The 144,179-nt window shown below is 42.5% G+C and overlaps 3 protein-coding genes across 5 annotated transcripts; 1 reads left to right on the forward strand and 2 right to left on the reverse strand.

Annotated features, from left to right (window-relative positions):
• Positions 1-339: 339 nt before the first annotated feature.
• DOCK5 (dedicator of cytokinesis 5) lies at positions 340-62,341 on the reverse strand. 3 transcript variants are annotated; one of them, XM_015882882.2, is made up of 52 exons: positions 62,163-62,340; positions 47,230-47,313; positions 45,043-45,083; positions 44,741-44,796; positions 43,845-43,941; positions 40,878-41,026; positions 39,864-39,999; positions 39,559-39,716; positions 38,822-38,903; positions 38,391-38,520; positions 37,587-37,659; positions 35,990-36,132; positions 35,526-35,651; positions 34,853-34,977; positions 34,423-34,521; positions 34,207-34,279; positions 33,964-34,067; positions 33,118-33,310; positions 32,474-32,571; positions 31,907-31,996; positions 31,371-31,471; positions 29,287-29,421; positions 28,816-28,927; positions 27,750-27,820; positions 26,936-27,042; positions 26,468-26,604; positions 26,072-26,167; positions 25,500-25,598; positions 22,847-22,941; positions 22,266-22,344; positions 21,623-21,723; positions 21,451-21,509; positions 21,084-21,238; positions 19,965-20,050; positions 19,520-19,676; positions 18,835-18,875; positions 18,632-18,722; positions 18,215-18,334; positions 17,638-17,727; positions 16,754-16,858; positions 15,201-15,342; positions 13,287-13,368; positions 13,017-13,101; positions 12,209-12,295; positions 11,907-12,083; positions 10,131-10,214; positions 9,632-9,769; positions 9,371-9,537; positions 9,007-9,184; positions 6,752-6,893; positions 5,863-5,978; positions 340-4,142 (listed from the first exon to the last, which is right to left on the reverse strand). In XM_015882882.2, exons 1-52 carry the CDS (start codon positions 62,203-62,205, stop codon positions 4,041-4,043), a joined length of 5,637 nt encoding a protein of 1,878 aa, XP_015738368.1. In that variant the 5' UTR covers positions 62,206-62,340; the 3' UTR covers positions 340-4,040. The 3 variants fall into 3 exon arrangements, with proteins under 3 accessions (XP_015738368.1, XP_015738369.1, XP_032304733.1); XM_015882883.1 differs by having other exon boundaries at positions 6,752-6,890; positions 62,163-62,339; XM_032448842.1 differs by lacking the exons at positions 340-4,142; positions 5,863-5,978; positions 6,752-6,893; ... (7 more) ...; positions 13,287-13,368; positions 15,201-15,342 and adding an exon at positions 16,227-16,365 and having other exon boundaries at positions 62,163-62,341.
• Positions 62,342-93,499: 31,158 nt separating this feature from the next.
• Positions 93,500-98,232, forward strand: NEFL (neurofilament light). The gene is made up of 3 exons (XM_032448894.1): positions 93,500-94,598; positions 95,332-96,697; positions 97,661-98,232. Exons 1-2 carry the CDS (start codon positions 93,549-93,551, stop codon positions 95,497-95,499), a joined length of 1,218 nt encoding a protein of 405 aa, XP_032304785.1. The 5' UTR covers positions 93,500-93,548; the 3' UTR covers positions 95,500-96,697; positions 97,661-98,232.
• A 3,852-nt stretch (positions 98,233-102,084) lies between these two features.
• On the reverse strand, positions 102,085-106,659 carry NEFM (neurofilament medium). Its single transcript, XM_015883049.2, has 3 exons — positions 105,542-106,659; positions 105,223-105,347; positions 102,085-104,113 (listed from the first exon to the last, which is right to left on the reverse strand). The coding sequence occupies exons 1-3, from the start codon at positions 106,604-106,606 to the stop codon at positions 102,706-102,708; spliced, it is 2,598 nt and encodes an 865-aa protein (XP_015738535.1). The 5' UTR covers positions 106,607-106,659; the 3' UTR covers positions 102,085-102,705.
• Positions 106,660-144,179: the final 37,520 nt, after the last annotated feature.

A 144,179-nucleotide genomic window follows, 5' to 3' on the forward strand; every position in this document is an offset into this window, starting at 1 on the left:
TCCAAAGCAATGTTGAAAACAGTTCCTCCTGCCTCTGCTTTGATTGCAATATGTGAATAAATACTGTAAAATTAGTTGGGAGTAGTAGATAATGTCATCAAGATGTCTTGATTGTAGGTATAAGAGAACACATTCTAGTCCAATGGTGGGGAATCAGCTCTATGGGGTTGGCTTTGCGTTCTATAATGAAAACTTGGCAGTGACAGCTTTTGTTTCACACCTTTGCACAATGCACGAGCATCATCTGATCACGACAGTAATACAACTCTATTGCAAATTACAAATTATTTTACTGCTAGCATAGAATTCTGCTCACACATCAGTAGACCACACACAAAAGATCTTCCATATGCTTCATTATTTTTTTTACTGGTTCACGCATAAAAACTACATTTATATTAAAAAAGGTATTTACAAATTTACAATAGTTAATACATTAAAAAAACCAAAAAAGTATACACCTTGCTTTACAGACTTAGTGAATCCTATGCTACTCACCCAGAGAGATGCAGCCTCCTCCCCCCATGCCCAGCTCCTACCCCTCCTTCAGAGCCAGTTTAAAAGGTGTCTTTTCTGCTGCTTCAACTGCAGGGGATGAAAAGAGGAAAAGAGGTTTTGCAGTCTGTAGATGTGGCTATTTCCTAACTAAACCATCACACCCAGGATCTCAAAATGTTAACAAGGACGTGTTACACAACACCCATGTTCTGAACTCAAGACAAGCACGTCCTGTGGTTCATCACGCCATTTAAAGCTTTATAACACTAACAGGGAACAACTACATCCATTCACACCATGGATGCTGGGGTCGTACCATGCCAGGAACCTCGCTCTGTTCCAACTAGGATATCCATCTTCATGTTAAAACCAGTTAAATACACTCTGCAATGCCAGAGCCATTAGCACTACAAGTCCAACCTGCTGCTCGTGGGCTGCACAGCGTGGTGGGGATTGGATACAGGTTCTCAACAACTGCTACATGCAAACGATGGCATTTCTGCTGCTGCGGATCACAGAGCTGCTCTCAGTGGAATCAGTGTCCTTTCCTAATCCAATAATCCACTGAAATGGAAAGCTGTCTGTTTCTCTCTTCCCTGATGCGGATTAAGAGCCTGTTAACATTTTTTTCAAGGAATTCATCACAGCGTGATGAGTTTTAATTAAAAGCTCCAGAAAACAAACGTTGAGCTTATTTCTCCAAAGGGAAAAAAAGAGATCCTCTCTTATGACTTGAAACTTACCACTAGATGTGAACAGCATGGATTTGAGATGGGATCCAGATCTGGTCTCCTCTGCAGACTGCATATCAAACTTTGTTTTATTCAAAGCTACTGAGATCTGTATCAATGCCAGTTTGCTTTCACTTCTGCTACGTGGAGATCACCATTATGGAGCAGTCTGGGACTCCCATTTCCAGTCCTATGCTTCCAATGGCACTGAATGATGTGGAAAGCTGATTCTCACCTTGAAAATGAAGTGCTGTCAACCCATGAGAAGCAGGAAGCTTCCTGCTGCCTTATCAAAAGCAAACATGCTCTGGAAAGAAAAAAGCACCTCAGAATGAGGGAATAGGCAGATGCAAAGACAAGGCACTGAATTACAAAAGGTGGTGTTAAGGTGTAGGTTTCTATACATCTCACCCTACAGCTCTGCCTTAACGAATCTCTGGCTGAAGACAAAAAGTTCTTGTTCAAGCAAAGAGTTTCAGTGGATCCTTTAGTTTGTGTGCAACAGCAGCAGAAAGAAGAGGGTGCTTATAAGGTGAGGGAGAATGGACACAAATAAAGGATGAGAAAAGCCTGTGGTGTTCCAGTCGGGCAGCATCTGTAGTCAGGAAAGTAATGCAGAGCTGACAAGAACTACAATGCACTGCAGGAGCATTGAAACATGCTCAGGTTGTCCAGAAAGGTTTCAAAGATTTCCCCTGAGAAAGAAACAGCCCAGAAGACAATTTCATGTGAGCTATAGTGAACACAACTGTGACTGCAGTGCAACTTCCCCAGTGCTTCCATCCTGCTCTGTGATGGGAATCTGATCTGACCCTTTAATGAGTGCAATCTGCTTGCAGAGCCATTAACACAGCAAAATAAATGCAGGTTTCCTTAACTGGAGTCACACAGAAGGCAAAGGAACACATAAGAACAAGAGAAAGGGCAACTTTGGTCCTTGCAGCCAGAATAGGGTTTCTTTTTTATGTGAAAAAGAGTTTAAACCTCATTAAAGCCTATCTCAAACAACTTTAGTTTTTCAGTAAGGCAATGAAATACATTTAAATCAGGTGAGCAGAAGATTGTAGCAGTGGTCTGTCTTGAGAGCAACTTTCCCAGTAGGGTTTTAAATGCATCTCCATATATCGTACCCAATAATCTGGAGCTTAATGACAGTGACAGGTAGCAAGCAATATTGTTTGCTGGAAGAAATAAATGTGGCACTGGGAGGCAGTGACAGCTCTGGGGGGATATATAAGAAAGTTGTAATTATGCTGCTTGAAAACCTAACAGCAAAGTTCCTAACAAGGAATGAGTTCTGAAACAGGGAGTTTAGGAAGGTCCTGCTCTGAGCAGCAAGAAAGAGCTGCTGAAGCTACTGCTGGAGTGATCTAGATCATTCTGTGGTAGAACAGACCCGAAATACACACTACAATTGAATTTCCTTCTATCTTCAACACTGCACAAGGTCCATCTGGTCCATATGGAGTAATGATATTTGTGCTCTATCTTTGGTCGCTAGAGAGCTGTGAGGAAAGGCAGGGATTTTATAAGGTTAAAACCCAAGATCAGGACATTTTTCTTCTTCAGAATAAATAAAAGACTGATGTTAACATCCTGAGAGAGCAGGAAATAAATAACTAAAAGAGAATAATTAAGCAGATTAATAACATACTTATAAATAATATAATTATCTCATTCTCCAAGGGAAGAAAAGCTGCAGAGCTGGAATAATCCAAACAAAAGGAAGTGTGGTGGTTGATTGTCACATCTTCCACACATCCCAGATCCAAGTGGTTCCTTAAAGTCTGTGAACAACTTAGACCAAGGGAGGCTACAAAACAAAGTGCAAGTACTGCCCTAAATGGGGAGGGGAGGGAAGGAGGATGATGTTTATTTCTATTTGTGATGATCTGGCCAGCCAATGTAAGTGTTACAGTACACAATCCATCCTCCCCAAGTTGCTGGTATCAATACAGTGCTGGTATCAACACAACCTCTAGCCATTCTGAGACATTCACAGCAGAAAAGTCACTTTAACAGCCTATTCGAAAAGCACAAAGTAGCAACACAACAAAGGAAGGGATATCAACTGCTCCGTAGTGTTAAAACCAGAATCAACAGTGAAACTATGATTAAGTACTGGCAAACCTAAACTCTCCATTGGGAGTGAGCAACTGCCACTACTTGAGCAGAGACGATGCAAGGCAGAATGTCTGCGCTTCATCTTAAATATATATGATGAGTAGCAGAAAAGAGGCCTCTTATCCTGCTAACAATGCTCAGGTCTCTGCCTGCAATCACGAATCTTAGGAGACCAAACATCACACACCGACACCTGACATTGCATGGCTGTGATCCGTCTCACTTCATGCAAATCAGGGCTTGACTACAGTGACAGAAGGAGGGATTTGTGCTTTAGCATAAAGCTGTAATGGACCCATGTGAAAAATACTGCAGAACCCATCTCATACCTCGGTTAAGCAGTGGTTTCAGATCACTACTGTGATAGTTTGACACTAGGAACGAGCTGCTGAAATTGCATCAGTGAAAAAAATTCAGGATAGATAAGAGTAAGGTAAGAATTCCAGTAGGCTGACTTCTTTCCTTCTGTGATTAGTGTCTCATTATTGGAAAGATAAACCAGAGGTTGGGAATATAGTTACATAAGAGTTCCTTTTGCTGTTTCCCAGGGACAACTTCAATGGAAGTGAATGGAATGGCAACTGAGATCACTATAGTCTTTAGGGTAGAAAACCCCAAGCAAGTCAGTGAAGAGAAAGCAGCCATCTCTCTCTAGGTACTTGCTGTTAGATAAGCAAGTAATAATCCTCACTGCAATCCTTGCTCTGAAGAGAGGACACTGGATTTTCTGGTTTTTGGTGGTGGAGGGGGAGGTTTGGATTCACGTCTGCTTGGTAGTGGTGGAGCAACCTGAGAAGATAAAACGAAAACACACAAGAAAAAATAAAACCATTACCAGGCAAGTTAAGACATTTTGCTCGACCAAACAGAAGCAAAGCAAAGATTCCTGTGCTTCTTATTTGTTCTTTCAGGATCATATCTCTGAATTCATCCTCTCAGTGCTTCATGCGATCAATGAAAGTGACAAAGAAGGACACATCCCCCATACGTAATAGAACAGATATGTTTTAGTTATCAGAGAAATCATTAGTGATAAATATGCTTTACTTGCTTCTGATCCACAGCCTGAGTCAGTTATATGCCCAGTCCCAAAGTTTTACCAGTAAAATGGAAATAAATCCACTTCTCAGGGTTTCAAGATTCAACTGTTTTTATCTTGCTGGCTTGAACTGCACCACACACCGAAGGGATGTAAGATGCTTCCAAATCAGAATGGTGCAACTAACTCCATAAAATGGCAGCTAACAGAAAGTTCTGCTAAAACAAGCCACAGCCTTCCCGCCCAACAGTTGGGACTGTGGAATGCTTGTTGTTCTTGCCCCAAACCACACTAAATAGGTCCTTTCAAGTTGGCCCTTTGCTTCTTTCAAGGCACATACTGGAAACACATGAAAAGTGAAGGCCAGGTGAAGAAGAAACTCGCGTGGTTCACCCCTTGTTTAGCTGAAACCACCAAGATTTCACGATTATTTTAACCAAATGAGGACACACTCAACTTTACATCAACTGCAAAAAGAGCAAAACACCTCAGAAAACACTTCTACAAATCTCTCTTTACAGGCCTTCAAATCCATCCCATCTGGCTATAAGCCAAGGTCAACGTTTTGAGCCCAGAGCATGTTAGTAATTAGTTTTCTTACAAGACTCAAGGGAAGGGGGCTCTTTCATTAATCCTCTTGAACCAGCAACTCCCACAGCATCCCCAGGGCTGGCACATTTCCGCCATCCACCACCACCTACCTCAGTTACAATGCTCCTCCTGAGAAAAAGAGTCTATCTGCAAATGGTCTGAGCATAAAACCTCCCATTTACCCTACGTTTTCAAGACTTTATGCCATTGTCACTGAGAAATAAATGACCAACTGCTGCATTGTCTTTCTGTGATGTGGAAGTGAAATACTTGGGAAGTGTCACCGCTCTTCAAATTCGCTATTTTTGGTGAAAATCCATATCTTGTTACTTAGGTACTGCACAAATCTCCTTCGTAAGTAACACTGGGAAAGAAACATTTCAGGGCTGGTGAAGTGATTTTGCCACAACTGATGTCTCCAAAGCTGATTATCTGCCATTTTTGCCTGGCTGAGGCACTTCACTCAAGGTTGAAGCTCTGCTTTGAGTTCCAGATCCATTGCTTTTCTATGATGAACAACCTTCCCAACAAGGGATGTTTCAATTCAAAGACCCATAAATAAGAAACTAAAAGGACAGACATCCCTTTTCAGGACCAGATTACTGTACTATTTTACATGTTGATCATGTTTTGGAAACTCTTTCCTGCCTCACCCCCACACAGTTTGTGTAATCAAGGACAGCACATTCACCACTTGAAAACGGGGCTGCATTTGACAGCTCTCTCTCTCAAAACTTCTTTTGTAGTTTTGGGGGGGTGAACCAGTAAAACGATTAGACAGGTTCCAGGCAGCACCATCCCAGAAGCAGCTTGGAAAATTCCACTGGTGTCTTTCTCAAATGCTGCCTTCCAGAGAAACGTCAGCTCTTATTTCCTTACCTCCGCAGAGTTCCTCGGGTTGCTATTCTCATAGGGTTTGCTCTTGGGTGGAGGTGGGGGTGGTGTGCTCTGCAGGCTAGCAGCTGGCAATCCATCCGACTGCAATGAGGGAAAACCTAGAAGAACAGTAAGACAAGCCATTAAAAGTAGGAGGAAAAGGAGTGGGAAAATGAATTGACCATATATTTGTTCTAGCAGCTACATCTGAAAAGAGATGTCAAAGTAGAATCAAAGTTTTATCTCCCTCAAGTTCAAAATGCCCCAAAGAATTCTGTCTCCATCAAATGAATCTAAGCTTAAGTGAAAAATGCATGCCTGAGAGAACAGAAAATTGAATCCATTATCACATCTGCAATGTTCACTGGGGTTTCCTTTCAGCCAGGGCCTCAACCTGAGAATTCACTTTGATTTTAACTCCAGCTGATGGGATAGATAAGTACTCAAACTTCAGAAGAATTTTTGGGAAGCTGTGCTGGTACTAACAGCAACTAAAACTGCTTGCTGTGAGGTTTTGTATCCCTTTCACACATCTCTCTTTGCATATTATTCCCACATTTGTTTGTATTCCCGGTTCTCTCCTCCCTACTCCCTTACCCCAATAAGTATTTTTTGTTTTAAACCTCCTATACAAGTTTTATGCTCCTTCACTTCATTGTTCAGAAACTCTGGATTCTGAATTTATACCCATGTAAGAGGATATTCAGCCTGAGACCTGCTCAGAAACCAAACAAAACTACCAGGCAGCATCAATGCAGTTCCCTTTGGTGGATTCACTACAGGTATTCCAATAGTACATGTTGTTATCAACCCACGTGTTTTACTCCTTCCCTATTGAGGTGACCTTAGCAAATTAAACCATACCACTCAATTGCTGTATTACAGAACTTACTGTGGGTCCTTGGTGTTTTGGGAGTTATGGGTGGTGGGCTCAGAGGTGTTGACTGCTGGAGAGAAGAACTCTGAAGCAAAGTCAGCCTGTTGTCTCCTAACTGAAGACTCTTTGGCCTTTGAGCTTTTCCTGACGTGCTCTGCTTAAAACAAAGAGTAAACAAAGCCTTTAGAAGTCAGCAAAATTGCTGCACACGTATCAGATCATCAGACCTGTCACAAAGGCACCAACGTGCTCCAGGAGAGCCGCGTGTAAGAGAGAAAGGTGCATTCAGGTGAAACCACAGCCCTGGCTAATCCATGTCAAAAGGCATCCACTGTGCTCCTGTGACACATTCAGTCTTCTCTGGGACATCAGGAAACGGGTAGTAATATTAAACTGTTTTTAATGACATCAATATATACAGTAAAAAGCTGTGCAGAGGTCCCTAGTTGGACAACCAAACACCACATTCAGCTTGGTGGCAATGAAGTGATAGGTGGTTCTTTGGCCAGCTTGACTCAGAGTGCCTCCAATTAGCAAACCCACCTGTTCACAGTGCTATTAATTAAGTGTGTCAGTAAGACAAGAGACATCAAAAGCTTCATTCAGCCTCACCTCAATCCCAGTTGTCCAGGTTTCCTAATAGCACTGTGTGCCTGAATATAGAGGCAGCCAAAAGGACATCTCAGCCAAGTAGACAAAGGTGAAATTCATTCCCTCTTATCATAGACTGGAGAGTCCTAAACATACCCAAGTCCCTTTAAATATTATTCATTGCTTTACAGAGAAAGCTGTCACGCTTACATACGTAATTAAACTCCCTGAACTCTTGGAGATCAATTCTCACTGCACAGAAGGGAGCACACACTGGTGTGCAGTGAATATAAAACAAACATAACCCAAAGCTGCTGGACATACAGTAAGCCTTTGGTTCCCTCTGGCTTTCTAGCTCCCACACAGCTTATTCAAGAGCTGATTAAATCACTCTGCCTGATTCCTGTGCTGCACTACACAGACATGGAACAAACCAGCTATTAAAAAAAGCTTTATGTGCACTTTGCAATGCTCTTCAGCATGAGTATAACCCTTAACTGCTCGTATACTTCAGTAAGCTGATCACACATGCAACGTGCCCTCAGAGGGATGGTGTGAAGGGTAGGTAGGTGTTCTGGTTTGCATCTCTCATCTCTCTGCAAAGCCAAGTCTTGCACACATATGCCTTACTGTCCCAGGGAACCGGTCAATAAAACAGGCTTGCTGCCAGAAACTTTCCATCTAGCTTTACTTAATGAAGCGATCAGCAGCTGACATCACAATTTGTGAGTTAAACCCATTTAATTCAACAGCACCATTTCCAAAGGGAAAGGGCCAGGCCTCCTGAATCACTAATATTTACAATCCCGGATTTTCCTATCAACACCAAATGGCAGATTCTAGAACCACATTTCCCCCTCTTCAGAAATATCCTGCAGACCCCAAGTGCTGGCAGCATTGCTCAGACTTGATGAGAATTCCTCAGTCTATAGCAGCATAACCCATTCCTGCTGGAACCAGCTGAGATCTGGTCAAGGAAAGGGAATTAGAAGAGCTGACGAGTTATTATTAGTTATACAACTTGTGTTACATTAAATCCCTATCACTGAGCTACCAGCTTAAATACTAACATGCCTCATTATTGCATACTCTCTGACAGTGCAACACTGTCTTAGCTATAGGGGTATTAATTCTCTTTTATTCCTCTTTAGCAAAAACCTTTCTTAAGGAATAAATGCTCCTGCTCTCATACAGGAGGTCTGGAGCACAGTGCACACTTGGAAAACCTGCTTTGTTTAGATAGGTCATGCCAAACTCATGACCTAACTACCAGACCATCTTTTTTCAGCTCCCCAAACTACCAAACTGATGCAGTACATTTGATTTGTGCAGTGATGCTGACTGACAGCAGCTGAACATCTGTTTTGCCAGCTGCATTTTTGTGTGGGCTAGCAATATCTGCTTGCTCCAATACAAACAGAACAATTATACACAGCTCTTAGTGTACTGGAGTCCTCATCAGCGCTTCATACCTCCAGTTTTTGTGCTTTAAGTCAAACTGCAGTTTGGTCGGTGACACAAATATTCCAAATAAGAAAGCAGGAATTACTCAGATGACCAAGGCTTTTGGTATTTGAACCCCTCCCATTATTTAATGACAATCATGGCTGAGAGGAATGGAAACACAAATCTCCTGCTGGGATTTTATTATTGCTATGCTTCTTTTGTTGTTGCCTTACCATATTGGAAGTCAGCTCCATTTCTGGCTCCTTCTCCACAATAACCTGAGACTTGCTGATACTCCACTCCTTCCGCTTCAGTTTGCAAATCCTGTTATCACCATCTTCTTTCATGGGCAATTCCTCAGCTCTGGAAGCTGTTGATATTCTTCTCTCCAAGAGAGGCTCCAGAATAGACCTTCAGCCCACCCCAAAGGAGTGAAAAAACACAAAATATTACTCCATCATCAGATATTTTGTGTGTTGCCAAAAAGCCATTATCTCTTCTTTTGCAGAACAGGTTACCACGAAAAACTGAACCAGGACCATGGAAACAAACCCATTCTATCAAAGGCATATCCCCATGCAAAGGCTGACTACTCACCCATCTGAACCTGGCCTAGAGGAAGTGCTATCAGATGATGTGGAAGACGTAGAGACCACAGAAGAGGCCACAGATGTGACTGAGAGCCGTCTCAGCGTGGAAGACATGATGTAGGGCAACACGACAGAGCCTGACCTGCTTGGTTTCCTTTCAGTCAGAGAGGGAGGCTGCAGAGAAACATGACAAATCACACAGTGTGAATCCAGAAGCTGTATGGGCAGAGTTGTGTTTCTTTGAGGCAAAGCATCAAACTATGCTTACCAAAGTTATTACACCGTATTGCTTCTCCACCTTCTTCTTCAGCTCTCGGAAGCAGGCTGTCAGTCTGTCATGCAGAGGCTTCAGCTGCTCCGTCAGCTTCTCACCATGGATTCTTATTCCCTCTGCTAACAATGGCATCTGAGAGGAGGAACAACATAAAGATGTGAAAAGGCAAATCTGATCTCCTGCTCCAGCAAGGAATCTTCTATGCATATCATACACCTCATATACAAGCAAAGAACATGAATCTGTATGTTTTAAGTTTGCAGAGGGGAAAAAAAGCAATCAGAGTATCCAGTTACTGACTCATAACTGTGATACTACAATAACATGACCACCTATTTGAGTTGGGTGTGTGTGTTACCAAGAGATATGAACCCTATCTATAAATATAGAGATTGCTCTCATAGTATCTAGTTGTATTTTCTCTCCCAAAAAATGATGCTGGAAAAACACCTGCAATCAATACAGTGCATCTCTATCTTTGCCAACGTGATACCTGTAGAGCAATCAGTTGCTTGAGCAGTTCAATTTTATCTTGATCTTCAGGATGCTCTTGAAGATATTTCTCTGTGAAAAAGGCCTGAAACAAAGGGAGAAGATGATTTAGACACGATGCTGTTTGCAGAGCATGCTCTTCAATGAAGATTTCATTATACTGTCAGTGAAAATTGATAGGTTACAAAACTCTCCTCTACTGGTATTGGCTTGAATAATCAAAGCTATATTACTTGTCACCTACATGCAAGCAGCAGAATCAGTCTCAGTGTTCTCACTTTGTTTTTAGCACTCAATGACCTACAGCAAACAAAGATATGCAAATAAATGGAGTCTCAGAAAGGTGAACAGACCATCTGTTCCCTATGGATTCCTTGAGAATCCTCCAGCATTTAAGTCCTGAAGTACAATGCTTTTACATGGGATTTGCTACAAAGAGTCAACAGAAATAAGACTGCTGAGATTCTAACTTGTAGTTTAGGACCCTCAGTCCACACTTCCCACGTATTTACTTTCAGACCAACAGAATATGGATTGTGGATTGGTTTAAAAGCTGAACAAACACATATGGACTTCCCTGGACCGAAATCCCACAACTGTGCCAATTCACACTATGTGCCACAGAGCATCGCATTGAAATGTATCACAATTCCCAGTCAGAAGAATTTCATTTTTCTTTTCCTAGAAAAAAATCCCCAATCATCTTTCACTTGGTTTCAAAACACCTTCTCTCATCTATTTCAGCCTTTGCATCTGTTTAAGTTCTGCACTCCATTAACTGGACTGCATGCACAAGTGTTTATAGGCCAAGAGGTAGGATTCAGCAAAGGGCTGATGTCAAGAGGAGGTGAGCCCATGGAAGGAGTGCTGGGTAGGTCCCAATGGATTTTTCTTGAAAGTGTTCAATTATTGCAAGAAGGCACATGTTAAAAATGCAGACTTTGGGTTTTGGCTACAATGAAAACAATTAAAACTTCAGTTTTTTAGCCGCCCACAAAAGCCAAATGTTCTGCAGTGGTCTCCAGTTGAAATAGGAAAATGTGAACCAGAAATGAGTATTTCCAGATGTGGTTACAGATACTTTGTGTTTCCTAGTTTTAACTGCTTTCCCACTTTCGTAATTCTAAACTTTATGTCAACCTTAATTCATGAAATGGGAGGATTCGGGGCCAAATTCACTGCTGGTGAAGTATGCAGCTCTAGTTATACCCCAGATATTCCAGACCTTCTCCTATTTAACTTTTTCACTTCATTTTGTGTGACTGCAACACGTTTGAGAAGAATTAAACATCTTTTAACGCCACCCATTCAGTTTAGTGAAATAAGCAATGCATTTCGTGCTTGGGAGACCATAGCTAAATATTGGGAATAAACAGCTAAAGTTAACATCACAGAAGGAAGGAGCACACACCATGTCAACCCAATAACTGAATAAACATGGATAAGAAACATTACTTTCCTTTCTTTTCTTTTTTGCCCTGAAATAAATGCTCTTTTCTGCAACACTGCAATGAGATATTATCTGCTGCCTTTCCACTCTGCATTAATGGAGAAATTTTAGCTATTTGGCTTCTGTTCCTGGGTCTTGCACTGCTTGTTGGGTAAAGCACCTCACCACGATCCCACATTATTACCACCAATGTAAATATGGCCCCAAAGTGGAGGGCTACTCCTTAACTCTGTGGCATTACACACCACTACAACACACCACGCTTCACAATCCAGGCATCCATCACTGAGGAAGTCAAACTGAGCTACAGATAAATGTGAGAAACACCTTTTCATAGTTGGTGTATCCCCCCATGACCGCCGGGTCCACAATCCCATTGAGGAGCATGGAGAGGGGATGCACAGGAAGGCTCCGGTCCCAGACATGCTGTTGGACAATGTTGCTTATTTTCTCATTGGTGAGCTCCATCGTTTCTATGGCGTTCTCCAATGGGCTGATCTCTTCCTGGGAGAAAGCAGGAGAAGACAAATTAATGGTGTGCCCTACCATCGGTGGAGTCCTATGTGTTGCAAGACTTCATTCTATGAAAGATTACAGTGGGTTAAAAACAACCTATAAGCAGAACTCACCGTTGAAATCTGTCTGACTTCAAACCACTTGAGGATGCCTGGAAATGAATACGCTGTCGTGTAGGTTGTCCTTTCTATCCACATAGTCTAGAAGGAAAAAATTACAAGATGTAAAGAAAACATTGGTCTTGCAATTCAATCCTCTTATGCACTAGAGCATAGAACATGGGCTTTCAGCACTCAGCTGGCAGGATTTACACCATGAGGTTCATTTTCATTGACTGGGATGGAACCTGGTGGTTTTACTAACAAACAGTATCAGCATAGGCAGCAGAATGCAGTTGCCTTCCACATAAACCTCTACTAGGGGTACAATTATGGTACATTTAGCCAGAGTTGCATGCAATATGCCCAACCACTACATGTGAGCCAGAGAATGCCTCAGTGAGGAAACATGGTATTAAACAGCACCCAAAGCTCAGTCTCCACTGCACATCTTAAAAGCTGGACTAAAGTTGAGCTGATCATTCATAGTCAAATGCTGGCCTCCTTAAGGACAGCTACATCACCTGCAGGCAATAGCAGGCACCAGACCACACTGTAGAACTGGATCCTACATCAAGATTTTGAGCACAGGCACAGAATACCTCAGTATATCACATTATCTCTGCATTAAAACTGCAACCAATGTGAAGTGTAGCCCTTTGTCCCTCCAACATCTTAATATCCAACCCCCATTGCTACAGGTGAAAGAAAAATGGTTAGAGTGCTGTTCAAAACACCACTGGCAGAATAAGCAAAGGCACAAAACAGTTCACATATAGCACAGGCAACTGGGGGCAGCTGGCACTAAAACTGAAAGACTCACAGCAAATTCATTTTCTGGATCCTTTTCCCCTTTTCTGAATGGTCGTGAGTGTGTGAACTGTTGTACCTCATTTGCTCTGTAGTAGCTACAAAGAAGCAGAGACAAGAGTGAGTTTTCTCACCATCCATCTTCCTTACGTCCCTGTTTTTCTGTTGCCCCCCAGAAATAATTTAGTGGACCAGTATACAAATACATGAGACAAAAAAGACACTCTGACTACACTGAGAAAAACACAGAGGAAATGTTGAGAGAAAAAGGAAAACAAATTACTTTAAGATCTGCTCAGGAACAGGTTTGTCTTTGTAATTAGGTGGCAGGTTCATCACAGGCTTCACTATAAAGCACTGAACATCTGAGATGCTACAGTTAAGGATGAAAAACTAGGAATTCTTTTGGGAAAAGAGAAGAAGGGGGGAAAAAAAGTGCCCTGTTTTTATCAAACATCAGATTTCTCAACCATTCCCTATGCTCATGTCATGTCTGAAGAGAAATACTTAGTGCTGATCAACAACAGAAATTATATTGCTTGTTGTGGTCTGTATGCTACCCATGAACTAAAAAGCCCTGAAAGATAAGGGCTAAATGAATGCTTCCAACTACTTACATTCCCCTGGTGAAATACATCCCCAGGATGCTAAAGATTTCAACCTCAGGGACAGGAAAACAGGATTATGTATGAGGTTCTGTAATGAACGCATCCATCTATTCTCTCTACCTGCCCAATTATTTGTCATATTCTTCCAGGACAATGAAAATGCTGCCCATGCAATTCCTAGATCAATAAAGCTAGTTGTTTTTAACACTTATACCATCTTCACCTTTTACATCTGTGAACCTCAACAGAGATTCAAGACAAATTAGTAACAGGATCCCCAAGCACAATGTTATTGCTGCAATATTCTGTTTTAAGGACTGCACTGAAGGCTTTATGTAAGCAAAAACCTGTATGGAAAAGTGAAATACAGACAGGTTGGCTCACATTAATAGACCATTTCTGTGAGTCACCTGCCAATCCTACTCTGAAGTGGCAATGTTTTACTGGTGGGTAGGGCAGCCCCTCACATCCTTTACCATATAGAAACATCCATGGTGGAATATACTGAAAGCAAAGACAAGGTCATTCTGCCCACTTTGAAGAGCCAGATGGATACCTGCCAAGCCTGACCCAAAACCACACAGCTACAGTTGATCAAGTACTGAGCCCAAGCTAATATACTCCTTCTCTCAGGAGAGCTTATTAGCTTGGGCTTTGTGCCATTGCTCAGCATTCTATACAGCTTCTATCTCCAAACTAGTGGAAGAGCAGCCAGTTTGTGTGTGTAGGCACTCCCTGAGATGGTGTACAGTTTAATTAGCTCCAGTACACTGTTATGAAACAACCAAAGGAAGCACAGGGCATTATATCATACAAGAGCAGGGCAACAGATTACAAGAAAAAGTGAAAAAGAGCCCAAGACCAAGAAGCCTTCCAGTATAAAAGCAAACAAACATGAAATTAAAACAAACTACAGAACAGTCAAGCTCTGCCTAATAGAACAGCAATTTGGGCACTTAAACCTCTCATCTTTTCAGATGGTGTTTGTAAGAGTCCGAGAAGAAACTGTACCACATCCAAGCTATGCAGCTGCTCCCCTTTATAACAGGGCTATGCCAAAGACCCGGAACCAAACACCCCCAACTTTTGGAAGAGTTCAGATCTGGATCCAAATTTTGCAGTTCAGGTTCATCTCGAGCCAAAACCATTAGAAACAAACACAAACAGATGCAAAGGAAGTAGCTGAAACAAAGCAGCAACAGAGAAGGCATTTTTTGATACCAAGTTTGGTCTTGAATGAATTTTAATTTCCTATGTGGATTGTGTGCTTGGCAGGCTTAGTGCGAGGGAAGCATCTGGTATCACTGCTTGAGCTGTGCCTTTGTACACAGACTTTTAAGGCCAAAGAAGACCATCAGATTCTCTTCTCTGGCCTGTACAACACAGGCCAGAAGCCCAGCAGAGCTTGGTGTTCACTAACATGTGTCTTCCAGGAGCATATCTGGCATAGAGCAGAAGTTATAAACAGAAGAGTTTGAAGCACCTTCACTCAATTGCACTTGGGCATTGATCTGCTCCTTACTAATCCTACAACCCCTGGAAGGAGACAGATCTTGAGTGCGTCAAAGCATTTTAGAACCAAAAGATACACTGTTTAGGAGAAGATTTGATCTCCTCTCCTGGAGGGGCAGTGCTGGTCATCTTCTCAGCACTAGGAAACTGGGTGAGGAGCTTCAGGTTGAAGTCTTCCCTTCGTTCATACTCCTTGCCACGGTAGATAAAAATCTTGTTCTGTAGGCAGCAGGAAAAAAACACCAAAGAATTAATATCAAAAGCACTGAGAAGGAGCTTTCCAAACACATACTGAGTAGTGCCACAGGTTTACATGAAAGATTTCCTCCTAGTTTAACAGTCAGGACACGTGAGAGAATAAACACAGGTTAGACTGGAAACACAGCAGCTCACATGAGCAAAGCACTGCCATGGCATCCTCATATTTGCCTAGAAAGTCAATATTCCACAAACCAGTGTTATGGAATATACTCATGCTTTCTAGCAATTCTGCTTTATCCCATTTGCTTTGAACTGTTGCATACTTTTCCAGAATGTATACTGGGCACAGTTGCCATTGGTAACCCACAACACTCATAGATCACAATAAACAGTGCTATTGTTCCGGGCTTATTCCATTTACCCATCAGGAGGTTTCAACAGTATGCCTGACTGATGGACAAACTGCCTTACTGACAGCCATTGGGTGTTCATTCATTCAGGCATGCTTGGGCACACAACATAATGTGTTTTATGGAGTGCTCATTTACCCCCATGCCTTAAGTTACACTTGCAGGCTTGTTATCGGATAGCAAAACATCTTTGGGGTGCCCTACACAGACAGCAAAGACACAGGAACTGATTTCAAAGGGTAGGATTCAGCAGTGGGATCTATCCATCCTTAGCAAAAGCCATTGTGTGATTGCCATCTTCTGGTACAAGACAACTGAAGGACCTGTCTGTGAGTTCTACACCTGGTTCTCTCCAGCTACCCCAAATGAAACGACCAGCCGTTTCCAAGCTGGAAAAGTAAACGTTCCCTGATTTTAAATAATAGTTAGGAAAAAGTTCTAGTACGCTGCACCCTGCCCATCTGACTCACTTGGCTGGGTTCTCCTGTTACGGTTAGCACACATCCAACAGTGCTCAGCAGGAACCTCAAACAGGAAGCATCTCTGCATTCTAATTCTTCTGCGTGGGTCCACACTCTCACTAATGAGCTTGAGCAATGCAATGAGCCCTGCCCTTAAAATGAAGTTCAGACTAAAAAGAGATGGGTAAGCTCTTTACAAGCTGCACATTTTCTAACAACAACAATAATTCTGCAGTAGTTTATAGGGTACTAATACCAAAGGTAGATTCTGTTTAAGTTCATATGAAAACACAACAACCTAACAAACCCAACTGCACTACAGTAACTTAAATAACAGCTAATACAAAACTTTAATAACTGTTAATACAAAAAATAATCAGACTCTAACTTGTCTTTTTTTCTATGCTGAAGAGTTTTGATGTACTGCAGGGATTCCTATCTCTCAGTAGCATTCAAAGGACAAAAAGAGTTTGGCAACTGAATCTTCCTGAGGGCTCTAGAAGTTCTGGATTTTAGGGTACCTACTACTGCAGATGTTGGGTTCCAAACAACTCTTACCCGGAGGAAAGAAGGGAAACCCTGACCGTAGTATCCAACTGCAAAGTACTCTGGTTGAGGTCTCATTGCTTTCATAATGTTTTCATAAAAAGTCGCTCGTTTTTTCTGAAAAACAAAAGTCAGCATTTTCACTTCAGAGCGCTCAATGATGTTACCAGACTGCAGCTCACATTCCCAGTGACAAGTGCTGATCTATCAGCTCTCCCCTACAGAATATTTTCGACCATTTCTTTTTCGCTTTATAGACGATATTTATCCGTTTACTTGGTTAAATATTTGGTCTGCCTGAGCCAGAATCAACTCCATCTCCTGGTCTGCAGAACAGTGCCGTGTTTTTTTGGGATTCCAGAAGAATACTTGAAATCTTTCACTACAAATTAAAAGTAAACACATCCCAAAGCTGAGCAGACACAAATGGTGACAAATGTCAGAGAACTGGCACAAATTATACTGGGCAGATGATTCTCATATGAAAGGACATAAAGACCATCTGGTTACATTCTTAGTGATTAAAAAAAAAAGTCATTTAGAACCAAGGCCATTCTATAGGTCTGCGTTGATGCACAGCAATTTTACAGCAGGAATGACAAGGTGATGAATTTATGGAGCCTGATAACACGCTATGCAAATGTTAGCTTATTTGATTAACATTAAGGATGCTAAACACCTTCACACAATACTGTCATGCTAATTGCAAGGTCAAAAGCACACACACTTAAAGACAAAAAAAAGTTAGGAAAATATTCTTCTAATAGCCCCTATGGTTTTGTAGAGGTCAATATGTTGGTTTGTTTTCAACATAATTCTATCTGGGGCTTATCCTGCTCAATGATATTATTTTAAGCAGTTAGCAGCCTGCAAAACATGTAGAGAAAAATCCTTACCAAGACGTTACTGAGTCCCTCGTAATCGAAAACCTTGTTTTCATACATGTCAGCCAACTCTTTGCTTAGCTGAATGGCTTTTTCCCACATCTCCAAGTAAGATGAAGGGAGGGAAGTTAGGGAAGAAGAGCACAAAGAAAAGATACAGTTAAAAGCATTCATCACCACAGACAGGTCACACAAAAAATTCAGCTGATTTTATTTCATGCAGCAGCTTAATGCACAACCATTGTTCTCTTAGATTCCATGTTGTACATCTTTTGCAATGATTGTCATAAGTCACACAGCCCCTCCTACCACCAAACCAAAAGCCACTAGCCAGGAAAAGAAAGAAAACCACTGGTATTTTTCTTATCTAGACAGTATTGAGAATAGGGCTAATTTTACAGATCTTCAACTAAAAAGGGAGTGGGACTGAAACACGTCAAACAGGTGCCCTGCTCATGCTAATGCTTGGTATGTTTAATAGCCAGGCCTTAATAATCAAGGCTATTTATTCCCCTTAGGAACAACTTCTGGCAGCTATTTTCATCAGTCTAAGTACCAGTGAACCCCTAAGAACACCAAAGAAACCTACTTTGCCCCTGTCGAAGAAGGAGATAATTTCTTGGTAGAGCTTCTCCTTGAGCTCCTGTTGTGAGTAGACATAGTAGCTGTCCCTCTGCAGCAGATGAGGGACGCATGGCTTCTCAGACCACTAGAATAGAGGAAAACAGGCAAAGCTGAGAGAACTGGAATATGTGTAGATGAATAAATCCTTACATTGGACACACTAATCTACTGCATGGATGCACTCAAGACAAATCAGGCATCAATGCTAAGAGAGGACAAGAAAGTATGTAGTATCCACGTAGTATCCACGACCAGTGGAAACCAGCTTATGCAAAACTACTTTAAAAACAAATAGAAGAAGGAAAAAAAGAGAGGATTCTTTATTATTCCTTTAAAACCCATCCTCTTGCAGAGGGAACTAAAGCTGTCTATAGTGCATTACCTGGAGCAGCTCTGCATGGAGAAGGAGAGTATATGCAGCCTCGGTGAAGTTCTCACAGTCTGTGTGCAGGTCCCGGAGTTTATACAGGTATCTATATAAATGAAAAGCAATTGTTACCTTATGCAATGGGCTGCTGTATCAGTGTGATGAAAAACAAGGGAAGCAAAGGCTTCTGTTCAGGTCTATGGAAGGAATCATCCTACCTGATATAAATGTCCTCTCGTTTCTTCTCTTTGTAAAAATTCTGCCAAAAGGTAGAAAAAGAAACAGTCCAACTAATGTAAAACACCATGGATTTGCATAATCATTGCTGGACAAGTAACTTAAGGATCAATCTCAGATATTACAAAGATGTTTGCTATCACTTTGCCCGCTAAGAGGTGTATTATGCCTCAAATCATCCCATCATAAGATGGGGGCTACAATTACCTCTAGTAAAAGGCTAACTTGCCCAAAGGTACACAACTAATCTTCACAGTGGAGCAGGGAATTAAGTCCACATCTGCCAAACTACCAGCTAGCCATCTTTCTTGCCCATATATCAGGGCCTTGGGTTACCACATAAGCAAGGCTCAGACACATGATTTGCTTTTGGATTATATACCTATGTTTTATAGCTGCCAATAAACAGTAGCCTGATGTGAGCCCATCACTACCCAAAATGAACAGAGAATATTATTTAAAATCCTAAAAAAAATCATTTCACGGCCTCTTATGATGTCTTTCTTCCTGGAGATCAACAAAGAAATTACTTTTCCAGTGAATTATTTTGCATGGCAAATTGAGGTCACCAAATTCATACCATGGCACCCAACCCACCCCAGGACAACATAAAAGCCAGGTTACTAAAGCAGCACCCACATCCAAACCCAGCAGCCTCTACCATACCAGCACATTGACAGTGCAGCTCATGCGGTTCTCCTTGCTTTCATCGTGCATGATTGTTCTGTAGTCCAGCAGGTTCTCCAGCAAGCTGCTAACCAGCCAAGCAAACTTCTCCCCAGAAGCAGACAGATATTTATGCTTCCGACAGTGCTCCAACAGGCTGTAGACAAAATCCAATGAGATTAAAGGCAATACACCCAAGTCAGATACTCAAATCAGACAGGTCAAAGCTTTTCTTGTCAATCAAAATCAACCCTCATCCCTTCATTCAGGTTATTGATGAGGATGTTGAACAAGACCCAGCCCAACACCAACCCCTGGGGGACACCACTAGTTACAAGCTTCCAACTGGACTCTGAGCCACTGATTACATTAGGGTTTCTTTGCTTTAGAAAAATAGCTGGCTACACTGTAAACAAAGAGCCTCCATCTTCCCTATAAAACTCACAGTTTCTCCAGCAAAATCTTGTACTGTTCATCCCCTCGGCCGCCCTCAACTTCCTGGTCCAGTCTGGTTATTAACTCGTTTTCAAACTGAAAAGGCAAAAAAAACCTATTAAGTAGACAGCAGTTCCATAAGGCATGATCAGTAATGCTTCTCCCCCATTGATCAGCAGTTCAGTTTTGTTAGGAAGGAAAAGTAACTTTAGTGACCAGCTACAGAAGATAATGATGATTCACTCACCCTAAAGAAACTGCTCTACTACCACCAGTTAAGGGCCAGTCACCACTCTCTGATCATCGTAAAAGCTGTGATTGCTAATTAAATCAACTTCTCATGAAACTAAGCCCTTGTTCAGCCATGAAGATACACTCTGTTACATACCAGTAAGTCAAGTACTTAGTTTTAGCTATAACTTGATTACTGAGGTATAAAACATTCCTGTTCCAGAACATGAAGGATATCATAAATATTATATATACTGCTGGAACAGAAAATCCATGCCACATAAGCAGTTTCCTTCTACTGATTCCAAAAACCCTTGAGACCCTGGGGCCAACCATGCCAAACACTGAAGATCTCAAGGGAAGAAAGATCCCAATACACACAGTGAAGCTGGGGTCTGAACTGGACAGAGTTTGGTGCTTAGGGAAATGCACATCACATCTGACAATGACCTGAAATGCCAAGGTGGCTGCCTCTTGGATGGATGTCTCCTACCCATCTCCAGGGACAAGTCTGTGTACAGCATAACTAGAGGGTCCCCTGTCTGCTAGTTGAGATGTTAAAGGTCTGATATTCCCAGAGGAAAAATGGAAGAAAACGACCTTTGAAACTGCAGAGAAAAGTTAACTTTAGGACTGAAGAGAAGACCCTCTTTTTCTTCCTTCCTGTCTGGTGTTTTCTCAATAGAAATAAAAGGGAACTAGGAATTAGCACGGGGTTGGATTTGGGTCCCATTCCCTGCTCTGTCAAATTACTTAATAATTACTTCCAAAAACATTCAGCACTATGTGTTTGGTGGTGGCCTAGTTTAAACCATAAGAAAACTATTTGGTTTTGCTCAAATATTCTTGCCTAATGCACACTTAGAACATTTGCCCTTAACGTATGGGGCTCCCTTACCATATGAAAGTTTCTGTTCCCACTGAAGTTGTACTCGCACTGCATCATATCAAAGAAGATGGGAATAGTAGCTTTCCGTAGCTCAGGCTCTGGGACCAAAGTTACCTCCAGGATTGGCCCTACCATTGCTGGAATAAACTTTATTTTGTGGGGACCTGCAAGAAAGTCGATGTCAGATACATCCTAATGGAACGTGGTTGCTTGAAGTCATGTGATATATTGATATTCAAAGAAACTTTGTCCTCTTGAACAGCTGGATCTACATGTATTTCCCCACATTAAACACAAATAGCTTACATAAAGAAATAAACTATTAGAAATCCAGCTTAACGGCTTGAATGAAGATAATTCCTTAGATGGAACTCACCCAGATTATACCACATATCCCTTATTTTGAAGCCAATTTCCTTCCTCATGTCCCCATACCTAGAAAGAAGCAGAAGAAAAAAATACGAAGGGCTATTTATTGAAGTTACCTCTGCAAAGCTGATGCTTCTTAAAAATAAAAAGGTCTGGCAACTTTTGAAGTGTAAACTCACTTCTTGATAATTTTGCTGCGCTTGGCTTGTGAGAAGGTCTCCAGCTGGAGGGATTCGTGAGTGAGAAAGGCCACTGCCAAATGGAAATAGTTATTCCAGAGCTGTGGAAGAGAAACAAGTCCAAAATAGGAGAAGGCAAAGGAAAAGCACCAAACAAAACAATGGAGATACACAGGTCCAAATGCTGTGGGTCTCACAGTTCAGTTAACGAGGAAGGTTACCAACAAATAGCGCAGATGAGACTGTCTTGGCCAAAGCAGGCAAGCCAAGAACATAGCACAGAATCACAGAATGGCCTGGGTTGGAAGACCCCCAGCGACCCCCTACAGCAACTCAAAATCTACCACTACTTTTACCTTGGACTTTCCAACTTAATAAGTAACATCCCATAGGATTTTAACTAGTCAAGTACAGTTCAGCTTTAGCCAGCAGACCACTCAGCTTGACCTCAGAAGGTCAGTTACCTACAGCAGTTGCACTGTTTTATGCTCACTGCTAACCACTGTTCTGTAATTCAGAATGCAATGCACTCAGTTGACTCTACAGACGTTTTCCAATGGCAGCAGTGGGATTTGCTTGCTCCTCATGCCCTTTAGGAAACACTGATGTCCAAAAGAAAACCGAGAAATAACGGGACTATTACCTGGAGTTCAAAACTTGTTTGATCCAGGAAGAAGCGGTTGAGCACGGAGGTAAATTGATTCACTGCCCGGAGGAAAACCCTGAAAGAGGTAAAAATATCAAAGAAAAGGTGGCTTTTGAAAGAAAATAATAATGTTGTATTCTGGGTTTACACATCTCCTAAAGGTAAGCTCAGTAGAAAAGAGCACATGTCCCTAAATGAGATTTGGGAAGTACTATTATACTTCTTTTGCAGTATAGAGATGTCAAGGAGAAGCTGTTCCTCTGTTTCCAGCCTCGAATGGAGGCAGATGAAAAAACAGAACGTGTTTTGGCTCAGTGTGTATGAGCATGCAGTGTTGTTCTGGACAACAGCTCCTCCAGAGCTCAGCCTATCCTCACCACTGATGCATTCAAATAACTTGTCACCTCCATGTCCTCCTCCACACTGCACCCTTATGACAAACTCCATATCACAGGACAGAAATGAATCTGGGTTTACAGACCAACACGATGAACCTGTGACCATGGGAACCACCCTCCTTTCAGAAGCAACAAGACTCCAAATCAGTAACGTGACTTAAAACAGCAGCAACTACGTACCTGCTCTGCATCATATTCATGACCATCCAGTCAGAAGGGTAGACATTCTTTCCAATGAGATCCTTGAACATGATGAATGTTTCCATCAGGAAGTCCTGTTGGAAAAATAAAAAGCACAGGTTGAAATGAGTAGCCTTTTTATTTGCATGAACATATAGGGAAATGTAAGTATTTGCAACTGCAGTGATTAACTACTCCATTGATAACCTATCAGTATATTTTACCTCCTAAGAAGGATCCCTTACAGCAGGAATATTATTCCAATAACTAAATTATTTCTGACATCACATCCATTCAATTGCAGAAGGAGATCAGGTTCTATGGAATTATTCCTGTTTAATTAAATCTACCTTTACTGTTCCAAATTAAGCCATGCTGTAATGAGTTCTGGTGCACAAGATGGATTGAACAGCAAAACCGACATTGGAGTACTTGTATCCAACAACAGCATAGCAGCCCTATGCAGTACCTTCTATCAAGATGGAAACCCAGAATGGAAACTCATTTCTCCAATTATTTAAGCCTAATTTCAGAAGTACTGTTAAGAAAAGGTAATAAACAAGAGCTTCAAACAGATGGTTTAGAATATTATCATAGAAAAGATGCATTTTGCACATTCTGCCCCCAACAAAGCCTGCACACCTGAAGTCTTTGGCAATGCAAGGATAAGAATAAAGGAGAAAGACAAGATGGGTGAAAGGAGATATATATATCAATAATATCGATCTCTCTGTATCGTGGTCTCTGCAGACAAAAAATGCTAACTGTGGGAATTTAAATAGATTCCAGTCTCTGCAAAGACAGCAGGTCAGCATTCAAAAATAGAGGGACACAAAGGTCACACGAGAAATCACCACCTTGCAAAGAAAACCACCCCAAAAAGATAATAATAGTTCTGTGAAGTTGAACAGCTTGCTCTACGGCAAGCAAGTTGAATATGATGAGAGAAATGGGCATTTGGTGCTGCCTCGCTGAAAACCCTCCAGGCATCGTTAAATCAAAGCTTGACTGAAAGGTCTGGATTTGTCCAGGGGCACCTTGAAGACATGAATTAACTCATAGCAGTATTAAACCAATCAAGTCATGATGCTACACCAGGGCTGAGAAGAACCAAAGCATAAAAGCCAACAACGAGCAACAAAAAGAAAGAAAAACAATTATTGCAATAGCAAAAATAATGCAACTTTGTGTTGGCATTATCACACGTTACCACAAATGCAGGCTTGCTTCTGTAGATTGAGATTTACAGGAATTATAAACTGGTATTTTGGATTGATATCTCTTTAAATGATGTTCATGCAGCTTTACTTATTACCCATATTCACCCTCCTGATACATTTCTGTATACAGAAACAGACAAGAAACATCCCGTTTGAGGCAGAAGATGCAGAGAGAAGGGTGAAACAAGATGCACCTTGATTTCTGATTTCTAACGAACCCTTCATAAAATACATTTACATAATATATTAAAAGCAGCTCTAAACCTATATGCTGAATGCTCCCTTTTGACTATCAGCCCTGTGGGTGCAGAAGTGACAGAAATGTGTGTGTCCTGTAGGTGGCTATGTTGCTCAATAGATTGCAAGCTATTCCAACTGCTCAGGGAACCAAAGGATCACCTTCCTCATCCAAAATGAATTACAGACCTTTTTGAGGGGGTTTTTGATGTATCTTTTACAGGAAGAACACAACTCCTGGCTCTTCCCCAGGCAGTATTTCAATAAGCAAGCACTTTAAGTTGCAAAATTAGGAGCACGAAGGCAAAACCTCAGAACAACTGCTGTGTTATGCTATGGAGAATTGAATAAATCCTGCTTTTGGTTCTGACTTTTCCTAGAGCAGTTTAGTCAGAATAGTTGGTTCTAAAGTGCTCAACCCCCCCCCCCCCCCCAGGTCCCGGCGTATTGAGGGCACAGCGACCCCCCCCGACCCCCACAACGGGACCCACCAAGGAAACCCCCCCCCCCCCACCACCACCAAAATCAAAGCCTGATGTGTCCCCTGGTTTTATACCTAAAGTCTCTGAGAAGATGAATTGTACACAGCTTTTAACAGGGAAAGAACTATTTCCACCGCCACCCACTAAAGCAAGACAAAGCATTCCGGTTTAAATTAGAATTCAGTATTAGGGTTTTAGCTGTTATCCCATAGGACTTCATTAATAGAAGTCCTCCTTGTTTTCAGAAATTAATGCAGATACATTTTCAAAACTGCTGTCTTTCCTTTAGATGCACTTGAAAGCTTTCGGTCTCTTAATTAAACTGGGAAGTGGGATGAACTAGAAAGAAGTAGATAAAGAAACAATCAAAAAGACATACAGTGAGAGTGTCTTCATTCACTCTTTTGGTTCCTGACCTTCTACTTGCAGGGACATAAAAAGTTATTAAACATGTTTTTATCAATGCTACCAATGCTCCAGTTCAGGCTCCAGAGTCTCAGCAACATCCATCCCCATCCCCACACCCAACTGTCCACACCCAGCAAGGGTGATGTGAAAATATCCCCAGTGGTTGTGGCTCTAGGAACACAGAAGACATTGCTAATAAATGCACTCTCATCAGCCTAAACTGAATACAGTAACTTGAAATGACCTTTCAGAAGGAGAAAGTAATTCCTTATGGACTGAGCTAATCCCTTAGTCAAGCTGACTTACAATAATGTCCTGCCTGGTTTTGAAAGTATTTATGTAATGGTTGTAATGGTAGTCATTCATCTGCCTCAGGATGGCTGTCATGCAGGCCACAAAAATACCCTAGAATATGAAAAACAAAACATTTGATTACTTTTCTGTATTAAGCACCAAAGCTCAAAATGCAGCACGTGCCCTCAGGGTTCCACCCAGTCAAATATCACTAGGCACATATAGGTCCTGGCATTGTGGGTCTGTCTGCTTTCTCCTCTCCCCCATACCAGTTCAATACCTAATTCTTTTTCACCTGGGGGTTGCAGTCTGCAAGAAAAACATGTCCTCTAAACATCAGAATGAGTACTTTTATATATGTGTGTGTACATATATACACATATAAGTATACATATATATATATATATTTTTGTATCCCAATACCCATCGCAGACAGCAACCCGAAGCCATGTTGGAGTGGCACAGAAGTGCTGCAGGAAGTGATGATTTCATAAACCACTCTACACACCGAAACCTCCCAGAAGAATTAATTCCAATATTACAGAGGGGAAGGTAGTAAATGAAGGAAAGGAAAGGGCTCTCACAATGTGTGGAGACTGTCTGCTCATTCCTATCACCGTGCGGTTTATTCTCCTCAGCAGGCGTTCCATGATCTGCTGGATGTGGTTGGCCGTGGGCCCCTGGGGATGTTCAAAAAGGAAAATCAGACTATTTTCTATATATACTGATTAACAGAAAGCTCCCTGACATGGGAGGACTGCCCTGACAGTGCTTAACTGTTATCTAAGGAATCGAAGATGACAACTTACTACACAACAACAGCTGATTTGAATACTGTTGACATAGAAAAGTAATAGCATAATTCATCTCTTCCAGCTTCACTGGCTCACCCCAGCACAAGTTGAGAACAGTTTTTTTTTGAGGAGTTAGGGAAAAGAAAGAATTAACCCTAATTTGCACCCTTGAGAGTTCATGCTTACCACATCTTTCCTATCCAGCACTTCCAGTATGCTGCTCAGTAGCTGTGAGCTGGCCTCATGGTCAGGTTTGTTTGAGTTGTCATCCAATTGGCCGCTCAGCTGGTCAATCAGCAGAGGGAGAATAGCATCTCTGCATTCTGAAAAGGAAACACAGCACCGTACCCTGTTGGTTCTTCAGCATTCCATATGAACAGGTAACACACTGCAGTTTTCTGCTCTTAACTTTAGCTCTGACACCAAAACATACACTTCAATCTACTCTGACACACTGAGGGAGACAAATCATAAATGCTGAACAACAAAAAGTTTCAAGTCCTGGAGCCACAAAGGCAAAGAATATTTCTGCAGATGGATTTGATTGTGGACTACTGCTACTGATTGATTTAAATGTGTAAATGTGAAAGATATTTTTGCTTGCAGAGGTGCACAGCTCTATAAAGAAACCAGAGACCTCCATTCACTACTCACCAGGCTGCTTAAACAGATCGCTCTCAACAATCTTGGTCATGCAATTCAGCTTCTGTCGAACCAATTGGTTGTCAGGAATACTTTGGATGAAGTTGCCGAAGAGGTTACTAACATGCAAACCACAAAGCAAACACAGCATCAGCATTTTCACCCAGTGAGCTTCCATCCACATTTACACTGCCTTGGCAAGTAGAGCAGTTTTGCCTCTGTGTTGAACTGCTGTTTTCTTATTAACTTATTTGCTACAAACTTAGCAAAGCAATCAGTAAAACTGAACAGCATCCAGAAACTGCAGGCAACAGGCTCTCAAAGTAAAGCCTGCAAGAGAGATATGACATAAAAGCTAATAAATAGGAAATGCTGCACATCCTTATTGCTAGTGTAAAATAATGATAGTCTCACACAAAATGAAAGCAGAATTTTGCACTGCTGAAGCCTGAAACACTGCTAGGCACAATGGCACATCCTTCCAGATGCCCCTTTCATCACGAGTGATGACTCATGTTAATCTGAGACTCCATTAAATTAAATTCCATCTACATTTGCTGTCTGCCTGCTGTTGAGAGCAAATTATCTGTGTGAGAACAAGGAAGCACTAAAGGGAGGTTCCTGATAAAGCTATGTATACCAAAGAATAGAAATTCAAAGTGTCATTAATACTGAGCTCCTCCAGAGCCCTGGGAGGAGCTTCCTATAAAATGATGCACAACATGCATGAGCACATCATAATCAGAGCAGCTGTTTTTAGGAAAGTTTCCCTTTATTTCCCCCCAGCAGATGAGTTGAGTCTGCAGGACAAACTTAATATGGTTACCTGAGTTGAACAGGGTCAAAGACTAGTTTGACATCGTTTATGATGCTCGGCAAATACTTTAAAGCTGCACCCTGCAAGAATGAAAAAGGAGACATAAAGCACACATGGAAACTGAGTGAGGTTGGGTAGTTCATCCTGAAAGGGTGTAATGCCACAATAGCAATGCCCATGGCTGACATGGCAAATCCAGCTCTATCAAGAACAAATACGCAGACACCTGCACAGTTCTGGCATGAAATCAGATCTATGCATCCAAAAAGCCTCCAGCAACTTCAAGCTCCTTCAGCATGTCCACATACAGAGGAATATGTTAAATAGTTCCCACAATGGCTTTTACAGATGTAGCATCCGAGCACCTGGATGCAACCGTAACTAAAGTGAGCCTCTGGGCGATGCTCCATGGCTGCTGCCAGCAGGAACTTTGCTTATACTAAAATCAAAGCTGGACTTTAAATGACCCAAATACTCATTTGTAGTCCAAAATCAATCCTTGTTTTAAGCAGAGAAAGGCATGTGGTTAGAAGTAGTGAAATAAACCATCTAGAGTACTCATTGCCTTTAGTAATCTAGCCAGGCTTACTGCACCAGCTGCTCTGCTCCTCCTCAGAGCCCAGATACAGGTACATAATCCAGTCCAGACCATAAAAACAAGCAAGTATACAATCTAAGATACACTTAGGAACCATCTGCTTTTTCAGTACTTTCATTTCCAGCATTGTGTTCATTTTTGCAGTGTTGTAACACTTGTATCACCATCAACCATAGGCTTGGCAATGGTGGTTGAAGAGTCTTTCATGCTACATCTTAGTTAGCTGTTAGCTTTCACCCTAACAGTTGCTGTCAGGTTTTCAGCCAGAAGCTCTCATCTTCATTTGATAAACTTTATGGTTTAAATGGTTTTTTTTTTCCTATCACATTCAGCACTACAACAGACACTCTGAAGATTCTGTTCTGACTCATCTGAATGGGGTTATGCACCTCAAAGCTTGATCCTTTTTCTGCCTTTCCCCAAATGTATCAGTTGAGGTAATAAAAAGTATTAGCTCTTCCTGCAAATTATGCATACCTTAATCTTGACGGCCTCTTCTAAAGGACGGTCCATGAGGACATTGAAGGAGAAGAACAGCTTGCGTATTGCATCATTAAATTCATCACCATCTTCACTTTTCCCATAAAACCTATAAAAGACAGAAAGGGGAGTAGTCACAAATGTAAATCTGGAATAACAGTCACAGCAGCTGAGATATAATTTTATACTTTGGAAGAACATCTTACAGTTATCTCCTTCTACAAAGAAATGAATGGCATTTGGGATTCTGTAGTTACTATGGGAGTAATTTGCTGATGAAACTTGTAACAGAAAAGATGCATTTCTCTAACTGCCAATGCCTCAAAATCCACTTAGGTTCCAAGAATCAAGTGGCTCATTTCTGTCTTAAAATGAGCTTCAATAAAACTGAGGAGCATTTTCCCCAATGATGCTGACTGGAAGGACTGACTTCCATGAAGAGACACGATGAAGATGACGAAGCCTCACCTCAGGTACAATATTCTTGACTGAACGATGAATCTGAAGAGGTATTTCAAAGCTTTCAGAGCAGCAAACAGCAATTCTGTCTTGCTGGAGTCATCAGCATTTCCCACGTAACAGTTCAGCACTTTAGTGAGTTTCCTTTGGAAAATCAAAAAGGGGAATAAATAAAGACAGAGTAAAATTTCTGTGCATATTCAGCTTCCTTATTCCAAAGAGGAATCTAATGATCAGGTAACAGGAGTGCGTCTCAAGCAACACTAAAGTTGCATAACACATAGTATTCACCATCCAGTCTCTCCTGAATCAAAGGATGGGAATCTCATTGCCCTTCATGCAAAATCCCCTTCATTAAACAAATCCCAGCACTCCAAGTGGCGTGTGAGCATTAGATAAGTACACGACAGCTTTTGCACTTGCTCTGCTTCCCACACTACCAGCATCCAATTCCCTGCTTTGTCAACCCCTGGCACATGGAGCACACAAAGGACACCATCTAATATCATAGTTCACTTGGCATTATGCAAATATTACATTGTCAGGCTAAGCTGGAAAGCAAGACAAGGCAACAACAAAGCTAAGATGTAGCACGTCCATTAAGCAGACAAAGAAGTTTATTAATAGTAAAGAGAAAGAAGTTTTCTTCTGGGAAATTTTCTTCAGGCTACAGGGAAGCAAATCATTTGCACACAGTGAGTGAAGCCAGGACAAGGAAGAAGAAAGCAATCCAGGATGGGAGGACTTTGCTGTATCTGTATTTCCAGCCAGAGGCTTCATACTCAGGGCTGAGAATTAACACCTACCATTAAAAATAAGAAGGGATTTCCAGAGGGGAAACAGAGTTTGGTTGTTTTCTTTTGCCTCTGCTGACCAGAGTTTTAAATTCTGAGTTCCTTGTTACCATGAAGGTAATCACTGTTGGACTCAGGGGCTCCAGAGCAAGGGGAGCTGAAGAGTCAAGAGACCTGGATATTGCTCTCACCCTATATCTGTTGCTCTCTTCCAATATCCTACACACCCTTGGGCACATAATCCACAATAGGCACTTCAACCAATACCCCACTTTAAGCACACAAAGTCACCAGACTGCCCAACAGGACTATAAGCCTTCATCTGTAAGTAAATCAATTCTGGGTGTCATCAGCTTTTTCCTTCCTTGATGAATTAAAACGAATGATTGTGAGCTGAATTCTTTAAACTGCTTTGAAGTCCTAAAACTCAACTGCTACAGGAAAACGAAATCACTCCCATCATCCTCAACTGCATTTCTGAAGGTGAAGAACTGCAAATTTGTTCTAAATAAATGGCCACATACTTGAGAGTTTTGATATGTAGAGTATAACCTATGTGTGTTAACCCCCCATCACGACATTTGGCCCTTCTCTAAAGTTTGTGGCCACCACAATCTGCTTGCTGTAAGCAGATGGGTGAGAGCAAACTTCACTTTAGTTCTGCTACCATCAACCACAATGTTAGCCACACATGGCTCTGCTTCTGCTCCCCATAGCACCATTCAAATATACTACAAAGATTGCAGCCGTACAGAGCACAAACTTCCTTCTGCTTAAAGTACTTTGAAGGACGTGGGTAGATACCAGCAAGGCAAAATAGTTCCAGCAGCACAATACTTATTAGATCAGACTTTTAATGAATTTATCCTCCTTGATCAATTCCCCCAGCGACTTGCAATGACATCTTCCATACAAACTGACTGCAAGAAGTCTGTTTTTGATAGGAAAGCAGGCTGCAAAACACAAAGACCCTTTTGTAAAACACACACACGTGCACAAAATAAAGTGCGAGTACTACAGGTCAAGAAGAGAGTCTGATTCACATGCCCTTAACACAGCATTTGCCATGCCAGTAGCGTCCTGTCGTTGCAGAAAAGAGTTCTGACAATGGAAGCTTTTAGCAAAGTAAAAAAGGTAAATGCAGGGTTTTCTTTCCTGGAAGCAGAGGAAAAGCAAAGCAGACAAAAAACAATCATCTGGGGTCTATGCTGTTCTGACCACATTAGTTTAATTTGCCGTCAGTATCAGAGAGATGCTGTCTGAAGGTCAGTCTGTGGGTTTGTGGTTACCAACACTTACACGTATGCCAGAGTTGCACTGAAGTGTTTGTAAATGTAAGTTTCAAGTACAGGGTTGAAGTGCTGGAACTTGATGTCTCCGATCAAAGAAATAATAAATACCTGCCAAAAAGAAAAGAATAATTAAGAGGAGAGAGATGACACAGAGATGACACAATCTTTACTACCTGCAACACAACTTAGTCTCCAATCACATCATTGGTTTTGTTGAGTCCTGATTCTTGTTGATTTCTCTTTAATAACACTGATGCTACACATGTCCATGTGCTGACTGAAGGCTGCATAGGATTAAAAAGGCTGAAGGCTGTTTTTTTAAAGCTAACTCATTCTTTTCAAGCTGGAACTTGAGATTGTGATCACTTGTATTCCAAGGTAACACTCAGTCCTGGTTAATACAATGACACATATCAGAGCTAGGGCACCCTGTCCTCACTGGCCCCAACCAATGTGAACTGGATATATTTGGCTTCACTTTTTTTCTTCAACCATCAAGTACATACTTGATCAGCACCCAAAAGCCACTAAGAAGTCACTCACCAGTGCATCAAACACAAGGAAGTCATAGGTTTCATTTTCTGACATTTCCATCATTATGTTGAAAAGTGCATCGAGAGTGTCTTGCAAAAACTAGAAGAATAAATAGCAAAAAGAGTCAGAAAAAAGCACTACTGTTGGAACACTGCACAGGAGACTGTTCTTTTGGATCATGTTTTCCCTCCTTCCTAGCTCAGTTGAACTGGAAAAGTCATACAGAAAAGTTCATTTTTAAAGGGATCTCAGCCCTGTGTTCATTCACATGCTGGTCATGATGACCATCCCATTCTCAGTTATAAGAGCAAGGAGGATCTTATTATTTCTGCTCTACTGCCTTTTTAATCAGCCTGTTGTGCAAAAGCACAACCATCCAGAAGAGCTATTTAATAAAGCTTGCAGTAAGCTAAATCCGTGTCATCAAAGCATATACTTTTTGTTCTGCCATTACTCAGCAGCTAGAAGACCAGCTATCTCTATCCCATACATGGAGCTTTTATGTACAAGACAATGATAAGCCATCAAAGCATTTAAGTTCCTGCACAACAAGGAGACTCGAATCTCTATGTATACCTTCACAATTTCTCCTCCTTCCACCTCCATTAACTTCCTCAAGTTGTGGGCAATGTTCTGAGAGTTGGAACGCCAGTTCAACAAACCCAGCAGGTCAACTAGCAAGGACAGAACATCAGCAATTAGAAACAGATTACAACAACACAGCTGACTTAATGGCTGCAGAACAGTACAGAATAAGTATTAGAGGTTATTTTTAGAATCAGCTTACAAGGAAAAGTCACACTGTGTTGTACAGAAAATTACCTTGAGGTGGCTCTTTTGTCTTGGCAAGAAAGTTAGCTTTGCTATTAATGGAAAACCTTGGTGTACTTTGATAACATAAAGCATTCAGTAGATAAATATGCAAGATTCTCATTCACTCAGCAGAAGATACCTCAAGCCAGGACACTTATAAGAGTATATGACTTTTCTTGTGCTTTGCTCTGTGTTTGCTTTAGAGCAGGAACTCTAAAGCAAATAATGGCAATACTGATGCCAGCAATGCTGGGGTTGGGCTGTCACTGATGAGTGAAGCAGCAAGATTAAACTTAAAGCACTAAGCTCACATGTGCCACAATGCCACAGACATCTGCAGGAAGAAATTGCCCTTTTAAATTCAAATATACAGCATGACACCACTGGGATGCTAATACAAGACCTACCATTCTGGGTGAGTTTGGTAGAGCAGATTAAAGTGGCAATCTGGAAGCTGTCTTTCGTACTGTCTTTGTTGGGTGTAAAGTTGGCTAGATGGTGCAGGCTTTTCCCTGAGGAGGTCTCCTTCTCCTCCATTTCCACTTTTGTATAAGGAAGAGTTAAATAGCTTTTTGCATCTTCCATTTTCTTGTTATCACCCTGTTGGTTGACCACAAGAATAAGGAGGGTTATCTCAAACATCTCTGAACTCTTGCAGCTCTCATCTGCAGATACATTAACCATTTAAGCACAGGGATGGCCACAGAAGGCTTTCAATACATTTTCATGTCTATAGTCACTTACTTACACTGTTTGGACTTCTGACTTTAAGGAATAGAAGTTGCCCACACACTACCAATGAACTCAGCTCTTCGAGAGAGTGAATCAAGCCACACAATGCAGGAGTTCAACCCACCCCATCATGCTGTAGCCTTCTACAGCAATACATTAGCTTCTTCCTCTTGATGTGATGAAAGGCACCACATCTCTCTCCCTGACACACTGATCATCTAAATGAGGTGTTCACCAGGCCTGTTTGCTGCTTGTTGTCCAGGTGAATAACGTGAAAGGACTCTACATACACACACTAGTATGTACCAGATTTGTGCCTAACAAGTCAGAAAACCAATCCTTTAAAGCTGTGCTGATGGTAACTTACAAAAAGAGGCTGCTCTACCATCATTGTAAAAGAAATTATTTAACACGTCTGCAACGAAACAACAGTGTTTACATTGCTTGGAAAATATAAAGTCAGTCAAAAGAGATACTTTCATCATTCACACCAAAGCGAGGACTGCCTATGCCAGAGCTACCTTGTAAATAATCAAGTTGTGTTTGCCATCCTGTAGTGTTGTTCCATCTGCATTCATCAGTTTCACAAAGGCCATGCCAAAAGCCCTCTCAGACTTATCCCTAGCTGTAAGTAGAAAGCAAAAAAAATTATTAGGAATTAGGCAAGCAGAATACAAACATTACACCAATGGTAGAAACTCAGAAAATCTCAATGGAGTAGGAAGAGTGCAGTGTTTCTGCTGGCCTTCTCTTTGGATACTCACATTCCTGTGATGACCGATGACGAAAGGTGAACCTTAAATGGCAACGACTGACTTCCTCTATTGCAATGGACACCTATAAATGATAGGACATCATCATCAATTTACAGGACATTATGTTTTCAAATTAGTTTTATATGATTTTAATTAACTGACTTTAAATAAGGTCATTTATTTTTTCTATTCAAAGAAACAAGATTAGAAATGAGACACTCTTACCTTTACAGTTTCATACCAGTATGGTTGCTTGACTTGATAATAAACAACAGACTTATACTCAGAGACACCTTCATAACCAGCACCAGGATGGATAGCTTTCTTTGGAAAACAAAAATAAGGGAAGGAAGAAAAAAGAAAAGGTGAGGTCTAGAATGAAAGACAATAAAAGAAGGTATTTTGGGTTGAAAGAGTTGCTCAAAATCTATGTTTTACGGTCAAGTGAACTTAGTCACTTCTTTTCTTACTCACATCTGCTAGCAACATAAAAAATTAGTGACTTCAAATGTACTCATTGGAATCTCCTGTAATCTCTCTAGCTCATTATCATGCAGTCCTTGCATACAGTTGAAGAATGCAAAAGATCCTATGCACCAGAGCTACCACCTATCCAAACAAGCAGCTTTGTTCTCTTCTGCAAAGGCCATCATACCTCTTGGAGATTGCCATCTTCATCGTGTACAGACATGGTGACTTCTACATTCTTAGGAGTCTTCTTCTTCCCTTTGTCAAACTCCCCTTGTATCAGGGTGACGTAGATATCATTTCGAACATCACCTAAAATCCACAGCACTCAGTGAGTTCTTCTTCTTGTATGGAGAGTCACAGAAGTTCCCCAGTTAATATTTAACATCACAGGGCAACACATCATCCTTCTCCTCTTCATAGCTATTAATAACAGATACTCATGGCACCCAACACCACACTATCTCACCTTCATTTCCAATTATAGAAAAGTTTTTACAATGTACCACTCTCTTTTTTTCTTTCAGAGACCTCTGCCTTTATGTAACACCTTTTTAAATGCAGTGGGCTGTATAGCTCTATAGCAGTTCCCAATGGATAAAGCAAAGCAGGGTCAGATCCATAAGCAACAAAATGACCTCTCTGACTAAACAGAGATTCACCTCCAAGGAGTACTGATGCTATTGTTTTTCTAGACTACTCAAAGAAAGCATTTTCATCAAAGAAAAAAGATTTGGAACATCAAGAAAAGTAAAAACAAGCTGGTTTTAAGCTATCTTTGATATCAATCTGTTCACAGCAGAAATTCAAGAATTTCACATGTTTTACTCTACAGGCCAGTGAAAGAATATGGGACCTACCAGGAAGAATTATCTCAGGGAATCCCATTTTGCGAGCCACAGCAGTCGATCTGTCTACAAGGTGGGAAAAATCCTTCTGAACCTGCGCTAGGTCACCAGGGAGCAGCTTCAGGGAGACCCAAAGACCTAAGGAAAGAAGGGTAACATTCACTTACTAGGGGTAAGAACCAGACATATAAGAAAATAACACATTGAGAAAATAAAATGACATCTATAGAAAGCACCAGCTAGAAAAGGAGGGTTTCATTCCACTCAATTAAGAACAGATCCCGTTTTTAATCTTTCTAGCTCTGAAAGTGCTGGGATAACAGCCATTAGTACAAAGATCATTGGTTTAGCTTGGTGAAGACAGCAAACTCCAGTAAACATCGATCTCTGGACTTTCATGAGCCATTTACTTTCCTCTGTAAGCAAGAGGAACCTTTCCCCACACCAGCTTTTCATGTCCTGCCTGACTGCTGTACCTTGGCCTTTATGATTCACTTCCTTTGCAGCGATGACTTTGTTGAAGACAGAAGTGAGGGGCTCATTTTCTCCAATCACATGGGAAGTTATCAGCGGGGACATAATTAGCTGTCGCTGTCTGATGTATGTTTCCATGGCAATCCTGAGAATAACAACAACAGACTGGGAAGTGGATAAACTAACATCAAGCACGGGCTCTGTGAGACAAGGGCTGGCCAACAGCTAACTGCTTTCCAAGTAGTGTAATTATTTCTAAATTCAGACTTTTTCTTCACCTGCCTAAACCCAACTGATAAAAACCCATCTAAACTCTCATCAGTGCTAGTCTAGGATAAGAATAAGTAACATGTGCCTAATTAAAAGCTCTGTGAATACATTTGTACCATGCTGAACCAGCAGCCCTCAGGACAACCACAAAGGCAGCCAGTTCTACTTTGTTCCCTTTTCCATCCAGACTGCCTTGTAAAGCAGTTACAGCTATGCAGAACCATGCAGGAAAACTGCTCAGCATATGGGGTCTTTTGGTCCCATTAGGTGAACTGTCTTCAGCTGTGCCTCAGAGATGTCCCCAGGAGATTATGTTCATTAATAGCCTTAAATTAACATGACTAATAACACCAGAGTGTTGAAACTGTCCCTAGCAAACACATCTAGTGAGCCTGGATCTAGAGCCAGACTACACTCCTGTTCCCACACCATCAGTAATGAATATTCAAACATCCCCACAGACTCCCCACCCCTTTAGAGGTGACCAGATTTGGGTCTAAACTCAATCTGATTATAACAGAGGAAAAATGGGAGGGGGTAGGATAAAAGAGACTCGTTGTTCTGCAAATTAAAATACACCCTTCTTTGCAGTCTTGCAGGTGCTAAAATGGCAGGGACATACAACAGCCTCCCCTAAAAATACCTTGCAACAACATAAGCTACCGAATGGATCGCTATATTTAGGACAGTAATAAGCTGAGTCTAGCCAAACAAGCTCCATTCTAATTACTGTAATGGGCTGAAAAAGTGAGCAATGGGAGAGCAGGTGGAGCACACACAAGTTCTAGCATTACAGAAATGCACACCACAGCGGGGCTTGAATTTCTTTTCCAGGAAGAGGAAGAAATCTCTTTCTTGACTCTTTTCTGACTCACTCTTACCAGGCAGCCTGGAAAGCTACAGGCTGGCAATGCCCAGAGAGCCACATAATGCTGACCACAAGAAGCTGTTCTCCCTGCCTGCTCAGGTGCTCCTCACAATCTTGCCTCACTTCCACAACAGTTTTTAAAGTCACATCCCCCAGACCCCACATTATTTTGCTCTCTGCTCTCCTTTCTTCCTTCACATGGTAGATATCCCTACCAACTCCAGCAGCACTGCCAAGACTCCCTAAGTAACCTACTGTATAGACATGTATATCCAGGGGAACAAAAGCATCAGAGGACTGACAAAAATCTTTTCCTCCAACAAGCTGACTACTGCCATTAGCTAATCTATTTGTAGAGACCTTGGTAAGCTGCCAGGCTCCCATACAAATTTGTCCTTCTTTGAAGGACAAGTGCCTTAAATGAGCCAGATATGTGATGAACTCTGAAGCATAATACTTACTGCTGAAATGGAATAAAATGTTGCTTTTCCTCATCATCCACCTTCCCATGTATGATATCTGTTATGTCCATCACTGCAACAACACAAATCCAACACACAGTTCTGCCAAGTGGCTAAAGAGAATACAGAGAGAGCTCTCCCTATCAGAATGGAAACAATAGCTGCTTGTTTTGGTCCAATGCCACTCATGACAGCAATGCAGAAGGCCGCTCTCACCGTTCTAACTTTTAAACAAGTGTATTTTTATCAATGCTTAAGTCAGCAAATGGGGGTGAACATGAATATTCTCTATGATAAAAAACAAAAAACCAACCACAGGTGGGATTCAGGCATTTTAAGGCAAAAAAACCTCCAAACATTTAGTTTTCAAATGCTATTTTGAAACTGTTTTCCCCACAGATCTCAAGCAATGCTCTTCACAAGCAATCACAGCAACTGAACAGGAATTGGATGTCTCGTTCACCAAAGCTCCTTTGGAAAAAATCCATCTTTATCCTATTAGGTGTGAAGAGCAAATCCCTCTTTTTCAAAGATCTGAAAAATCCACTGTAGTGACAGCAGCATGTTATCTATTTAGGTGGAGACAAAGCAAAAAGCGAGCACTGACAGCATGTCACCTTCATAGATGTGAAGACTAGAAGATCTCAAAGGAGTACAGAACAGCTCAGCATCATATTCTCAGTCCTCAAGAGATGCTGACATGAAGGGGTTAACAGGCTTTGCTGGCATACAGCCTATGTTTCCTAATTCAACTTCCCAACCACTGAACCATGCTCTTCTTTCCTGCGTCTGAATTTGTCATACCTGCCACACCAAAAGGTCTCCGGAGCCCACACGTGTGTTTCTTCCCATCTTTCAGCTCCATATGCCCCACTCTCACAATCTGACACACCAAGCTGATTTTTGGCCTGATCAAATCCGAACTGCTTAAATCCTGGAAGTTATTAAAAATAAAAGTTACATCAATCTGCTTTATAAATGAGGGGGAGAAGAGGACAGAGAGCAAAAGGCTTTTTGTTTTGCTGGACCGTATGCACTTAAAAGGAAATCTACTCTTCAAAAAATACTTTACAGGAGCATTCCTCTGAGGCCAGACATGAAATCTTAAGTGCCCATAAAACCAACCTAAATTGCCACCTCCACTAGAAGCAGAGAGGCAAGAAGCAGAAAGAATTCCCAACTCCAATGTCTGCAGTGTGGGGAAGAATATCCAGGCTGTAAATACAACAACTTACAGTAAAGACTGCTTGAAGGTTATTTAGCTTCTCAATTTCCTTGGGCATCCCATTACTGCCCCAACGAACAAGGTAATTTTCACTGCAAATGAAGCAAAACAAAGCAAAAATCAACATCTGACATTCCTAGTATCCAAAAGTATTTTGATCTTTTAGGAGTGCTTGAAAAGACCTGCCAAAATATTCTACATTCTGAAGAGGCTGATTTCACTGAAGGCAGAAATCAGGCATAGGGGGAATGGGTTTTCCCAGTTACTTTCACTTGTAAATGACTACATCTCCACACCTGATAACTTCAGCGATGGAGACAGACGGTGCCTGACACATAAACACCTCCTTATTCCTCCTGTCTTCCATGACTGGCACGAGTTAGCCAGCTTTTAAGAGTGAACATGCACTAAGCTGACAGAAAACAACGTGTGCATACATCATTAAAAGGGAAGCAATGAATCAAATGCCTCAAATCAGTGAAAATAATAGGGAAATCAAAGAACATAAAAGAGACTATCTGGGATTTCACTACTGTACCATAGAAAATCCCAGCTTTAACAAGCAGAGCACAAGTGCTCATGATCTTCACTTAGTTGAAATTAAACAACCCCCTTCCAAATCACTATTGGATCAGCAACCAGAAGAACTGAAAACACTTCTCTGCTGACTCTTGCTTTCTAACTTGCATTGGCTTCTTCAGAATGACTAAACTGCACACGTATATACAAAGAAGCCCTACACCCTACCTGATGAATTTGGAGAGATCAGGGTCATAGAGGCTCATTAGCAGCTCTGCATCTTCTCCAATGTTACAGACGAAATTCTTGAAGTTTACATAGAGGCTGTATGTGTGTGTTGTGTTAAATATTGGCTGCCCTCGGAGTTCCAAATTCTGTTGCAGAGACTGCAAAGAAGAACAGTACTCCCATTAAAAACAACATAAAACATTTTAGTTCTGCTGCCAAAGTAGCACAGTATCCCTAAGAGGAATGTATAAATACAGCAGGTACTGGTTCCTTGAGGAGGGTAAAGCCAGCAGTAAGAGACGTACCTTTTCTTCCTGGATTCTTTCATCAATCCTTTTGGATGCAGTTTCATGGGCTTTGAAAAGGGAGATTGTGCTGGTTTCATCTGGGTCCAAGATGTTCCCATTGTCATCTCGTACAACCAGGTCCAAACCCAGGATCCTGAGTAGCATGTAAATCAGAGGACAAAAGCAGAAACACAATATGTAAGAAGCAAAGGTGACTGAGAGAGCACAAATGACAGATCAAGCTGTGGGCTGCTCCAGGCAGCCAATATTCATTGACACTATTCCTTCTAACAAACACATTAATGGTTTTCCCACCCAGAAACAGCTTCCTCATCCCCCAGTACTCAAGTTTTCCCATTAAAGGGAAAAATAATTAGCCATGTAACTTTATGCTAAGATGACATCTTCCTTGTTCTCACCTGAAAATATTTAATATAAAATGATGGGTATTTCTATGAAGCTCACGGGCTGTAGCTAATCATTATTCTTTGCCGTAAGCCTTCTTCTTAATTGACTTATTTGACCTGAATCAAGTCTGACAGGTAGATAAATGAGTATTGGAGACAATCCCTATTCTGTATAAACCAATGAAAGATGTAGTTTTGGTGGCCTGTAGGATTGTATTACTCAGTTGCTGATAAAGCAGTTTAGTTCACAACCAGCATCCAAATCGTGGCTCCAGTCAGCCAGGCACAAATTGTGCTCCATGGGAAACGCAATCATGAGCCAGCATTGCTGCAGAATTAAGACAGGTAAGCTTTGCTGCCAAATATAAAGAGAATGCTGGCATATGAAAAACCAACTGCCACATGCCCACCTGTCAGATTAGCCACGTTCTGATGGGAACACAAAGCTGTTATCATCTCCTTTCCAAGGCAAAACATAAAGCCTGATTCAGCACCCTTCTTGTGTGCTTCTTTACATCATTTTGTATTAATGGCCACTCACATCCAACCTCAAAACACAGTTCCAGAGCCTGCAGTGGGATCTGGGATGCTCCCCCTGCCCTCTGCATGTAGTTTGGAGGTTTACCTGTTGCCATAGTCAATTTTCGCAGTGACTTTCTTCTTGAGTTCAGCCAGTTCATCTTTGGGAAGAGTCCCAGATAGTATCTGTGATCTCCACTCTATCAGGCTGTAAGTCAATTGCTGGACATGACGAAACTGTGTTGTTTTGTTATCCTAGAGGAAGAAAAGGGACCATTTCAAGCTAATAACAACCCAAAAACTACAACCAAACACAGCAGTATTTGAGATACAGCGTCAGCATCCACACACTGCTTCAAGGTTCATCTCCTGCCCAGCACTAACTCACACGTGTATTGCTGTGCCCATGCCTGACCTCCAGACAAGAGTCTCATGGAAACCAGAGTAGCTCTGTCGAAACACGATAATCTCCCTGACTGGAGCCTATCAGCAAATAAAGGTGAAGATTATCTGCTCTTCAGAGCACTCATTTTTGTTTGCATTTGCACAGAACTTCGTGCAATGAAGTCTTGAATCACACAATGCTTTCAAGTACAGGCAGAATTGCAACAGTTTTCTGAAAGGTCTACAATTGGTCAAACCCAGAGACCAGCCGAATAATGCAACAAGACCATGTGAATAAAGGAAGCTTCCCAGGTACCATCTGCCCAGTCTACCCAAGGTATTCATTTGACTCTGCCATTCATCTTTTGTTATGAATGCAGCATCTGTAATTATCAAGTGTCTAAAAGGAGATCGAAACCTGCGTTGTTAAGTTTCCTTCTCCCATTTCTACTGTCATCATCTCTGATTAATGAAAATACTTTTAATGCAATTAACTGGTTCCAGCCTCTTGAAATTAGTTACCCTACCGGCACATCTCCTTCATAGAGCTTGGGATTCCAAGCCTGACCGTGTAATTACAAAGTGGATAATGATGTGATAACCATATTTGCAGCAGAACATGCTTAGATAAGTAATAAAGCCTTTCAAAGCATCATCTGTCAGACAGAAGAAGGAAGTCAGGCTTTATCCTCACTCACCACCACTCAGTTAGCTGGGCACAACAACATTTCTGACCCATGTGGAGCATCAAGGGCAGCCCGTTTTCAGAAGTAAAAGGCCACAGATCAACTTACATCATCTTTGGTCTGCTGGGACAAAGTTTATGGTTATACAGCTCCAAAATGGTCATTAAGAGTGGGACTTTTTTCTACCAACAGCTAGCAGGAACTGGTCAATTATGTACTGCTGGGACAGTCACCAACAGCTGACTAATGGCACTGTGTGGTATCAAAGCTGTTAATGTTTAACTATGAGCTCCAACTGCTCACACACACCTGACAGAGAGGCTGACTGAAGATACTGCCCCGTTCTGTAAAGCAGACAGAAGATGAAATGATACAAATTTTGCCCCATAAGCCCAAAGGGAGCTATAAACTGGGAGCCATCTTCCATTGGAGATGGGTGAAGGTGCTGGGGAAGCTGCATTAGATACAGCAGGTGTATTTTGGAGACAAAAAGTGCTCTATTGCAGACAAAGTCACTTAAATAGATGGCAACTTGGGTGAGCTTTTAGAGAAATTCATAGTAGGCCTCAAGTTGGCAGTCAGCTAAACCTGAGTTATCTCTCCAGCTATTTACATTTGTTAACTGCTATTAACTAGCCCAAGCTTAAAAGCTCCCACCCATTTTTGTATTTATTTGCAGTAGATATACCCAATGGTACAACAACTGCAGAAAAACACAGAAATTAAAGGGAAATAAAGCACTGCCAAATAAAGAAATCCCCTGTATTTCCTTTCTCCCCTCAAATATCCCCTTCCCCCTCCACTGGTGTCCTGTTTATTCTTCTTTCTTTCAATGCATACTGCAAAGGAAAATAAAATAACCCCATTTCAAACCATAACATTTTCCAATGCTATTTTAAGACTTAAGTTGGTTAAGCACAGGAACATGAAAGATTTTAGGAAAAACAGATTCTGAAACAAGAAATGCATTAAAAAAAAAACACCAACAACCACCTATAAATAAAGCCAGGATCAAAAGTCAGTTTTCACATGGTAATAACATCACACTTTCTCATTAAATGAAGAGGGTGGAATGAGTGTTTGTGGTTTCATGGCCCATAAACAAAGTGTACTTGTGGCCCTATAACATTTTCAATAGGAAAGCTTGTTCTGGGTATGCTGAATGGTTAGAGCTAATTTAAAATAATTCTCTCATCTTAATTAGAGTCTCAGAGCACATAGTACAATGCAGGTTGAATTCATTACTGACCAAAGAAAAATCATTTGGCTCTTCTTAGCGTGTCTTAATAATCACCTTTGAAAGACAGCAAATCATTGTGAACATCAGCTTCTCCGTGCAAGAATTTCAGCTATCTTAACAAAACTACCAAATCCATGCATGAAGTTGGTCTGACTTTTCCACAGTAATTTTATCACATGGCCACTAAACAGCTCACCATCCCAGCTCACTTCCCATCCCTTGACTTTTTGACCCACAGGCACTCTATGGTGAGGATGAGCCATTCCATTCAGTATTTACACTATGTCTAGGAAAAACAGAGTTTCTACTTGTTAAACATTAAAACAACATGATGATTTCTCACCTAACTTCACTGAGACATCCTGCCCTCACACAGGACAATGCAAGGCAGGAACCTTTATTCAGGTAGTGAACTGTGACTCATACACACAATCCCAACCAGCTGACACGATGCTGAGTGTGACTTGTGCTGGGTCAATGGTGAGAGTCAAGTCTTCATCAGCGCTGCATCATCACCCAATTATTTACATACAGTGAACGCTTTGTAGCATGGATTAAAGCACTATTCCCTCCGTGCTCATAGCCTAGAGGAGGGCTGAACATTTTCAGCCTTTCTTAAGAGCAGAGATGGACACACAAATTCTATCTGCACAAATGGAAATAAGCCTTTAAAAGACTTTGCAAGCTGTCTGCATTTCAACCTGAATGGAACAGCCCTTCTCCCACTTCCTCCACCAAATACCAATCACTGAAGCAGACTTACCACATATAATTTGTGCCAGATAACTGCCCATTCCCTCAGGGTGGATGTAAGTTCTTGCCCAAGTGGCAATTCACCCGGAATCACTGTTTCATGTTGTCTAAAGATGGAGAAAACAGAATAAGGGTGTTACAATTAAGATCTGTACCCAGTCATAAAACATCCTTCAGCGCTAAATACATAACTAGAGAAGCAGACCAGGTTTTCATACAATTCACTCATGATGCCACAGTTTCTACATTGCTCAACTGGTTCTCCAACACATCATTATCCATTTTTAATGCAAAAATGATTCCAATTTCTTTCTGTCTCATTATGTTCAATGGATCCATTCCAGCAACTCAGTGCTAAACGGACAGAAGTTCTCAGCAATCACTGCCTTCAATAGTAACCTGGACACATTTACTTAAGGAAAAGAGCCTTCTAAAATCTCTTCCTATTACAACTGCTGTTCTCCTCACGCTATAATAATCACAGAATCCCTTGTAAGAGTCAAATGAGGAGTCACTTCCTACAGTGTTTTCCAAGACAGGAAGGAATTCACACTCCTGCTGACTCTTTGGCTGTGAGCAGGAACACGTTATGATTTGCAGGAGTCCCCAGAGGGCCCCAGTGTAACTTGTCTGTCCTGTCTTACTACTAACTTGTCTAACAGACCTCTTTTATTTTTGCTATTCTCTTGCCTCTCTGCCCACAGTTGTTTCTGGGACATACCATGAAAAAAAGGAGAAGTTATGCATCTCCAGAAGCAGAGCACAGTCTAGCAACAACACTCATGACAACAACCACTAAAGTTTCTGTTTTCTTTTTAAATGCATGTCTTTAACAACTACAATAAAGTGAAACTGTATTACTTTGGTTCTGCTCTCAGTGGCACATCTCAAGAAGCTCCAACCTACCCCCGGTCCTTCACAGTTGCCTCTTTTAAGTGGATGTATGTTTCTGGGAAAATACCCTGGAATAAAATAAATAGAATAAGTTTAAAAACCCAACAAATCACACACTAGTATATAACATAAGTGCATTCAACAAAAACACAAGGGAAAGGGGTATGAGCACAAGCAGCAGAGCCTAATCATGATATTTACTGTTTACCCACAACAGAAAGGTGTTAGGTCAGCCAGACAGGGCATTGCAATAGAACTCTGTCAGTGTTTAAGCCTTGTATTTGATGCTCAGTTACTGAGAAGTGAGGTCATACCTTCTTTGATTTATTGCGGAGTGTGTATCCTCGGTACCAGCCTGTCAGATAGAAACAAAAAGAGTTTTTTCCTATCTACTTCAGTTAAGTACACACTGTCATTCTCACTGCAGTCCTACAGCATTAATCTCTTGATCTTGTTCACCTGAAGTCTGCTACTTAGCAGACATTTCTGTTGTTTGTAGGAAGCTTGGTCCATAGACAGAAGGCTGCACGAACTGACAACCTCTATTTGAGTTACACTGATTGGGCTGAATACAACATCAAGCCACCCTGTGCTATACATTTTAGTTAGGAGTGACAACCCTTGTTTATAAATTCCCAACACAGAATTATTGCTTGCAGCATCTGACAGATGAGCACAGAGGCAAATACAGCTATGCACACACAGTTCCTGGTTGAAGCATATATATTGCAGAATAGGGAAGATTTAACCCTGAACAGAAATGTATCTTCCACAGCTCACCACTACTCAATGATGGAATTATAGAGAAAGCAAAGTCTGCACTAAAGAAGCCTTCAAGACAGCAAGTTTCCTTCTCCTCTTGGATTCTGCAGCACTGTTATGTCTTGAAGCTACTTGGCCATCTGGGAGTCAGATAACACTTGTTAACACAAATCTGAGTGTGAGCCTCAACCTTGCAGCCTCGCTGTTAGGAACAAACTCCATGCTTCTGAAATCTAATTCTTCAAGGCCAGAGCCAGCCAAAACCCCAGATGCAGAAGATAGAGAGCTTTCAGGTGAAGGCTGTTTCATGCACAGACAGCCTTCACTGAACGCAGAAACATTCTGACTTCAAACAGAAAAGAATGGAAGAATCTTCTAGACGACAGAGCAGAAAGGGAACTGTAGTACAACAGCTCTGCTAACTCACAAAGATGCTCCTGTGCAGTCTGACACAGGGAACAATAGGAAGGAGTAAGATTTTCCAAGTCACTGCTACTATTATACAAAAGCCTTTGGACAACCCTGACCCACTTAATTCCCTGCAGAACACACCAAGAGCTGCAGGGATAACTTACACCTGAAAGGAAAACTGAATGAAGCATCCCTGAGCCTTTCTTGCAAAGCCAACACCTTGATTAAAGGGAACTTTATTTTAATTGAGACTCTTGTATCCAGATAAGAACAGCGATTAGAGGAACAAAAACCCACTTTTATTACACTGGAGCTATGTTTTCTAAGTAGATATCATTAGCATAAGAAGAAATAGGGAAGTATTCTTTTAAGAACACCAGTTCTCAAAAACACAACCTACAAATATCCGGGAACAAAGGAAAAGAGACAATAAGTCAGAAGAGTTTCCTCCCACGCAGACTGAATTCTAAGGATTCAAGATGAATTATATCTATGGGAAATCATTTGCTTTCCCCAGCAATTTACGAATCAATCCTCTCAGGCTGAAGTTTCAAAGTGGGACATTTCAAGTTTCCTATTCTCGAGCATCACTCCTGTTGAACAGCTTATTACAAACCAAGCAATGGGGCTGAGCAACAGCCTCCCTATAAAAAACACAGATATAAAATACTCCAACAGTTTGGATCATGCAAGATGCATCCTTTTCAATACAGCAGTTTATACTGACAAAATCAGCTCCTACATTAGTTGTATTAAGCACTATATCCACCTCCAGCCCCAGACACACTCCCCACTTTGACATATATGAGTGTAAATACTAAATAGTCTGCTGTGTCACAAAGAGAACAGATTGCTCAACAAGCAGCTTGTCATAGCAGTGATACCGAAGAAATTCTATACAAAGAATCTCTTCCAAACTGATGCTGCTTGTGAAAATGAGCACAGACACAACAGAATGAAGTAGGTACTAGATCGTTCTTTAATTAAATGGCTTTGTTCCATTCTTTCATCTACCACCTCCTTTGTCTTAGATCAAAGAACTAATTGGGGTTAAAAGCTACTTATTCTGTTCTTGTTCCAGCTGGATGGGTTCATCACATGACTAGGCACTGGGCCTAGTATAAGGAGGAGTGAAGATAAACAGGTGTGGTGTAAAACCAGGAATGAACAGCCAGAAGGGAAAGCATTTCCTTCTCCAACAGTGCTGCCTTGAGTTGCTGGTGAAATCTTACCTTGACAAACCTCTACCAGGAACAGCAGAGATGTGTATTTATAATAATCTGTGATTCTATGAACTACTGAGTAGTGGGGAGTGATTCACAACTTACCTTCATACATCTCCAAAATGTGAACGGTGTCACCGACCTGCAGGGAGAGCTCCACATCTTGGGCAGCATCGTAATTGTAGATTGCTAGAAAGGAAGGAGATGGGAGAGAGTTGAAAAAACACATCAGGAGATTTCAATGCGATCAGATTCTGAGATCTCGTATCTTATCAGTTATCAAAGGCAGAACAGGATTTGCTAACTATAAGGTTAGTAAGCTATCCTGTACATATGGCACACTGGAGGAGTGTGCAGAAATTCTATGTCCAGATTTCATTATTGGTTCCTGCAAGCTTCAGAAACTTCTCACCAGCCCAAGTCAGTCTTTAACCTGTAGGAATAAAGGCCCATGACACCTGCCCAAAGGTCACTATTACCCCAGGCAGAGGCTTTGGATCAAGTAGATAATTGTCATTTTTTATTGGCATTTCACAGGGCTAACTATGACACAGCACTCCCAAGCATAGCTAAAACACTATAAATATTCTGTCTATATAAGTAGCACTGTGCTCTATCAAACACTTCAGGCTGTTTGCTATCAATGGGTCTTTCTAGACAGGAACCAATCTTAGTATGAAAACTTGGAGATTCTCTGCAAATTTAATCCCCAGCAAAGATAAAGCTAATCTGAATGCTTATCGGATTTCCAGCAGGAAGAGGATTAAGTCCAGAAGCTTCTGAACTGTCTCATCTCTGGAACTTTCCTTCTAACTAGCAAAGCAGAGCCGTCCTCAGAGCTTCCTCAAGGCCTGACAAGGCAAGAAAGCTGAATTTGCTTTCCATTAATCCAAGTCAAAAAGGTGCATAAAGCAGCAAGGAAAACACTTTGCTGTGGTTGAATGAATGGATAAATCAAGTCATATTAGACCACTCCTTTTCCAGAGGACTTGGGATACATTCGTCTGGCTTCAGAGGGTTTCTATGTGAAAAACTGAAAATTTAACATAAGAACATCAAGAAATTCACATCAAGTGCCTATCAGTTCCATCAAGATGAGGTGCATTGCTTCCTGGCCAAGATCCAGCACAAACAAATGACTGTGGCTCACCACACCGGAAATTATCTCACATATGCTAACTTTCTTTAAAATGCTGGAGCTATAAATAATCCAGGCTGGCAGGCTGTGAGAATCCCCTGCAGGATCTGAAATAAACTCCGATTGCAAACAGATGCCCTTACATTGCAAGGGCAGTGAGTGCTCATGGTGGCCCTCATTCATGCTGGCCATACCCTCCAGTGCCTGCAGAGATCCACATGGCACATGTATAACATGCAATCTATGACACAGTCATCCAGAGGGTTACGGGTGTGTTACTGGACTTTTGCTCCTCCAGCATTAATTACTCCAATATCCAAGTTTCCCCTCCCTCCCCACAGCAGAGCTGTGAGCCAAGATAATCAGAATGGACTGCTGAGCTGCATATTCAGTTCAGACACCGAAAGGCCCCAGAAAAGGCCCAAAAGTAGAAACTTCCATCAATATTTTTGCAAAAAAACCTGTATAGTGTTGAAGGGCAAAGTCAAACACAAACAGGAGTTCAGAGTATTCCATTGAGCTCTAGGATGTATTGACAGATGCTGAGGTCACGAATTAATTGGAGAGAAGAACTGGTTAACGTTGAATGCGACTCGGTTAAAAAGAAACCACCATTCTGCTGGATGCAGCAAATAATTCTGCAAGGATTTGCAGAGGTCAGCTTATAAGTGCAGCGCCCAACCCGAAGGAGAGCAAACTCCCTGCAGCAATGCCTCCTGCTGCCAAATCACTCCTAGCCCTAAAACAGGGCTGGATGGGAAAGCTCTAAATCTCCCCCATGTGCAGCAAGAAGCAGCGTGCATCAATAAAACCATTCAGGCTTCCTAGATGGGGACACTGCAGTGCTCAGGAGGTGTTGTTCCCCAGATAGAGTCCAAGCATCAAAGCCTATGGGCAGACACTGGCAATGCTACAGCACTGGTAGCATGAGGAGATTTAAACCACAGCACCTCAGCCAATTTCCAATCCAGCTGATTGCATTCTGTCCTCTGGAGTTTCCTCCTGTGGTTACAAGCAGGCTGTCTCGCTTTCTGTCTTTAAATGCTGTTTGGAATTCTAGTTTCATGGCTATGCTTTGCTTTTTAGGAATGCACACATGCTTATACGTACAGAGATTCCTACGTGGGATTTCTAGCCTTGGGTTTTTTGGGGACAAACAGATGTTATATAAACGCAAGCCTGTATTTTTCCATAAAGTGCCACTTCAGCCCCAGACAAAAGCAGTCTGAGCAGCACCAAGTGCCCAACAGAAAGGTGGGCGGGCATCAGACCAGCCTTTCTTTGGAGAGCACAGACAGTCAATTCAAAAGCCAAGAGCACAAGAAGAGGGAGAAGCAACACAGCTCCCTTCCCATCGGATAACAAAAAAGCTATAAGAGAAAAGAGCCACATCCTTCTCTCCCTGTGCTTCCCATGAAAGATTTCCCATCCCAAACTGCATTTATTAGCCAAAGGAACACGCTTTCACCACTGTGCATCAAAGAAAAGCAAGCAAGATTTGTAGCATCTCGCTTTGCTTGATTGAATTAAACAAGAACAGAGGGCCAGCATACATAAAAACCTCCTACCCAATGGTTATATGCAAGGTTATAAAAGACAAATTGCTGGCATATTTTCCCTGGGAGCTTTGCTGTTTGCAAGTGATGCTTCCTGCTGCTCCAAGCCAACCCCTCTGAAACAGTCCATCCGCAGCTATTTGAACTGCTTAGCCTCTTCTTCATCGTGTGTATTTAATCTGACCCCTTTTCAACTTGAAAGAGGAAGCAGCACATAACAAACACTGTCGTAGCATGAAAAAAAAATAGAAATCCTGCATAGAGAAACCTGACAGTGCAGCAAGAAGGGAAGAAATAAGGGACTTCTGCCCCAGAATTTGTAGGAATATTAGAACATAAATCTTTTCCCTTCAAGCTAAACTTGCTGAGATTTTGTCCTTTGAAATTCACTTCAGAACAGTAATTGTTCCTTTTATGATCCTGAAAGAAAAGAAGCACTGTAGTCTTAACAAATTTATTCCGAAGAAAGAAACAGGGAAAGAAATCATGATGTAGGTAAGAGATATTGGGTTGGGTTTAATGATCTTTGGCTACAGGCAACACATGGCATAATTTCATTCTTGTGAAGGAGTTTGTTTAGCAGAAAGTAAGTTTAAGAACTATTTATTTTGGCTGCGCGTTCAGCCCTTGCACTGCATTGGCAGGGAAGGGCAGAGCAGCAAACACTGGCACTGGTTTGAAGAGGGCAGCTGATAACTTTATGGCTGGTGACAGCAGCCAGAGTTATGTAGGGGGAGATAAGGAGAAGCAATTTTCATGCTTGAGGGCAGAAGGCAAATCCCCAAGACAGACCAGGACGAGCTACACCAGCACTGGGCAACAGGGAGGGTTGGATGTTGGGCCATGCTGCTTAATGCAGGGGCATCACCAAACAGTCATCAACAGCAAGAAGGGCTGCCTGGAGCAAAGGACACCTCAGAGGCAGCCAGGGCTTTCCAGCATTGCCACGTAAATGCAAACAGTGAGTTTCTGAAGGCATGGAGTTTGATATGGGTCAGCACAGCATGGGGTTAGGATGGGAAGAGCAGGTTTGGTTATGTCACTCCCTCTGATTGCACGAAGGCACCGTATTAATCACAGCACATTCCTGATCAGTAAGAAGCTCCCATGTCATGCACAGGAGAATCATAGAATGCCTTGGGTCGGAAGGACCCCAAGGATCATTAAGTTCCAACTCCCTGCTAACAAGCAGGGCCACCAACCTCCAGGTCTGCTACTAGCCCAGGTTGCCCAGGGCTCCATCCAACCTGAACACCTCCAGGAGGTGGCAATTGCTCTCTTTTATGTGCAAAGAAACAAAGGACAGACAAAAAAGATCTGAACAGTGTATGCAATTAATCTGAAGATAGCAATTAAAGATGAAAAGCAACTATTAATTCCTCGACCCTTTTTAATCTTAAAGACCATAACTCATTTGCAGGACTCTCTTCTAAAGGAGAAGCTTAGTTATAGCATCTGAAGCTAAAATGAAGGAGGCAGAAACTGTTGCATTGCATTTTGTGTGTAATTCAAAGTAGAATAACTTGCTTAAACTCATTTGAAATGTGGATTATTGGCCTGGAAAGCACAAACCAGTGCAAGATCCGTTATCTCTTACTTGGCTCAAAATAACCACCCCTCCACCCATCACAAAGACACGATAACAGCTTCCAAATGCCACTTCTCTGAAGCCTGCCCTCACCACTATCTGATAGGAGAGGGCTGTGCCTTGCTTCCTCTGAACAAAGACTTGCATTCAGTGCTGGAGCAATAAGCAGGCTTCATCTCATTACATCTTTCAACAGAGGAGTCAAAAACTACTGTATGGAAACAGAAGCATGTGCTTTTATGCCGCATCAACCCAGTGTTAAGAAGCAGCATTTAGGGCTGGACAGCCCCATTCGGAGAAGCCTGGTATGCTCTTTGTTGCCAAGACATATCCAAAAAAACAGTGGCTTTATTTAAAAACAAGGAACTGCCCAAGGAATTAATTCTTATTGGGAACAAAGGCTTTTTGATGTCGGAGCAAAAACTTTCTTGTAACTGCCCAGGAATTTGTGTCTGAAGAATTGAAAATAGCATAATTAAGATTTATATGTCAGTTAGAAAAGGAAAAATATAACAAAATGTGGTTCAACACCGTTATGCAAAAAAAAAATGACTACTCCTGAATTGGTTGATGCTGACATTCAGTCTCCATTCCACAAAGTTCTGAGTGAATGCTTAGCACTCTGAATGCAAATAACTCACAATAATGGCATTATTTGGATAGGAATGCTTCTGTTATCAGCCATCATTAGGCTTCAGAGTAAACCATCTCATGAGCTTGAGGCAGGCTATCAACATGGGGCACACTTACTGTTCCAAGGTTGACCTCACAAATACATTTGGAAGGATTTTTACTCATTCATAAAAATCATTCTGAGTTAGCTTTAAAATGAGCACTAAAAATCAGCTGAGAAATTAGACAAGATAGACAGGAGAACACGGCATGACCTAAGCTGAATTCTCTGTTTCTCTATTATTTCCCTCCTTTTGAGAACTGTAAGACAACAAGAGGATTCACACAGTCCTCAACATGCTTCTAACACTCAGAATTCCATCGTAAGACTGTCAAAAACCAAATCTAAAGAAGGATTGTAGCTGTTCACCTGTCAATGTCAGAAGAAAATGCCATTCTAGATGCACAGTTGATAAAATCATGCTACGACTAATAATCCGAGGCTTAGCAGAGTCTGCCCTGTACAAATAGTCACACTGCCAGATTGGGACTGGGAAAGATTTTCTCTTTCAGTCACGCCATCATCAACATTGGGATATTCCTTTCTCTCCCCACTGCAGCCTGTGGATCATATGCCAGGATCAATGGTTTAATCTCTTAAAAGTCTGCTTCGCAGAAACCCAGTTTAACAACCTCAGCCCATGGGAATAGGAATGGCTTCACAAGTATTACACCAGCGTTCCAGCAGGATTATCTAATGGCCTCTTATGGCTTTCAACTTCACCGACTTAAACCACACTCCATACCACAACAATACTCTGCAGCAAGTGGCAGACCCAAAGACAAATCAGCCCATGGGTTTTAATAAGAGCTTCTTCAGTAGCTTCAGATTGTCAAACTGAGATAATTCAGACCTGCTGAAGCAAAAGACATACAAACATAAAGAAAAAAGAATTAACCTTCACCTTTTTATGTCTACAGAATTCCCATTACTCATTCTCTCTTCAATTATTTATAGTAAATTGTTTATACCACAGTAGCTGCCTGATAGTAAAGGAGATTCTGTTCTTGTGGTACATCTATACTGCAATCAAGGACAGAGATATAAATCTAAAACATAATGCTTATTTGGGTACCAAGTAACAATGTCATCTCAGCATAAACTATGAGAGAGACTACAAAGCGACACGCTAGATCAGTATGGGCAAATATAACGCTTCAATAGCATATCTGTGTCCATTGCAATGAGTATATATACAGGAGTAGCCAACCTGACACTCACATCCAAGTGCATAAAGATGACAATGCAGTTTGTTGGGTCTGGAAGGTGTTCCATGACTTTGTGGTTCAAAATCCAGCTGCCAGAAGTTCTTGCTCTTTCATCAAGCCAGCTACTCTCCAGTTAACAAGGGAGAAAAGAAGGCAGCCACATCAAAATGCCATTTTAATCTGAGCGGTGCTCAGTTCTGAAAGCTCCAACAACAGCTGCCAATGTTGTAATTACTGCAGTACTACAGAGAAATCTCAGACCCCAGCGCTATCAAAGCTTCACCTTCCACCAGCTCTCACTTCACAGAACGTCATCTACCTGGTGTGTTAATTAATTCTCTCCTTTACCAAGATATGCATTCAACTGTTTTTGTGGCAGCAACCTTCCAAAGGTGCAGGATGCAATACAAGACTGCTCCTTTTTATCTGCTGGTGAGGTGCCGGAACCAGACACCAAAGGACAGGTGCCATACAGAGCTTATAGCATTAAATATTATTCTAAGTTGCACATCTTCCTAGCCCTGCAGGTTTATTTCACTTCTTTGAAATCTGAGCCATAGAACCTGGACTGAATGCTCCCCAAAATGCTCATTTACAATCACATACAACTGCAAATGAATTTTACCAAGTCTGTCTGTCATAACCCGTTCTTTTTCCTTCAATCCTTCAACTTTGCAGCTTCCGTTCAGACCCAGAAATCAGAGGAGTAACTTCTGAAACAAACTTTTCAAGCAGATGTGTAGAAACAAAAACCCAACAACCAAAAGCCATCCCTTGATAAATGGGACCACTCAGCTAAATCCCAACTTGAAAGCGTGAGGCACTTTCAAAAGAATTAAGTGAATTTGCCACTGGCTTTAAATTACTGTCCTAGATCTTACTGGGCAAAACATCAAAGGAAAGAAAAAGAGTACTTGGAAATACTACTGTACAGAATAGAGTGTTGCTATCTAATGAGTTTTCACTGTATGCATAACTTCCAAAGGGAGTGAGGACAGAGATGAGAGGTGGTCTAATGAGTAAAATACTTGAGCACGGAGTCCAAGTGCGCCTACAGGCTCATCCTCACCATAAAGTTCACCTGAGTTAAAACTACAGCATTGCATCTTGTTGGCATCACACCTACACACAGCACACACAGCGACTCTGAACTCAAGCTGAGAGACCCACAGGGAGAATAAAGCTAAGGGATTCCATTCCACCAGCTGCAAACCCAACTCACCAGGAAGACAGACACAAATTTGTGTATGAGTATTCCCAGGCCACCGATAATTTCCCCTTCCCATCCATGAGCTCAGAAAGAGACAGACGAGCTCGGCCATAATTTGCATGAGCTGAATTCATAGCACGTCCTGGCCCTCTCTATTTTCAAGCAAGAGGATATGCTGCCAAAAGCCTCTCTGCTGCCAGCACCTCTGTGCAAACTCCCCTGAGCTAAGTCATGCTGGCAGGGCTGAAACAAGCAGCGTTTCTAATAGGGATAACCACAGGGATTTCATTTGGCCTCTGTACCTTCAGCACTTCCCATTCCACATAGATCTCATCGTGGATGCCTGTGGTTTCATTGATTCACAGCTACAGAAGGACCTAGGGTCCATGTGGCAACACCTTCCATCCCAAGCGTTTTCATCTTGCCACATGCCTCAGGTAACGAGCAAAGGGAAAACAGAGGCATAATGGTGAAATAAGGAACAAAGAATAAACTTCTCCCAACTTTCCTGTAAGCAGATCGGCCATAATTACACTGCACATGTTGCAAGGAGAGAAGCAGTTTGGAATCAGTTACCATGTACAACAGCCTGCCATTCATTTTCTTATGTTACTTTATTACTGTACATAAGATCCATCTCTATGCAGCCTTGAAGCTTCCATTACATTGTCAGAGCACTTATTCCTTCTCTAGCCTATTTTTAATACAAGCTAATTACTGGTATAAAGAACAAGCAATCTTTCCAAGCAAACTGGCCACTATATATGACGTTCACAAACCATATTATAACTATATAACTGAACTGTTTTATCACTGAGGAGGATTAAAGTACCAAGCCTCCCAAGAGCATGAAATTATTACTACTTCTACTGGAACCCAATGAACATTTTGGACAGATTCAGCAATTTCCAAACCAAAGTCCATTTTTTATTGCAGCAACACCTCCAAAAATTTGAGTGGAAGAAGTGGCTAAAGACTCTCCATGGAGCAACCACAACCTGTTTTAGATCCATCCCAACAACATGCCAGACACCCAGCCAAGAGGTTCGAGAGGCTGCCAGAATAAGTCATTTAAACAGCATTCCCTCCTCTATTCCTGCAAGATCCTGCTAGGAGGTACAGTCTGTACTGTACCAAAAAGACATTTATTATCATCTAGGCTGAAAAACTGTGTTTGCAACTGACCCAACAAGCACTCTTAACTTCTTTAAAGCCAACTATGAATTGTCTGCCTAGCAAGCTGTCCAGCAATTCCTATTTATGTTTTCCAGTTCTATTAGCACAGTTTTCCTGGCAAATACACCAAAATTAATTACATTATTTTAGGTATTGTACAATAAATGAGATGCAGTGAATGTGAAAGCTCAGCTCTCATGTGATAGTGAGGGAATAAATGTGTTTATGACTTTGGACTAAAGCAGTTTATATTTGGCCATATTTGCATCTAACCATGGTAGCGTATACAGGATCCTTCCCCAACAAGCACTAACTCAAAGGAACACCCTATCAGTCAAGTCAAGTGTAAGTTAATTGGCAACAGTGAAGCTGATTTGAATTAAAAGAGCTTTGCCAAGCTTCTGCTGTACATCTTTCAGCTTCTGAACGACAAGGGAAGGTTATTTTCCCTCTATTCCTTCTTGATTGATGAGCTACTGGGTGAATTTTTTCCAATATATGAATTTGTCTTAAGTATTTTTTTAATTACTTTGGTTCCCAACTGCAAGGCTGGAGGATGTGGCTCTGGGCAGCCTTGGATACCTCAAAAGAGCAGATCTGGAGGTTTGCTCATTGTTAAGATAACCAGACCCTGAAAATCAAGGCTTGTAGACATGTTTTAAGCTGGAAATCAAAGAACTCCAGCAACCCAAAGTCACAAGATGCTTGTAGAAATACTACATCTACTTTTCGAAGCAAGAACAAGGCAAGGAATGGTTACAAGTCTTGTTCTTGTCAGCAGTGCCTTTGAAGTCCACACGATTAGTTTCACAGGGATCTAATTAGGAAACAGAGTAATCACTGAAAGCAAGAGAAGACAGACTCAGGCTAACATGGATTAACAAAAAAGAGGAAGGACTCTGGAAGCAAGAAGTCATACAGTCAACTCATACACCAAATAAACTTCAGACACAGCAGATTAAAAGAATCCATTCTTCTACACATAGCTGAGCTGTTCTGTTGGGGTAACTCAGAATTTCTACCAAGCTGGAACAAAACTTAAATTAAAAACATACCAACGTGAGAAAACAAATCTTGGGAGAGAGCTCAAGACTCTCCCAGAGTCTTCTATATAAAGACTTCCCATGCACTGGATATGCATGCAGACTCTTTCTTAGCACAGAGGAAGTTCCTTCCAGAGCCCTGCAGAGGAAAAGAATGCCCGTACAAACAAATCTGGAAGCACACGAGTTTATTTTTTGTTGAGTGAAAGCCACTGGAAGGCTGCAACTAAACAGTGTAGAAATCAGGAAGGACAGCGTGAGAATGCTGAGCCTGAGAGCCTGCAAGAATAGAAGTTAAAATCATTTCAGATCTGCTTGTTAGCAACTAGTGCAACGTGCTTTGCTGAATGAAACAGAAGAATATGACAGAGTTGTCTTGGCAATGAACAGCCCTTCAATTCTGCTTGAGTTTATTGTTAACTTATATCAAAATAAGCCTTCAACATAATAATAGTCATGCAGGGGTTTGCAATAGTTTAAATGCTTTGTTCCTCTTCCTTCTCCCTTCGAAAGCAACAGCTCAGGTGCAGCTGATGTGAAGCAGTGCTGAATTTCTACCTTAAGATCCTTAAGCACACTTAAAAGTGGTAAAGGTAAAAGAGTTTTCCTTCATGTTTCTATGTATATCCTTCTGGAACCCTCCTCTCCATGGGACACCACCGAGCATACTTAAAACTGAGTCTTCAGATAGGGCAGCAAAAAGCAAGTTGAAACAAACAGGACATTTGCTCTAATTTGACTACAAACAGCAGTGCAACTCCTTTGATCACAGACTGTATTTCAAGTTTACTTTATGGAAGATATATGAAGTTTGAACACGAAGCCAATACCTGATGGCCAAACACATCAGAAGCGATCACAAATCAAACCCATTAGTAAGGAAATCATCATCTGTAGCACTCTCTCTTCCTCCCTGATCCTTTGCATTTCTGCTCACATAAATCACAACTGTAGCTGGCAGGCACTGGTTTACATTTGAAAAATTACTGCCATTCCTAAGACATGACGCAGCTGATTGTAACTCAACCACCACATGGTATTTCAACAGAGTAAATACTTCTTTCCAGCAAGAACAGTCCTATGTGCTGCTCCTTAAAGCATGGAGAAATATAATGAGTTTAAAAGGTCGCTAATAACTACGAGGGGTAATTACCTGTCAGTTTACCAAAATATCTATTTGATGCACCCCCTAAATAAAAGGTGATTGCAAATGAAAGGCTGCTTATATGTGCATGTGACATGTAGTTTCTATTGGTAATATGGCTATGGATTTAGCCATAGCATACGGCCATGCTTCTTTTGGAACTGGGTCCAAACAAGACATTCCCTCTTGAAGGTCCACCCTTGTGTATGCAGAGTGGAAGAGTGAGATGGGAAAAGGCAAAGAAAGCTTGGGATATTAAGCTGCTCCAAAGCTAATGAGTCTCCTGTCCTTCAAAACACACCAGATGAACCCAAATACTTTGTACGGAGCTGCAGAACTGCTTTGTTCAATCAGCTTCCCTCCAAGCCAATGTTTTCTAAATAGAACTGGGATTTAGCTAAGAGCCTAAAGATGACAAAAGCACACAGAATTCATTGATATACCTCACTGACCAGTGAAGTTTTTGCAGGCTCATAATAATATATGAAGCTCTTATATAATAATATATGATGCTCTTACTGCAAAACCAGGTTGAATACACATTTCAATAGAGATTCATACCATCGCATGCGGGTGCAAGACACCAACCTCACCCAAACACAGCCATTCTGGACCTCAGGTCCAAAGCTTTTCCAACCAACTCCAGTTGGTTTCTCACTCTGGAATACCAGGTTTGTGGAAGATCTGAAGAATAGATGCATAACCAAACCAACCTCAGAACAATACATAGACGCTTCTCATCCTGTTTACTCACAATTAAAGGTGACATGGAAAGCACATGTGTACCTGATGCATTGTTATAGTCATCTGGAAACTATTCTGGTTAGAAACTCAGCGCTTTTTCTTTCTGAATTGGTTTTGAACTGGCTCAGTTCCCTGGGCTGGCTTCCACCAGCACTGCTTGTTTTCTGTTATTGTACGAGGTAGGAATCAGTAAAAGGGGTCCAATGGCTTTTTCTGATAGCAGCCTGGGTTTATACTGGAATAGAACAGTTAATGATTCCATAGACACTAAACTCTCTCATATTTGGTGCTGAAGCCATTAATATATATTTTTTCCAATCCTCAAATAACACTTTAATGTTAAGAACAGATGATAACTAAAGAAAGAATCGTTTTTACAACTGAAGTGCAATACTTAAGCTGAAGTTCATGCAAGCCCATGTTACAGCCAGCAGGAAAAAACAATTACATTGTGGATTCCCCATGTTAATCATCTTAAAACAAGCAGAAAACGGAAGNATACTTAAGCTGAAGTTCATGCAAGCCCATGTTACAGCCAGCAGGAAAAAACAATTACATTGTGGATTCCCCATGTTAATCATCTTAAAACAAGCTGAAAACTGTGAGGCGTCATTCTGATATTCTTTCCTTCAACACAAGAAGTTTGCATGAAAGGCGCTATGCAATGACAACTGTTCTAAGGAAGCCCCAGTCCACAAACAGGCTATTTCATTTCAGACCGTCCAACTTCAGCATCTTTCCTTCCCAAACCAGAGGTGAAACACATTGCAATGAAGCTTAATGAAACCCCAGAAACTCCATTGCTACAAGAGGGCATAATGCTGCCCATCAGACCACCAGCAGGATCTTTATCCCTTTACAAAGCTGAAGCTCCCAACCCCAAATCTGTTTATCGGGTTTAAAATCCATTGGGAGCGAGAAACTGCGACTCATTCGCATCTCATGTAAGTTTCCTTTAGGATGCTGTAATTTCTGATTTTGATGCTTTCCCATCTCTCTGCTGCATGCAGTTTCAAACTCAGCCCATACACCATCTATATTAACTATACTAAAGGCAGCAGCCTCTAGGTTTAACCAACTGAGAATGAAATACCTGGTAGGCAGCAAATCCATTTGAACCCACGAGTAACAGACCTATAGACTGATCCAGAAGATCAACTATTCTGAACTGCAAAAATTAGGCACATGGCACTGAATCACGCTGTTCACTTCTTGGAATTTCTTTGTGTTTTGGTATGATTTACAGGGTTGTGTTTTAAAAATGCAAGCAGTTCCCTATTAGTTTCCAAAGCACAGCCTTTGAGCCAATGAACTTTCTGTATTTATACTTTACAGCCATCAACCTACCCACCCCTAGCAGCCAATGGAAGTTCTTACCCTCTAATGGCCTATACTTAACAAGTCAGTGGTATTCCCCTCATTAAACCACCTTGATAATTGGTACTAACAGACAGCCTGGTTAACAGATAATTGGCGTATGAAGCTCACAGTTTCCTTTCAATCCACATTGGCTTCTTGAAACTGAAGTATCAGGAGAAAAAGCTTAATGCCCCCTGTTTTCCAGACTGAACTGGACCTTTTCCATCTCATGGGATCACAGAATCCTTGAATGGCCTGGGTTGAAAAGGCCCACAGTGCTCAATTTCAACCCCCCTGCTGTGTGCAGGGTCACCAACCAGCAGCCCAGGCAGCCCAGAGCCACATCCAGCCTGGCCTTGAATGCCTGCAGGGATGGGGCAGCCTCTTTAAAAACCCTACCAAAACAGCCATATACACCCCTAGTCTATCTACGATGAGCAGCCCCTACTGTTATTTCTGACAGTCAAATTAAGCATAAAAGCAAAGAGGATTGGCATCTGGGTGCGATGCTTCAGCATAACACAGGTCGTAACCGTAGATGGGAAAGTGACAAGACTGAGAATCCCAAATTGACAGAATTAAGATTCATTAACACCGCGTATCAAGCGCTGCCTGACAAAGTTTGTCGCTGCATAAATAATTCTGCCTGCTGCCTGTGGGTTAACCCTATCAGTTGTGTTGTGAAATAAAGGGGATGGACTCCACGTCAGCTGGGTCTATAAATGCATCCAGGGGGATAATAAGGATCAGCTGGCAAACACACAGACCTAAGTGGAGACTTCCTACCAGCACATCTTATGGTTGGCAACATAAGGGAAGAGGTAGTTAGTTCTCCACCCTGCTTACTCACCAGCCAATGCCCTTTGTGGAGTGGAGCTTTCATAATCAGCAGTTGGCTCAGGCCAACAACACAGAAAAAAATCACCCTGGAAGCAAGAAGAAATGTTGACGAGAGGAGTGTCTCTGATTCACCCTTCTGCCCAAGGCCATTCTTCAGGTGGAAGAGCCTCAGAAAGGTGTGCTTTAAAAGCAACACAAACCAACACGTATATAAAACACATCTAACTCGGCCATTCAGATTACAATTATATACTTTGCTTGATTATAATACTAATATTTTTTAACCCTGATGTCTGGAATAACGTCACCAAGTCATACACGTGCTCTCCCATGTATAAACAGGCTGTTCCCTACCCAGAAAGAAACAAAGTTCAGGGTGTAGGATATTCCACACCCTCCCTGTTACCTCGATAAGACTGGCTAAATAAGTTCCGAGGAACTGCATGCAACACAAAATGAACCTGCAATCCTTACAGAGCCACCTGGAAATCAAATCACTTCAAATTCAATGTGCAGGATGGGTTTCTTTGCTCTTCAGCTCAGACAGAGCAACCAACATCATAGGATACAAGGAAACCGACCCTCTGCATGTTTGCAAACACTCTCCTTGCATCAGTTGTTCAATGTGCAGGGCACAAATGACCACCCCTTGTTAAAGTGATCTATAAGAGCTGAAAAACCGACTCTAAGGAATTGTTTTGTGTCATTAGTGGTTTCCTGCCTTCTCTTTTGCATCCAAAAGCTTGCAATCGAGCTCAGAATAGTGTGGTTTTCTATTTGTCACGTTGCTCTCATGTAAAAAGGGAACTTGTCGGTAGGTTTGGTTCCTCCTAAGGAAAACGGAGCCATTCAAACATCCCCCTATGAACCTTATATAGGGGTCCTTATAATCCCTATGATCCCCTATGAACCCCAAGAGGAGGGCAGGGCAACAGGCACAAGGTGTCAGCTCAAGCCCTCCCTGCTCCTCTTTAAGCTGAAATATTGCTGTATTAAGCTGAAATAAGGCTGCTAGTGATCCCGACGTGCCTCGTTACAACCTTCTTAACCTGTCACTGCTGCTTCCACGAGCATCTCCTTTTGGGGGAGAGCAGCACGCCTTATCTTACAGCGCTGCAGAGGCAGAATCACAAAGGTCAGCCCTAAGCACAGCTCCGGAGCTCCCAGGAAAGCAGCTGAAACGCGAACCCGCTGCCTTTATCCTTACGGGTCCAAAAAGTGAACGATTACAACCGAAACTTAAAGAAGAGAAACTGAAAAGTGATCAATATCCAAAAGCAGGACAGAAGAATGAAGGGGCTGCAGCAGGAACACGACACCGGGGGGGAGCCGCGATAGGGAAGGGGTCCAAGCACTCACCGACCCCGTATTTCTCCCTCTTGGTGGGGATCCAGCGGGCCATACCCGCAGCTCGGCTCAAAGCAGCCGTTCACCCTCCGTCCCTCCGTGTTGTCTGAGCTCCGCCATGCTACGGAACTTCCCGATAGCAGCTCTCAACTTTACTGCCTCCCCGCTGAGCCCAGCACAGAGGGAGGGGAGAGACGGGGAGGGAGGTGGCTCGGTTCGACCCGCCCCAAAGGCAGCGCCCGCCCAGCCCAGCTCGGTGCTTTAAGATGCTTCGGGGCTCCAAGACGGTTGTTTTAATATTAAACCGTGAATCAGTAAGAAAAAAACATAAAAAACAAAAAAACCCAAAAGGGTTGTTTTCAAAGAATTCCAAGCATCTGGGGGAATAAATAAATAAAAGCGTTCACAGGGCTGTTCTTATGTGTTCTTGTTTGAGTTGGCACCTGATGATGTCAGCCCGCACTGAAGTGCGGTGAGCTGCGACTTGATAAAGTGCTTAAAAGCGATAAGGGAGGGAGAAGCTGTTTGCCTACCTGGATCCTGCTGTGCAGGTCTGAGGTTCTGAGTTGAAGCAGACTGGCTGGCTTCCAAAGTTGTGCTTGTCTGCCAGGGTCCCAGTAACACCCAGTAACTCAGTAACACCCACTGCTGATACCCTTAATTAAGCAGCACCACTGCGAATCACACCCATAGATTCTTTGCAGAGCGTCGGATCTAAACTGGGGATGGACCTGAGAACATCCCGGTCTTTATGAGGTCCTTATAACCCCATCTGCCTGGGGATGGAAGTAATGAGATCTGATCTCTGTGCCTGCTCATTGCACTATGCCACTCTCCCATGGCAGGTAATGCAAACTGTAAGCATTCTGGATAGCTGAAAACACAACCACCTATTTAGTTGCATCAAAGCATGAAAATACAAGGAGATCAGTTTTTTCCATTGCTTTACATTACAAGTGAAGAGCAGGTCACTTCATCTGAGCCCCAGATGCATCCCTTGTGCATCTTAAAGCAGCTTTCCATACTACAGCCTCTCCCATCTATGCTTCTACTCTATTTAATTTGCCTTCATCTTCACTGGCGCCTCTAAGTGGTAGAGAAGCATAAATAATAATTAATTACTGGTAATTTGCACTCTCCAACAAATAACCTCGATCCTTGCCAGCCTGACGTGTTCAACATCACTACACTTGATATCACTACACACCACGTGTACCAGCATCCAACACACTGTTGCTTTTTAACAATACCTGCCGGTCTTGTCAGATGCTCAGCTTTTGTTGCACAGCACATTACTTATCCAGCTGTGATGCACTGCAATGTTACCCCCATTGGAAAGACAAACCCTGCTCTGAAGTGATGTGCTTTGCTCCCAAGGGATATTGAGGCATTTTGCAAATCCTTTTATTCTTGTTCCTTATATAAGGTTAATACTGCAACCACCACAGACCTTAATACAAAGAGCAATGCAGTAAAGCTAACAAGGCAGTCAAAGGGGTGATGGTTGTACTGAGCCCCTCTGATCTGATACCAGACTGTCTGGATGAGGCCATTTGCAATGAGTGAAGCAGAGTAGACTGCTTTTCTTGCATCACCCTACATTCCTCTCTGTCCAAGGAACTCACCATCCATCCATTCTCCCCTGGAGTGCTGCTTTAGCAATGCCTGAAGTGTTCTTCAGGTAAAAGCTCCAGTAGTTCAAGCCAAACATTCCTCACTGCAGTTCAAGCAGCCACGTGCATCCTAACACCTAAACGTACTTAAAGAGAGTAACTTCACAAAGAGCTTTACCTTGCTGGTAAAGTTTGCTTCCTTTCCTTTTTACTTATGCTGAGCAATGGCTTTCTATAGCCTCACACCAAATAAAGCAGCAGTTCAATGAGTGTCTTGGAGATGACCAGAGAGGGACTGTCAAAAGTGACTGGATCTGAGGCCAGAATAGCAAAGTGTTAGGAAGACTGTGACATGAGTTTTCAAAGGAAGACCCACATTGTGGCTGCCAAGGCCTTTGGCTGGAGGTTGGAGAGTCTGCCAGCCTAGAAGCTTCATTATACTGTAAGATTCCTGTTGTTAGAGTTGAGCTGACTAAACTGAACCAGTATTTTCCAGCCCAGGTAAAGCAAATTCTTGGCAGCAAATGAAAAACAGAGCAAAACATGAAAGACAGACAAGCAGCAACTAGAGTAGCTGCTTGCTTTTTGTTTTTTAACTGGAGATAGTTGAATGATTTGTTAAATACAATGATTTGCAAGTGTTGGGGGCACAGGGAACAGGAAGCTGCAGCTACCACTGAAAGTAGGTTTTGTTGAGGGAAGGCTTTTATTAACCTTATTTTACCAAATGTTTTTCTTTCTATCTTTCAGTGCTTATGTATTGCTTAAGCAGGGATGTTAATGGCAGTCTGGATCCTATTCTTCTCTGCCCCTAACAATAGCAAGAGAGATAATTAAATAATCATCAGGTTTACAGCAGAGATTCTCTCTCTTTACATCAAGCCCACAAGACTGATGTCATGTTACAGATGAAAGTCAGGGCAATTTAGGTGTCCAGGGTTCATATGTATTTCAGTGCACTGACAATGTTGTATTGCTTTCACATTTCATAGCTGCCATTTACCTGCCATCTGGAATAAATCCTTTATCTAAACGTAGCATTTCAAAACTTGAAGTTTCTAAAGCACTGCCTAACTGCATCCCTTTACTTTGTGGTGTAATTAGAGATGAAGAAATGTGATTCTAGTGCCCTCCTATGTTCCAAAAGAGAACTTCAATAGCTGAAGAATGTGCTGATATTCACTGGGTGAATAGAAACAGCAACAGAAAGTTTTTCCTGTGGTAAGACTTAGAATCCATGCAGGTGAATGCAATAGTTCATCTTACATAGATAAAGAAAAAGGTGGCATCTGGATCAAGCAGCTTACACTCTAAATTAAGAGAAAGAAGAGAAACAGTGGGGAAAACAATAATAAAGCTGTTCAGCACAATACTAAGTGCATGACCACACAGCAAAGAAAAAACCCTTCTATTACAATTCAAGCCCTCTGTTTGTTCACGTTATAATTCAAGCCTTCCACCTGATGAATGATCAGGTATAGATCAGAAACAGGCCCTTAATTTCCAATCACCAGCAGAAGTCATAAATAAAAAGCAACAGAGGAAGCCATATATGCAATTAAATATGTAAATACATACACTACAAAAGAAGTTTTTACCCATCTGCCTGGACGTGTTTTATCATGCAGTAACATTTTGCTTTATCTGAAGATCTCGCAGCCCAGATATATGTATATATAGCTGACTATTTCACTGCATATTTTGTTACCCAAATAAGGCGAATGCTTGTATAACAATACTAGCTTGCATTATCACATTGCCAGTGCATGTTGTTGTTCTGCTTAAAGCAACAGTGATATTTCTAAGCAGTTTTCCAACAAAACAACTGATTTCAGCAATCTTTTGCTTTCCTCAATCAACACAGCAGTGAGAAAGTGCAAACATTCCTCACCTACATTAAGGTTTACAGCTGCTACCCATCTTTTGATTATCACATAGAACTAAAGTACAACAAACTCATACAGAAATGCCCTCTCCTATTTAAGACTAAAGAAAAAGCAAATGACTATGAATCATTGCAAGATCCCTCTCTTCTACAAATACAATTTGTTCCGTCTTCCTGCAATGATGGAAAGAAATGCTTCCTTCAGTGGAAAAAATACATAGCAGCTCTATGCACAGCCCATTGACCCAAGGTCTAATGTGAATGGGAGTTCCCTGTCTCTGTTTTATGTATATACAGTACAAATCACTTCTTAAGGAGAGCATACAGTACTTCTCTGAAGAAGGCAGAGTAGCAAACTCCTGGGAGCTGCTAACTGCATATGATAAAACCTGTCATCTTGCATGATATTTTGGGTATATCATATATTAAGGAGAGCAGTGGGTAAGCAATGTTTCTGAGAGGCCCAATAGGGGGAGAAGATGTTATGTAAAGTGATTGCTTTTGTGCAAAAATCCCAAAAGCAATTATAGAGTTTTCTTTTCCAAAAACTGATGCATGTCTTGGGGATAGATCCATAAAGGTATTTAGATGCTTAATGACATGAAAGATGTCTAGTAGGAATTTGCAAGTACCTCGAATGCTAAATCCTGTGGAGTAAGTGTGGAGTCTTGGAGAGGTCAAGAGGACTTTACTTCTCCTTATCAGCAGCATCTGGCACAATTAGCAGCTCCAGCATGGGACAAGTCTGAAGCCACAAAGTTATGCAGTTCCACTGGATTTCCTCCACGTCATCCCTGCATTTCTTCAGTCCTAATGGTGCAGAGCTGTTGATTTCAGTAGTTACTCACTACTGAGCTGGGCTAACACAGCACTGTGTAGTGTAATCACTCATTAGACAGGCTTATCAGTTTTTCACAAGAGGAATTCCAGATGAAAAGTAATCATCTCTGTTTCATGATTTGGTGTGAAGAATTCCAAAGCCATCTGACTACTGAAACCTGACTCTTTTTCAATTAGACAGGAATGGGGACTATAACAACCCTTAGGCAGCTTTGGAAAAGTCTGCCTTGATGTATCCTTAGGTCAGCTGAACAGGTTCTGAGTTATCAGTTAGTTGCTGTTTTCATTTTAATAGCTTTGTATTTTTTATGCCTGAGTTTATTACAATTTCAAAGCGCAGTTTCCCTACCCCTCCTCCACCTATCTCTTATTAAGGATTGATAGAAGAATCTTCCCATCTACTCTGCATTTTCTCCAGATGGTAATCTCTTCCTTTGTTCAGACATGAATCCTAGCCATGCAAATCAAAGCACCAATCATGCAATCAACTTCTACAATTGCTGCAAAACTCCAATGAGGCAAAATACATCAAGGAAAGTGCAAATGTAAGATGGTGTCTGTAACACTTGAGAGAATCTCTATTGCTGTATATGATGCATGGAAACATTCATTTGCTTGCACCAGTACAAGCAGGTTGATACCTTACTCCTGTAGGTCCCAAATTCAATACTCCTGATATAAAATGCAAAGAGATACTGTACCTCACAGGGCACAGCATCCAGAGATCTGGCTTTAAAACTGCTTTTAACTATCTTTATCATCCATCTATAATTCACCTGAGCCCATTTACTGCTGCCACATGCACTGAGAAAGAGCCCCATAGGCCAGCATTAAATTCTGCTCTTCAGCTCATGAATGAGCTACTATTGGAATCCACGTTAGTAACCAGCAGACATGATCTTCAGGGGATGCAAATCAGCACAACTTCATTGAAATCAATTGCTTTCTTTGCTTTTCACACTTCACGCTCCAAACGTTGGTCTCAACAATGACAACTTGGGTTGTGACTTTAATTTCACTTGGAGATCACCCGACTGTTATGTTTCAACTTGGGATAACAAGACCTTTCCCAACAGCTGGATATTAAGTGGTTTTGTCTTGCTTTTGAACCTCTCTTAAAAAGATTAGCAGAAAGTACATGTAAAGGTTATCTTGCTGTTCTCTTTCTCAAAAGATTGCTGCATGGTTGATGAAAGGTTTTGCAAGCCAGTGGCCTCAGGTAAAATCCTCAATCAAAATTGCTAAACTTAAATTTGTGGCTATTTCTAAGGGATAACAGAACGAGCAAGTTTGCCAGAAATAGACTTCAAGCTTTTATTGCAAAATCTGTGAAGATAAAGATCTCTGTAACCTTGTTCTGTCAACAAGGGATCTGAAGAAGTTACCCAAATGAAGCCTGCCATAAAACTGTGAGCAGTGTCAGCACATTTAAGGATACAGCAGAACACATCAGCTGATAGAAGCGAACAGTCCTTTACTTGGTGTTTCTATGCAGATTTCAATGAGCTGATGCTATGCCAGAGGGGAAGATGCAGATCTTCAGTGCGTGACTGAAATGGGCCAGAAACCTCCACAAGAAATAATCATTATGAACTCATGTGACTGGTTTGGTATTAGAGATGAAGAAAGAAAGAAATGTGTGTTTGTGTCAGTGTTGTACCTACTTACATATTGGGTTGCTTAGAACTCCCTCAGTTACTGATGGGAGCTTCACAAATTAAGAATGAGCAAGAAGCAAGCAACTTTCTTCACATCTAAATCCATTTCCATACTTCACAGTAAATCAGCCTAAAGAACAAGTACAAGAAAATCCAGAGTATGGGCTTAAAGAAACTGTTTTCACCTCTTTTTCTTCCTAAAGGGACAATCTAAATCATAGAGAAAGAACAATTTCAATGGCAGCACCATTTAGCGCTAATTGTTGTGAATTGAGGAGCAAAATCTCATTTCTTTCTATGTTAGAGACTTGTTCAGAGACTGCAAACCAAACCTAAGGATTCCAAATTGCCATACTGTGCTTTGGCCATTTTATTTTACCCATTAGCTATTATACAACAAGAAAAAATGAGGCTGGAGGAAGAAATTTCACAACTGCTGGGTTCATTTATACTCCTGTCTCACACTGGTACTGGTCTACCAAACAGCCATGAACTACTAACCCTTCTTTCATCTAGTTGCTGGTTTCTAAATGGTCACAGGGTTATATTTTCTACTCCTTTTTCATTATTATATTGTGAAATAGTTATTCATTTTCTACCATTGTTTCTATACTGTACAGCAGCTCCATGAATGGTTTGGAACTGTGATAAGAGAGCACAAAGTTCTGCTAGATTTGGAACAGCAAAAAAGCATCCCCAGGGCAATATTTGTTTTATGACACCATTTCACACTGTGAATATCTCTGGGCTCCTTTCTCCTATAGGACTGAATAATTGTTGTGGAGATAAATGTTGTGTAGAAACATATAGCTGATAAAATACTTTAATTTCAAGGCTAACGTACTGTGGGGTTTGTTATGCTATATTGTTCCTATTTACTATGAAAAATTAAACCACTTTTATCATCAGTGAGATGCAACAGAGCTCAGTTAATTTCCGGATGGGAGAACAAACATGTCGCTGCTGCTGTTGTGGCACTCTTCACCCACCCATAAGAGATGCTTCATTGCAAAAGATGAGAGGATAAAAGATTACTGAACCTATAATTATTCCATTTACAAAGGATGGAACAAGGAATGCTGTAATGAAATCTGGTTTTAGCACTCTACATACATAGAAGGGCATTTTGCAACATTTGAGTTGAAAGATGTGGTACACTGATGGATATATTAGGGTCAAGTTGGCAGTCTGGTACCTGGTTACTCAGCTTTTTTATACCAGTAGGAAAAATTCAGCCTGTTTTCCTTCTATTCCTGCTTCTCTCCTACCACATAGGCCAGAACTCTCAACTGGGACCACTATGGCACAAGTACAATAGAACAAGGAGCTACCAAGAGGCTTAAACTCTCATTCTGTATTTTGCTTTTGTTCCAGTGATCCCACTCCTCCCTCCTCTTCGAGATCATGTGAAAGATTAAAAGGAGGAAGCGCTGGCAGGCATTTTCATTAAGAATCACTGGCTAATTCCAAAGTGGCTATTAGTAGAAGCCCTCTTGCAATGCCTGTGGTATCTATCCATCACAGATGAATCATGGATATCGACTATTTTATATTTTAATGCGACTCTTACATCTTTAATGTCTGAAGAGCTTGTTCCCGAAAGTGTCCTCAGCAGGGAGCTTTGTGGTCAGATTTAATCAAAATTTTCAGGGCTGGAAATGAGCTTCCAATAATTCTTTGGATTCGTGAGCAAATGTCATACTTCCCTTCAGCACACTGCAATCAATAATCCCTTGCTTAAAAGCAATACTCTTCCTTCCTCTGCTCCTGGGAAGTCTCTATGTTGTGTGTTATCACAAATCCAAGCCTCTGACTTTGGCTGTTAGGATACCAGAAAGGTAGAAACACCTCCCTAAGTTGCATACAAGAATAGAGTGTTTTTCTCCCAAAGGTTTGAGACAGGCTGAAGTCACCTCCTGACAAAACCAGCACAGAGATTTGGTTGATGAATGGAAGGTATAGAGTATAGATACTCTATACCTTAGAGATAGATACCCTCTGAGATACCCTCTGAGATAGAGTACAGCAAGAGTAGAAGAATCAGAACAATCCCACATCAGTCCCTATATTTACTAACAGGATTTGATTAACTTAAATAAGGAGTTCGGAAATCTTTAGAGAAAATGCCCTGAATAAGCACTAAGTTTTACGTGATGCACACTTGCTAATAGAAAATAAAGACTATATTTCTGATGATTCAGTTTCATTTGCATAGGAACAAACGAGGCCTATGAATATTTCATTCAAGCACTAAGAATCTCTCCATGCATCTAATACTGGTTCATTTAAAGAGTTTTATCTTGACCTTTTTCTTCAGCTTTACTCTTTTTCTCCATTGAAAAAAAGATGTATTCAGAACATGGAAAAACAAAACAGAGAGACTGTACCAATACAAAACCACTGATTTTCTGGGACACTGCCTGATGCACGCAGTACTGCTAATAACAGAATGCCTCTGGAGCTTTACATATCCCCTGTATAAGTCAACCCTCTCTGTTTTGAGGCAGGCTTTCATTTATAAAGGAAATTTCTTGCAAAATCTCCCTCAGTTTTTACTTTCCAGAGGTAGAATCTCCCTCTTCCTGGGGAGAGTATCTAGAAATAACTTCAAATGACATTGAAAGTTTTGTTATGTATTCAAAGAGATATACATTCATCTGTCACATATGTAGACCCACAGGACAGCGTGCTGGCTCTATACAGTGTATCAGCTGCATGATATACTGAATGTAAGTGTTTTTTCCTCTAATAAAGTGAGGCAGAGAAGAGAAAAAGAGGAAGCAAAGTAAGCATGGATCTCACTGCTCACAGAGATGGGGTTGAAGTGCTGAAATAATAAGCACCTATTAGCAGAAGAGTCCATAGGTCTGAAGATCTCCAGCACCAGCCATTAAAAAGCTTAAGTTCCACTTCTCCCAGCTGTGACATTACCGCCTTCTTCCTCTGCCTTTCATGAGAGGGGCACAGAGCCTGAACACAGTCCTGCCAGTAACATTCACAGACACCTTCTGTTGTCTCAGTGCTCCCATAGCACGAGGTTAATTCTAACACAGGCTCCAACGGATTGTTTCATCCCTTCAGAGGAACAAAACTATTACAGCTGTTGGGAGGGAAGAAGAATCTCAGCTTAGAACTGAGGGCAGCAGAGATCATAAATGGCCGAGAGCGAGGATTAATGGCAGATGTATCAAAGATGAAGGAAAAAAACCTCACTAAGTGTCAATATCAAAGGAAAGCATTGGGACAGAGGGAGGGCATTAGAAATCGTTTCTTTTACAAGGTCTGAGCATGCAGCCCTCACAGGAGTTGATGTGCAGCACAAAAAGAGATCTACAAATGTTTAATCCCAATGGAAGTCCTCAAGGTTACCGCAGTCCCGTTTGCAAGTAGATGCTGTTACATGTTTGAAACACTAGATGCCACCAAGAGATCAATGTGGGAAACAGTTTGCTCTGCAGAGCCCTAAGCACTCCGGGCCCCTTTATGGCAAAGCTGAAGCACAACTGGGGCCAATGGTCTGCTCCCTTTGCAGGAGAAAAAGGAGTTGAAAACTGTTCAAAATTCAAAGCGATTACTTGATTCCAACAAAGCAAACTGAAGGTAAACCTCGGAGCAATGCAACAAATACCTTCTACAGACTTCATATCCTAAACCATCCTTGTTATATTCTGAACACGCTGCATGCATATTTCTCAATACAACTTCATGTTCTGAGTCACTGTGGGAGCCCAAAAGCAGCAGCAGTCTGTGGGGTGAGATAGTGCCAACTGGCTGAGTGATGACTCACTACAGCACGTTGCTCTATGGGCCCTACGGGAAATGAGAACCATTGCTTTGCATGGGATGGTTTTGTGCACTGCGGAAGACAGCGGTTCTGCCACTTTGCTATGCACAGCAGTTGGCAGTAGCTGACAAGGAGTCACTTGTTCCAGTAGGAAACAGCTCGTGCTGTGCTCAGACCCATGCCCTCAGCATGCAGCCACTGCCAGCACTGTCTATAACCCCCTTGTCTAGCTGGGCTAAGCACCTTCTTTGCATTTCTCTCTGCAGGCAATTTAATACAGATTGTCCCTGCAACAGCATAATGCAGCTCACGCCCAAGGAGAACACAGTGACAAGGCACTATTTCTGCTGCTCTATGCCCGGGCTGACGTCAGATCACTGTTGCCAGGCATTCAGGGTATGCACACTGCAAAGCAAAAGCAACCAACCAAGCGATAGAAAACAAAATTACTTGCTGGCAAATTACTCTGTAGTAGGTGAGAAAAAAGGCCCGTTTTCCTGATATTCTGGATTTTAATTAGCGAGTTTTGTATAGAAATCATATAGGAACAGATTGCCAGCACCCCACCCAAACAGTCCTCTCTAATACAATGGTCTAGAAACACTAATTTGTTAATCAAAACTGCACTGCAAGAAAGGGAGGAAGACTTGATTCTATTATTTCTTTACTGAAATTGAAGACTAATCTTAGCAAGACGATGTCTAATCCAATGCCAGCTCTCATGGTGAAGGATTAAACACTGCAGGACTCCAAAATCAGACCTATATTCTTCTATATAAGCGTATGCAGTAGCACAAGTAGAGAGATCATAGACTTTAGCCCAGACTGCAGCATAACAGACGACAAAGAAAACTGCACCAAAAAAGATGGAGTCTTTTGTCCTTAAAAGCATTGTATGCGTGTGCTTATGTGCAATCTATAATTACTTGTCTAAAGTCTGTATGAGAAAACAAATGAGAAGGCTGGATCTCAGCTGCTGTCAGTCAGTCCCACTCCACTGCCTTCAGTGACATGCTGACACCTCTCAGGGCTTTGAACCTTTCTCCCATATTAAGACATAAACCCACCAATTAAGCAGCCAGCTCCAACTCTATTCAGTTTGATGATTCAGCCCTTTGGTTTCAGTGAGTACCAGATGGGACGGCTGATTCATAGGTAGCAGTTCAATATATTGTTTGAGGGAAGGAAAGCAGAAGCAGATTTGATTTGCAATTTGACGAAGCCATCCCTGGCCCTATGAACATGGCAGTGTTTGTTTCAGCTCTGCAGGGAACAGGCAGATCTCCTGGGGAGGCACACCATTGTTTTCTCTGCATTCCTTCTTCTAAGAAGGAAAATTCATAGGGCTTTACCTTCTGCTTGCCTACCTCCAGTTTTTGCCTACTTAGGAAAAATTCAGCTAGGTTCCATTGCAAGCCATAAAATACACCATAGGGAACAACTTCTCAATGAGCTACAGCCCCCATCCTGAGTGTGTTCTGCTCTCATACTCACATTTCAGTCAGTAGGCTTACTTACTTAAACAATTATTCCAACCTTATTAACAGCACTGGTTAATAGTACAGTACAATTAGCCAGTAAATCTCTACTGACAGGAAGAGAACGGTGTTTCTATTACTTGATCTCAGATGTGATACAGATTGCTTGATAGAGACATTATTCCCTCCTTATAACTCAGAGGAAGGAATGCAAGTCAAATGTGGATCACCTTGAGTGTTATTGAAATAAAATGCCAGCACTGTGAGTCCTGGCAGAGTCCACTTGAGAATCAAATAGAGTTTATACCTCAAAATGTTCCAGATTTCTATTTACATCACTTTGGGCAAGTTTCCTTCTCTGAAATTACATAAGATTAATGCACTCATATGATGTATTGTCCCATAATTCAAGGCTGCCACAGTCTTACATGAGTATCATCTTTCTTTTTCTCCATCTATCACCAACAGGAATAGTGTTATAGAGGCCAACAGATAAGGTGTCTTCCAGTTCTTTCCCTGTTCACAAAATCCAGCCCATCAGCTCCACACATTTGCTTTTGTGACCAGTAAGGAACAGGTCACAAATAAAGCATCTGCTGCTACATTCTGGTCTTAGCTATGCTGTAGGATTGATACCCAGTGTATCAGCTACTGAGCCATTATGTCTATCAATCACTCAACACTTTCAAGCTGAGAGTATTCCTAAACCTGTCACTGATAGTTACAGTGAGTTTTTCAGGCTTTGGAAGGATCCATGCTGTTACCCCAACTTCAAACCTTCATGTTTCTCCGTTTTAGATCTGGACCCACCTGCTGCAGAACACTGCATACCCTGGAAAAAGATCATTTGGAAGCTGCCTGTTTCGATCAGGCAGGGCTGCTGCCTTCCTGCAGACTGACACTTGATGGCACTACAGTTCAGGTAAGAGAAAGTAAGGATAGAGATGAATCAGCAGCATTTCACTGTTCGTATAGCTGATGCACTGTGTCATCTAAAAGGGTTTGCGCTGTTCCAGAGGTAACATTGCTCAATGAGCTTTGAAGCCTGGCTATGCACTTCCTCTGAAAATATATGTGCTCTATAACTCTAAGTGAAATGCCAACAACTCCTTTTTCTGCAGTCTCCTCTGAAGACTCTGCAGGACTTCAAATAGAGAATCCTCACGACATTGGAGGAGATTAAACAAGTGCTATCTCATTTTCAGCACCAGAAGTACTGTGAACGCTTCACAGATGAGCAGAAATTATGCCTGCTGCTTTATAATTATAGAGGCTGATCTTGCAAACTGTCCTTAATATTAACAAGAAGCCTGATTAGTTTTCAGTGGACTTCACATATTCTGCAGGAGGCCGTGCATACAAATGCATTAGCAGGATGAGTCTGTGAGGATAAGCAAGTTGCTATTAAAATGATAGCCTGAATTATTTAATATGTGGTTAAATATCAACTTTTGATTTCAATGAACAAAATAGTTGTTACTGCTTCAACATGGTAGGAAAAAAAAGACCAAGTCGTGGATTCGCATCCTGATCAAAAGTTCAATTAGAAAGAATAGATCTGAGTGTGAAACCACAAGTACATTTAGTGACATTGGAACTCTCCTTATAGCAACACCATATGTCAGAGAAGTAATAAATTACAAGGTAGTTTAAAGAAGACACTTTCTTAAACACAAAAATAGCTGTGAACACTCTCTACTAAGTTGGTGATACGCAAATTCACAGGTTTTAAATATGATAATTCTGGCCTAGATGGATGTTTATATATAATGGGAACAAGCACTCAGGAGACTACAGAAAGCTTTGTGCAATGACTTTGTATGTGGCTCTGGACCTGCCCAGTGCAGTACAGTCAGCACTGCAGTCCTGAAGGCAGATGATACCATTTCCAGATCTCTTCTTTTTAATCCTCTAACACCTCAATACCTTAATAAGCCTTTTATGACTGCAGGTAAAATGAGCTTGAGGGACTGTTAAAAATCTCAGGGATATTCAACAGCCTAATAATCTCTATAAGGGCCAAGTTGATCCAGTAACATTTAGCAACTGCTGCAAAACGCATCTGATGACTATGTGTAGTTGCTAACAGGGTAAGATAGCACAGTGTACCTGAATCCCTGCCTAACTCCTTTTTATATGCAACACAACCTTTAAGCTCACTGAAAGTACAGAATCACTGACAAAGTTTTCGGTCTGAGCAATGGGTGATAGACCTGGAGATATGTGCTACACCAGGGTTCCCACCTTTCATAGGCTACTAGTCAGCTTCAGATCAACAGCCATTATTGTGCTATCTCCAATTATCATAAAATAAGTAGAGTTAACAAAAGACAGACAGAGCCCAAATTGAACCTCACTGCAGCAGAGACTGCAGCAAGTGGATTAGACACACCCTATTAAAGATGCAGTACATCATTTCTGCCCTTCAAGCTTACTTTATCCCCTCTGCTGCAATGCTGTCGACAAACACAAAGCTTAACCCTTCCTCTGAGCAAAGAAAAGCAGGCATTAAACTGTGTGCTGTTTAACCTAAAAGCACCGGAATATGAAGGATCTATATTCACTTACCTCAAAATCTCATTAAACACGTACATAAAAGCATCTGTAAAGAATAGTTTGGTTTGTTGCTTTACACATAGGATGTGCTTGCTGCAGAGGAATAGGGTTTGGAAATGCCTGCATGAGAATCCCAATTGCTGGATGTTTATTGCAAAGATCCAGTACAAGGCTTGCATGACAGTGCAGTTTTCCCCAGTCCGTCTGTTCTGTATGGCAAATCTTTGTTTAAACTTTATATTTTCAACTCACTGAAAAAAATAATTGCATTTTTGGTGGAAAATCAGCTATTTGTAAATTCAGGTCAACTCTCAGTAAACAGTTCAGCCAGGGGAATGAAGGAAAAGTAAAACTTAGTTAAGGCTAAAGCAGAGAAATACTTCCTAAAGGAACTCCTTAAACTCTTCATTTCACAGCTGACCTGAATTTCTTCCAGCCAAACAAATCCATCTATTACATTCACATCTTTATCTTTGATTGCTCCTCTTCCTCAATGCTAACAAAGTTTCCTATGCAAAGACTTCAGGAAACACAGAGAATATATTTTTCAGTTCCAGGTTGTCTGTTACTAGCCTGCAAGGGAGCTGCTGTAGGCAATAAATTGGAGCAGTCCCAGAGGTTAAACCTATTTGAATTTGGAAGAGCCATGCCAGCATTATCCTCACTCCCCTGTGAAGGGCAGCCCAGATTCTAAACCTGAGAGCACAGATTGAGAAACCTATGGGGCTTTGTTAGGGACAATGCAGTGTGGACAAGAGGGTTGTGATACACAAAGGTGTGCCTTGCTGTTCTGTTTCAGAGCCTGCATGTCTTCCTTCCTCCACCCCTCACCTAACTACTTACAGCCCAATCAACTGAGGATGCTGGGGGAAAAACAAAATAGCAGAGACAAAATGCAACACCATGCAGAGGCAAGGAGAAATGCTCCTTTTAGAGAATGCCCGGTTATAGAGGAACAAAGAAGAAATGTCACGTGAAAGTGCAAACAAGAATGGCATGGGGGTATTATACGTAAGCCAGGCACACATGCCTAACAAAAGTGTTCTTTTGCATTCACATCAATGCTTCAGGCTCCCAGTAATGGAAATAAAAAGCTGTCAGTAGCTTCTCAGTGCTCTCTCTTGTCTGGAAGTGCTCCACAGGTGATCTCTACTGTCTCACTGCTGACAGCTGAAGCACAAGATCTCTCATTTCAAACAGAATTAAGTACAGTGCTTTCTGGTTCAGCGGGTGGATCTGATTCTCCTTTTACACTCAGGTAATTTAGTAATGATTCAGCCAAGCCAGTGGAATCAGTGGTGGCTATAGAGACATAGGGCAGGAAGAGAGATTCAGAGCAGTTAGTGTGTCAGGTAAAGCTGCTGTATAGTTTTTATAGCTATATTTAGAGATGCCTTTCACAATGACTGTGGCAATGGCAGCAAGCCTTTGTCTATTAACAGAGATGGTTGTAGGACTTAAGGTTGTGGACTGTATTAGTGCAAGCAAAGTAAAAGAGAGTTCCATGTAGCACAGGTGAGCTAATCACTAGAAATCCTGATCATTTTGCCTTTAACCTAAATGAAGTCTACCTGAACAGATCTAAAGCTTGGAGGTAAGAGACCTAGAGATCAACATTCCTGGTTTCTTTAATGAGCTCTGGGGGTACAACAGGTGATTAGGAAGGAACTGCTGATCAGCTGAGATTAAAAACAACTTCTGCACGCTTTGGCCTTATGAATTTCAGAATTCAACCCCAACATCAGGATATGTTTTGCAAGCTGCAGCTTCTGTTTGGCTCTCAACCCAGTTTTTCACTACCAACCCTTATCTTAAGCTTAAATAACATAATTTATGACTACATGCCTTTGAATTCTCCTGGATGTGATTAGCTGCTGTGTCAAAGATGATGCATAGTTATTCTTTCAAGACCAGGGAAGCTCTGGTACTAATTCATTTAAGGTACTGTAAATTATGCCAACAAGAAGCACAGAGGCATCATAAATAGGAATAACATGCAGCAACTTTGGGCTTTTTACCTTCAAAATAAACACTCAAAACTGAAAGATTTATAGCCTGGTTTGTGAAGTGTATCTAAACCAAAGCTGAAGTGTCTAAAGCTGGCACCATTGGTTCTACCAAATGAAAATAAGCACGTGTATAAGGGGAGAGAAAAAAGAGAGAACAGGAAGGAGAGCAGTTATTTCTCAAAAGAATAGAGCTGCTTGGTTTATTGATATGCTTGATATACAAGGTCAGTTTGTTGGCTGTTATCTGTAAACACAGAACAGAACCATGTTTTGCTGTCACTGCTGATTGCTGGACAACTCACACTTGATGTTTGTGCAGTCATCCCACAGCTAGACTCAACTAAAGCGACAAAAAGATGAGGCCAAATCCCTCCTGAACCAATTCATACAAAACACTGCTTGACTAAAATAGAAGCCAGCAAGATTTGGCCTATGGTGACAGTAATGCGATGGAAAGCACAGCAATAACAGCAGAGCAGCAAGGTCCCAGGCTGCAGCAAGTGAGGATTTGCTCAAATGCAACAGCTATGGGCACAGAAATAAAGGAAAGAAGCTGCTTATATTCAGGAAGCCTCAGGTACACAAGGATCTCCAGCAAGATCCCCATTGACTCCACTACCAACCCTTAAATGAGGTCTGGGAAGGGATGGATACTGGCTCCAGCCCTTTGGGTCACTCAGGTACATTGCATACACCTGAGTTACCCTGGGTTGGCCCTGTTGTGACTTAACATTCCTGCTACAGTGACTAAAAACTGAAATCCTATAGGATGGTTCTTGCTTATTCTGAAAACATGACTTACACTGGCTTTGGAGTCTATGAACAGATATCCCTACCCTTTAAAAGTAATGAAAAACATCCAGGCTGAAATATGATGTCTGCTGGAACACAGCGATTCAAAGCAAGTGATGCTGAGGATATGTTAGCAGCCTGATAAGACAGGCCTCTTCCACTCAACAGCTTTTTCTTTCATGTTTGTTAACCTCCTTGATTCTAAAATAAAAGACTCATCACAGCTTCAGTCATCACAGAGTCATCTCCACGCAACCATTGCCACTGTTTTGCATTTCAAAAGAACACATTTGTTGCAGATGTGAAAGGGTGGAATATAGGAAGTATTAGGTGTAAAAAAGGACACAGGTGTGCAGAAATAAGCATTGCTGAGCACTGAAACAGTATTGAATCATAGAATCACCAAGCTTGGAAAGGACCTAAAAGATCATCCAGTCCAACCATTCACTTATTACCAATAGCTCCCACTAAACCACATCCCTCAACACAAATAGATATTAAGGATAGAAGGTTAATTTAATATCTGTGATCCTCTGTTACTGACTTTTACTGACTCAAAAGCATTGGCGTAGCAGCTCAAAGTTCCCCAAATATTTATGGCCCTTCCATGGTGCAATATAGTGATGCACAGAGACATCTTCAGTTCCACAGCAAGTTCCCTGCTGAATTTAGGAGCGTAAATATTCTTGATTGGGCAGAACTGTTGAAAAAGCACCCAGTAAATCTAATGGACTGAGGCAGGTTTGTGTAAGGACCTAATCAAAAGTCTATAGAAATCCATAAAAAGAGTCCCACTTTCTTTAGCTAATTTAGGATCATATAATTGGTTAGGACAGGCTGCTGATAAAGATGGAGTTAAACAATTATGGGCAAGATCAGATTCAGCACTGCAATCTGACTTCTTATATAGATCCTACATGATGCTGTGGGGTTGTAAGGCAGCAGAGTAGCATCAGTTAATGGATAACTCAACATAACAAGTTCAGATTGGCCTTCCTTACTGCACTGTGCTATTTGGAGCAATACTCCTAACATTATTTGCTCACCTTACCAACATAAAACATTACCTCATTGGAAATCTTGTGCACTTCCTCCTATAAAACTTTCCTAAAGCTTTATTTTGCACATCCAGGGAAGGGGAAAATCATAATTATGGTATGTTAGGAGATGCACTAACTGTGATTGTGGCAGCCACATCACATAGAAAGGTGTTGAAACAACTGCACTGTAATGAAACATGGAGTAGGAAGGCCATTTTTAAAGCCAGAGAGCAGAGATGCAGGGAGATGGGTTTATTCTTAAATCACATTTGCATGCAAAAAATCACAGCTTGCAGCCACATCTGCTGAGCCCACGTTAGCTATTGCCCTTGTAACATGATCTGCAGGCTTGTAGAAACCACCCATTGATTAGCTGCAGGACAGCAGGATTTTATTTATTTATTTCATGCCTGGAGCATCACACTCAATCAATAAACACTGGCAAAAATCAGGGCGAAAAAAGGCAGCAGTAATCTAATAGCAAAGGCGACTTCTGTGCATGATATCATTAATCAAATCAGCTTTCACAACTACCTAGAATGAAATTTAACCTTAAGTGTGACTCCAAGTCACTTAGTAAGACTGCAAGTAATTATGTTCTAGATCGCTCCCTTCTTGACATTATGGGTTATTTCTAATGTGGAGATACACTGAAGTCTTGTCCTGAGCCAGAAAACCATAAGAGACAGCTAATACCTCATAAAGTGAAAGCAAAACATAATCAGAACAGTCTAAACTGGCTTGAAACACCCCTAAAAAGCTTTTGAAGGAAACTGTATATCTGATACCAGGTCTTATTTTCCTGTCTTTCCAATCAATGGCAAAACTCCTACAGGATGCAAAGGTAGCAGATTGGGCTCATTAAATTTTGAGTAAATTCGCAGCAGCAAGCTCTGCATGACCCTCTTCAGCTATTGTTCATGCTGTAATCAGGCATATCCATCACACAGCTTTGCATCTGTCCGTGTCCTCTTTCCTTTACTTAAACCCTCTTTGCTCTGTCCACGTGAACAATGGGCATGATGACCCTATAGGTCTCTTCCATATGAGTTAACTGCATTTGGGAATATGCCTTTGTTCATAACCTATAATGCGGACACGACTGAGGTTAGCATATGGCGTTTGCTAATGGTCCTTCCTATTCCACATTTCTCATAGGCCGATAACTTAATAGAGATGTCTATATCCCTTAACAAATCAAATTTAAAATGCTGCAGCAGCTGCATATGTTAGAATCTACAAGCTCTTTAGTAACCTACTTAATTATAGGGTATTATTTTAGCCAGTAATAAAGAGTGCACAAGCAAAGATGTGCAGAATTTAGGGCTATGGCCGATAAACCACCTGCTTTCAACAATATCACTTTCTTTCACTATCTTTCTTTGTACTGATTTATTGTTACGACAACAGCAGATTGAAAGATTTAGCCTCAAATGAGTGCCCACCCTGTGTTGGCCATAGACTTCTGCCACACTGCCATCTTTGCCTCTGAAGTTCACAGATTCCAACCTGAGCTCAGAGCAAGGTTATAGACAGCATCATATCCACAGCCTACAGATAGCCTTGGGCATTAAGATAGAGTCTTACCTTAGTTCTGTTTCCCTCCCATTTCGTGTAATAAAAAGTTATTTCCAAATTCTTGTCCTAGTTCCAGACCTCCAGTTCCATAAGTGTGAAGGTCAGGGTGATAAATGGGGTCCTACTCATAGGGGATTCTTATGAGACCCACCTGTGACCCCACAGCCCATGAGGCAGATTGCAAGCTGTATGTGAGCCCTTTTAAAACACACTGCAGCCAAACCTTGCAAATCTAATCTGCTCTGGTGACTGCAGCAAGGGCTCAGATGGCAGATATTTATTCCAATTATTCATAGGATGGCAAGCCAATTTTGTGCCTTGTTAAGTAAATTAGTCCTTTAATAAGATAGGTTTACATGCCTGGTGTACTAGCCAGGGGAAATAAGAGTTTTCATTTTGAACATAATCATTCCAAATACTGACAGACTACAGGAAAGACACAGCTAAGTATTTTCCATCTGGAAAGACATTGATCAGAATCTCAACCAGTATCAGTGATCAAATCTATAGCACACTAAAAGACACATCCTCGTTTTGATCCTACTTTGCAGCAGTGTCAATTTAGACAGCACATAAGAAATCAGATTATTGTTGTCTTTGTGCAAGCAAATGCAATTGGACCACGTTTAGGAAACATAGCCAGTACAGCTTAAATGTTCTTAAATTACAACTCAGGACAATTCAACCTTCCTCTCAAGCTACTCAATTAGTATTCCTGATGCATCTTGAGATCTGTAGATGAAAAGCTCCAGAATAAGACAATGTTTTATGTTGTTAGTCAATCAAACACAGAAACACACATTGAAATTAAATTGCTGGAAAAGCCTTGATGCTTCCTCTTCCCTTTCCTTTTTCCTTATCCTTTAATTCTGTTTCTTTGATAAACTATTACATTTCAAGAGCCAGGTCTTTCATGCTCCTTTTATGCACTACAAATGATCTACCCATTAGCTATCAGAGAAGATTCACAGGCAACAATTCCAAGTATTCTAAATCAGTTTACTAGGATCAGAGACTTTAGAAGTGTGGGAGGCACACAGTGCAGGGAAGACCTGCAGTGCTGCTACACACACTCCTCATTAACTTGAGTAATCTCCTTAAAGCTATTCAAGTGAAATATTGAAGCCTGATGAAACTGATGTTCAGGCAGATGGATATTTCTATCTATATAAATAACTTCATGAAAACTGCAGAACTCAACAGAAAAAAAAAGCCACAAAGATTTCCTCATTCCAAGCCTCTACTTTAATCCTCTCATCTTCCTCCACGTAAGATGACTTATTCATTGTGTAACATCTGCATGCTCCTCAAGATTTGCAGCTAGGAACAGCAGAGCTAAAAACAGACTTGAGAAAGGAAACAATAATTATGTGAGCAGGTTCTGGAATACAGGATGAAATAGAAAACAACAAGGTTTTCCTGCATCTGAGAAGCACAGCTCCCAAGAAGCCAGAATTACAGAGCTCAGAAATGCATTGAAGCTGTCACTAGCAAATTAACCCCCAAAATCATGTTCCCAAACAAGATAGTATTAAGATACAATGGGATTTAGAGCAGGTTTGCATCAAGGCCAACTGGCTACATTTACATTTGTGGCTAGCACTGAGTGCTGAACTACAATTAAATACCAGAGTTAAAAGCAGTGGGGACTAATGATTAAAATATTTATTTTGTATGGGTGATAAAACCCTGCTGGTTTCAAGGATCTATTATAAGACTACAGTTAGATTTCAGACTGGGAAGAATCAGTGAGCCAGAGTTATTATGGGGCTGTCTACAACTGGGAGGAGCAGGAGTTGGCATTCAATAATTAAACAGTGGAATGTTTTTTTTCTTGCAAATATGTCAATATTTTATGCATTTTAAAAACAGCATGATCACCATGGGGAATAAAAACAGAAAAGCTAATGCTAGTCCATGGAGAAATTGGATTGCATGCTGTACACTGTACAGAACATTAAATACAAGAGGAGAATAAGGATATCCATATAGGTATATTTGTGTTTATCTACAAGTGATCTGGAAATCCTACAGGCATATTTAAAAGGCTTCTTTGTAACAGACACAACTGAAGTAAAGCCTATTATTATTTAATTTCAAGGTCCTGCTTCAAAATATGGGAAGACTGAAGGGCTTTTAAAGCAAAAGTTAACTAAAAATAATAATTACATATAGAAGTTCTGAACAAATGAAAACAGGATTTTCCAATAGGAAGTATGAGCTAATCTTAAGAAATAAGTAGTGCTGCTATCTCTGTAATAACATGAAGGAGGTAAGATTACAGGAGAGTTCAATACGGAGCTGTAAGGCACAAAGCAATGAATCATCATTCATCGATGAGAAAGCTTAAACAAGTACGTAGAGTTTGAGGAGAGCAGGATCTTTCATATAATGAATGCCAGTCATTGCAGATGTTACCTGCCAAGAGCAGTTGGAAAGGGAAGTTTTCTCTATGCAAGCTGGTAGTGATCAGACAGCACCCTTTTATCCCCAAGCCCTTATCTCAATGCAACAGGGATTCATGGCTCACCTTCCTACAGAGCAGCTCCCCCAATGATGCACATTGGGAGCTCTGCAGTTTTACTCTGGAGCAATCCCTAAGGAAACAAAGGCTAAAGGAACAGCTTGCATAGCAGATAGTATAAAGTAGTTGCACAGAGGGCTTTACTGCTTGCAATATTATATAGATGTCACATCTCCTCTCCACCCCAGCCTTTTTTTCCCCAAGAAATGTCTGCTTGGTGGATAATCAGTGCTGACTCAATGCCCAGAGCTCCCCTAAAGAAGAAAACTACTGCAGTGTTCTCTGTATTCATCAAATATTCTTGCTGTTCTCTGGAGGAACAGAAAGATCCACTATCAAAGACAAAAGAATATGTATTCAGCATCACTTTATGGTGGCTACATGTCTTTCTTTGTTTGTTTAAAAGCAATGTCTTGCTTTGATTGGGACCCAGAAAAGAAAACAAAAGTCAGACTGGAGGGGGGAAAAAAAAAGAGCCTGCCCTGTCTCCAGCAGTTTCACAGCGGTGAGGAGGAAGGATTGGAAGTTCAAACCAACAGGATCAGTGCTGCAGGAGTGACTCAGCATCCTCCTGCGGCAGGAGGGGAGCGTGGCAGCAGCCACCACCCTTCCCTTTATGCAGTAGCTGCAGGAGACTGCAGCCAAGCCAGACCCACTCCCATGGAGATCTGACCCACCCCCATTGCCTTCCCTGAGCACCCATGGGATCCCATTCCCTTGACTGTTCCAGAGAGAGCATCAAAGCTGCTCTACTCCATCCCTTATCTTCCCATTGCAGTCAGGAGATGCCACTGTGTTCCCTTGGAGCAGCAGGAAAGCTATTAACTCCCACTCTGCCACGTTCACCTCCCACTCACTGGGAGCAGCAGAACAGCTGATTGCTCTTCCTCTCCTGCACCCCCATCTGATTCTCATATAGCTGTACACCACCACCTTCAATAACGGGATGGAAAAGGAATAAAAGGGCCAAAGACTATTACATTTACAGACCCATGTGTCTGAAGCTGCTCTCCTGCAGGAGGTATGTAACCGAGGTGCACGTGGGAAAGGAAATCTCATGCTTCATTTCAGTTGTTCAGTGAGGAAGGGCAGCTGCAGGCAGAGAAATTAACCTCTCTCACACAGACTGGAGTTAGAAATAGCCCTTCCCACTCCCACTGCAGACGTGGGTTCAGCTCCTGCAATCTGGAATCAGTGGGGAAAAGAACACTGTGTCCACAAATGCAATGAACACAGCACCTGGCAAAGGACATGGGAAGCAAAGAAGAGACCTGTGAATGGTACAGAGCCCACTCAGCTGCTTCTCAGCCATTTGCTCATTTCCTACTAGGTTTGTCCTCATTGACACACACCCTTCCTTTCTATTCCTGGTTTAACACCTTCCTCTCAGATGCTGTTCACTTTTGGGGAGGGATAAATAGATGCCCCTTAGTGCCTAATTTCACCCCAGCCCTTCTCTCAGGGTACTTCATCTGCCCCATTTTGTTGTATCATTTCTAGCTACTTTGGGGGGAGTTTTACATAGTATCAAGCACAAACACTACCTTGTGGGGTCTGTATGAGATAAAGCAAGCCACTCAACGCTTCTGTTATTCGTGTAGAAGTTGCTGCAGAGCACTCATTGCTCCTGTATAGGAAAGACTAAGGTTTGCTCTTTCCAGTTCTTTTCTTGCAGCAGTCAGGCTTGTGTCCAGAGGGAGCCTGGGCTGTGGTGGCTCCTCCTCTATGCGGGACTCTCCTCCTCTCTCCCTCCCTTCTCTATGGAAGTTGGTGCAGTGTTGAGCTTTTGCCAGAAACCGGACCTGCTGCAGAAGCAGCAGCTTCCCAGCAGGAGCAGAGGAGAGGCAGTGAGTAATGCTTTCTCGAAGCTCTGCTCCAACAGCAGCCACTCAATCACTTTCCCCCCCTCCCTGCTCATAGCAGGGCTCTGTCAGTCCAGAAATCCCCACTTCAGACAGCAGTGCAGGGTCCCACCACTACACCCCTGCAGGGACATACAGAGGATGTTGCCTCCTTTCCCATTTGCAAAAGTCCTCCCTTATCACATCCTTCCCCAAGGATGTGCAGAGAAACTTCACTTAAATCACCTCCTTGAGTTGCAGCTGCCTCTGCTATCCCTGACATAGCAGTCTCAGGCCTTTTATGTCACCTCATGCAGGCAGAAGACTTAAGAAGCCCAAGAAAGCAAAGTTTCTTCTCCCTTTCCGTCCCCTTCTAACCCCTAAACTGCAGCTCCACAGGGGTAAATTTCCAGCAAGAGCATCTGAAAAAGCTTCAAGGACTGTAGTTGAACCCCAGGGAACTGCAAATCCAGAATTAACCCTTCCTTCAGGCATTTTCCCATCTCGCTGTGCACAGCACTTTCAGTCCAGTGCAGGCTGCTCTGAGCCATAACAAGCCTCCTGAAGGAATGATTTAGGTCAGATTATATGGATAGTAACTCTGCCCCTCAAGGCAAACCCTAGATGCAGCTAGTCTTGGCCAGCCTAAATGAAATCTGCAATGCGTTTTTCTCAGGGCACAGCAGTAGCAAACCCAGGGGGACACTGAACTCAATCAGCTGCCTCCCATCTCACTGCTCAGGCTGCACTAATATAAGAAAGAACTCCTCCCTTTCTCCCCCTCACTCATCCCACACACAAGCACTGAAGGGGACAGCCCAGAAATGCATCTTCCCCTCTCTGACTGCATTGTGCCTACAGACAGAGCCATTGTTTTCTGCTGGCAGGAGCAGACACATCATCAATAGGGTAAAACTAACCTGTCTCACCATGGTCTAAACCCAACTCACGTTCCCTATTAGTGGAAGAGCTGGTTCTGCCTCTTGCCTCACATTAGTAGAAATGAGCCTTGCCATGCTCACAAATCATTTTAACAAATGGAATAGGAGGCACTTCATTGCAAACAAAAGGATTTTACCCTGCTACCCAACTCTGTCTTTCTCTAATGCAGACTACTGTACTGGAAGGTGAAACTTGACCTTTCATGTTTGGCTGTAGTATTTGAAATAACCCTGTTTTAGCTTCACAAACATCCTTTTATAGATTCTACCAGCAGAAGCACAGAAATGTGAGATAAAAGGATCTGGCTGCCTCATCTTTCCTAATACCCTGTCTACTCAAAGCTATTTCTACAACATCATCAAGTGCTTTATCCAACCTTATAATAAACGGCCAAGTTACTCTCCTTGAAAAGCAAAGTTAATACCATTTCTAGTCGGTTCTGACAGCCTTGTTTGTGAATCAGCAGACCCTTGAAGATTTATCTCTTATCTTACCCTGGAGGTCCAGAAACTGCACTTAGTTTCTCATACTACAGTGAAGTATAGACAGAACCACCTTGGGAACAGGATTAGATAGGGTGTAAGAATGAAAAGAGTTAATGAATTTATATTAAATAAACTAGGGAAAAAAATGTGGTATGATTAAGCCAACTGAAAAGAATCAAAGTGATTCATGTAAACGTTCTGCAGGTGCTGAGAAGGAACAAACAAGATATCTGGAACAGCAACATTTAGTTCTCCAGTTTTCACTAGTCACAGGAAGGCATAGGAGGATTCAGAGTCCTAGTTCTAAGCAACTCACTTTCCACTCCTCCATATCCTAAAAGAAAAGAAGCTAACAGCAGTTTCAATGGTAGCAGGATGCTTCTATTTCTCTGAAGAAAACTGGTACATATAATACCAGTAACCACACCTGCCCTTAAGTATTACAGTCAAGAACACTTGAATCCTCACTGCTAATATATGCCACAAGAGCCTTACAGGCACTGTCATCCAGGCTGTTTAATTTACAAATAGTCCTGCATTAGAGTGCTGCAAAGCCATTTTCTCTCTAGGAGCAGTGCCAGAGATTAAACCTCTGCAGACCTCTGCAAATGTTTCACTGAGGCTATAATAGCGTAAAACTGGAGCAATGGGATGCATTCCATATTCCATCAAACAGGTGCTTGCCCTTGACTATCATCCTTGATTATCAAAGGCAGTACCAAGAATGTGATTCATGCGAGAACCGATGTAGGAAATTGGGTGCATTGGCTGCAGAAGTTCAGTCATTTTTATTCATGTGCTGCAGAGCTGAACACCCTCAGCTTGCTGCTATGAAGCTTAAGCAGAGGACACACTGCAGTACAAGTCAGACACTTTGATGGCTCACTTTCCATCTGTGTTTTATGGTCAGCTGTATGTGCCAGATTACTAAGTAATAGCACACTTGCTAAGAAATGCTTGCGCATGTGTGCGTGGAGAGATTATATATAAGTATTAAAAGGTAGGAGTTCAGTTGTGTATATTCCATATACATTTTATTGCTACCTAGGTGGTAAGGAGAAAAACCTCTCAGAAGTTGAAAAATAAATGAGATATATGGGATGAATTTCTCAACTGTTCACTTAGATTCTTGATCTACTGATCATCCTGCTAAGGAGGAATTCAGACCATGCTTAAGTTCATGCAAACCATAGATCTAAGATATTGCCTCTTAACTGTGCTTGCAGATCACAAACAAACACTGATTCTGACTCCCTTTTTATTGTCCTGCATACTGGAAAGCTCTTGGAAGGGAAAAGGGTATATGGCAGCCTTGTGAGCCTTTCATATACTCTTAACTGCATAGGAAATGCAGACTCTTCTTTGCACTGTATCACTAATAAAGCATAAGCAGAAAAAGCCACCGTATAACAGCACAGGGTTTGTATGCTTACATATGACTCAGCTCCTACAGCTGAAGGCATCTGCAAAACCCCTTGTGAAGTACTCACCTACTTCTGCAAGAAGCCTAAAAACCTGAATTTTTTTTTGCAAAGGAGCTGCGTCCAAATTTTTTTGGGATTCAATGGGAATTGGGCATTTAGAGATATCCAAAATCCTATTTGAATCACTACAATTGGTATATATTAGGTACGCAGAGACCCTGTTCTCATCCAGCTCACATGCATGCACTCATTTTAATCCAATATTAGCTTGAGAAAGAATTGGGTAAAAACAATAATTGAAAAACAAATGCCAGTGAGATAAAGAGACAGACATTGATTCTATTCTCTCTTCCAACCCCAGCACATTACTGCTGTGGGATACCCATATAGAAGAAATTGACGGGCACGTGTAATCTGACTGATTCCAATCCTGCACACTGCAGTGTAAATGGGATGTTACAACCATTAAGTTTGAGTTAATACTGATGAACACAGACTCAGAAATTCATACTAAACCATGCAAGGGGTAAAAAGGATTCTGCTGTAATTCACCAGTTCATTTAACTGAGAACTGTTGACAATTATTCTTTCATATTTTACGGCATCATAAAATAATACTTTTCAGCTGACAGTTCAAAGGGAGGTGAAATAATTCACAACAAAACAAGACAATTGAAAAGATGGAGCTCAGATTCTCAGCCAGCCTAAGCTGTCAGGGCTTCAGTGACCCACAATGACAGTGATAGGCCATTGCCAATGTAGACATGCTCCTAACATGGCCCTCAGTTAGGAGTCTAATCCCTCACTTCTCCCCTTGTTGGCAAAGGGAACATTCAATGCAATGAGATGTTATAAAGGAGTAAATAATCTCTTTGTGAACAGGCAGAGCTGTTGCTTGTTGTTCTACAGCTGGCAAGGTAGTCTGCTCTTACCTCTCCAATAACTTTTTGTTATTTGTGCTTAATTCCTGCAATCAGACAAAAGTAGACCACCTAGTAAACTCACTATGGGGATTCAGAACTAACCCTTGAAATTGCAAGAGGGAATCTGCCATCAGATTTTGCAGTCGTGATCCAAAGAGTAAACAAAGCTGATGAATCTTCTAATTGAGCATTACTGATAGAGCTCAGTTGGCTTGTTGTTTCCTCTACTCCTTGTAATCAAGAGGCAGAACAAACTCAAAGTGAGCAAATTAACGTTACTGGGCGCAGCAAAACAGACTTGGTGTGATAATAAGATAACGTAAGTTGCTCAGGCACTTACTGCAGTGGCACAAACAAAGCAAATAGAAGTTCAAAAGACATAAATGCCCATGGACATTTCTACTGTGACTTTCAGATTTTGCATTTCAGTCCTTGGGATCAAAATTCCTTATGGACTTTGATAATTCACGTTGGTGCTGCTTCGTTTTGTACAGTAACAATAATGAAAAGATGGCAGTAAATATCCAAGAGATTATTTACAGGAAAAACTCACCCATATGGAAACATTTGGCCTGCTGGGAACTACTGAAGCAATGCCCACCAAGGAGTGATGCTGCCTTAGTGGTGGTCAGCCCTTAAATGGGGTATAGAGGAGGTGAACTCAAGCTCCAACCCTTCCAGGAGCACAGCTCCATTACTCTCACCTGTGCTCCCACAGCTGACCCAACACTTGCCTCAGAGATTAATCAGCTGATTAATCAGGCTGTGATTACCAATTTCCCATACACATTTTAAAAGGGCTTTATTGAATATAGGAAGCAGACTTTCTAACATAGAAGGATCACCACGATAGTGATTTTCAAGTGTGTTCAGCATATGATTTCAGAATACCCCAAAGATGTAGAAATTGCAGCATAAGTGGAAATAAAGCCCAGAGAAAACAGATAAACCCCCCCATAAAGGGGATAAAAGAGAGTTGTTATAAAAGAACAAACACATTGTAGGAAAACTGAAATCCTTAACCAGACTTTTCTTAGGGGTTTCAGTGAGAATTCTCTTATTCAGTTTCTACAATGCAGCTCTCTGTGGTGAGATCAATAAAAGGACCTATAGGGACAGCTCAGCAGAATGCATTGCCTTGCTGCAATCCCTCAGCAGGAAGGCACTGGCACAAAACATGGACTGCTACAGTGGACCTTTTCCAGCTCTTCTCTTTCAAAACTGCTCTGATCCAACCAATGAAATATGGCATCACTGAATACAAAGATGTGGACTTTTGGATTTGCAGTAAAATTGAGAGGAGACGTTTCTTAACCACACTTTGCTATGTGTAATATATCTCAGCTCCCTGCTTTGTGAGAGCAGATACCATGCACAGAACAAGCTCTCACCCTCTTGTTTTACATTGTATTGTGCAATGTCATATGTTACACATCAGAGCTACCTCTGTAATGGGAATGTCTGGTACTCTACTCTTCAAATCATGCCCTTAAGGAGTATGTAAAAGCTAAAAGGATAAGCAATGCATTTGTTTTTCTGACTCAGGAATGCCCAATTTCTGAGCAAATTCCAACAGACCAAACTCATTTTATGCTTCTCAAACAGGACCAGGTACAGACAATACTTGCTTCTCCCATCTACAGCAACCACAATGACACCTGTTAGATTTTCTGCTGGGGAAGCCAATCCTTGATGCAAATAAGCAAAAGCCAAAGCCCATTTGGTTTCAATGCCTGAGCATTTTCCAGTACAGGAGAATTCTTCACTGATTCTGCTTGTGCTCAGGTTATTCCCTGTTGCTCACGAGGCCCCATCACAGAAGAAGGTTTGGCCATAGACCTGAACTTTTCCTGGCTTCACGTTTATAGGAAAGGGAATTTTGCCAACGAAGCCATTTGCTTTTGCTTATGCAGCACTAGTAAATGATTGTACAGTTGCCATTTTATCATATTTATGAATAATACAGAAATGACATTAATGGCAACCCACTCTCATTTAGGTCAGCCAATCTAGGGGAGGTTTTCAAGGGATGAAACTGACCTTATATATCTTCTTGTTTGTGGGAGATGAAATCAGGAGACTCGTACCTAATTAAAACAGCAGGACAGCAGCTGTAGGTAGCTTCAGCAGATGGAAATGGAGATGATGCTAAGCAGCTGGGTGACTCAGCTCATCTCCAGTGACAGCCTGTCCACCTTTTTTCAATGCAGTCTTAAGGTAAATAGCAAAAAGGACCAAAAGGAATACAAAGAGAGCACAAAAAAACAGAGTCGACATCAATAACTCTATGTCTGAATGTTTGGATTCCCAAGGTAATGGATGCAATGAGCATTGGCTCTGCCTTCATGACAGTAACAAAAGCTCATCCTTACCTCTGAGTCATGCTGAAATTCAATGCTGCAGGGCTGTCTGCAGACACACCTTCATATCTTGGCACTGCTGGAGAAGAAAAATGGGTTTTCCATCATTTTCCCTCTCTAAAATGATATAAAAAAGACATATAAATAATAATGGACTACAATTATGACCCTTATTGTTATGAGATTTGGAGTGAAGGTATTGAAGGCTCAGAATTAAATTGGGAAGAGAGTAGTGTTAATCCATTGGCTTGATACAGAGCATGTCAGTTTGCACTTCTTGAGTATCCCAGAACTATTTGTTATTTAGAAGCTCATTGAATTTCCAAACAAACCTACTGTGAGTCTTCCCATCTGCTACAGTGCCTACGTTGCTCATTTACTTCCCCACGTGCTCTGCAATCTACACAATCTTACTGTGAAGGAGCAACGTGCGAGCTTTTATTTGCTCTTTGCACGCTTGATTCCATCCAACGTGAGCTCAAATGAGAAGAGATTACAGCTTTCTGCCTTTGAGGGGCCATTGCCTTACACAGCTTAATACACCTCACCATCAAGTACAGTGTAACCTATGGGAGTGATACTAAACAACAGGTAATATTCTGAGAGCACTAGAAGATAGAAAGGAACCCAATGAAACCATCCCTGCCTCGCTTTTATTATATGATTCACATTAAGCAAGCTTATCTTTATGCAAGAAATAACCTGAGCACCATTGCAATTGGTGACAGGTACACAGATTCTACTTCTTTCTCCTTTCCTTAGGGAGCAAGAGAAGGTTTTTGCAGTACTTCCTGCTAAGAAATGCTGCTTCAGCATTTGCTTCTTCCTTAAGCAAAACCTGGAAAGTGTATTGGACTAAAATTAGCCCTTCTAAGTCAGAGAGACAACATAGAGACAACGTACCACCACCTTTTGGGCTATGTTTCCCTATTTCATTTTTAAGATGCAATCTCTGCTGTGTAAATACTGTTTTATTCTTCTTAGCAGCTCATAACCTGGGCCAGGGGTAGCTGTGATGGAGCCATGCAGCTTTAGTCTCTGCTGTAGTCAGATTGTGCCAAATATTCAGACCTTATGCTCTAAATTTGCCCCTGTGAGTGTTTCAAAGGATGAAGCAAAGCTGAATAACCAAGAATTAATGCATTTTGCTGGTACAACAAACCACATACTGTCTTTTCTTTCACCATTACCTGGTCATTAGGAACCACTGCTAACAATGCACGTGGTGAGGACGGAGGGAGAAAGGCTGGAGCCTCGCTGGAACTGCAAACATAAAGGGGAAAGGAAGGTGAAATGAGCTATTTATACACACGTTCAGGGGTTTCTGAGGTACGAGAGGGGGTGATGAGGTACAGAGGGGTGATGGTTCAATATCGTGATCCGAGATGGGGCTTTGCAACCCCGGGGATCCATCAGAGCGGCACGAGAGAAAATAGCGATGTGGGGCGAATACGATGGAGCTGCAAAGTGAACGCAGCCCACCCGCTTCATCACCAGCTCTGATAATCATCCGGGCTCATCACAGACCCCCACCATTACAGCAGCCTCAACGCAGCGCTCCGCCCCATCCCCGCCCGGCTGTCGTTCCTCCCACCCTCCCCGTCCATAAATACCAGCGTTCGGGCGGTACCGGTCCGCAGAGCCCTCGCTGATCCCCTCTACAGCCATGAGCTCGTACGGCTACGACCCGTTCTTCCCCTCTTACAAGCGGCGTTATGCTGACAGCCCCCGGCTGCACGTCTCCGCGATGCGGAGCGGTGGTTACAGCTCAGCTCGCTCGGCGTATTCCAGCCTCTCCGCACCCGTCTCCTCCGTGTCTGTGCGCCGCAGTTACGCCACCTCCAGCGCTTCAGGCTCCCTCCTGCACTCGGTAGACAGCCTAGATCTAAGCCAGGTAGCCGCCATCAGCAACGACCTCAAGTCGATCCGTAGCCAAGAGCGGGCCCAGCTGCAGGATCTCAATGACCGCTTCGCTTGTTTCATCGAGCGGGTGCACGAGCTGGAGCAGCAGAACAAAGTGCTGGAGGCCGAGCTGCTGGTGCTGCGGCAGAAACACGCCGAGCCGTCCCGTTTCAGAGCCCTCTACGAGCAGGAGATCCGCGAGCTCCGCTTGGCCGCCGAGGAAGCGACGAGCGAGAAGCAAGCGCTGCAAGGAGAGAGGGAGAGCTTGGAGGAGACCCTGAGGGGGCTGCAGGCTCGCTACGAAGAGGAGGTGCTGAGCCGCGAGGATGCTGAGGCTCGACTGCTGGAGGTGCGCAAGGGAGCGGATGAAGCAGCGCTGGCACGAGCGGAGCTGGAAAAGCGCGTGGACAGCCTGCTGGATGAGCTGGCCTTCCTTAAGAAGGTGCACGAGGAAGAGCTGGCCGAGCTGCAAGCTCAGATCCAATACGCTCATCTGTCGGTGGAGATGGACGTGTCGGCCAAGCCCGATCTGTCGGCTGCGCTGCGCGATATCCGCGCTCAGTACGAGAAGCTGGCGGCTCGTAACATGCAGAACGCCGAGGAATGGTTCCGAAGCCGCTTCACTGTGCTCAGCGAAAGCGCTGCTAAGAACACAGACGCCGTCCGAGCCGCCAAGGATGAGGTATCCGAGAGCCGCAGGCTGCTTAAGGCCAAGACGCTGGAGATCGAAGCTACCCGTGGTATGAACGAAGCGCTGGAGAAGCAGCTGCAGGAGCTGGAGGAGAAACAGAGCGCTGATATCTCAGCGCTGCAGGTGAGTTGGTTTGAGGAGGCTGCGGATGCACAGCGATATCTCGTGGCATAGTGCAGCATTGTGGTCTGAGGCATCCTTAAGGATGCTGCTATAAATCGCCTTAACAGTAGGAAAAGCATTAAGGGGAATGCACATGCATCAAAAACCAGCAGCAAAACAAAGCACAGGCAGCTTTTTAGACCTTAAATAAGAGAATTAGTATAAATGCACTTAAAATATCCCGGTTAAACTAGGGGTAGATGTTAAAAAATCAAATAAAGCATGCACAGCTCATGGATTCCTTAGTGCTTAAATAATCAAATAGCTAGGAATTGGCTTAAAAATAGCATTAGTGCTAGAGAGAGCGTAAGGGAAAAGCACAGATGTCATAAATGAAGTGGGGTATATGCTGCTCATAGATGCTTCTGTCCTCAAATTGCAATGAATTCACTTAGCATTAGGAAAAGCATGAGGGGGAAGCGCAGTTGTCAATGAAGCATGCACAGCTCATGAATGCTTTAGCCCTTGAATCATAAGAAATGTTATTCCTTAAATGATAGGGAATGAAGCTATTGATAGAGATGTAGGGGTGGAAGATGTGCCAGCATTGCTAAGCAGTGTTGCTTTGTGCACTTTGGGATGTGGAGCTGTTCTCCTTCTATCAAGGTGAAGTGATGAGGGTGCTGGAATTCTTGCAAGCATTGTTGATATACACAAAGGTTTTTTGCATTGCTTGTGTTCTGCCTTCCAACAGGATACAATCAACAAACTAGAGAATGAATTGAGAACCACAAAGAGCGAGATGGGTCGGTACCTAAAGGAATACCAGGATCTGCTCAACGTCAAACTGGCCCTGGACATTGAGATTGCTACCTACAGGTATGATGGGGGAGGTGTTTCAATAAACCATAATGTGAATTAGGTTCTCCTTTTTATGCGTATTCCTACTTAGTTTTCCTCCAGCAGAGAGTGCCATTGGTGGCAGAATTTAATAAGATTTTCTCCTTGGCTTTCTATTTGGAAGAAGCAGCGCTTTTAAGGTAACAGCTTGTGTTAAACAGAATCTGTGCTGCATAGCAAACATGAACATCATACTGTTCATATATATATATATATGCATAGGGAATTAGGAACTCAGCTGTGTAATCTCAGTTCTCCATCTTTACAAGTAAAGTGTGTTCTTGTACCTAGGAGCTCAAATCTCTTCGCTCTACAATGCTTTTATATCATTAAGACTTGTTAATATAGGTGGCTTTATTCTCAGGACTTAAAATCCCTTAGACACCTTTAACAATGAGGTTTCTTTCTAACTCACAAGCTGTGCCTTGCTAAGCCATTATCTTACTAAAGAATTACTTTTAAATAGCAAAAAGAAATCATCCTGGATGCCAGTAAGTGCTGAAATGGTTTCTAAGAGCCCCACAGGGGGAATACTGAAGGTGGCTATAAACCTTGTCTTACAGTTAACTGTGGCATAGAGCTGTTACATCCATACTGTTGTCTGGAACAACATAGCTTATTGAAATACATCTGTATTTCTACCTGTTGTAGAAACCTAATCCTGGGGGTGTGTTCCCCATTGTTTCTCCCAATGAGAAGTACTGATTCCAAAGTAATACACAACTCTGAAGCTTTAAAATTTTCCCAAGATCAGGCTGCTATTGCTGTACCATTAATATGGTTATATTTGCACTCCTGAGTATGCAGCCTCTAGAGCTTGTGCTGCTCAAAGCATATTGGCCCATAGCTGAGTCTGCAGCATAGCTAAGGCATCTGCTTGCTTGTTCTTTCTGCTAGGAAACTGCTGGAAGGTGAAGAGACCCGACTCAGTTTCACCAGTGTTGGGAGCATCACCAGTGGCTACACCCAGACTGCCCCCACCTTCGGCAGGTCTGCCTACAGCGGGCTCCAGTCCACCTCCTACTTGATGACAACCCGTTCCTTCCCCACGTATTACTCTAGTCATGTCCAGGAAGAACAGATTGAAATAGAGGAAACAATTGAGGCTGCTAAAGCAGGAGAAGCCAAGGCAGCCCCTGCAGAGGAAGGTGAGGAGGAAGAGAAAGAGGAAGGTGAGGAGGAAGAAGCAGGAGGTGAAGAGGCTGAAGAAGAGGAGGAAGGTACTTAAAGCTACTTTCAAAGCCTTCTCTTCCATGCTTCACCCTGCTCATGTAAGAGTGAAACCCCCAAAATTCTATAAGCTATTTCTAATGAGTAGAACCATCTCACTTCATAAACAAAGGCTGGAGAGATTAAGGCATTTGTTCTTGCTTTTGAGCAAGAACAGCTGAATTTAGAACAGAAGATATTCAATACCAGACATTATGGAGTTGATTGTATTCCCTTGGAAACTGCTGGTTGTTTCCATTTGGTTTTCCAAGGGAGATGAGAGTGCATTCAAAGCAGGTGATGCTGTATTCATCTGGCAGCAAGCACGTTCAGCTATTACAGATATCCATGTAGGAAAAGGAGAGATGCTGATGTATCAGAGTACAATGGAAAAATGAGGACATTAGCTGGTGTCTGTGGCATAACCATTGGGTTCAGTGGGCAACAGTTTCTGTTGCCTGGTAGTTTTCTTGTTTTCTTCAACTAAAGTGCATACTACTTCATTACTGTCATCTATTTGTTTAATAAACTCATTTTTAAAAGATAAAATATAAAAGGAATGTAGCTCTGGCTTTAGATATATCTGACATGTATTGCTTACCAACTGCAGAGCTCATTTGAACTCAATTATTTAGATATTTGAACTCAAATATTTAGATAAGGCTTAGACAATAAGCCTACAGTTAATTAGTATTTTTCAGGACTGATATTTCAAAAGTGTTATATAAAAGGGTTTAAGTCAATCTGAAATCTGGGGTAAGCAGGTTGTGTGGGTTTGTCTGTCACCTTTACATGTCCTAGATAGGTCCCTGCTTTCATACAGAGATACACTGCTAGCCCCATCAAGCTTAAGTTGGCTGTCATCTGCTTGCATAGGGGATGGAGGGTGCAGGTATGCTGGCTTGTGTGGAATTGGGGTCGGGAACTGATTTGAAGCAGTGTAGGAGATGTGGAATTCTTTTTGCCTTTGAAAGGTGCTAAGGAAGAATCAGAAGAAGGCAAAGAAGGGGAGGAGGAAGAAGGAGAAGAAACAGCAGCTGAAGATGGAGAGGAGTCTCAAGAAACTGCTGAGGAAACTGGAGAGGAGGAGAAGGAAGAGAAAGAAGCAGCAGGAAAGGAAGAAACTGAAGTGAAGAAGAAGGCCTGAATTCCAGGCAGCCTGGCTGTCATCAAGCTAAACTCTGATTGACTGAGCTAAAATTGCAGTCTCACATATTTATTTCAGTGACCACTGAGGTTTAAAGTTAATGATCTATGATGTTTCTCTCTATGTGGAGTATCAGTATGCTGCTTGCAGAGCACCCACTGGCTTGCTCCCTGAGTGCTGCATGGTCTACACGTATGAATTCAGGGGTTATGTCCTACTTGGGTGATTCAGAATCATTACATTTAAAAAGGGGGGCAAAAAATAAGTCATGGGAATGAAAGTTATCTCTAATGTGCATTAAAAATAATTATGGAAACCTTGGGTGGGTAAAATAATGGAGGCTTCAATAAGTACGTGCAATAAAGCTAGTCAATAAAGTTACAGAAATGCTTACACAGATTCCTTGTGTGTGTGTTATATCACTACTGCACTTAATGAATGATACTGTGCTTATCTTCCATACCTGCTTAATAGGGTGGGATTCTGTCCCATGCTGATATGCTTGGAGTGCTGCTATGTGCAGCAATGCTGTGTGCATTAATTTCTCTACCAGGAAATTGTTAGGGGATCTTAAGGTTTTTGATATGAACTAAAGGAAGGTGTAACAAACCTGTGATCAGGCACAAAAAAGGAACGGCATGAAGAGCAGCAAGGCCTAGCAGTTCAGAATGATGTCAAATCTGAACCTATTTATAATCAGTTAGCTGAATGCTTGCAATTGAACTTCATTCCAATAGCAATCACTGGGTCAATGCTACAAATCCAAACTGTTTTTAATTGGCTTATAGTCAGAAAGCCAAGTTAAAAGAAGCCTATGGTTGCATGCTTCCCATAGTGATGGTCAGCTGGATGCATTTTTGCATAAGATCTTGGGGTCCTCAACCAGGTAGAGGGTGTTTCCAGTACTACGGACAAGAGATTTGGCAGTAGGGCTGGTGTGATGCTCTGTGTTGCTCCTGTTGGCACGTGATGTCTGCAACTCAACAGCACGGTGCTGTGTGTGTGTGAGAGGTGGCACTTGGAAGTGCTCTGTCAGCAAATGCTGAGTGTGGCACTTCAGGAAGAGAGAGAATCTGCTCCCACAGAGCGAAAGCATGTTACGTGCCAGATTGGAGCTCACTGAAGCCAAACCACTGTCAAATAGATCAGCATATATTAGAGCTGCTGCCCCATCCCTCCCTTTGTCCAAGCGCTCTGAGCTCCTCCTGACTTTGCAATATCTGATTTTTTTTTTTCCCCCAGTTTCACATCTTTTCCTATGGATAAACTCCTTTTGCACTCAGTTTTTTTTGCATCCAAGGGAAGCAGTATGTTCACAGATTGCCAAATCTCAGCTGCTGGGGGATGCTCTCAAGCAGCACATTCAGAGGCACGGCAGCAAACAGCTCTCCCTGCAGTGTATCTCATCCTGCGTTATTTTTAACGTATTACAGCTGAAGGAGAGATCTCACTGCTCTTTGCAGGAGATGTGTGAGTCACAGCACAGCGATGAGCTGCAGAGCGCTATGTCCGCAGTGGTAACCCAGCTGGTTTGTTAGCCCTGTCCTGCCTTGTGCTAAGGTAAACTGGTGCAGGGAGGGTGGAAACGTGCATTTTCCTGCCTGGATGCTCTCAGGGTTATGGAGATCCTGTTGGCAATGCTTGTTTTACCTTAGAAAATCCAGGAGCTCACTTTGACGCAATGCAGCAGAATCAGGCAGAGGGAGGCACGGTGGAAACTTTAACCCAAGTTGCAGCTGCAGTAAAGCAGCAAGACTGTCCTTGAGCATTCTCTGGCTGCTCAGGCAGGCTGGGGCTGTGTCAGATTAAGTTCCTGCTGCAGATAAGGCAAACACAAGAAGATCCTAAATGCTTTCCTTCTTGTCACACACATATCCCCCTTCTACTTGGCAGGAAAAGAAAACTTATACAGATATAACAAAGATTACCTCCCAGTAACTTTGTCATTGGCAATTTATCATTTGCTGCCTTCCTGGATGAAATGAGTGTAGCTTAGTGTAGAACAGCATAGAACAGCCCTTTAAATGCATGGTAAAATCACAGACCCTGAAGTGTGGAGAAAATTCCAGTGCCTGACTCAGCACCCTGGCAAAAGCAACCTAGTTGGATTTCATAACACTCCCTGCTTTGTTTCTGTCTGGATTTTCATTCTGGGATGCTTAAAGTGCCACAATTGTAGCTCCCCATTGACCCCATATGATACCAAGCTCCCATCCTAGAGCCCTCTATTCCCAAAGCCATTGGGTGGCCCACCCTAAGTTAGACTCACACATCTTCACACATTTGTTCATTGTTTTTTCCCCTCCCTGAGCCTTTTGTATTGGTTAATGAACTCCTGTATCTGAAAATAATTAATCCCCTCAGTGGTTATTCACAGCCTCAAAATGTAATTGTTGCAGTACAGGCAAACAGCACATATTGATGCATCTCTGCCCTGGAATTATGCTATCTTTTGAAACTGATTGCAGATGTCAGTAGACAAAACCTCTTGGCAAAATTAAATATTAATTGGATCTTATGGTTTTATAAATATTTAGAAATGTGCTAACAGTTTGCTTATTTCCCCAAGGATTGGATGGAAACATTTGCAGTGGGATATTGGCCAAATTAATGAATTTATATGTTAGGGAACAACACAGATAACAGCCCTTAGGTTCTGTCCTTGTAATATCCTACCAGAACTGAAGGGAAAGCACAACATAAACTCAAGCCAGCTCAGGATCCCAACTGCAGCTGTGCAAACCCACATTCTCTGTGTGTTCTTGGTCTCCCACCAATGTCAAAATGTAATTAATGGTGCAAGGTGACCAAACTTTGGATGCTGAAGATGCCCAACTTACATTCAGACTTGGTGATACTTCAGCAGATCCTGGCAGCACTGTTGGCAGGTAAATGTGATTGTGGTTGTTAACATCTTATTCCTAAAGGTGGTTATTGGTTATTTTATGTCCATATACCCACATAACTTTCACAACAAAGCTTGCTGCAGACAAACTGCCATCTAATTTGCCAGCTCGGCCATAATTAAACATCACTCAAGCTGCAATCTGTTGAGCACAGATTTCGGTTATTGATATCAGCAGGAGAAGCATTCATTGCTTTGCTACACAAAGGCATCCACATTTGTTTGGAAGACTTTTATCTGCTATGGATTTTGTACACTTTCTGCAGTGAAGAACATGAGTAAGCCTTCCAATTAAAATACTCTTGATCTTCCATTATTGGTAGGGCAGTGAATTGGCTGGCATATGCAAAGCATTGATTTTCATCAGATTTTCCCTATTAGCCCTCAGATTTCAGGATGGTTCATTTGCTGAATCCAGGCTGCCTAAAAAATGATTTGCATTTCTTTGCTATATGCAGCATGTAAAGCAATACACATAAACAGTAAGTGCAATATTAACCCTAGAATAAAAGAGATTATCTCCCCAGACAAGAGTCATGGCCATCCTTTTCCCACTCATCTCCATTGTTTTCCATATATTGGGATATTAAGGACCCATTAATAGGCTTTCATCTTAATGAAACCAACCTACAAGTGGCAGTAGATACAGGCAACAGTTTTAAAGACCTTCCCATTGGAAATAAAAAACAATCTATGGGGCACTTTCCTTTTCCAGGAATCTGCTCTCAATTTCAGAACATTGATTTCACCTATGGGTCATTAGAGAGGGGGAGGTGATGAGAACATTCCATTATAATTAAGGCAGGAGACAAAAATTAATTCCAAATCCCCTATCTTGATGAGTACAGCATCTGGGTCAGGATGACTTAGTTGAGCCAAGACCCACTAAGCAATGAACAGGTGACATAGAAGATATTATGACCAGTTGTGGTCAAGAAACAGGCTTTCACCATAGAAAAGCCAAGGAACAATCTGGAAATTGCTCCATGTCTCCTAAAACATTGAGACAAATGCAGAGCTAAGTGTATCTTGGATTATCTAGACAAGCAGTGTTGGCAACCACAGCTTGAAGACCTTTCTTTCATTACCCATAGGGACTGCAACCCCACTGAGCCAACCTATAGAACTCAACAGATTCCCCTTTACTCTATGAAGCACAGGATACAGCTCCAATGTATTCCTTAAGCCAGATGAACTATTAGTGCCACTTAACCACATTACAAGAAGGAGAAATCAAGAGAAGGGAAATCTCAATCAACTCTCCAGCCCACACCACTCTGCTATCCAGGATGAGTTCCCAATCCCTAAAGGAAGGACACCACCTAGAGAAGAAGCACCACACAAGCCACATTTTCATATTGACCTTTATTGAGCAAGAACTGCTGTGACGGTTTTACATCAAACAACAAAAGGTTGCGTACTGTGCATGTCAACTAGGTTCTCCCATGAGCAAAAGTCCACCCTAATTGCACCAGTGAGGTAAACATAATTACTTATAAGTAGCTTTCTTTTTTTTTAATTAAGGCTAAGAAGAGTTCTGGTTCTCATGAATATTCTAGTACTGTTTTCTGTTTGGTTTTGGCTCAGTTGGTTCTTTGCATAATACATCTTAAGTCATCCCTCAGATACATCCCTCCAACAGCTCAGGAAATTCAAAAGGTTCCTTTGCACATTTCAACTCATGCACTATTATTAGTATTTTATTTTTTATTATTATTTTTATTTAGTTCCCCAAGCTCTGTGGAGGGAGCACATCTTGAGCCTGCATGCATTCCCCCCCCCTCCCCTATATTGCACAAGAAAGTAAAATACTGTGTGTCTGGAGCCTCCATGAGAGAACCCGTTCTGCTTTAAAGCCGTCACTCACATGCATTTTGCAGCTGTCATATGGCTTAACCTTTTGCACCGACCCAAGCTCTTTAAATTATTTTATTTTTTCTCCTAATTTAGCTATAATTGAGTTTAATTCACTCTTTAATCTCTTTTACTACAGCATGTGAAGTAACTTTCTCCACTTTCTTAGTGGACACTAATTTCTCCTCAAAGCTCTCTTCATGTTCCTCCACCTTCTGAGTGACCGTCACCGACTTTGTGATGTACGTGGTTGTACTGTCCCCTCCTTCACTTGTGATTTTCTCTGCTTTTTTGGTTACTACAACTTTCTCACCCTTCTCATCGATGGGGCTCACGTCAAGCCCATTGGTGACAACACCCTTCTCTTCTTCCTCAGCCTCCTTCTCCTTCGCCTCATCCTTCTTTTCCTCCACTTCACCATTCACCGCGATGTCTTCTTTCCTGGCTTCCTTCGACACCTCCACCTCTGCAGTGACTTTTGTTACCTTTGTGACAGCGATGCTCTCCTCCACCACAGCCTTTTCATCTTTGATTGGGGAGGATGGCTTCACTGGAGAACGGGGCTTCTCAGGCGTCACTGGCTTTTCAGGAGTGCGGGGCTTCTCTGGTGTTGCCAGCTTTTCAGGGCTCGCTGGTTTCTCTGGGGTTCGGGGCTTCTCTGGGCTTGCTGGTTTCTCTGGGCTCACCACTTTTTCTGGGGTTGTTGGTTTTTCTGGGGTTGTTGGCTTTTCTGGGGAGCGGAGCTTCTCAGGGGTGATTGCTTTCTCTGGGGTTGATGGTTTCTCTGGAGTCGCTGGTTTCTCTGGGGAGGTCACCTTCGGTGTCGCTGGCTTCTCTGGGGATGCTGCTTTCTCCTCCTCCTTGGCTGCCTTCTCAGCAGCTTTCTCTGCTTTCTGATCCTTTCCTACCTCTGCTGCTCCTTTCTGAACGGCCTTGGCTTGCTCTGTTACAGGGGATTTAGGAGGGGATTTAGGGGGTGACTTTGCGGGAGGTGTTTTCACTTTTTCTACCTTTGCAGCTGCCTCTTCAGCTTTGCCCTTGGCTTCAGCTTCTTCTTCAGCCTCCTCCCCTTCTTCCTTTTCCTCTATTTCTTCCTTTTCAGAGCCTCCTTCTTCTGCAGCATCTGATTTTGCAGCTTCTTCCTCCTCTGCTTCTTCTTCCTCCTCCTTCTCTTCTTCCTCCTCTGCCTGTTCTGCAGCCTTCTCAGAAACAGCTTCTTCCTCTACAGCTTCTTCTTCTGCCTTTTCCTCCTCTTGTTCTTCCTGCTGAGCCTTTGCTGCCATTTCTTCTGCGATAGATGCAAGGGCATCTTCCATTTCAGACTTCTCATCCTCTACTTTTGTCTCTTCGATGATTTCTTCTACAAATTTGTGCTGGACCTTCAGCTTTGGTGGCTCGATTTTGGTTTTCTGTATTTTAGTGGAGGCTATTGTGACCGATGGTTGTCTGTGTGTGAATATGGGTCCAGTGATGCTTCCAGAGAAGGCACTGAATCTTGTCTCCTCACCCTCCAGCAGCTTCCTAAGAGAATCAGGAAGGAAAAATAGTGAGCATTAGAAACCCAACCTACGGGACAATGTTTCTCTCTGTCAGCAGGATGAGGTCAGCGCATGTAGAATATGCTAGAGAAGACCAGCACTATCCATCGCTCACAGCCCAAGATCTGCTTCTCTCTAATCAGCTCTTTCAGTAAATTCTTACTGAACAAGCACCTTTTGGCTTGCTTTGCATGTAGCAAGCATATCACCTTTAGCTGAGCAGTTGAAATTCATCCTTTGCATCAAAGAAAGTGATTAACTCCATAGGACGCATCATGACTCAGGTGAACTGAGAATGGAATGGACCCAAATGGAACATCATTGCTGAGACTTTCAAAGCCAGCCAAGCATACACCCAAGCTCATTGTAGGCACCCCCACCTCTCTGCTTTTAGCCATACAATGGGGCTGCAGAGCAATACAAGTCACATCAGGCAGCAAAGAGCTGCAGAGCCTATAATGCCTATGCTTGCCTCAACAGCCTCAAGTTCACAGAGATCTGAAAGCAGCTTTCTCTTTTGACTGTTTTCATATTCAAATGTATATTTTTCATCTAAGCCTCTGACCCAGAAAAATCAGCAGTTCTGATGAGGTCTCTGAAGTGATGCAGAGAGACCAAAAGCCTGCCAGGTGATGGCAATAGCACACAGCTTTCCTGCTCCAGATCAGAGTGCGTGACAAAGGAAAGTTGAGCAAGAAAAGCAAAAGTGTTTGTGACAAGCAGGTTAGCGCTGCCTGCTTAAACCATGATCAAGCAAAGCACAGCATCTCTCCCAAGTGAGAAAAGTGACAAGCACCGCTTGCAAGGCATATGCAAAGTAAACAGGAATTAAAAATAAACTCATCTACTGCAAAACAGGCGCAGGGTGCAGCACTGAGGTGCAGTGTGCATATAGGGAGTTCTGCATTGTCCTCCTGGCTGCAGACACTTTTGAGTCTGTGCATTGTGAAAGGGCTGCAGTACTTCAGTCAAGCTCTAATTTGGCTCGTGTTCAACGCATACAGATACTTCTCGCTGGTGGTAAAGCATCTCAGAGCAGCCTCTGCAGTGCTATTAATATTCCAGACATGCCCACAACGATCCCCCTGTTACCTGTATGCAGCAATTTCGATATCCAGGGCCATCTTGACATTGAGGAGATCCTGGTACTCCCTCAAATGACGCGCCATCTCCCACTTCGTTCCTCTGAGCTCATTTTCCAGCTGATGGATCGTGTCCTGCAGCCGAGACAGAACAAACCATCACGACAAAGACATAAAGAAAGGGAAAAGGGGGAAAGAAAAGTTGCGGCGAGACTTTCCTAAAGTCCTTCCCACCCACTGGGCGGCAGCAGCGGGTTGGGACCGCACCCCCGGCTTTCCCCCCACCCGCATCCCGCAGCCCCCAGCCCGCACCCCACTCCCCGCAGGACCTGATAAGTGGTGAGATCGTTGTTGTGACGTTCCTCGATGTCGCTCAGCTGCCGCTCCAGCGACTCCTTGGTGCCACGCACCGACTCCAGCTCGATGCTCTTGGACTGCAGCTGCCTCCGGTACTCGGCGATCTCCTCTTTAGCGGAGCGAATGGCTTCCTTGTTCTGCTCGGCCGCCTCCGTCAGCTTGGCGTAGCGGCACTTGAACCATTCCTCGGCCTGGTGCATGTTGTGGTCGGACTGACACTCCAGCTGAGCGCGGATCTCCTTCAGCGCCGTGGTCAGGTCCGTCTTCAGGTAGTCCTTCCTCTCCACCGTAGCGTGGGACGCCTGAAGCTGAGCCAGCAGCTCGGCCACCTCCTCCTCGTGGTTGCCCCGCAGAAAGGCCACCTCGTCCTGCAGCGACTGCACCTTCTTATCCAGCTCCGCCCGCATCAGCGAGGCCTCCTCCATCTCCTTACGCAGGGCGCGGATGGTGGCCTCCGTTTCATCTCGCAGCCGAGCCTCATCCTCGAAACGCTCCCGCAGCCTCTGGATGTCCTCCTCGATGTGCTCCGAATCCAGCTGGATCTGTGCCTTCTCGTGGCTCACCTGCTCCAGGGCCCCGCGCAGCTCCCGCAGCTCCTGCTCGTAGGCATCCCCCAGCTGAGCCCTCCCGGCGTGTTTCTGCCGCAGCGCCGCCAGTTCCGCTTCGATTTCCTTGTTCTGCTGCTCCAGGTAATGCACTTTTTCGATGTACCCCGCGAAACGGTCGTTCAGCCCTTGCAGCTGCTCTTTTTCATTGGAGCGGCTCAGCTTCAGCTCGGCCGCCCCGTTCAACAGCGAGGACTGACTCACGTCGAGGCTCTCTGCGGAGCTCAGCACGGTGGAGCCGTAAGCGGTCCGCGGAGCCCCGAGGTTGGTACGTTTGTAGGACGAGGATACGGTGCTGCCGGAGCCCCGAGACCACGACTGAGAGCGGAATCCGCTGGACGGGGACGCGCTGGCCCGGCTGTACGTGGCTCGGGTCTCGGTCATCACCCTGCGGTACGAGGGGTTGCCCAAGGGCTCCATGGTGTAGCTCATGGTGGGGGCACTCGGGGGGTGGCGGACGGAAGCGCAGCGCAGCTCTGGATGCCGCTGCCCCTTTTATAGCCCCGCCGGGCGGCTCCGGGGCGGCCCCACACACGTGTGTGAGGATGTATCCGCCCCCGACCCTGCCTCAGCTCCGCCCCTCAGTTCCGCCCTCCCTTCCGCGCCTCCCTCATCCCATCCCTTCCCGGCCCCCGCTCCCAGCTCCCGGCTCCCCGACCCCCGCTCCCCCTTCCCCCTGCACCCTCTTTACCCCCTTCCCCCCTACCCGCTGTTTCCCATTCCCTATTCCATATCCTCTTTCTCCTTTCCCTATCCTTATCCTCCTTTTCCCATCCTCTTCTCTCTTCCTCTTTCTCCCTTCTTCCCTTCTCCGTGTTCCTTCACTCATGCTTCAGCCCCCTTCTCCCCTCACCTTCCTTTAGATCTTCACTTTCTTTCCTCTTTCCTCTTTCCTCTTTCCTCTTTCCTCTTTCCTCTTTCCTCTTTCCTCTTTCCCTTTCCCTTTTCCTTTCCTTCTTTCCTTCCCTTTTTTCCTTTCCTTTCCCTTTCCTTCTGTTCTTTCTCCTCCCCCGCAGTGGCCATGGCGGAGCGCAGCGCGGTGCCGGAGCCCGCAGGGTAGGGCCGGGGCCGGGATCGGGGGTTCAGAACCACGGACAGCTCCCCCGGGGGTTCAGCACCACGGACAGCTCCCCCGGGGCTCCGTCGTTGGCCCCGGGCGGGGGTAGGGGTGAATAGAGGGTCCCATGGGCAGCCCCCTCCTCATTTCCCCCCACCAACTCCCCCCGCCCCAGTTCCCCTTCCTCAGGCAGTGGTTGACATTTGAAGGTCATAAAAGTATCCGGGGAAGGGAGACTGCGTGGGCTGCGGGCGGATTTGCAGCACTGCAAGCGCTTTACCTCCCTATGGGGTAGGGGTTGCAGGTTGGGTAGTGCTGGAAAGCTCCCTGCAGTCCTGGATCTTGGTTCTTTATCTCGCTTTCATCCCCTTTATTCCTCCCCCCACCTTACCTTTCCACATAACGCTTGGTGCATTGCTTAGAAATGACTTCTCCTACTTTGAAACATTGCTAAGAATGATGTTTACACGGTGCAGTAGACTTTCTGTGGGCTGCATACGGTGACTTGCAGTAGCTAACAGCCAGACTTTGAACTCCTCGTGGATGGATCAGCTACATGGGCAGTGGATCAGTAAACTGGAAAATGTATAGATATATAAATAAATAAACTGCTGGCGCTAGAAAAAAAGCACTGCACTGCTACAGCTCCATTGCATTTCAGAGCTTTGGGGGGGTAGGTTTTAACTCCTCGTTTGGAAAGGTGCTGAAAACACGTCTGCCTGTATTCAGCAATCTGTGAGCTTTCAGTTGATTTGCTAAGGGACAAAATCCTACCTCAAAATTGCTTTTCGGCACACACAGCTCGTGGTGCTGCTACTGCTGTTGTGGAGAGTTGGGGAAGTCTGAGGGACAGGGTTAAACTTTGCAAACCACATGGAGTGCCGGACCTCTGCTGGCTCATTAATATGATGCTGTCATAGGACTGCAGCACTGCAGTCGGTGGAGAAGTCAGAACTATGTGAGGTATCTGCTGGGCTGTATTTGCAGATATGGGCAGCCAGATTTGCTGTGTAACCTCTCTGGAGTTTTATATGGCAAATAGAGAGACAAGGTTTGCAGATAATCAAAGCAATTATGGATTCTAAATCTGTCCCATTAATTTTGGTAGTTTTCTCCATAGGCAAACAGCATCCCTTTTGATTTGATTGGAAGTCAAAACAAGAATACTGCTTATTATGGCATTGCATTTTCTTTCATTTTAGAGGAAAAGAGAAATTATGAGCTGGTTTAATGCTTATTTTTTCCACTGATAAGAAAATAAATGGGGGGAGCAGGGGGGAAGGAGCAGAGCATGCTTTTATATGTATATCAAACTTACAGGAAAAGCAAACATATGGTTAACAGAAGTGCTTGGCAATTTTTATGGTCCTTTTAATGCTCTGAAAACAAATTAATGGAGTTGAACAGTGAGTAAAGAGGGGCTGCTGAACTTAGTAACAAAATTCCCTTTAATTAAATACATTGAGGCATGGATTGTTTTAAATCCATTTACCCTGTACGTAAAGTGAGTTGTTGCTTTATAATCAAGCAGTGATAGCACTTGATTTATTTACTGCATATTGAAATCCAAGCAGAGAAGTCTTTTATAGAATACAGCAATATTCATACTAGTGACTGACTTAAAAATGAAGGTATTCAGATGAGAAAAGTTTTTATTCCTGCAGGCATTTACCAGCACACGGAGAAATCCTGAAACACGGTACATAGATTTCATTTAAAATACATTCTTGTCATGCATTTATGATCAGAATGAGCTGCAGGTGGGCAGCGCTCCTGATCCGTGATCCTGAAGGTGATCTGAAGGTTAGAATGAGTCAGGGAAATCAGCTGAAATGATTGCATTGCTTCTGATGAGCAACCAACTCCTTTATATCCGTCTCCCTTTTGGAGGTTTTCAAATGAAGGGGAATATTTCTGCCCGTGGAGAACTTTCTGTCTCTTAAGTTCAACAAGAGCTGCTGCTTTGGGGCAAACTGCAATGCAATGGAGTAAGATATGGGAGGAGCAGGCACTGCTGGGGATGGGGATGGGCTGCATTGATTCTTATCTTGATTACAAGATGACAAGCCTGCAGTAAAGAAATACTGTAGGATGGCACCGAGTTCTGCAGGTTCCATAGAAAAAAAAAAGGGAAATGTAGCACAGGAGGTGGAGCTGCACAGCAACCTGGCTGCTTCCAGATAGAAAGGTTTAAAATGTATTCAGTGATGATGGACTAACTTCAATAGCTTATAAAAAGTGATAAAATCAGATAAGGGGATTTTATTTATTTATTTATTTATTTAGTGGAGAGGGAACCAAATGAAGAGCACAAAGCAGATCATCCCATGGAGACTATCAAAATTATTTACCAGTTTAAAAGCAGTTGCTCTTAGTTAGTGGCTGCCTATTTGTAATATAACTCAGACTTAAGCTCAAGACATTTAAGCCTAAGCAGGTATTAGTGATATTCATGCCAAGGTATAAATTCAGTAGGAACTGTGTCTAGAGAAGGAAGAATAAAGCCATGGGAGTTTGGTCCCCTCCTACATCCCATAGCAGAGGGCAATGTCAGTCAGTGTGACTCTCACTTCTGTCAGTCTTTATCAGCTGAAGACCTTGGTGTCCTGGCACCTTATCTGATCACCATAAACTGTGAATAAATAATGGCCCAGATAATCAGCTGCCATAAATTGGTCCCGTTCCAGTGGCGTCAACAGAACAAGGACACTTCAGTCTGGCTGAGGATGCCCTAATAACATTTATACGGCGACAGCTTTAGAAGAAAACATTTAGATTTATGCAACAAGGGCCTGATCTTATATATATCCTATCTATGTGTTACTGGATACCTTCAGGTTCATCCATGCAATGAAGGAGATGCAATGGGATGCATGTAATGCAAAGGGGATGAAATGAAAAGGACTCAACTATGGACATTTTACTTTGGCACATCTCATTCTCACTGGACATGGGGATGAGCACAGTCCAAGCGGTGCAGTGGGGGCAGTTTGGTAATACACCACAGCACAAAGCACAGAGCAATTGTGCTTTGAAAAATTTATACCTCTGTTTTCTTTCTGCTCTGCATTGGACTTTCTCAAGGCAGAGCTCCAAGGCAGCAGTGTTTGCCTAACGCCATCCCACTTTGCATTGTTCTTCAGACAGTGGCATCATTTCAGAGCCTTCAATCAAATATTTCCAGGTGCTTGCAGTGTTTTCTTCACGTATTGTGTTGCATTTGAAGGTAATACATTTCTGAAAGCACAGTCCTAAAGCAGCATTTACATTCAGTTTATGGAGATTCCTTACAAATTTCTGCAGATGATCATTAAGCTCATTGTTGCTATTCCCTTTCCTGGATTTATTTGCTGCAGAAGCATGTTACACTTACAGAGCTGAGTTTCATTCCATGTCAATACCAAGAAGGATCTCACAGCTAGGAGCTTACTTCAGTAATTTACTGACTTAAAACAGCCAAACTTTGACTGTATCACCCACGTTTTTCATCAATGTTTTCCTTGCATTTTTAAAACACTGCACTGCACATTTGTTTTGTAACTCCTGTAATGCAGTGCTCAAATTCATGACCACTCCCTGCTGTGTTTCAAAGGTCCAATTCTCCAGGTTGTGTGAATTCACAAAGGAGCATCGTGGCAACTGGAGACTGCAACGGAGGACTCCATTAGAGTGTTACAATGAAAGATGCTCAAGAAAAGCTTCAGATCCTGCTGTAAATCACTGCAAGTTTGTAATGCACTATGTGGCATGACAGCATTCACCTGGGTGAGAGGGAAAGGAAGATTTCATGCCTTCATCCCCAATGTACCCATCCATCTTCCCATTTTCCACCAGCAGATTCAAGCATTGGGTGTTCTCCCAATCAATAGGAAGGAAATTGTTGCTCTCAGGCTCTTCTATCTGTATTCAAAGCATTAAATCACCCAATTCTGCCTTCTTGGTCAGGCCCACAGCAGCCCCAAGGATGGGAAGGATCAGCTCTGCACCACAGCCCAGGTGAAGAAAAACTCCATTTTAATTGGCTTAGATGGAAAGCAAAGGAAATAACTTATCCTTGTTCCCTTGGTGCTTCTATGCTCTGCTCAGCTTCATGGCTCACTGGTCATTTTCCTTCTGTGTATTATTATTATCTGATGCTTCAAACCGATCTGTGCTGAAAGTTGCTGTACAGAAAATAGCACAGGTCAGGGGAGCGGTCTTTTGGTGATGAAGCAATCAAAAATAGCTCTTCCTACCTAGTTTTGAGAGGTTTTTTCCTAGCCTCCCCTTTCTAAAAATATCACTTTGAAAGGTCCCTGTTGCTTCCTTCTGCAGGCACTTTTCCTGAAGCTGTGTGTAACATAGTGCAGAACTATTTCCAAGGTGTCACATTAAAGGGTGATGCTCTGAGTGCACGGACATCCCTCTGCTGGCAATTGCTAGGCTATATATGGCAGCTGTTCCAGTTTGTTTGTGGGGTTGGCTCCTTTGGATGCATTTGGGTTTATCTCCTGTGTTCTATCAGCTTTTGCTTTAGTACTTTGTGTGCAAAAAGCAATTGCTGCTTCTCCACTGTGACATTTGACCTTTCTTGTATTGACTTGTGCACTTAAAAATGGATGATTCTCATGTTAAAAATAAAAAAGCCTGATGCAAGAAAACACGTTCTCTCTGCTAGTCTAATTTGTATTTAGGTTAATTGCTTTCCCGGTGGATGTTTAATTGATTCACATAGATAAACCCAATGGAAAGCTGTATGATGTTGACGAGTCTTTATAACTGCAGTGACTCCCTTTTCTTTTTAATTAGTCCTAAAGAAGGAGGCTACCTGATGGAAGGCAACGGAGATCTCCTAGGGATGATGTTTTGGCCTTTTCTTGCTTAGATTCTGTACGTAACAATGGTTTATTTTTGTAATGTAGACCTCTACAGTGAACACTGAGCAGAGATGGAGCGGTTTTGCAAGTAAGGACCTTTTATAGCAAAACAAAGAAACAAGGGACCATGAAAGCAGCCTTGATTGGAGGTCTTACCTCTTGCAAAGGCTTTATGGGTGGAAAAGCTGAGAATTACATGCTCCGAATTATCAGTTTGTCTGAGGAGCCATTCAGTGACTCTATTTTCCATCTAATTCCAACAGCATGTTGCTATTTTACCCCTTCACACTCATTGTGATGTCCTCTTTGGCTTTCTGGCCTAAACAAATGCCTATAGCCATTGAATATTACTGGTACCACACTGTAATCTGCAAATGTACAGCTGCATGAGGGCTTCACTTACAGGTGGCTGCTGTAGCAATGGGGCCAACTCTTATTTGTTATCCACATTTCACTACATCACCTTTTGAAACTGTTCCTTATGCACCCGTGAACTGAGAACACTGCCCAGTGTCTTTCCTGGTAGAAATGTGCACTGTGCATATCGAGTTCCTAATCTCTCTTTGAATTTAATAAGGAATTATGGGGACGGACATGCTTTGTAAGGTATTCCTTCCATTTTTAAGACTGCACACAGAAATCTGAGCTGCTTTTTGGCCAGAACGTCAGCTCAATTTCTCCAGACATTTAACATCCAAAGAATATTCTCAGTAGAAATATCTATAAGCTGATTAGGAGAGGAGCAATAAATACAAATCAAATCGAATCATGCAGACACTTGCAGGAGGAAAATCAATAATGTTAGTAATACATTTTGCAAACTCATTTTATTGTTAAAAAAAAAAAAGTATATCTATATCTATATATAGCTCCTTAGAAGTCTTGATGAAGCAATCCTCCTTATTGTCTCAAGGTTCTCAGCTGCATTAAAGTTCAGAAGATTTTAAGGAGATTTAAAAGCCGTGGGGTCAACGTAGAGCAAGCAGAAGTTGGAGCGTGCAGAATATAGACAAGGGATGGGCCCCTCCGAAGATGCACTGCCCCATTCCAATGGGATAGAGCACGAGAGAGAGGTTTATAGGGAGCTGCATGTGGAAATTCTGAAGTGATTTCATAATGGGATTTAAACATGATAATGTTTAATGTTTAAATGGTAATTTTTAGTGTTGCATTTTTTGTTGCCATTGGTGACTGTTTTGGATGATCAATCATTTGATTATATCAATGACTCTGTAGCATTGCGGTGAGACAGGAGCTTGTTTTCAATTTGGGATGGAAGGAAAGGTCTTTGAAAACATGTTTATCTAAATTTGTCAATATAAAACATAATTAAGTATTCATTGGGAGAATTACATTCATTGGAGTCCTGGAGTATTTTACTCTGTCATTTCTGCTCTGTATGTATTTGTCTGCTCATCTATCAGCACATTCCCCACTCTGACTTCTTTTCTTTCTCTCCCCCTATTACAGGTGAGTGTGAGAAGGACCTACAGGTACAGAAAATATATCAGTGCGCAGAAACTCTAATGCAAGTCAGCAATGCTGTGATCAGCAACACTGCAAGACCATGACAGGCAGACTTAGTAGTATTTGCTGCATTGCTTTTTCTTTCAATATTAATTTTAGCCTTATATCCTCACCAAGTGGCTCCATCTCAATTAAATACATTTAGAAAACACTTTCCTAAAAGCATGTGAGTTATCACCCACTGAATTTCAAGGTCATCTTTCAATTTTCATCATCGTCCTTTGAGTGGCTCCTTGTGTTGGCATTGCAGGTTATGTCTGAATTTTTGCCAGACTCAAATTGCACGTTTTGGAATGAAGGAATAAAGCAAACAAAACTCCTCCAACTGATCTCCTAACCCGATTTTCTGTAATAGCCAATGGGAATTATTTAATGTTTGCGGAGCCCGAGAGGATGCTTTATCTAATAACCCCATCTCTTATGATACGCCATAGTCTGTTCTCAACCCTTCCCCCACGTCACTGCCTTGAAGTGAACTCTCACTCATTATACCAGTGGTCACCATTGCAACAAGCTGTTCCAGTGACTGACAATGCTTTTTCCCTACTGATTTCACCCATTTCAAAGCAGTAGATAGTAGATAGCAGATAGTAGAACCACATCAGTTCTGTAGGTGCTGCTGTTCCCTTGTTCCTATGGTGAGAAATGTCAAAATGGTGAATTTTGTCTTGGGATGCAGCATCAGTGAGCTGGGGGGTTCTGCCTGCCCATGGTAAGGTTTCTCAGCCACCAGCTCTCTTCTTTGTCCTTACAGTGGCTCTGATTGCTGATGTCAGCTGTACACCGCTTGTGCTTTGAGTGGAATTCAATGGGAGTTTCCCTAAGGTCAGGCTTGGGCAGTCAGCAAGATTTCACTGGGATTTAATGATCTTGTCCAAGGTAGAAACCAATTGATAAAGCTCACCTCTGGTTCAACAGACCTTGCACTGCCATAGATCATTCTCTTTAACTATCTTCCCACCAGCCAACAGCTTATTCTGAATGAAATAGTCTATACTGGTATCTCAGCCATTTGGGGAATCCAGGCATTTTCCATACACTTTGTGTATTAGGGAGAAGTGGTACCTGCAACTCCTTCCCTCTGTGCTATAAGCACTGTTTGTACAACATAGACACAATCTTTCTATGTGTGTGCAGAGCCAGTGAGCCTGCTTTCAATCTTCATCCATGAGCAGCTATCTCGATAACTGCAGTTCTTGCTAATAAGATCGTTATCATAGTAAGGAAGTGGCATGGTCTGCATGGTGGTCAGTCAGGACTCTGCATATGGGCCACCTGGTAGTGGAGAACTACGGCTGCGTTGTTCTGTCTGGCTCTGCTCCTGTTCCTGCCTAATGAATACAGAGATAATGAGACTAATGAAACTGTCCTCATCACAATGCACTTGAGATGCACTGATGAGAATTGCTGGATTAAAGGCAGGCCTTCTTATCATCTCTCAGTAATGAGAGCAACTCATAGATGAAGCTCTCTCCTGCCTCGGTCTCATCTCTACCCCCCACAACAAAGCAGGTTTTACTGGTGGTGAGAAGGGGTTGCCATGATGGTGTCCATTGAATGAGTGCTATCATGGTCGTACATAGACCAATGCTATCAGCTCTTCCCATCTTAGTAAAAAAAAGAGAGTTTGCTGGGCATCCATTGGATTTGTGAAATAAAGTTGGTCTTTAAAAGCACCTTTATCCTCTCCTGAATATTTTGGTACAATGATTCCATCATCATCACCTCTGTTCCCACCAGAAATAGGGCTGAACAGGTCTCTTATTACTCCATACAGAAAGATATGGCTTCAAGGGGAAGGCAGTCCAGCTCCCTCCAGCCCAGGGAGATCACTGCTCCATTTTCTGCATTGCCAGCAGTGATTGCTGCCCCTGGGGCTGCTGAGATAATAACTCTACCATGCAGCATTCAGCGCAGCAATTTGTTTACTCGTGTGGTGCATTTATTAGATTTTAATCTCCTCCGTCTCTTTGCTAACCCTAATTATAGCAGTATTTTAAAACGTCACTGTGAGTTTAGTGGTTTTGGAAACTTTTGTAAGGGGGGAATGAGCAAATTTGTTGGACTGAGTTTTTAGCGCATTCCCCGTCTTAAGCCAAAACCACCCTATCTGGTCTCGGGTATTAATTAATTCAACTAATTGTTCAAACAGGTCTGTAAATCAAAAGGTGCGATATGAACATTTCTGTCAAGATGAAAAGCTGTAATGAAAAATTAATGATTCTCATCAGCTGTCTGGCTTCTCTGCTGCTTTTGTCCTGATGCAGACTGGTTGCAAGGAGAAATAACTCTGGGACTCACGCCAAGCCGCTCTGCTTTGTCCAGAAGGAGCCTCATTACATTTCGAGATGGTCAGCTTGGTTGCTTTCCCACCCAATGCTCCTGGCTGGTGACTGACCTTGTGCAACTTCATTCTTGCACTGAATCCTCTTCGTAAGAGCAGATTAATGACAGTGTTTGTTGGTTGTCTGAATGCTTCCCCAGCTTCTTTCCCAAAGAATAGTGGAGCTGCATTCTCTAACCCCATACTTGTTGTCAGTTGGATTCTTTTTGTATGATCATTTTCCACCAGTTTTCCACATTACCTCTTTAGAACATACAAAGGAAACGTGGAGTCATAGATCCCTCTTGGCTGAGAAATACCTCCATGATCATTAACTCCAGCTATTAAAATCATAAGATCATTAAGGTTGGGAATGATCTCTAAGACCATGTACCCCAGCCACCAACCCATCCCCACTATGCTCACTCATAGAATCATTAATGTTGGAGAAGATCTTTAAGATGCCCAAGTCCAACCTCAGCCCACCCCCACTGTGCCCTCTAACAGTGTCCTTCAGTGCTACATATCCATGGTTCTACAATGGAATGACTCCCCACTGCCCTTGGAAATGCATTCCAATGCTTGGCCACTCAAGCACTTGGCACAGTGCATTGCTTTGTACCCTGGCTGGGTGGTTTTAGAGCAAACTGAGTGGTTGAAAAGCAGAATTAAAGTGTTCTCCAGAGCCAGACCTGCCTGAGTCAGCACGAGCTGGGCATTCCTTCCAAAAATCCCAGCTACTGCTTGATGAATTAAACATGTTCCAGCCTTCTCTTCATCAGGGAGCTCACCACTATTCTGCTTTCTAGGCTTTTTTTCTTTTGGTTCCACCTGCAAAACCTAGACAGAAACTGGGAAACCATTGTTGTGTAGCTTATGAACACTGAGGTCCTTCTGATTTCAGCTGAGTGCAGAGGTGCACATGTGCTTAGTTCCTTGGTTGCAGGAGGGAAGTTTCTCCTATTCATCCTTAAGAAATGATGGAACACTGCTGAGCTGCGCAGGAGTGGAGCATCAGATGTGTGAGCATCAGACATCAGCCAGAGGAGAGGTGTGGAGGATGTTCTGGGTGATAATGGATGTGTCTAAGTGATAATGGGCTTGGAGTATGATTAATGGTAATGGATAGCATTTAGATGTAACGCAAGGAACATGTTCTGAAAGATATGAAAATAGGGTGGGTTTTTTTAAGATATGGAGTTTTAAACTCTGAGGAGCTACTACAGGAACTACTATGCAGTTATTTCATGCATTTTATCTGTGGAAAAGCTCTGCTAATTAGAAGCTTATGAGGACTGGGAATTCTGTGGCCAGCCTTACTGCCATCATGACAAATGTGTGACATTCCATCCACATGGCAGTATCCTTAGGCTGATGTGGCAAAATAGCAATACTTAATTTGGTTTCGTGCATTGAAATCCAGCAACAGAGCTCAGATAAGACAAATAGAACTGTGGAATTGATGCAGGGGGATGTGAAAACCCAGGAAGGAGATTGCAGCCAGCCTATGGGGGGATGAACCTGTTGAAGAACACCAGAGAAGCCCTTCACCTGGCTCTGATGGCTCTGATGGCAGACAGGGATGCTCTTGGGTCTGGAGATCTCAGATGCATTTGTTAAGCTGGAAACATCATTTTCGCATGCACAGTAAAGTTACAGTTCTTCAGGGCGATTGTGTGCAATGCTGCTGCCCTTGCTGGCTTTGTACCTCCGGATATTTATAGATGATGAACTATATGTCATGTTACTTCACTGGTAACAAGACAAGGAGAGAAACATCTGTGTCTGCACAGCAAAATAGTTGCAGTAGGCTGCACACTGCTTATTGTTTGCCTTGATTTGTGCTCCTTTGGTATACACGTATTGATGCTCACTGTATACTTCCCACAGAATATCTCTTGGCTTGCAACTTGCCATGAATATTCACCAACCACATTTGAGACAACTTCCCTACTACGGCAAATATTTCATTACCTTTAATTCTGCTGTCTTGTGATTTATTTTATCCAAAAGGAAAAAGTCCATAGAACTTTATGAGAATATATCTCAAAGAAGTATTTCATTGATGGATTCTTCAGAACTTCGATTTCATTGACTTGTAGAGGAAAATAAGCTCAGGTGCAGGCCATCAAGGGACTCTATTTATTGATCAAGAGCTGCACAAATAGGGCTAAAGAGAATTATTTTGTTATGTTAAGGATACAAACTGTGTCTAGAAGCTTTCACTGCCCTGCTATTGCACTGCGGCCACCGCACTGCATTCCCTCCTCCCTCCTGCTGAACTGACTTGAGGCACAGAGCCCAACACACAGGGGAAGATCATTGATGAGCTGCCATTAGTATGCATGGAAATTAACGTGTGACACAAATAAATGAAGGCTGAAGTGGTCCAGGAAAAGCCAGCAAGATGAGTAACAACCAAGGGCTTTTTTTCTCTGGTGGCTGAATCTGACTCTGCAGACCTTTTGCCTCCCTATTGATGGTTCCCATTAGGTTTCTGACCATCAGCATTTTACAGTCCCCTTCTGCATTGACCCTAAAGACCAAAGCTTGAGATGGGATTAATAATAGCTCCGATCCAGCCCCATCTGCATTAGATGACTTCAGCTTCACAGAGCCAATGCTAATTAAGCCCTTGGACCCAGCACTGTTAATGGCACAGCTTCCTTGATGTATTCTGAACAGAATTAGCTGAAGTGTTGCAGTGGGTGACTGGTCCCCAAGGGCTGCAAAGCATAGAGCCAAAGGGGAGGGTTGTGTCCCAGATTCTGCCTCCTCATTTCAGTTCTGCATGCTTCCCTTTAGGCAGGGGACAGCCCTTTCTGTCTTACCTCCCTGAAAACACAGGGATGCTCTTGCAGGGGACGTCACTACTCAAACAGAGACCTTTCCTTTCCTTCTGCTATTATACTTGATTGCTCTGATTCATCTCAGCACTCAATTTCTCCCCTTCCTGCCTCCCTCCTCTCCCCTCTCTGGTTATCACCACTCTTTTTGCTTGCTTGCTGACTTTCTCTCTTATCTCTACAGCAGTTCCCAAAGCTCAGTGGACCTCTGCGCCATTTGCTGTGATAAGCATCACACTCACAACACAACCATATTTATATACCACTCACAATGTGCATTAAAAACTCACCAAGAGCAAGTACTGCAAGCTCAGACTCCCTCTAACAATCCCAGTAACATCCTGCATCCCCCAGTTTGTAGATATGTCACTGGGAGGCAATGTGGTGCAGCGTGAACACGACCAGAGCAGCTCAGACAGGGATGCTGCTCCCCAGCATTTTTCATTAATCATCCTCAAAAAGCTTTAAAGGGGAAGCAGAAGGGATCAGTAACTTTATGCCTCTTCCACAGACGGAGACATTGAGCCAAGAGAAGAATGAGAATTAGAAAAACACGACTTAACGAGTCCAGTGCCTTGCCCATTAGGAAACACTTTCATCTGTTCTACAGGGAATCAGCCACAGATATTCGACCAGATAAGCTGTTCCCATCTCTTCTGTCAGTGCTGGCATATTTACAGTACTTTGCTGGCACATTGCTTGGGAATTACAGGCAGATCCTCTCCAGAATAGTGGGAACAGGCGCATCACATGCTCCATGTTCCTGTCTAGAGGCTGTTGGCAAACCTCGACTTGGAGTCAATCAAGGCAGGATTTTATAACCACTTCTACCCCCACCCCCTTCTCACAATCCCTTATTTCCATCCTTCAAAGCAGGATGATTCACGTGGTATAGTAACCTACATTTGGCTTGGCACCACTTAGGGGCTATATATAGAGGACAGAGTCACCCTGCTCCTCCTCGTTGATCCATTTTGCTTTTTTTCCAGGCATGCCCATGGTTCAGAGGGGAGCTGGGAGGTTAAAAGAGCCGTCTGACATCGGGTTTGGTTGGGGTCTGCTCCAGGGCTAAGGTCAGGTTGGTGTTTTTCATGGCATCCACAGCTACGGAAGTGCTCTGAGTGCACCCTGAGTGCTCTCCCTGCAGCAACCATCTCTCCCTGAGCTGTTTGAGATGGAGAGCATAAAAATACAGGCAGGCAGCATTGCAGCACTCTGCAGTGGGAAGCGAGCAGTCAGTTCCCATTGGCAGATGTTGGTGGTTTATGTATTTCTGTATGGGTGTAATGGCTCTGCTGTTGTCTTTTGCACCCCAAGCAGCACCAGACTATCCACAAAAGCGTGCCTTATTTTTTCTTTATTCAGTTTCTCCTCTCACATCAGCTGCAGGAGCCTTTGTTTCAGTGGCTTCCCAGTGGGAAATACTGCCCTATGTGCCCCCAACAGAAAATAACCCATTGACAGCACCTGAGGGCAAGCCCAGCTGATCTCCCCCTTGACCCCTCCCCCAAACTTGGCCTCTCTATTCCCAGGTCACCATGCAGGGGACAGCAGCTGTGCTGCTAAAGGAGCTTTATCAATGCATCTGTGATGTTCCATGGCCCAGTGGCTCTGGGACCCCACCTGCAGCATCTTCACATGCATCCCAATGAAAGCATCACTGGGGATGAGGTGAGGGACATCAGTCAATGCAGCATAGCAGGGAGGCTCTTGATGAGAAAGCTATTGGGTAGGTGAGGTTTCACTAATGACAAGCACGGTGCTACAAGAGGAATTCAGCCTCTGGCTTTTAGCTGGGTGATTCTCATGTCAGACAAAGGGCAAAGACAGGATAAGCTTTGTATGTATGAGCAGCATCTGTTGGATTTTCCATATTTCTGGCAGCTCTTTTTGCTCTGTTACACCAACCTCCAAAAGGAGAATGGGGATGTTGCACCCCATCCCACAGACCCTCAGCCCAAGCATCCCATGGTTGTCCCACTCACCAGGGTTGCATTTCCCACATCAGACCCCAGCTTTGGGAAATCATTGCCATGCACTGCTCATGCTTTTAATATAAAGGATCAAAGGAGTTGGAGGGAGGATGAAAAGGTTGCTTGCAGCTTGCTTGCCTTTTCTCTGCATGCACCTATCAAAAGATGGATGGCTCAGCCTTTGCTGGCTCAGCCAACAAGACACCAAAGTCTTGTTAGGGAGGGGGTGGTTTTGTTCTCTGTCCTGCTTGATGTTTTCTTTGAGATCCTGCACAAACCTAAACTCCCTGCTTGCAAAATGCAGGTACCAGTAACACTCTCCTTAGGGAGTTCCTGGGAGGAGAAATGCATTAGGCAGTGTTAGACCTCAGACGTCCTGCTTGGTTCATAATGAGTCCTCTGTGCACAGCTTTATGGTATATCTCATTCCTGTAGAACTGAAATATTACAGCTTGTGTCAGGCCAAAGCTTGCTTTCCTGCCTGCAATGTTTTATTGCCTGCTGGAGCAGACTCTCCCCATCTCCCATTAATCAGAAATGTCTGAGTCATCTGCAGCCTGCTGACCACAACGAAAAGCCCAACTGCGGGGCTGGCACCAACACTGATAAACTTTGTCTGCAAGCACACAGTGGGGAGGGTCCTCATGCAGCACAAATCAATGGCTGGCAGGGGATGGAGAGGATGAAACAGGCACCAGATTGAAGGCAAAACAATAGGGTTTCTGCCTCCTTCTTGTAGCCCAGCTTGTCCTGTGCTGTCCCCATCCCCAATTCTGTGCTGTGTTGTATTGGGATGTCAAACCCCTTCCATTGTAGCAGCAGCTGTGTGGGAGCCAGAGGTCAGCACTTGTGGCCGTTGCTCCCATTGGAAAAAGCAATCTCACCAACTTTTTGATTGACTGCACAGTTTTACGGGCAAAACTCAACACTGTTCCCTGCTGGTATCGATTTTGATGCCTGGAGCAGATGGGCACAGCAGGTATGGTTTGGGGATGAATGCACGTCACAGAGCAGCCATAGCAGGGAAACCCCCACGTGTTTAGGCTCAGAATCCCTGAAAGCATCCATTTGTGCAGAGCTGCTGCTGGCAGCAGATGCTGAGCTGCTGCATATCAGCATCAGCTGGCAAATCTGATGAGGTTTTGAGGACTTCCCAGTTTCCAGGGGAAGAGCAAACCCATATGGGACCACTCCCTGCGAGCTGCCAGCCTCAATAGGATTCCACTTTGGGACTGAGCATCCTTCATCACCACTAGACCTCACCCAGGGGTAAACCTCCCCTCAGCATGGCCTGTGCTGGGAGCAAAGCTCCTGCTTAGGAAAACATTGCTTTTATTAAAGGTCTCACTTGCTCTTCAGGCACGCTGCCCTTTCCGAGCACTGCTGCTGCATTTGATGTATTATTCTCATTCTCCCTCCTGCCCTGACACATTGCTGGCAGGGTGTTTTCTTTACTGGGAATAACTTGGTGAGATAGAGGGGCTTGGATGTGCATCAGTGCTCATTAATCAAACGAGTTCAGCTGCTGCTGTGCTGCAGCCTGGTGGCTCTTTGCCTTCTGCCTTTTTCTTATTGGAGAGGCAGAGCCATGGGGACCTCCAGGGATGGGGGCAAAGACAGCATGTGTGATGGGACCACCCCTCCACCAAGGACACTGCAGAAAGGGAGCAAGGGAGCAAGCGGGATCCTCCTTTAAAATGTGCTGAGCTGTGGAGCAGGTTTTCCCTTTTAAAGAGACAAACACAAGAAATGCACCTTAATGGCAAAGAAATGCACCTTTCCCTTTCTATAAGATTAAATGCTTTCGTGTAATTGTGCATTAACCTTTGATCCTGCATTAGGCTGCTGTTGCCTTGCACCCTCAATGCTTTTAAGCCAGGATTGCAATTAGCCAAAGTGGCTCCTGACAACCTTCCAGGCAACCTCCAGGGCTGTGATCCCTTGGGGAGGGGAGGATGGATCACCACTCCTGTTTATGGGGGCTGGCAGAGGGGCTCCTTCCCTACAGGCAGACCCTAAGTGGGGGCTGTTGTGTGCAGGGGGGGTTCAATGTGGCTTTTGGCTCAAAGAGCTTCCTGCTTAGATGCGTTTCTTTGCCACTCTCCCACTCCCACAATTAGATTACAGCAGTGCAGGGACCCTCCCCTGGGTCTGATGTACAGCAGGGATATTTATAGGAAAAGCTTTTTAATAGCCTGAGTTGAAAAATCCGGTTTAAAGCAAGCCCATCCCCAGGTAATTAAATAACCCAGCAATGATTAAGAGTATTGATCGGGCACTCGAGCTTCCTCCTTCTTCTGTATATGAGAAGTGAATCAGAGTGAAACATTCTGGGTGAAATATCCCAAATTCTCCATTCAAAAAATGTTTTCTTTCTTTATTCTTATTGTAGGAATAAAGAAATTATATAAGAATATAATAAGATCCTTATTATAAGCTTCATTTACAGGAATGCATTAAAGTCACTCCTGAATGGCTTTTCTCTTTATTCCCTTCACAAGCTGATGGGAGAATGAAAACAAAATGTCAATGCAAAAGACTGATTGCAAATGCCAGTTTCCATGCTGCTATTTCCCAAGCTAAATTCCCTGTCAGTGTTACATATTAGAGTCCATATCCTTCGGTAATCAAAATGTTTATTCAGTAATAAATGTTAATTGCCAGAACTGATATTCACTTTTTAATTACATGGGTTCACGTAGAAGGAATGTTACATTTCTATCAGTGTATAACGTGGCCTAAATACTCCATTTTGTATTATTTAGGTTGCATATTTGCATAGGATAACACATCAATGCAAGCCTCTTGTGTCAAGAAACTCCATGCCTGGTCCGGGTACATCTGACATCAGTAAGAGAGTTTTCATACATATTTATGCAAGTTGGATTCAGCCTTCAGCACAGGGATACAGCACAGAGGAATAAATACATTTGGAAAGTGAGCAGCCTAATTTTGGTGCTGGTTGTTGAGAATATAGAGATTACCTATCACTAAAAGATGTGCTCCGTGCTTTGAAGGCTGCATCTGTTGTTTTATATCACACATTAAAATAAAAAGGGAAGTGTATGAAAGCTGCTGCTGTGCTGCTTTGGGCTCTGGGGCTCTGACAGAGAGGAGCTGCTTGCAGGGATTCTGCCTGGTGTCCTAACAAAGAGATCAGAAAGTGTTTGTGCCGGGTTTTGTGCTCCTTGGTTTTCCTTTGTGTGCAAAAATTGCTTTGATTTTCCATGTGGGATGGCGGGGTCAGGGGCGCCTTGAACTCCACTGAGAAGGATTGCTCGATCCACGCATCCCTTGCTTGGGCAATCTAATAGGGGCAGCTGCTATTCAATCACAGAAGCTGTTTACCTCAGGAAGATCCTGAAGGTCAAACTACAGTTTCTTGTGCTGCTTTTTCCCTTATTTCTTTTCCTTTTTGTGCAATCAGAAAGGAGAAGATCACATCCTTGTGACTGCTGGCAGCATAGATGGGATGTTTCCAAAGGTTTCCCACTTGTCCCGTTGCTGCCCAACACCCCATAGTCTGTATGTATCCCATTAGTCATGCAAAGCAGGAAGATATCTGATATCCAGCACCTGTCCTGAAATAATGAATCATTGAATGGCTTGAGTTGGATCGGACCCTTAAAGACGATCTGGTCCAACTCCCTGCACTGAACAGGGACATCTGCAGCTTCATCAGTGCTCAGAGCCCCATATCTTTGACCCTGTGTGTCTCCATTAAAGGGGCATCCACCACCTCTCTGAGCAATGCCTCCACCACCCTTGTTTTAAATAGCTTCTTTATATCCAATTTAAACCTCCCCTCTTTATAGTCTGAAGTCATTTCCCCTTGCCCTGTCACAACAGACCCTGCTGAAGAGTCTGTCCCCTTCCTTCTTACATCACCCCTTTAGGAATTGAAAGGTTGCTACGATGAGAGAGTCTTAACAGTGCTTGGCATCTGCTGCTGGTGCTGGGGCACTGTCTGCATTGTTTCCAGCTTATTAGCTGACCATAGGGAAGAACATCACCTCCTTGTGCATTGGCTGTTCTGTTTGCAAGCACTCAATCATATTAGTAAAATGGTTTGGGATTGAGAGCTGTGACAGCTCCTGTCAGCACTGTGGGATTGCTGGATGCTGTAGTATAAGGCTGTGATTTCCCAAGCAGACCCCACTGGATTTTCTACTTCTCAATTCGTTAGCTTAAATTCTTTGCTGTTAAAATCAGCTTTGTTAACAATGTGACTTTCAGCTGGAATTAGAGTTTTAATTGACAGGCGGCCATTTAGTGGTTTGTACTACTTGGTAAACCTCACAATTAGCCATTTGTCCCCTGATGTTTCAGTGATTATAAGAGAAGTGCTGGCTCTCCAACCAACCATCACACAAATGATTAATCATCAGCCTTGCTCTTCTATGGAGCCTTGATGGGAATAGGAGAGTATTTATTGTCTTCCTGAAATGAAGTCAGAGGTAAAAGTGCTGCAAGATGTTTTGGCAATTTGCTCTTATCTTGGCTGATGTGTTGAGTTCAGGAGACAAATAAAAAGCAGCTGGAAGTATTTTGGTACACACAATACACTTTGGAAATTGAGCTGTAAGAGGGAGCATCGAGGGTTAGACACTGACGTCTTGATCCTGCTCAGGAGGCAAAAATTCAAGCTGGGATTTCTTGCTGAACCATCTGCAAAATTACCTCTGAGTCATGGCACGATGTTCCATATCTGACCCATGGTGCCACCTAATTTCCATGTGGCCTTTTCAGGGGCTGCAGCCACCCATGGTGGGTCTCGTCCTGATGGAAGTTTGAGAGATTACGGCATAAAATGAGAAGAAAGTAATTCTGTTTTAATGCAAGGTAAGAAAACACATACAGACACACTGAGACTTCACCATGAGGAGCTGATCAGAGTTTGATGAGCCTGGCCAGATGCTGGTTTGCATTTGAAGAGCACCCAGAACAACCCAGTGAGCCCAGTAACAATCCTGGCTATTGAACAGCGGGCAACTGGGAACTAAAGTGGAGGTGGAGTCACCATTCCTGGAGTTAAGAATATCTAGAAGTAGTGCTTAGGCACAGTGACAGAGGGCAATATTGGTGGTATATGGGTAGACCACATGATTTTGGAGGTCTTTTCCAACCTTCATGATTCTATGATTCAAAATGAGGAGTCCTCAACAAGCTTCAATGAAGGATGGCATAGTACAAAGCCTCACACAAGTCATGTGTTGAGAGATGCTGGCCCAGGAGCCTTAATTTCATCCTCTGTGAGCAAACCTATTGAGGGAAAAGGTTCATTTTCACAGTCACTTTCCCAGCTGTAACTGTGCTCTGACTGCTGTGGAAATTTACCTTGCAGGGTTCGATTCACAGCAATTTTTGAAGCTTGTATCATAATTTGCTTCTATTAATACCATTCACTGCCCCACTGCCATTTGTGTGATGGACAAATCTGCAAATCACAGATGGAGAAGTATCAGAATAATATGAAGAGCCCAATTTCAGCCCATTCAAACCCAATTGGAAAGCTGGAAGGAGAGCACTTCCTTAAGTTGTTCAAGACCAAATAAAAGCACTCTTAGAGTTATTGGGATCCATTTGGGTCCATGCAGGGTCAGAACAGCAGTCCCACAGACAGCAACATGAAGCTTGACAGAAAGTCTTTGCACTTTATCATTCTGTATGACTTTGAGTTAAGTTTCAGTGTTTTAAAGACTCAGACTCTTCCTAATTCAGTGGAGAAGCTTTGGTTGTCTGCTCCATGGTGAACCGACTCTGTAAGGCTGTATTGATTCACTGGAAAATGCAAACATTTCATGTCATGACTCTGGAAATGCAAATGAGGATAAAGAAAGATTCACTTCTATTCTATTTATACTGTTTTTATCCAGAGATCCCCAGTCCTTTATTTTAACTTCAGCCTTCCCTGTCTGCCAAGATTCAGCTTTCAGTTCTGAGTGGATTTGCTTGTTTTATCCAGGTTTTAATTCCACAAGAAAGCAGCATCATAAAGGAAAACGTGACATCCTCTTCTACACCACTGAAATGAAAAGAGATTTACAAAGCCTGTATTGCTTTGTATATACTCCGTATATTTTGTTTTCTAAACTAATCTAAAGGAAATAAAACAAAGTCAGCCGAATTCTCCGCTGTTTATTTATTTGTATGAATGTCATTTCCCAAATGTAAGTTTTTCTATCCCCTCTCTTGTTTGGTCTGGCTTAAAATACAATGTGTTCCGACTGAACCATGAAAGCTTAAACAAAAGTGATTAGAGATGGAGCAGAGAACAAAGCCTGCTTCTGAGAAGGTTCAGATCATAAATGATCCCCTGACCTTGAAAACAACCCTGCTCCAGGAGGAGAATTCAGATCTGGATTCTAACTAAGCAGCACCAAGGACGTTTGCATTTTAAAGTGTTTCAAAGTGCTCGTATAAAGTCCTTGATATTTGTTATGGTTTTTCTTTGCAGCAGAAAAGCTGCAGTTTCCTCTTCAGCTGAATGATGGCGATTTCAAGCAGCTGGGACGGGTGTTTCTAGCCCATCTTCTGTTCCCACCTGCTTTTATACTTGTTCTTCTTCTTTATTCAGGTTGTCAGGAGAAGCTGTGGATGCCCCACCCTTGCAGGTGCCCTAAAGCCAAGCTGGATGAGCCCTGGGCAACCTGATCTGGGGGGTGGCAACCAGGCTAGGGCAGGGAGATTGAAACTGAATGACCTTCAAGGTCCCTTTCAACCTAAGCCACCCTATGATTCTTTCTAACTCTCACCAGTTCTCCTCCTCCCACCCAATTTTGCTCAGCTATATTCTGCTCAGGGGTATTTAATTGCCTGCATGGCAACTCCAGCAGCCTATGCTGTGTGATCCTGAGATGTGAGGGATTGCTGGGTGTTAATTAAGCTTTCTTTCCTAGGTCACTGGTGAGATGCTGCCTGTTTTAACTTGGCTTTTTCTTTCTTTACAAAGACAGAAATCAAACATCAGGAAATGAAAAGATGGTGCAAGAAAGATACAATAATCAATCAAATCCTATCCAAAGCAGGAGTGACTGACTCTAAGGGACACTGAGAAAACAGAAGCAACTTCCTTCCTAGATTAAAGGTGAAGTGAGAGGATCTCGTTAGCATATTTTAATGAGCTGCTGCCCTTTTGGCTGACAGACAGTGACTTCCATGTGTGTGGATCGGCTTGATGGGAAGAGGATTGGCTTCAGCTCCTTTGTACTGCTGGGGGCTCACCCGCTGCAGATGGAACCTTGCTGTGCCCAAAGGTGGGAGCTGTACACTTCTGAAAACGTGCTAATGTAATCACAGCAGGCTTCAGAGCAGGAGGAGCGAGGCAGAAAGATCTGAGTAAGCACAGTCATTGGATTTGGGACTGAATCCCACTTTCCTACAGCTTCGTCTTGCCATCGCCCTGAAAGAGCAGCTGGGAGGTTTATGAGTGCTGATAGCTTTGTGAAGATGCCTTTGTCAGCCCCTGGTTGCACACATCGGGTGAGACATCCTGAAGGTTGAATAAAACAGCTTTCACTCTTCACACAGTGCTTTCTTCTTACCTGCTCTGAATCTCCTTTCAATAACTTATTGCAGAAGTGCTTGGTTTGGCTTCCTGCTCAATATCCCAGAGTAAAAGTAACACGTGTTAAAAAGTAACCCTGGTAGATAAGTGGTGGAGATTGTGGGAGCTTGAATGGGTCCTACCTGAGACTTTCAGTCCAGTGAAAATAAAAGTTTGCTTGGCACAAAAGCAACACGTCTATCCAGAGATTTATTCTATTCCATCTGTTTAAGATTATGATCATCAAAGGTTTGTTTCAAGACATTACTTCAAGGGGTGAAGTGATTATTATTATTATACATTTCTGGGAGCCAAGAGCCCAAGGATTACCTTGCTACCATGATAAATGGCACCTTCTGAATTTCAGCTGTGTAGGGCAGTATGAGGCTGTATCAGATCAGCAGGTACCAGCTGAGGATCTTGTGGTGCTCTGCAGCTTCATCAAAGGATCCAAATTACAAGCTCCTGCTACATACCTTGGTTATGCAGACTGTTCTAGGGAAGCTTGCTTAAAATTAACTTGCTTTCTCTTGTGCCAACAGGATAACTTGCAATGCTTTCAGTTTATAAACCGTATTTAACATCCATTGAAAGTAGTCCCAGTAGGGACGAGAGCTTCCATCAGCCAATAGAAAAATGTATTCATTGCTGCAGTATCACTCAACGTGGTGAGTGAAACAACAGTCTCAACTATTCTTTCTGGTGAAAGTACATGTAAAATGTGGCATGTGTGCTAATAGTCAAAAGATGACATGAATATACCAATGCATAAAGCAGAGTGCTTTCAGTTCATTGCTTGCTTCAGCTGTCTTACAGCTGATGTCTTTATTTGACGTGGCCCTCAGGAAGGATTTCTTTAATTCACTTACAGACCTTGAAGTGTAAAATTGATCTTTTCGGTCTGTTTCTGTAACTTCTCAGCAAACAAATGCTTCTTCCCCAAGGAAAAGCTTTTATATACTTAGATTAATGGTATGTAGAGTTACAGAAACTCTCCAGTCAGCAGTCTAAAGGATAAGACTTGAGATATGACTGTTTCTTGCTTATTAGGTAAGGAATGCATTAATTTCGAGGCAAGCAGGAAGCACTTGGTTGTGATGTTTATCTCAAGTAGTGCCGTATCTGGATGCTGTTAAGTGATTTAGTTATCTTTCTGTCCTCTACTTGCAAACTGAGGTCAAACGTAGTATTAGGGAGCAAGTCCCAGTCAATTTGTTATGGGACTATTTTACAAAGGTTATTTGTGGAACTGCTGTTTTTTGGCCTGTTGGAAGAGGAATCATTGCACTGTTTTGTGCATTCTGGAATCTTGGAGCATGTCGTGTTTCTTTCTGAAGAACTTCAGGAGAAACACAGCCCTAAATCCCTGCAAGGGACTCATCAATGTCTGCTCCTTTGGAAGAAACCTGTTAATGCTGAAGACGAGACAGATAATGTAATGTGGTACATTAATTATAGTAATTATGTTTGAGCTGCAGCGCGTTTCTAATTATAAAATGCAACTCAAACATGAAGCTTTTATGTCAGGGTACAAATGAAGTTCTCAAAGTCTCAGACACTCCAGTGCTAACAGTGATGCTTCAGGCTTTCATACACATTTGGGCACTCATTTCTCCACTGAAAAGCTTAATCTTATCCATCAGAAACTCCAAATACGGACAAGATGCCCTTGACAACCCTGTACTAAAGCAGGGTCTCATGTGGGCTTGCATGATGGCATAGAAATAAGCATTTGATGGAATAAATCCATACTGCCAGAATATAATGCATGGGGTTTTTTTGTTTCTGGATGAATTTGATGTGGGTTTCTTATTGCAGGACCAGTGTGAGTGGCATATATAAACAGCAGGAAAACACTAGACAGCAGGATAATTCCACAAGGGAAGAGAAAGAAGGGCAAGTCAACTCATGTATTTTAATTGCACTTCTGAAAGATGCCTCACCATGGCAATGGATAACACATCAATAATGAAACAACAGAAGTGAACCCTGCATAGCAAGCAACCTTGCCCTTTGCTAATTAACAAATCTGATAGAAAATGCCAAGCACTGTTCAGGGAGCTTCGTGTTGCTGTCACCCAGAGATGTCAGCAAGTCAATGCAGAGTTAAACACTGGCTGTGTAGATAAAACTGAACAGGAAGGTTACTTATATGGATGTGATTGCAGCCTTCTGGAGACTGATAAAAACAAGAGTTCTTAGCTACACCAGGAGGATGCTGTTTGACTTTAGTTTGATTTCTTCCTTTAATTCTAGGCAGCTGTTAGAATAATTAAAGGCTGAGTGAACTCAGTTGTGATTTGAATCATACAGGAGAGTGGTTTGCTTTAACTTCTGCATGGAGATCAGGGGTTTGGTATGGTCCATATCTGTAACATAGCTTTCTTCTGTAGACAGTATTGTTACCTGACAGCTCCAAAGGCCATCAAAGCCCGTCTATAAGCAGCAGGCAACTGCAAATACTTCTGTAAAGGAGCAGATAGAAACAATGATTCTGGTGATGGCTTTCAGTCACTGCAAAGCCAAGCTCTTAAATGTGATCAGACGCTTGGCAGGCAAAATTTGTCTGTAAAATGTGTGAACTGCAAAAACGAATTAAGTTACCAGATCCTGATGTCTTAAGTCCTACTCAAAGCTTGACGGCTCTTAATAACCAAGAGTTGGTTTCAGATTTTCTGTGAAATCAATCAATGCCAACATCCTGCTAATGCAGGGAAAAGAGGAAAAGATGTACTGGGGGAGGTTACAGTGAATATTCTTCTGTATTCTGCATCTCAGCTACCAAAGAAATACACAGATGATCACATATCTGTTATGAATACAGTAAGAGCACTCTAGCAATATATCACTGGAGTTGTGACTGAATAATGCAGATCCATCCACATGGATGCTACTCAGGCCCAGGGTTTGAGATCCCTTGGCTTCCAAGTTAAGTTGGAGTGCTTCAGTCTGGAGATGTGATTCAAAGTGACAGGGCTGATAGGGAGAATTACAGCAAAATGGATAAGATAGCAAGCACAGCAGTGAGGTCTCCGAAAGAAAATCTGTGTTAAGCTACTTAAAAATAAATAATAAAAGAAAATCAATAGTGCTTCATGTCTTGATTTGGTATCAGCAGAGAAATTTGTGTAAGCCTTCAAAATTCTTACCGTGTTGCATAGGAGTTTAACTTCTGTTCCAAAAAAAAAACCCTGTTCAAATATTTGGGGGATGGAGGGATATTTGTAGCAGCAGTTCTTTGCTCCTATATCATTCTTCCTTGGGAATCAACAAAGGAATGTTCAATGTTCTTCTCAGTTAAAGGCATAACTTACAAACTTTAGGGCTCGTGTTCTGCAATTGAGAGCTGGTGACCAAAACCTGAATATTTGGGAGTATTGACACATCCCTTAGGTCTTGAGATCCATAGTGGTCCAGTTCATACACCTCTGACAGAGTAGCTGATATCGCATTGGATGGGATTTGTTGTTTGCTGTCCCTACTAATGTTCCTGTTGTAGCAAAGCCCCAAAGAAGACTGAACAAAGTCCTGGCTGCAAAATTCACTCGTGGTGTGTATAAACTGGGAGCATGTGGGAGACAAAAGGATGGGATGTGGCATTATTGCATTTGCTCCTAGTGGGGAATGAAAGATGTATTATCAGAAACGGTTTTTCTTTGTCTCACATATCTACAATAAAGTGTTGAGGCCGCAGAACCATGAAAAGAAATTCATTTCATGGACTATGCAAGGAGTTATGATGAGATTTCTAGCTAATGGCCTTTGACAGACAGAAGGGGTAATAGAAATGCAACTGTATTCTCAATCAAAGAAGCAACGAAATGAGGTTTTTAAACGATAAACTTTGTCACACTGAAGCTATTTGTTTTGCAGAAGAAGCAGTTTCTGACTGAGCAGGAAAGGGAACTGAGGAGGTCAGGGGAACAAACCTCAAAGAGCAAAGCAATTAGGAGACACCAACCTCAATTTATCATCGCCATTAATATTACCCTCCCCAAAAGCAATCAGTATCTGTACAGAGATGCAGCTGCCTGGTGTCTGGTGTTGCCCCACTGCTAAACTTCTCATTAGCACTGCATGCTTATGCATCACACCCTTGACTACTATCTACAGCAAAACAAACCCATGCACTACCCTGCTCAGTAGGTTGGATGTAAAGTGAGTTGCAGTGCTTGCAGCAGGAATATACCACAGCGGAGTTATTGTCTGGATTGGAAGGTTGAACATTGGTCAGCAGGAAATAAGAGAAAGTACAGTGTGCTTTTTGCAGGTCACCTCAAGGCTGCCAAGATCAGGTTTTCCTCTAACCAGACAGACTAGCTGCCGCTCAATTGATCTGTGTCTGATACAGGGGAAATAAAAGCCTTGGAAAGCAATACTGAGGAGCAGGAAAAGAAAATTATATATATATATATGTATATAGGCATATTTAAGGTGATAGGGGTAAATGGTGCCTTTGGGAATTCGTTTTCAAGAGAAATGCTAAAATTGCTGACACGAAATGCATGACCTTTCCCTGCCTCAGCAACAAAAGAGATTAACAATAACCATCAGATTACCAGGTAGAATTAAGAAGGAAAAATAGAAAGGTGCTAAATAGGCAACAACCATGAGGGACCCAATTTTGTGCTTCTGTGAATTGAGAAATAATTTCATAATGGTTTTCAAGTGAATGCTGACTTAGAGATCAATATTCTGCAAAGCTTTGAGTGGACTGGACCTGTATTATTCAGAGAGCTGGACCTGTATTATTCTCTTTGCAGAGAGCTCAGCAATGCAACAACTGTGTTCTGGGTGATGCAGACCTGATAAATCTTCGGAATGAGTATAAGATTTACAGGAAGGAAAAATAAACCCTTTGAACCACAAAAGCCCGTTGCTAAATATAGCCTTGGTTGCGAAAGGATAATTTGATTTGCAGAGATGTACTGAGGTGGGGAACTGCAAACTGAATATAAAGTAACATCAACAGGGTACGCATCAGCAGCATGCATACAGAATGGCAGAACAGGAGGAGGAAGGCAGGCACTAGAGAGCTGCAAGCTTCCAAGAAACAGAATTAGAGAGAGCTTTTAGCTTGAAGTCTGAGTATTTGTTTCATCAAGATGGCAGCAGCCATGGGAGGCAGTGGAATTTCACAGATTCTCATCTGTAGAGAATGTCTCTCACTTCTTCCTTACCCCAAGGTATCACTATTTTTCACTGCCTGAGTGTTTAAAGGAACACCATATGTCCCAGTGGAGCTGTACTTAATTCACGCCTGTTGAAGTGGTATGCTTATGTGACCCAAGGGCTGGATCCAGAGCCCATAGATTTCAGCAGTGATGCTGTGCTAGCTGAAGGAGCTTTGTATGTCCTATATCATAAAATCATGGAATATCCCAAGCTGGAAGGGACCAATAAGGATCAGAGAGTCCAACTCCTGGCTCCACACCATAAGACTGGTCTGATTTAGTTTCCAAGGAGAACTAATTAAAACTTATATGAACAAAGTCAAGCACTTATTTGCGACCACATTTTATTAACAGCTTCTACAGACTTTAGCTAAATGTGAGATTGGCATCAACACCACAAAGCTGGATTGATGCTCCTGCACTACTAACAACTGCTCACTGATTTCAGAGTAGTAACAGCAGAACAAACAACAGACACGGCCTCTAGAAAAATGTGAATTTTAAATTATTATTATTATTATTAAACCAACCATAGTGGTACTTTTTCCATATAGCCAACGTTGAGGTCTTCAAAAATGCATATCCTTCTTTTTTTGCCAAATCACTGCAGCAGGTGATGCTGGTTCTGAATGCTCTGTTTACTCAGTGTTTTGAAGCTACTATAGCAAACTAAGAGTGATGAGTGCTCTTTAGAGATGCCATGGATTGCTGTAGGGAAAACCAGGGGCCCAGATGGGAATAAATCTCTCTTTCTTGTCTTTGTGGCAGAATATATCTTTTAAAAGTACAGAGAAGAAGACAACTAAAAATTGGCCAGGAAAAGATAACATCAGTTGAGAATAACAAATATGAAAGCATGTACTAAAGTGACCAACGTAATGCATTGAGCTGGATATTTTAAAAGGATCACAACTTAATATTGTACCACTTTAGGACAGAACAACTTTTTTCTTCTGCTCTATAGTGGAATCCATCTTAAAGACTTTTGGAGTTCTGTCAATTTGGAAGATTTAACACTAGGAATCCTTTTTCTTTCTTTTTCCAAATGAATTTTGGTGTATGGATATTAAACTTGTAACAGTGCTAATGTGTCAGATATCTGCCAAATAATCTCTCCCGGATCTGGAAACATAATTGCTGCTGAGACAAAAATGATTGAAAACCACTTGAACCATTCAAAGCCCGACTGAGGCACAGACGGGTATTCTGGTTCTTTATTCTTACAATGACTGCATATCCATTGAAGTCAGATAAAACAGCCAGCATTACTCAACTCTTCAAAGATTGAATGGCATTTACGCTGCACTTGGATTGTTCTTAAGAAATGACTAGAATTTCAAGCCCTCAGCTGTTTTACTGCAAACTGATACTGTCCCAACTCATGCAAGCTTAATGAAACCCAGTGTCCTTTTAACCAGAAAAGAAAGTGAGAAGAATCAGGTGTCCTCATTCTGTAAAGAAGTAGAGCTGATATTCCAGAGGCTTTGCAAGGACTGTGTTTTTCACAGATGCAGTTCCCCAGATAATGGAGCGTACCTCTATCTACTGTTCAAACAGCCTTAAAGAAAAGGCACGTGTAAAGGTCGGTTGTGACCCAGATTTTTCTTTGATAGCCCTTCACTTAGGATAAAGCCATTGGCCCTGTTAGCGTTATTAATGCCAGCAGAAGAGATGCAAGAAATGACTGATTACTGACTTTTCTCCTCATCCTTACAGGCGGTTTCCTCACTGCTCACAGCAGTAACTCCCGTGTCCTCACATCTGCCTTGAACACTGCTATGCTCCAAGTGAAGAAATTGGCCACTGAGGGTCTGATGCTCAGGTTAGGGAGGCACAGATTAGTTCTGCTGAGCTGTACTGATTTGTGATACTTGCTGCTGTTGGAAATCCAGCAGCACTGAGATTTATACCAGTTTGGGTTCTATTGCTTTTTTGGCTTCTTTTCAGAATTAGGCTCTGAGATGGATTTGTACGAATGATTTTTCTAAATGATCCTTACAGTACAACCTAAATCACTGTAGCATCTTTAGCTGATGGATGTCGCAGATGCTATCATCCCCTTTACTGCACATTGCTTATTTCATCATGTGCTATTGGATGCTTATGTAGCACACAACTGAGTTAGTGAGGTCCTGATCTGACTGGGAGGCCCCATAGCTGTGTGACGGATGATGAGGATAAAAGGCATGGAAATACAGAGCAGAGATCTTGAGTAATGTGATTTTAGATTGTGTTAGGTGCTGTAAAGATGATTTTGTTACACCTAACCAAAAAGGATAACCAAAATAGGAACAAATCATAAAAAAATCACATAAAGGCCATTTTAAAGCACATCTATGGATAAGTCTCCAGTGCATAGCAGTGCCAGAAAAACAGACTTTCTTATTAGAGCCATAAAACTTCACCCATCTAAACCTAATTGCTTATCTGAAACAGCTGAAATTCAGCCTTAAGACAAATTATTTCCCAGTGTAATACATTTACTGCAACATTTAGTTATAAAGGACTGGGTGCTACCTATCCCTAGCTGTGCCCAAATGCATTTATTTACTTGCTCCCTTCTCTACCTTTCATTCTGGCTATAATTGAAGATATAATTTGAAGAGTATCATTAAATGGAACCAGTGCAGCTGATGATGTTATTGCTGTTACAGGTAAAACTTCTAGCAGAAATAAACATTTTGAAGAGCCCTTCATTTGTATGCGTGGTGTTGGTTCTAAAAATATGAGAAAATGAAGTGATAATTTATTCAAATCCCGTTGATCCTGGAATATCTAAGAGGTTTCTTAACAACAGAAATAAAACAGATTGAAATGCGTTCTACCACCTAAGTTTGATGGGTTTGTTCACCTCTGGGATAAATCAGCAAAGGACTTGTACAATTTGGGGCCATTTTACATGCTCCAGATCAGGTTTATGTGTGGAATATTGAAGATATGCTCATGAATGCATTCCCCACAGTTCTCTATGCAGAGGGAAACCTATTTCTTGTGGCATTAGGCTGCCCTTGGCCAGGACACCCACCCAAAGGGGAATCTCTGCTCCAGAACCCCTCCTTCTCACACCTCGATGTTCACAAAGCTGTTTATTACACTTCTTTTTCTCACACGCTTGCATGTTTTTGCTTAAATATGCTTTATGGTAGCTTTGGGCCTGCAACCAGCAGCCGCCCCAGATCCTCCTCACAAAGGCCTCTGTTGCCAACACCTCACCATACAAACCTCATTAATTAGTTAATTAGTAGAGAAGTGGCAGATCTGAAAGCTTTACTGTGAGTATAGGAGTAATAATTTTGTCAGGCATTGTGGTGAAGGGTGAAGGTACAACAAGATGGCTGCATCCCACAGAGTCAGGCCCTGGCAGAAGTCCTCAGAGCAGAACAGTGTGTGAGATAACCACAAGCCACACTGTTAATTATCACTCAGACCCTCTGTACCCACTCTTGGAATCCAGCCCTTTTGTTTTCTGTAATAATACAGCTTCTCTCTGGGCATAATGCCAGGCAAGGTAGTAGCTATGGAGCAGCTCTCTTCACCAAACCACTAGGCCTCGTGTTGTCCACCCTGACAAAGCTGTTTTGTTTATCATCAATAAGACACTTCTTAACTTCTATATGGAAAATTGGTAATCACAGCCTGAACCTCTGATTAATCAGCTGATTAAGTGTTGGGTCAGCTGTGGGATCACAGGTGAGAGTAATTTAGCTGTGCTCCTGGAAGGGTTGGAGCTTGACTCCACCTCCTTTAGACCCCCATTTAAGGGCTGACCACCACTAAAAGCAGCATCACTTGGAGATCACCCCCCTGGTGGAGATTGCCTCAGTATTTCCCAATGATGGCATCCATATTGGTGAGTTTTTTCTTATAAATAACCTTTGGAATATCTGTTATCATCTTTGTTATCATCTTTGTATCATTCTACTTTATACTGTCTTTGTTACCATCTTTGTGTCATTCCACCTTACAACTTAGCATGCGTTCTTTAAACCTCTTACAAAATACACTGTACCTTTAATAAATCAGATTTTAAAAAAAAAAAAAAAAAAAGGAGAAAACAACATTGCATTTCAGGTTGTTGATTTATTCCAAGATGGCTGCAGCAAGATGAGACACCTCAGGTGTTTCTACCAACTGGTCCCCCTCAATTGCTTTCATTTTGCAATGTGGGCTTGTAATTTGGAAGTAAAGTTATATAAAACTATCAGTTTATCTGTTTTGAGTGTTTTATAAACTGAAGTGCTAAGGGTCAGAGCCTCAGCTGCTGTAATTAACTCACCTGCACTGAGGTCCAGTGATTACACCCACCTGGAAGCAACAAAGAGCAATTTAAAGCAAATAAAAGGATAGAGACTCCTCTTATTTGTTTGGCCTGTTTGCTGACTTCTTTAAATCATTTTTAGGACTGTTTTGGTTGTTTGTTTTCTTTTTTTCCTTGAATATTATACTTTATGAGAGGTGGATAGCGAAGCCTTTAAGGTGGATGGCAGCACCTATTCTTCCTGCTTTGGGGGTAACTACTTTAATTATGTTACTAGAGATAGGAAAATAAGCTATTATTTGCTTTAGGACTGAAGGGAAGTGGTGTTGCTATCCCTGGGTGTTATCAAGGAGGACTGATGTAGTTTAGTGTGGATGGTGCTGATGGGTTGGGTTTGATGAACTTAATTGCCTTATTTTTAACCTTAACAGTTCTATAACTCAGCCTTGTATGGTGTATCCAACCTTAGTGAGTTTCTGTTTGTTCCCCGGTGTCTTTGGAGTACTTAATGCCTGCAGGTGCTGCTGAAAAAATGCTGATCTACAAGTGGACCAGGCATGAAATGGAGAAAAGCACTGAAATGCTTTTTCAGCCTTTCTCCAGACTGTCTGCAGTCAGACTGTGTTTGCTCTCCCTTTGGTTCTTTGTGAACTGCAGCTCAGTGATGTTCTTAAGGACACCGTGGTGTAAAGGCATAATTTCTCTCCTTGTCTGCCGAGTTTATTTATTCTTACTGCTACAGCTAAACCCTGGAGGTGTTTTTAGATGTGAACTTGTTGGGAGCATTCTGATCCTGGAGGGATATGTATCGCTTGTCTAAAAAAGTGCTGAAATAATTCTGCAGGAGGTGCAGAACAGCACTGAGCAGGTGTCTAGCTCGAGGGGTACTCAGAGAGAGGCAATGATGCAGGCACACTGAGCTGTGCTTTGGTGTTTTAATTAGGTACAGGAAGGAAGATGAGTAAAAACCCATTGTTATTCTATTCAGAGCTCAGTTTTGCTAACGCAGCACTGCCTACACTTCTGACTCACTGGTCTCTGCTGCGCAGAGGACTTCCTTCCCAACAGAGTTGCTTGACTCAAAGTCCAAGAGGAGCATTTCTAGGGCTGCTCAACAGGCAGCTGCCATCTCATCTTCCTCACCTCTTGCTTTCCTTTAGATTGCTTGTCATTAGATTTCACGAGGCAGGCAGAGTGAGGAAGGGAGGTTGTCAACCTGTACAGACTTCTTGCGTTAATCCCTTCAGGTTCTGAAAGGCATTTGAAATGGGAATGTTAAAATTAGAAGGTCCTAGGTCATGTAATGTGTGTAAGTCAGCCAAACTGGCAGTGTTTCTGTTCCGTGCCCTACTTGGTTCAGCAAGAGGTATTTTTACAACATTGTAAAGGTGTCTATCTGGCATCCTGAGCTGGCTGCTTGCCTGCATGGCTGTTGGGAGCCTGTCAGAAGAGTTACTCCATTGCAAAAGGGTGAAGATGTGAAAGGGAGCAGCTGTGCCTCTGCAAGTGTGCAGTATCTGCGACTTCAGACTCCTTTTGTATGGAGGACAATTTCAATGTCTAGCAGGCTGGTGTTGTGATCTTCTTTCTTAGGAAGAAGACTCAGTACCTGGCACTTCTTACAGTGTCAGTCTCCTGTGCTTTCAAAATGCTTTCCTGAATCTAGGAGCTAAGCCATAACTAGTATTGCTTTGTATGCCAGTAGATCGCTTGGTATCAGCTGAATGTGATTGACAGCTCCAGTGCTTTTGCTGGCTAGTTCAGATAGTATTTGGGAAGAAAATGGAAAGATACCTTCAAGCAGTGGCCAAAGGTTTAAAGATGGGAGTAATAGGAAGATTGAGGTGATGTAGGAAAGGAAATATTTCCTTCTGATTTTCTTTTGTGGCAGGAATTCTTATTTGTGCATTGTTAATAGTAGATCTGAAGCTTGCTCAGACTCTAATGTGGAAATAGTTTAAATCTTATCACTAGCTGTACATCTAGGGCTGGTTCTTCTCATAGCTGCCTTAGAGAATGGAAGTCACTCTACCAGGCTGCAGCAATTTAAATGTCATCAGAATCCATCATGTTACCACAGCATGGTAAGGGTTAGCTGAACTGAATGTTATGTGTGCAACTACAGCACGGACTAATCTAACAACCCAAAGGAAGAACACCATTCTCTATTAGGACTGGGCAAGGCTTCATTAGGTTGGTTATTGGAATGATTTGAAATTCACTCTTTGCTCCAGGGAGTTACAGAACAGATTATGATACGGCAATAATATCTTCTTGCTAGTAGGGTTCAATGAATGCTTGTGATGCCTCTTGTATAGAAGGTAAGAATAGATGTCTTCTGAAATGGGAAAGCCAGTGAAAGACAATGTGGCTATGACAGGGAAGGGGAGGGTCTCCCTTAATGAGCTCCCATCCTTTGGTGTAGTTCCTTTGTTCTGAAGGACTTTTGGCTCAGCGCAATGCAGAATAACAGCAGTTATGTCTCCTAAGGGCACACCTACCTGCTCACTGATAGCCATTTTAGAGGCTGTTCTGCAGAACCACTGTCACTGTGTCCACCCCTGGCTATACACGGTGTACTTTGTGAGGAAAAGATTGGTCTGAAACTGCAGTAAGAAAAGAATTTGGCTGGTTACTTCTTGTGCTTATTACTCAGAAAGCAAAATTCAATTTCATATATATGTTTTGTTTCCCTTTGGCACTGTGTTTTGGGTGGCTAAGTGACAACCTTTAGAGTAATTTTCTTGCTAGCACACAGGAGGTTTTTCTCTATCAAAGTTACATTGAATTTGGTTGCAAATATGTCTTTGTGTTGGCAGAGAAGTTTTAGTTGTGTGTATGCAGTGTGGAACAGGGAGTTGTGAAACTTGGCTGATTTGGTCTCAATACCATCAAGAATCTGGGTGAGAATGTGTGACTGCTGGTGTAAAAGGAGATAACTTGAGGGATATGATTTCAAGTCAGATTATCAATAGTATGGGGTGTTCTGAAGTGATAAAAGCATCCAGAAATCATCTGTAAGAAAGTTTGAGGTAGGTAAGATTGCATAGGACCGGGAAGGTGACCACAATGCCATCTTTGTCTTTAATGTATCTAATGCAGAGAGCTAAGAATTTCTGATTTTTCTAAGACCCTGGAGTGTGTTGGATACAGAAATGACTACAGTAGTCTCACCCCAGTTTATTTTCCTTGGGAGATAGACAACTCTTTCTGTTGGAGCTGGGAGTGTTGTATTGACATGGAAATGTAATTCTTACTCAGTACTGTGTATTCAGTCACTGATAAGGATGAGTCTTGAGTCAAGACAGAACTATTGCTATTGATTATGCATATTTTGAGTACTTATTTCTAGCAGTCTTAATAAGCACAGGTATATAACAGCTGCTCCCAACTAATAAATCTCCATGGGGAAAACATTCAGTTGGTGTGAAATAAGCACTGAGGAGGGGATGGGTCTTGTCTGAATAGTTTATATTCAATGAACCTGCTCCTGTGTGGCCCTCAAAAATGGGATGTATCTATGTAATATCATCAATGTCATCTCAGCCTTTTCCTCTGCTCCTGTAGGTGAGCTGAAATTAAATACTAAGTAATGCTAACAATAGACTGCAGCTGTCTCACTGTGAGTTGCTACACTGGCCAACTAATATTGTATGAGATACAAAGGTGTCTGTCCTTTGCCCCTTCTCTGTGTCACCAATGAGCCCTTGGCATGGGATTTCAGATAGGAGCATATTACTTGTCATTCTACTCGTTCATCCCCAGGTGCAGGAGGTTAATTTGGGTAGCCAAGAGATTAAACATAGACTTTTGGACATGTCTGAAGGACTGTGCTGGCAATGGAAATACCCTGGCTGCTGCCAGCACTGTTTCTTGCTATTCCTTTCTCTTTATTCCCAGTATGCAGAGCATGAAACTCAGTGGGCGTGAAAGGCTGTTTATGGGGGTAATATTCATGGGAAGCTTAGCACCCACAACCCTTGTGACACAGCATCTCCCCCAGCAGAATGGCTTTTTGGCCATATGCTTGTACTTGGCTATGGTACAAGTGGCTGAAAGGCAGTCACAGAGAGGAGCTAACAAGCCTGTAAGGATGCATGGGGAGGAGGATAGGGGAGAACTAACACAGCCATCTAAGAAATAACTTTTGGTGTACCTTATTTTACTCCCTATAAAGTGTCAATCTTCAAGCTTTGGGTTTGGGGGGCATTAACTCTTTGGTATGAAAATCCTGAGGTCAGTGGTAATTCAGAGCCAAGGCAGTTTGATGGCTGTTAAGTTCTAGTTGCTTTATGCTGCATCTATAAAATTGAGTCTGTAATTTGCTGCTCCTCCTCCCCCCCCCGTAATCCTTTGACCTGTTCAGCCTCTCCTTTCTCGGGGAGAGCAATTGTTTCTATGGATGGTAGGGTCGTTTCTCAGCAGTTCAACGTGAGAATACCCACATTGTTATGTTAATTGATATTCAGGTCTCCCCAGTGAAGTGGAGGGCAGACACCCGGCAGTCCTCAGGTTGCAGCAGGAGCATCTGAAGGCTTAGACACCGAAATACCCTCGTGTAGGAGAACTTGGAGCAGTGCAACCAGGAGGTAAGTTTTACATGCTAAGGTTAGAAACAACCTTTGGGTAAAAAGGAATTGGAAAGAGAAGCTGTATTAGACTGGACTGTCGCTATTACATAATGTATTGCAGCAGCATGACTCTACAGTTCTCTTAGAGCGCTCTGCTGGTTACTACATTTTATTACCCTGTGAATGCCAGGATTTGGAGCTAGGGGTTTTTATCGATTGCTGTTGCAGCAAGCTGATGTTCAGCCAGTTGAAAATGGTTTCAAAGAAAGCTTATATTGCTGTTTTGTAGGTAATTTGCATTTAAGTTCTATATGGATCTTTTTTTTGGAGCTCTAAATCTGATCCCAGCCTGGTGTGCTCTGTGATGGGTTCGAATGTAGCAAGAGACCTTTGCCTGAAGTTGATTGGTGTCAAGGGATGTGCATAAATGAAGCCAAGGTCTTTTTACATTGGAAGGTAAAGGAATCTGGCATGACACCCTGCACAAACTGCAGGAGAGGGTGGATAAAATGTTGACGTGGCGATTTCAAATTGAGCTTGAGTTAGAACGCTGCACAAATAGAATCCAATCCATGGAGCGTGGCATTTGTAGCAGCTTGGGGAAGTGCAGGACCTGAATCTTAAGTTTTAAGTGAGTCAAAGCTACCACTGCGATCATGAGGGTATGAAACAGAAAGGGGTTGTTTGCTTTATGTCCTCTGCAAACCCAACAGAGTTCAGAATGTCAGTAAATTAGTGCTATTGAACATTTCTTTTGTGGTCATTAGTAACTTGAAAAGCTCCACACCATCACATGCTGCCAATTTGAGACCATGCCAGGCTTTCCAGATAGTAGACTGAAATTCAAGTGGTTTTTCGTTACCCACATTTGCAGATGACATAAGCAATAGTTAATGTTGGAAGTGACATTAACAAGTCTCACAGAATGGGAGAGGTTCCTGGAATTGCAGATAGTTTCCTCCAGTTCTTGGTCTCTCATTTGTTTTTATGAGGCATGAAGGCAAGTGTGAAGTGAGAAGAATGGAGGTTTTCTCTAGGAAAGCATTTCTGTTTGCAGATGGAGATTATTTACACATTGCCTGTTTTGATTCAGCACGTTGTGGTGCTGCATATGAAATGCAGAGTTCACAGCTACTTATGGGTCTGAATTCATTATTGACAGCAACAGGGCCTCAAAAGATGCTTGAATTTACCTTAATATGAAGCATAGCAACACTAGGGAAGATGAGCCTGTACTCACTTATGAAGTGGCTTTTTCCTCACTTAGGCAGGCAATAGGACGAGACAATGTGGAAAAAGCTGGTGTGAGTCCTGTTTCCTGTGATATTCTCCCTGCTAATATCAGTAAAATCTGCATCTTAATTCAGTGGTGACTTTCAGCTCTGCTTGACCTGCTGCTTTGGAGGAGGCTGTGGTGTCACTGGTGTTACTTTCCCTTGGCTTTGCTGTGTGTACAGTAGGACTAAAGATACTGCTATTCTGTTTCCTGAAGTCTACAATTAGCTGCAATATAAGTGGTAAAAACGGACAATTCATATAATTATGTAGGAGTATTGCCTAATTAAATGATTATACCTCTCCTAAAGATGGAGCATTTGCATAAACATAAAAGGAAAGCTGCACTGAATATCCAAGTCTGAGCTCAAACAGCTGTAGGCTGCTTGCACACCTGTACTTTCTAAAGCCAATTTTTGGTATTTAAAATGTGGGATAAAGAAGGGAGAAGTGGGAATGTGTGTTTCTACCCCAGAGGCAGAAATGCTTATCTCCACTCCAGCAGGATTGGTGCCAAAACAGCTCGCCTGATCTACGCTTTATCTGCAATGCATCAATAGTTTGTGCAGCCCTTTTCTGGCATTACTCTCATTGCGTGT

This window comes from Coturnix japonica, chromosome 22 (assembly GCF_001577835.2).
Source record: "Coturnix japonica isolate 7356 chromosome 22, Coturnix japonica 2.1, whole genome shotgun sequence".
NCBI lineage: Eukaryota > Metazoa > Chordata > Aves > Galliformes > Phasianidae > Coturnix > Coturnix japonica.

What these genes read in the sequence shown, in the direction of transcription:
- DOCK5 (XM_015882882.2), bottom strand. Translation starts at nt 62,205, where the DNA reads ATGGCCCGCTGGATCCCCACCAAGAGGGAGAAATACGGGGTCG. An exon ending in CCTTCTTCGACAGGGGCAAA is followed by an intron (nt 17,728 to 18,214) that starts GTAGGTTTCTTT and finishes TCTTACTTGGAG; the next exon opens with ATGTGGGAAAAAGCCATTCA. An exon ending in TCTAGGCCAGGTTCAGATGG is followed by an intron (nt 9,185 to 9,370) that starts GTGAGTAGTCAG and finishes GGTGGGCTGAAG; the next exon opens with GTCTATTCTGGAGCCTCTCT.
- NEFL (XM_032448894.1), top strand. Translation starts at nt 93,549, where the DNA reads ATGAGCTCGTACGGCTACGACCCGTTCTTCCCCTCTTACAAGCGGCGT. An exon ending in CTGATATCTCAGCGCTGCAG is followed by an intron (nt 94,599 to 95,331) that starts GTGAGTTGGTTT and finishes GCCTTCCAACAG; the next exon opens with GATACAATCAACAAACTAGA.
- NEFM (XM_015883049.2), bottom strand. Translation starts at nt 106,606, where the DNA reads ATGAGCTACACCATGGAGCCCTTGGGCAACCCCTCGTACCGCAGGGTG. An exon ending in ACGATCTCACCACTTATCAG is followed by an intron (nt 105,348 to 105,541) that starts GTCCTGCGGGGA and finishes TCTCGGCTGCAG; the next exon opens with GACACGATCCATCAGCTGGA. An exon ending in ATCGAAATTGCTGCATACAG is followed by an intron (nt 104,114 to 105,222) that starts GTAACAGGGGGA and finishes TGATTCTCTTAG; the next exon opens with GAAGCTGCTGGAGGGTGAGG.